Source organism: Sminthopsis crassicaudata, chromosome 1, assembly GCF_048593235.1.
Source record: "Sminthopsis crassicaudata isolate SCR6 chromosome 1, ASM4859323v1, whole genome shotgun sequence".
Taxonomy (NCBI): domain Eukaryota; kingdom Metazoa; phylum Chordata; class Mammalia; order Dasyuromorphia; family Dasyuridae; genus Sminthopsis; species Sminthopsis crassicaudata.
Window position 1 is genome coordinate 74,678,167 of NC_133617.1, and position 136,250 is coordinate 74,814,416.

The window sequence follows — 136,250 nt, forward strand, 5'->3', positions numbered from 1 at the left end:
TCCTCTAAATAAGTGGCTCTAAACCTCCTCCCACCCAAGAATTAACACATAGTCCTTGGGGATTCTTCTATTGTAGTGACCAGTGAAAATGCCTTCCACAAGTAAATTTGATCACAGATAGTCCACATGGACATTTTGAGTGGAGATGTCTAAATTTGTGCATATCATGTTTCTTCTGAGCTACTGCAATCCTGTTTTGCTCACAGAGGACAACACCTTCTTTGATACAGGCATGCCAATCTAAGTGGTCCTTTGCCATCTTTCTCGTGTCCCATAATCAATTCTTCAGAGAAACCTTGAGAATATCCTGGTATCATTTCTGACCACAATATGAACATCTTTCTTGCAAGAGTTTTCCATGAAATAGTTTTTTAGGCAAATATGTATTTGGCATTTAAACAATATAATCAATCCATTGGAAGTACACTCTCTGCAACAGAGTTTGACTGCTTAGCAGTTTACCTCCATAAATGTTAGTGTCCAGTACCAGATGATGTTCAGAATCTTCCTTAGATCATTCAAATGGAAGTGATTCAGTTTCTTGGTGTGACTCTGGTGTTTTCATAGCCATACAACAGTGATGTCAATATAAAAGTTCTATAGATCTTTTTTGGCAAGCAATTCAATAATTCCTCTCCCTCACTTTCTTTCAACATCTCCAAAACATCAACCTAGCTCTAGCAATATACACATCAATTTAATTATCTGTAAAATATATTGCCAAAATAAGTAAACTTATCTGCTGGATTCAAAATTTCTCCTTTTGCTGTAACCAATGGTTCCAGGGATGGATGGTGTGGTGTGGGCTGGTGGAGAACCTTGTTAGTGATTGTTAGGCCAAAATTAGAACAAGTAGCAAAAATTTTGGTCCATTCTCAGCTTCAAAGATTACATTGCACGTGCAATCATCTGTAAACAAGAAATCATATACCAATTCTCCCTCCACTTTATTCTTGGCTTTTAGCCTTTTCGAATTAAATAATTTTCCATCACTGCAATAGCTGACCTTGATACTGTGTTCATCCTCATTGAAGGTATCTAACAATACTGTTGAAAACATTATGCTAAAAAGGCATGGAAGCAAGATGTCTTCATTCCCCTGATGACTGGGAAAGAATGAGATCATTATTTATTATATGACATAAGCATGAAAGCGTTATCTATTACCCACAATCCAGGCAAGCATGCCATCATGAAATTGATGTATAGTACTGATGAACTTCTCTAAACAACCAAATTTTGATAAAATTTGACTCCATTACTATCAGAGTAATACTGAATTTTTCCTGACTTCTAACTGAGCCAGTTAGAGATGTGAGATGTGAGATATGAGTTTTTTTCTCACATCTCTCTAAACTTTGCTTGAACTTTACTTTTGATAAAATTAAATGATGCCTTCTTGGCATCTTCTTAGAGATGAATGAACTATCCTGCTGACAAATCATGTGGAGTTCTGTAACTTCCAAATTTCCCTATTATTTTTGTCAAATCAATCTTGATATTTGAGAGTATGCTGACCCAATTGAGTAAAAGCAATGCTGTATACCAAATATCTGAAAGCTTCCCACTCTTGTTATGCTTCACTGTTGCCAACTATTCATTTTCCATTTCTTACCAATATTAGAGGAAACAAGGAGATAACCTTTACATTGATTCTTTCACAAGTCTTCCATGGTCAGCAGTTTCCTTTTCATCCTCATCCTTCCCTTCTGCTCATGCTCTACTTTGTCACTCTCTTTTCTGAAATGTAGAACCTTAAAGTGACCTTAGTTTTTCACAAGTAGTCTGACCAAGGCATGGTACAAAAGAATCATCCCCTCTCATGTCCTGAACACTTGCCTTTCTTAATGCACAAAAGAATTTGCTACTGCTGACCTATGTTAAATCTGCCACCAAAACCCCCAATTTTTTAAAGATGTGAACTATATTACTCATGATTCCTTTGGCTTTGCCTCTGTCCTTGTCTTAAAAAACCTTGTTCTGTAAAGAATTTAGAAACTTGTGATAAGTCACAAGCTTTTTCTTTTTCTTTTTTCTTTCTTTTTCACAAGCCTTTTCAATGAAAATTGCCATCCTATGATTACAAATTTAGTCAAAAAGCACCTCAAGGGTCATCTAGTTCAACCTCCGCATTTAAGATGAAGAAATTGAAGTTCAGAGTAGAAACTTGGTTTGTCCAAAGCCACACAGATATTAAGTTGAAGAAAAAGGACTTAAAATTAAGTTCTCTGAATCCAAATTCAACAAAGGAGGTACCATCCATGCTGTTTATACAAGACTACCATTTCCTGAAGACACTGTGACAGAACTACATCTGGGAAGGCAGCCACTCTCAGTTTGCACAACATCTCCCATCAGGACTAGGGAAGGAGTATGAGCATCCAAAACTGACTTCTCAGAAGGTCATGTCTAAAATGTTAATTTGTTTCACTAATTGTAGGAAGTTTTTGGAAGGATTTCAAAATGAATGGGACTATGGCAATGGATGTATCAAGAGCTATAATCTGTCAGATAAAAGTTGGTAGAGAAAAAGCAACATCTGTTAGATAAAAGTTGGTGAAAAAAAGCAGCTTAGATGAGTGTGGCTTGTGGTTTATGGCACCTGACAATACTACCCTACTCAGTAAGAACAAAAGAAGACTTTATGCTAAATCATCAGTTCAGTAATTAACTGGCACAACTATCCATTGTAGTCTTCCCCTCCCATAACGTGTTGAAATGTGAATGTAATATCCCAAAGACTATGTAACTATTTGAAATCATGTTCTTATAGTTTGATTGGTTGTTGTTTTTGCTTTTTGTTTTGTTTTGTTTTTATAAATGAATGGATCTCTTTTCCTCCCCCTCTTTTTCTTCCTCCCCCTTCTCCAATTTTTCTCCCTCTTTCTCCCCTTCTCTTTTTCCCTCCCTCCATCCCTTTGCCTTCCTTCACCTTTCTCTCTCTTCCTTCCTCCCTTCCCTCTGCCCCTTCTCTTATCTTTTTCTGTCTCTCCCTCCTTTTCCCTCTGTCTCTCTTTCTCTCTTACTCCTTCTCTCTCCTCTCTCTCTCTATCCTTTCTTTCTGTGTCTTTGTCTTTCTATGTGTTTCTATCTCTGTCTCTGAGTCTCTCTGTCTGATTCACAAGCATACACATATAACCCACACATCCACACATGCACATGCTCACACACAGTGCGCACATACACATATGCACATACACATAAAATGTGGAAGTATGAAAAGACTGTAAAGAGACTCTAATCTGAGATTTCAGGTTTTATTTAAAGTTTGGAGCAAAGAAAGATTTGAAATTTCACATTTAATAGTGTGAATGGATAATGTTTTCCTTACTTTTAACATGTTTTTATTAACTTAATTCAATTGTTCAACTATAATCTTCATGTTTAAGTGGCTGTTGGATCTAAAAAGAATAAGAATGATCAGTAGGTGGAGGCTGAGCCAATAAATAACATTTAGCTAGTCAAAAGTGACCAGTAAGGGAACAGTATGGGGTAATTGACAGCTACCTACCTAGACCCTATAAAAGGACTATGTAAGAATGTGCTGTATTTTTATCTAATGGTCTGCTATTTCATCATAAGGAGGCCTTTTATTGTAACATTACAGGTTTCCATTTGTTTCCCACCTGCCATCCACAATTTTACCAATCTCTTCTTCCAATACTAAATTGCTTTCTGGCACTTTCTAATTGTCCTCACAGTTATAAGTAAATACAAACTCATTTGCTGCCATTTGGCATCTCCCTCATGCTACCCCTAACTCTTCAGATCAAGAATCTTTGCTAGTGAATTTGGCTTAAACTGGTCAATCTAAAACATTGTGCTGAGAAAATTTTACACTGTTTTAGGGGAAGGCAAAGAGATATAGCCTGACAATTTGTGACATAAAAACTGAAGGTTACACAACTACCTTTCCCCAAACCTTGTGCAAATTTTCCTGGAAAAAAGAAGGAATAAGTATAGAGAATGTTATGGAAAATGTGAAATTTAGAGGAATCACTCTTGAATCTTTGGTGATCGGGAGGATGCTCATCAATTGGAGAATGGTTGGGTAAATTATGAATGTTATGGAACATTATTGTTCTGTAAGAAATGACCAGCAGGATGAATACAGAGAGGCTTGGAGAGACTTACATTGATGCTGAGTGAAATAAGCAGAACCAGGAAATCATTATACACTTCAGCAACAAAACTGTATGAGGATGTATTCTGATGGAAGTGGATATCTTCAACAAAGAGAAGAGCTAATTCAGTTCCAATTGATCAAGGATGGACAGAATCAGCTACACCCAGAGAAGGAACACTGGGAAATGAGTTTAAACTGTTTGCATTTTTGTTTTTCTCCCCAGGTGATTTTTACCTTCTGAATCCAATTCTTCCTATGCAACAAAAAATTCAGTTCTGTACACATATATTGTATCTAGGATGTATTATAACATATTTAACATGTATGGCACTGCCTGCCATCTAGGGGAAGGGGTGGAGGGAAGGAGGGGAAAATTCAGAACAGAAGTGAGTGCAAGGGATAATGTTGTATAAAATTACCCAGGCATATATACTGTCAAAAATATTATAATTATACAATTTTTTAAAAAATAAAATAAAAAAGACAAAAAGAAGAGGTAATTTGCAATAAATCAAAGGAAAGGAAAGGAGACGAGAGGAGAAGAGAGGAGAGAAGAGGAGAGTAGAGGAGAGGAGAGGAGAAGAGAGGAGAGGACAGGAGAGGAGAGGAGAGGAAAGGAAATGTTAAACAGGTAAGACATGCAAGAGGAGAATCAGCAGAGAACAATGTCACAAAAACAGAGAGGTGAAGAGAATGATCAACTGCATAAACACAGGTTTGTCTCATCATTATATATAAAATGCTTTAATAAAAAAAAGATTGTTTAGTATCTATTTGAAAGACTGAGGAGCTGCTCTTGGGATCACAGGGTGAAAATGAGAAAATCCCTTCTGCTCTCCCTTCCTTGCAGGATAAAGCAGAGATATGGAAAGTCCTGGCCTCACAAAATTTATTTCCTATCCACTGACAAATCATACCATTGACAATCTAGCCAAACTCTTTCCCCTCCATCAGACCCAGGAGTTGCTTCTGGGACCCTGGACTTGCTTCTGGTATCCTGGACTCTGAGAAGTAAATTTTCACTTTATCTTGACTAAAACTAAGCTGATACATCACTGTATCCTTTCTTCCACACATACCCCTCATTCTGTCATAACTCCATGTTATATAATTTTTAATCCCATTGGAATACATGTTCCTTGAGGGTAGGGACTATCTTGATCACTTTTATTTGTAACTTGGTGAATTACCACAGTACCAAGAACATTTAATAAATATTTTATCATTCTTCAGTTTGTAACCCCAACAAAGAGCTACAAGATTTTCTGAAATGGGTCTGGTCTTAAAAGATGGATGATCAGATCTTCTGGAGTAAGAGGTTTAAGATCACAAAAACTGGTAAGACTGGGATGAGACTTGTCCTAATTTTAGGAGAGAGATAACCAGTACCATAGAAAGAATATGAGCTTTAGGATCAGAAATTTGAAGTTTGAAAACCAAAACTTTAGTCATGTCTCTTAACTTCTTTCAGCCTCATATATTTTTTTTTCCTTTATAAAATGAGAGTGGAGGATTAAATGCCTCTAGAATTCCTAAAAATAGTCTCTAACTTAATGATTTGAAATGACAAAGTGCATAACTGTCAATTAAATATGATAGAGCGACATCTAGTGTTAATGTGTTTCCAAAAAGCCTGAAATTATTTTTATTCCTCTTGTTTCTGAAGCTGTGCCCTCTATTTTAGGAGAGACATTAGGAATGAACATGGCAGAATTTAAGTGGTAGCTAACTGCACTGTGATCACAGTCCTTCCCATAAATGTTAACAATTGGGTTTTTTAACGTAGAGGGAAGCTTCTACATTTTGGCAAATTTGGGTTTAAAAAAATTTATACATGCTGAGACCTAGAAAAGTTGATAAACTGTAAGTCAACATCAGAAACCAAGGAAGCTATTATAATCTTAGGATGCATTAACAGAAGTATGGCACACAGAATGAGAGAGATACTAAACCCATTATCCTCAGCCTTGGTCAGACAATTGTATTCAGTTATGGATGCCACATTTCAGGGAAGATGGTAACAATAAGAAAGAAAATTAGGTATGCTGTATTAGAAGTACCAATTTTGTACAAGTAATTTGGATTATTCTCTCCAGTCATCTTGTAGGCATCTTATAGCTCCAAAACCTGATATTCTTCCTCCAGACAGCTCTGTTTTTTTCTTGTCCTTGTGAATATCATGCCCCTAATACTAGGGCTTTAGTTCCAGGCTCAGTCAGTAATACTGAATGAACTCTGGTCTCAGAAAAACTTGGTTCCATATCTTTCTTACTTTTGATTTCTGCATCATATGCTTAATTTTACTCCCTAAACTAAAATTTATCAGGAAGACTCCATCCCTGGACAGGGAGATGTAAGAAGACATATTATCATTGTGGCAGCAATTCTCCTTTCAGAAGAGTGTTGAGTTATCATTATAGTATCCACAGTGACTATCCTGCATAGTGAGAACGAGTCAGAAAGGTTAACATAATTCAGGTAAATCTGGTTTTCATTCTCAGCTATCCCCTTGTTTTGCATCCACCTCTGTCTGTCTCTCTGTCCTTTTTTCAGACCCCTGGTCCACAGAACAAAGTTTTTTTTGTCTGGTCATCTAGGCTTAATTCTGAGCTTTGATTAGAAACCACTATTCTCTTTATGTCAGTATAAGTACAGCTTGTTTCCCTTATAGAATGGAAGGGATTATTTCAAAACTTGTATCTTCATATGCCCAGTTCCCACAGAAGATGCTTATTAATTCATCGCTAAAGGACTAAGAACTGGAGAATCTAATCACCTAAAACACTGATGGGATTAAAGGGGATAAGGGTACTGAGGAGACTGAGGAATTGGAGAGACTGAGATAACCTTTGCAAAAGAGTCTTCCATGGTCAGCAGTTCCCTTTCCATCCTGGTCCTTCCCTTCTGCTCATGCTCCACTTTGTTAACTATCTTTCCTGAAATGTAGAAACTTAAAGTGCTGATAGTTCTTTACAAGTAGTCTGACCAAGGCATGGTATAACAGAATTATCCCCCCTCATGTCCTGGACACTTGCCTTTCCTAATGCACACAGGAGTTTGCTAGATTTTTGGATACAATTTTCTACTGCTGACCCATCTTGAACCTGCAAGCCAGCAAAACTCTATTATTTTTTTTAACGTGAACTGTTATTCATGTTACTTTGGCTTTGCTTCTGTCCTTGTCTTAAGAAGCCTTTGTGTTCCCTATAGAACTCTGAAAGTTTTGATAACAGTCACTAGTCTTTTTCTTTTTTTTTTTTTTTTTTTTTTTTTTTTTTTTTTGGTGTTGAGACTTTCTTTTTTTTTTTTTTTTTTTTAAATTTTTTTTATTATATATATATATATATATATTATAATATTATCCCTTGTATTCATTTTTCCAAATTACCCCCCCTCCCTTATTCCCTCCCCCCGACGACAGGCAATACCATACATTTTACATGTGTTACAATATAGTCTAGGTACAATACATGTGTGTGAATATCATTTTCTTGTTGCACAATAAACATTAGAATCCGAAGGTACATGCAACCTGGGCAGACAGATATTAGTGCTAACAATTTACATTCCCCTCCCAGTGTTTCTTCTCTGGGTGTAGCTACCTCTGTCCATCATTGATCAACTGGAAGTGAGTTGGATCTTCTTTATGTTGAAGATTTCCACTTCCATCAGAATACATCCTCATACAGTATTGTTGTTGAAGTGTACAGTGATCTTCTGGTTCTGCTCATTTCACTCAGCATCAGTTGATTTAAGTCTCTCCAGGCCTCTCTGTATTCCTCCTGCTGGTCATTTCTTACTGAGCAATAATATTCCATAACTTTCATATACCACAATTTACCCAACCATTCTCCAACTGATGGACATCCATTCATCTTCCAGTTTCTAGCTACAACAAAAAGAGCTGCCACAAACATTTTGGCACATATATGTCTCTTTCCGCTCTTTAGTATTTCTTTGGGATATAATCCCAGTAGTAGCGCTGCTGGGTCAAAGGGTATGCACAGTTTGATAACTTTTTGGGCATAATTCCAGATTGCTCTCCAGAATGGCTGGATTCTTTCACAACTCCACCAGCAATGTATTAGTGTCCCAATTTCCCCACATCCCCTCCAACATTTGTCATTATTTGTTCCTGTCATCTTAGCCAATCTGACAGGTGTGTAGTGGTATCTCAGAGTTGTCTTAATTTGCATTTCTCTGATCAGTAGTGATTTGGAACACTCTTTCATGTGAGTGGATATAGTTTCAATTTCTTCCTCTGAGAATTGTCTGTTCATATCCTTTGACCATTTATCAATTGGAGAATGGTTCGGTTTCTTATAAATTAGGGTCAGTTCTCTATATATTTTGGAAATGAGACCTTTGTCAGAACCTTTGTTTTTAAAAATATTTTCCCAATTTGTTACTTCCCTTCTAATCTTGTTTGCATTAGTATTATTTGTACAGAAACTTTTTAGTTTGATGTAATCAAAATCTTCTATTTTGTGATCAATAATGATCTCTAGTTCTCCTCTGGTCATAAATTCCTTCCTCCTCCACAAGTCTGAGAGGTAGATTATCCTCTGTTCCTCTAATCTATTTATTATCTCCCTCTTTATGCCTAAATCATGGACCCATTTTGATCTTATCTTGGTATATGGTGTTAAGTGTGGATCCATATCTAATTTCTGCCATACTAATTTCCAGTTTTCCCAACAGTTTTTTCCGAATAATGAATTTTTATCCCTAATGTTGGAATCTTTGGGTTTGTCAAAGATTAGATTGTTATAGATGTACCCTTTTTTGTCCTTTGTATCTAATCTGTTCCACTGATCTACCGGTCTATTTCTTAGCCAATACCAAATGGTTTTGGTGACTGCTGCTATATAAGTCACTAGTCTTTTTCAAGGAAAATTGCCATCCTGTGATTATAGATTTAGTCAAAAGGCACCTAAAGGATCATCTAGTTCAATCTTTTCATTTAATATGAAGAAAATGAGACCCAGAGTAAAAAAATCAATTTGTTCAAAGTCACACAGGTATTAATTTGAAGAGTGAGGATTTAAAACTAAGTCCTTTGAATCCAAATTCAAAATAGAAGAAAGCCTTCATAGCATTTCCAAAAGACACTGGCAGAACTATATCTGGGCAGGCAGCCACTCTCAGTTTGCACAACATCTCTAATCAGGACTTGGGAAGGAGTATGTGTATTCGAAACTTACTTCTCAGAAAGTCATATCTAAGATATTTTTCACTAAACTGTTTCACTAACTGTAGGAAGTTTTTGGAAGGATTTCAAAGTGAGTGGGACCTTGACAATGGATTTGTCTCAGGAGCTATAATCTGTTAGACAAAGATAAAGATAAAAGTTGGTAAAGAAAAAGCAGCTTGGATGAGTTTAGCTTGTGGTTCATAGAACCTGACAATATTACCTTATTCACGGAGAACAAAAGAAGTCTATGCTAAATCACCAGTTCAGTCATTAAGTGGCACAACTCTCCATTATAGTCCTCTCCTCCTATGATAGTAGAGATATGACTGTAATCTCCCCTTCAATAATCCTTCCCAGAGATACCATGGACTATGTAAATACTTCTTTAAAAGGCAATGGGATCTTAGAATCTTGTTCTTATAATAGGTTTGTTTTTTGTTTTTTTATTTTTTTTTTGTTTTTAATGAATGGATCTCTTTCCCATTTCCTATTTTTCTCCCTTTCCCTCTCCAATTTTTTCTCCCTCTTTCTCCCTCCCTCATTTCTTTTCTCCTTCCATTCCTTCTGCCCTCCTTCACTTTTCCATCTCTCCCTTCATCCCTTTCCCCTTCCCCTTCTCTCTCCTTTTCTGTCTCTTCCTCTCTTTTCCTTTTTCTCTATCACTCCTTCCCTCTCCCTCCTTTCTTTCTGTATCTTTGTCTCTTTATGTGTTTCTATCTCTGAGTCTCTCTTACAAGCACACACATCCACATGCTCACACACAGTGCGTGCCCGCAATTTGGGAGCATAAAAAGAATGGAAAGAGACTTTAATCTGAGACTCAGGTTTCATTTAAAGTTTGGAGCAAGGAAGTATTTGAAATTTCACATTTAGTAGTACAAATGCATAACATTTTCTTTACTTTTATAAAGTTTATATTAACCTAATTAAAATATTCAACTATAATCTTCATGTTTGTATAGCTGAAATAACCTGTTGAATCTAGAAGGAATAAGAATGATCAGTAGGTAGAGGCTGAGCTAGTCAAAAGTGACCAGGGGGACACTGTGGGATAATTGACAGCTACCTACCTAGACTCTTATAAAAGGACAATATAGGAATGTATTTTCATCCAATGTCTTGCTCTCATTAAAGGGAAGCTCTCTGTCAAGTTAATATTACAGGTTTTTATTTGTTTCCTACCTGCCATCCACAATTTTACCAATCTCTTCTTCTAACACTGTAAATTGCTTTCTGGCACTTTTCTAACTGTCCTCACATTTCTAAGTAATTACAAAGTCCTTTGCTGCCATTTGGCATCTCCCTTCATGCTATCCCTAACTCTTCACATCAAGAATTTTTGCTAGTGAGCCTGTTTTAAACTGGACAATCCAAGACATTGGGCTGAGAAAATTTCACACTGTATTTTAGAGAAAAGTCTGACAATTTATGACATAAAAACTGAAGGTTACACAACTACCTTTCCCCAAACCTTGTGCAAATTTTCCTGGAAAAAAGAAGGAACAATTATAGATAATGCTGTGGAAGAAGGGGGGTTTATGAGGAATCACTTCTCCAGTAGTTTCTAATGTTGCTTCCTTATCAGGGCAATCCAGACACTGTAGGAAAATAAATGATATTAAATGACCATTTAGGAATTAATACCTCAAATGGGTGGTCATTTAGAAATATACTTTTGTTGTTGTTCACTTGTTTCACTTGTGTCCAATTCCTCACAGTCTCATTTGAAGTTTTCTTGGCAAAGCTACTAGGTTTATTTCTCCATTTATTTCTAGAGCTCATTTTTACCAATAAAGTAAGTGATCTGACCAGGATTACATAGCTAATACATTTCTTAGGACAAATTTGAAGACAGGAAGCTGAGTCCCAATACTCTATCCACTGGGCTACTGGACTAGCTGCCCAGAGGCATAAAACATAAGATCTATTACAAGTAAAACTAAAGTGATTTGGTGTCCAAAGTCCTAGGAATGAATCCTGGCTCTGTTATTTTCTTTGTGTGGCTCAAGTGCCACTTTCTACATGAAATCTTTGATGATCCCAACTGCTAGATTGCCTCCCTGTAAGTACCTTGCATTTATTCTGTGATAGTGACTATTTTGGCCCTGACTATCTGAAGGCCAGGGATATTACATTTTACCCTTCCCCAGTGTTCTTCAGTAGTCTTAAAAGGTTTAGAATATGTTTACTCTCTCTGCCAGTGACTCAAGCTCCAATCCACTATGACATTCTCTCAATTTTAGGGGTTCTCTGCTCCCTAGTGCCATTTAACCACTCAGATTAACTTTTTGGAATATTTGACTCAAAATTATAATAAGAATAAACATATAAACATCTCTTCTCCAATACCTCAAGAAAGCAAAATCTCTACTTGTATTACTTTAGTCTTTGGGGAGGATTAAATTCACAATTTAATTCAGTTTTAATTTAACATAATCCCATCAAATTCCAAATCCAAAAATTCTTCTTGGGCTTGAATCCTGGGTATCCTGACTTCTCAGGGCTTCCCTGCTGAGTTAATGGCAAAATCCAGATTTCAATGCTGCCTCCAATGTCATCATGGTCCAGCTCCTAGTGTAGGCACTCCTGCAAGTGAATAAAAGAAAGTGTAATGAAAAGAAAGAGAGGAAAAGGGAAAAGAATAGGACAGAAAGAGACAGTGGGAGCAGTGAGGTGAGAGAGAAGGAGAGAGAGAAAAAGAGAAATTACACTGTTTGCAGGCTAGTTGTAGGGGAATAAAGAACATCAACTCCTAGAAGCTAGTCCCTGGTGTTTCCCAGATGAATATCTCCATATTTGGCGATTTTGGTAAGTACAAAGCAAAACCCCATTATACTAGAATAGACTTTAATTTGTACTTATGATCTCTCCCAATAATCTCCCTGAGAGCAGAGGTGTGGCATTTTTTTTTTTTTTGGTCTTGTATCCCCAGCATGAAGTACAGTGTCTGCCACATAATGAGTAGGGTTTAATTAATTAATATTTTAAATTAATTAATTGTGTGACTTTCAGCAAGTCCTTAAAATTCAGGACAAACTGGCCCTTAGTTTCCTCATTTGTACAATAAGAATATGTGGTAGATCAGGAGCTCTTAACCTTTTGGGTCACCTATCAGTTGAATAATCTGGTTAAGTTTAGGGATAGCTTCTCAGAATTATAACATATTATATTGAAATTGTTTTTTTTTTAATTTCTTTAAAAAATAAGTGCACAGATCACAAAATAAGAACCCCCACTAAATGAACTCTAAGGTCCCTTCCAGTTCTATATGCCTCATTGATAACCTCTCTACTTTCTATATCCTTTAGTCTTCTCTGCAAGGGACTAAGAAATATAGTTGCCTCGTTGTAGAAACTGATCAGTAATTCTGGAGAAGAATAGATGCATGTCCTGGTTTATATGGATAATGAAATTAATGTCTTTTGAATGGAGAAGTTGTTTGGTTTTTTTGTGTGTGTCAGAGCCACAGCTATCTTTCAGAAAATTCACACAACTGAATTAAAGGTCAAGGTTGTTTAATATCTATTTGAAGACTGAGGAAGCATTTTGGGGATCACAGGGTAAAAAAATGAGAAAATCCCTTCTGTTCTTCCCTCCCTTCAGGATAAAATAGAAATATGGAAAGTCCTGGCCCCACAAAATTCATTTCCTATCCCTGACAAATCATACCACAGAGTAGTCATACTTTTTTCCCTCCATCAGATCCTGGAGTTGCTTCTGGGAGCCTGGACTCTGAGAAGTAAATTTTCACTATATCTTGACTAAAACTAAGCTATGTCACTTTACCTTTTCTTCCACACATACCCCTTATTCTATCGTAACTCCATGTTATATAATTTTTAATCCCATTGAAATACATGTTCCTTGAGGGTAGGGACTATGTTGATCATTTTTATTTGTACCTCAGTGATTACCACAGTACCTGGAACGTTTAATAAATGTTTTATTATTCATCAGTTTGTGACCCCAACAAGTAGCTACAAGCTTTTCTGAAATGGGCCTGGCTTTAAATGCTGGATAATCAGATCTTTTAGAATAAGAATAACAAATTAAAATTTTTTTAAGGTCACAGAAACTGGTAAGACTGGGATGAGACTTGTCCTAATTTTAGGAGAGAGATAACCAGTACCATGGAAAGAATATGAGATTTAGGGTCAGAAATTTGAAGTTTGAAAACCAAAACTTTAGTCAACTCTCTTAACTTTTGTCACCCTCAATTTTTTCATTTATAAAATGAGAGTCTTGAATTAAATGTCTGTAGACATTTAATAATGTCCTAAAAATAGCCTCTAACTTTATGATTCTAAATAACAAAGTGCATAACTATCAATTAAATGATCTCATCATTTTTAAATTGATCATCAATTTTTATATTTAAGCAACATTTTGTGGCAATGTCTTGCCAAAAAGTTCGAAATCATTTTTATTCCTCTTGTTTCTGATGCTGTGCCCTCTATTTTAGGGGAGACATTAGGAATGAACATGGCAGGACTTATATAGTAACTAACGGCACTGTGCTCACAGCCCTTCCCATAAATGTTACAATTGGTTGTTGGGTTTTTTTCTTTTTATGAATTCTAGGGTTTTGTTTTTTTTAATGTGGAGAATGCATTCTGGTAAATTTGGGTTTAGAAAAAAATTATACATGCTCAGAAAAGTTGGTAAAGCATATGTCAACAACAGAATCCAAGGAGGCTATGATAATCTTAGGATGCATTAACAGAAATATGATAGACAGAATGAGAGAGGTACTAAATCCATGATCCTCAGACCTGGTCTGAGATAGCATGGAGCATTGTGTTCAGTTATCAATATCACATTTCAGAGAAAATGGTGACAATAGGAAAGAAAATTATGTACCCTGTATTGGAGATACCAACTAGGTGCAACTAATTTGGATTATTCTCTCCAAATGTCTTGTAGGCATCCCATAGCTCCAAAACTTGCTATTCTTCCTCCAGACAGCTCTGCTTGTTTCTTGTCCTTGTGAATATCATGCCCCTAATACTAGGGCTTTAGTTCCAGGCCTAGTCAGTAATACTGAATGAATTCTGGTCTCAGAAAAACTGGGTTCCTTATCATTCTTACTTCTGGTGTCTGCATTATATCCTTATTTCTACTCTTCAACTACCCAACCTCTTCTGAGCAAGAAGATGTAAGAAGATAGATATATTATCACTGTGGAAGCAATTCTCCTCCCAGATGAACACTGAGTTGCCACTATAATACCACTGTGACTGTCCTGGATAGTGAGAACAGTCAACATGAATATTGGGTCAGAAAATAAACCATAGTTACAAAAGGCTTAGGTTCAGAAAGATTCACACAATTCAGGTAAGTCTGGGTTCCATTCTTTGCTATCCTCTTGCTTCACATGCACCTCTATCTCTCTTTCTCTGCTTGTTTCTCTGCCTTCTTTGAGCCCCTGGTCTTAACAAAACAAGGTCTTTTTTGGCTGGTCATCTAGGCTTAATTATGAACTTTTATTAGAAACCTCTATTTTCTTTATGCCAGTTTTGTATAGCTCGTCTCCCTTATAGAATGGGAAGGATTATTTCAAAACTTGTGTCACTGTATGGCCCGTTTCCACAGAAAGTGCTTATTAATTCATTGTTAAAAGGCTAAGGACTAGGAGATCTAATCACCTAAAACACTGATGGGATTAAAGAAATTAGGGGTACTGAGGAGACTGAAAGAATTAAAGAGGCTGATTTTCTGAGGGGAGGTGGCAGATATTTTGCATGTCAACTATCAAGTTAATGTATGACATCTATCTTCTCACTGCAAATCCATTGTTACCCTGCAGCTACAGGAAAGTATTGCCCTTGGACAAGGGACAATGTAGTGAAGGAAGTGAGGGGAGCACTCTCTGGGAGGAGAGATGGGAAAAACCAAGTGTTTCAAAAGAACAAGTGGTCCAAGGCCCAATGCTTATGGGAAAGAACAAAGTGTGTTTGATATTCCTACGACCCAGAACTATCTTCAGGGTTTAACAGTTGATCATATGAGAAAAATAACACTGAAACGTGATGGGGGAATTAATACATGAACATTTGAGTACTTCTTGGAGTTTTCTGTGTCTTCTTAGTTCTCAAAGTCAACACAACCTTATTTCTTCCTTCCTTATCTCTGAAGACTCTTCCACTCCCTCTCCTTCCCTTTAGAGAAAACAACAGGTGCACAAAGGTGATAATGATAGGCTTCTGAGAAAATGAACTTACAGGGGAATCAAATATTGGTTTCTATTTCAATCTCTTTCTGTCTCATATGAGAAAGCTTTATCTAACATATTATTTATCCTTTTAACTTCCCCTCACACCATGTCCACCACCCTGGTTTGTCCTTGTCACAGGCCCTGACACCCCTATCCATGTCCCAGAGACCCAGAGAATCTCCTATGTCCCTGTCACAATTATCGATGAATTTCTGCTCATGGAACTCTTTTAGGTCTGATGGACACCACAGGTTCCTTTTTTTCTTGTTCCTTAATTCTCTTCTTCTACCTGTTTCTAAAAGTCTATGTTGGCCTTGGATATGAATAAATGGATTTGGGTTATTGACTGATCAGATTTCTCAAGGCCACATTACCTACTGTGTGTGAGACACAGTATGAGGGCATTCTGAGGTTGATAACAGCAAGATGTAACAACTCTGTTCCTCTATTTCTTTGGAAGCTTAAATTTTGCAAATTACTTTTCTCATACCAAGCCTATGTAGTAAATTGTGCAGATATAATCACTAATTTTGGCCCCAGGTTTGTCCCCTTCTAAGGCCAACCCAATGTAATCCAACAGCACTTAACACTGTACCTGGTATATGAATGCTATGGAATATTATTGTTCTGTAAGAAATGACCAGCAGGATGAATACAGAGAGGCTTGGAGAGACTTACATGAACTGATGCTGAGTGAAATGAGCAGAACCAGGAGATCATTATACACTTCAACAGCAATTTTATATGAGGATGTATTCTGATGGAAATGAATATCTTCAACAAAGAGAAGATCCAATTCAGTTCCAATTGATGGACTGGGAAATGAGTATAAACTGTTTGCATTTTTGTTTTTCTTCCTAGATTATTTTTACCTTCTGAATCCAATTCTTCCTGTGCAACAAGAAATTTGGTTCTGCATACATATATTGTATCTAGGATATACTATAACACATTTAACATGTGTGGGACTGCCTGCTATCTAGGGGAAGGGGTGGAGGGAAGGAGGGAAAATTCAGAATAGATGTGAATGCAAAGGATAATGTTGTAATTACCCATGCATATGTATTGTCAAAAAAAAGTTATAATTATAAAATTAATTTTTAAAATGTAAAAAATGAATAAATAAAAATAAAATTTAAAAAAACAAAAACAACAAAAACAACAACAACAACAAAAAAAAAAAACTGTACCTGGGACACAGTAGGCATTTAACAAATGTTTGTTGATGTGATTGACTTAAGTTCCCTCTGTGTGCCAGGCACTTTGCTAGGTACTAGTAATACAAAGACAAAATTCAAAATGTTCTTACTTTCAAGGAGCTTACTACACTCTCTGTCAGAGGAGGGCTTATGTCAGCAAGAGTATCACTCTCAGCCCTGTTAATTTACACCAATCCATAGGTCTAAGTCAGAGGATCTTAGAAATTGTTTCAGCTTAGTGTTTCAAGTGAGGAGTTGAGATTTAGAAGACTCTGATTTAAAATTTAATGAAGGAGGGAAAGAAGGAAGGGAGGAGGAAAGAAATGAGGAAAGAAAGAAGGGAAAATTTATTAAGTACCCTATTATGTGCCAGCACTGTACTAGGTTCTTTTTTTACAAATATTATATCATTTGATCTTCTGACATCTCTGAGAGGTAGGTAGATTAGAGACAAGACTGATCACTGCATTGATCAGAGTCCTTAAAGAAATCAAGAGTTTACAGAAAATATGTTGAATAAGGGACCTGTGGATAAAATTGTCCTGCTTGAGAAAAATAAAAATAAAAAAGACAGAGATCTCAAACATCTGATGCAAGATCACCATTAATACTGTCCCAACAAAGAAATGGGAGTTATTTTCTGTGATAGTTGTGGTCTTGAAAATACTTGAATGATAAAAATATTCAAAAGAAAAAGAGTTCATGTATGTGAGCCCAAATTCAAAGGAATCAGCCAATGAAAATGTGGCCAAAGACAAGTCATTCCAGACCCTCTCCCAAACAATTAGTTTAGTGTCATCTTCAATCAGATCATGATTAGATACAAAAAAATCCCCATCAAATCATAATCACACATGCAGAACATTTTCCTACTGCAAATGTGAACCAGAGGGTCACAAATATGACAAGTGTGCTTAAGCAGAGAAGTATCCCTTGATTCCCAGGAAGTGGAAGCCCAAAGAATTAGCTTTAATATAAATAAAAATATAAGCAAAAGGACAGAGATTGGTTGGAAAACAATAGGGTTCAGAGAAAATTAAAATGATTTGAAACAGAAATCACCCATCCTTAACTACATAAAAACATTTGAACACGAGAGATCTTAACAGAAAAAGAAATTTGACCAGTTAGGTAGAACAAAAGTACACACAAGAAATCAAGAAATCCATATTGTAAACATAAAGAAATAAGTAAAAATGAAAAGTAACTTCAATCCTGATACAAAAGAATTGTTAATTTGTTAATGCTAAATGTTAATGTTAAAGAAAACTGCTACATTGAAACAGCCTCTGAAGCATGATAAAGCAAGCTTGTTTCTCCATGCTGAGAACTTTTAGAAAGCATGTATAAACAATGTATAAACAAACCAAATAACTGAGGAGAAAATCAGTTTAGACAAAAAGAAAGATGAACCCAGAAGTTGTACCATTTCTGCCTAAAATCTACTTTTTAGCAATATAAGGAGAAGGCAGAATGGACAGAACATTAATAAACACTATAAAATTTAGAAAAACTGACAATAACATGCAAATAATAACAATAATAATAACTGGCTATATGAACAAGTTAATATTCATATGCAGAAAGATCATTGGGTCATAAAATAGCCAACAAATCTATAACTATAATAATGCAAGAAAAATGTCCACACATGGAGTCAAATGTAAGTTCATTGTGGAATTATAATGATTTTGTGTTTGTTTAAGACAATAGAGAAGAACAGAAACAAGATTAAAAGGGAAGTTCAAAGCTGGGAAATGTTTTACAGCCAATGTTTCTTATAAAGATCTTATTTCTAAAATATATAAAGAACTGTGTCAAATTTAAAAATATAAGTCATTCCCCAATGGATAAATGATCAAAGTATTTGAACAAACAATTTTCAGGTGATGAAATTAAAGCCATCTATAATTATATGGAAAAATGCTTTAAATCACTATTGATTAGAGAAATACAAATTAAAATAACACTGAAGTGCCACTTCACCCCTCTTAAATTGGCAGAGATGACAGGAAAAGACAATGATAAATGTTGGAGGGGAGGTGGGAAAACTGGGACACTAATTCATTGTTGGTGGAGTTGTGAAATGATCCAACCATTTTGGAGAGCAATTTGGAACTATGACCAAAGGGCTATAAAATTTTGACTCAGCAGTGCCATTACTATGTCTGTATCCCAAGGAAATCATAAAGAAGGGGGAAAGACTCACGTGTACAAAAATGTTTGTAGCAGCTTTTTGTGGTAGCAAAGAATTGGAAAAGGGGTAGCTGCCCATCAGTTGGGGAATGACTGAACAAGTTGTGCCATATAAAGATAATGGAATAATATTGCTCTCTAAAAAATAATGAACAAATTGATTTTAGAAAGGCCTGGAAAGATTTCCATGAACTGATACTGAGTGAAACAAGAAGAATCAGGAATACACAATAAAAGCAACAATATAAGATGATCAACTATTAAAGACTAGGTTCTTTTCAGTGGTTCAGTGATCCAAAGCAATCTCAACATATTTTGAACAGAAAATGTCCTCTGCATTCAGAAAAAGAATTAAGGTAACTGTAAATCAACACATGCTATGTTCACTTCTTTTTTTCCATTTTTAAACGCTCTCCTATGGTTTTTCCCCTTTGCTCTATTTTTTTCTCTCCCAAGATGATTCATAAAACAAAAAAAATTAAAAATTTATTTTTTAAGATACAAGAAGGAAGTAGCTCATACATTGGAATAGACTAAAGATTAGTGGTAATCATGAATACAGGAGTTGCAGAGAGGTGGATTTTGGCTTGGTGTTAGAAGAATTTTCTCATAATTTGAGCTATACCAAAACAGAATGTTTAAAAAAAAATAGAATGTTTATCATCTTTAAGTGATCTTTAAGATGACCACTTATAAGAAATGTGGCAGAATTCCCCTTGGTGTGAATAGATTGGATCAGATCACTGGAGTGCCTTTCAACTTGGGAATGCTGTGGTACTCTCAATTAATGTTCTGTCCATTCTGCCTTCTCCTTATCCCTTATACTCATCTTTGTCTATTCCAAATACTGTCTCCTTAGTCTATTACAGGTACTTCCTAATTCCCAAGTCCCTCAATTCACATCTCCCATAAGGTATGCCTTTTTCCTTCATCTTGCTCCAGTGGACTCAGCTCCAAACTTCAGTTTTTGATCTGACTAGCAGCACAGAAACTTTGCTCAACAGAAGTTAATTCAGTGCCAAAGTCATTCTTGCTACTGGTTTCTGGATTATGTTTTTCTGCTCATGCCACTGAGTTAAGCTTATCAGAAGAATACAGTCCCAGGATGAAGGGTGGGGTTCCAACAGTAGAGATACAAGCTGCAGAGGAGAACAGAAAATATAACTATAACTGGAGGACCAACTTTTGAGCTCAGTGGTATTTCCAGAGTCACTTTCTGCTAGCACTCTCAGGATAGGAGTGGATTTCCTAAAGTGTGAGGACACAGTACAGAGCTCTATACAGGACAAGTTATAGAGGTACAACAATTATACAACAGAGCTTAGTGGGACTTACGAGGTAAGTCTAGCTTCCTTTTTTTTTAGCATTTTCTCCACTCATTTCACCCTGAGTCCACCCAGATTCCCACTGTCTTGGGAGAAATCAATTTTCTCTCAATCCCAGATACCTAAGTCTCCCTCCCCACAAAAGAAATGAGTGGTGAATCCCTGTGCTATATTCACTTTTAGCTGAGATATTCCTATGGGCTAAAGCATTCAGAAAAGGCTCCATGGAGAGAGGGAAAGAATTTAAAAAATAAAAATGGTGAATCTAGGGCATTTGAGGCTGAGGGGAAAGTATGAGCCAAAGTATGCAGATAGGTGGAAATGAACATGGAAGAAGAGGTTGAGAAAACTAGCCTGGGTACAATGGAAGGTGGGTGAATCCAAGGGTTCACTTTGTAAGTCTTTCTCCCATTATCATTGGACTTCCTCTGTAAGATGTAAGGGATCAAGGGATCTCTGATGTACTGACACACTCCTTCCTGTCACAAATACCCTATCTCCAGTGTATTTTTCTCCCCTCAGGTATAATGGAGATTAATAGTCCTTCAGGCAACTTTCTCTCCAGTTTTCTCATCTTCCTCTTCTTTGAGACATACACATTGGCCTCAGGTAGGAGTATTTATTTCTCCCTAGCCCCCAAGATTTATCAGATGGGTTCTGAAGGATAAACCCAAAGATATTTTGTCCTCCTATGTCACTCCCAATACTTTCAAAGTCATTCTCTCATTAACCTTCAACCCTTCCAAATGCCTCCCAATTTGTCTTCTCTCCTTCCTGAAGCCTTCTCAGTGTCCTCTTCATTGATTCCCTTTTTCCTTGATTCCCTCCATGGATTCTCTCTTATTCCTTCAAATGTTATCCTCTCTACCATTAGAGATTTCCCAGTTCTTCTCCCACTTTCTGCAGGTTTTTTCTCCTCTGAACCCCTCTCTCTTTTTCCTTTCAATAGAGGAGTTCTCAGTGATTGGACCTACACAACCCATCCAGGCACAGGTAGGGGGAGAAGCAGCCCTGCCATGCCATCTTTCTCCCCAAAAGAATGCTCAGGACATGAAAGTGATTTGGTCCCGATCACTAAAAATCGTACATCACTATGAACATGGGAAGGATGAGTTTAGAGATCAAAGCCCTGATTACCAGGGAAGAACAAAACTGGTGAGAGATTCTATCACTAGTGGAAATGTCACTCTGAGGATATGGAACATTACAGCCTCAGATGAAGGATGGTACAAATGTCATTTTGACAGTGGTTCTCATCGAGAAGAAGCTAATGTGAAGCTATGTGTCTCAGGTAAGGAGCTAGGAGTGTAATTCTGAAATTTTGCAGTTCCCATAGGTAGGGTTGGGAGAGTGTTTTTCTCATTTGAGTCATGCCAAGTTGGTGCTGGTGGACGGAGGAGGCAGTGGAGTCCCTACTTGGGATATGAAACACAGAAACCATGGTAAAAGGAATTGAAAACAGCCTTGCAAGACTGGCTGTCAAAGATAAAGAAGAGGGGCAGCTAGGTGGCGCAGTGGATAGAGCACCAGCCTTGAATTCAGGAGGACCCGAGTTCAAATCTGGTTTCAGACACGCAACACTTCCTAGCTGTGTGACCCTGGGCAAGTCACTTAACCCCAGCCTCAAAAAAAAAAAAAAAAGATAAAGAAGAAAGAGAAGTAAAATAAGGAGCGGGGAATGGAGAAAGAGAAGAGAGGGGGCATTGGTGACAAAAGAGAGAAAGCAGAGAAAAGGGCTGTAGAGGAAGAAGCATTATCTTTCCATCTTTTCCACAGTACTGATAAGAGAAATTTGAACACAAGTATTGCTAAAATCTAGGTAAACTGTATCTACAGTATTTCCCTAGTTTAATAATCCTATCATAAAAGGAAAGGAGCTTAGTCTGACATTACTTGTTCTCAATGAAGCCAAGCTTTGTAAACATTTCTCTCTTTTCTAAATGTTCACCAACCACCTCTTTCATTTTTTTCATGGTTAAATCAAGTTCATTAGACTATAATTTTCAAACTCTTCCCTTTTTTGAAAATCAGACACTTATCTTGTGGTGCACTCTCTATTTTCCTGTGATCTTTCAAATATTTATGGATATTGATATTAGGAATTGTATCTGACAACTCTTTCAGGACATGAGGATGTAGTTCAACTAGACCAAGTAACTTGAATTCACTAGATACTTTCTTACTATCTACTTATTTCATCCTCTCACCTTGTCCTTTAATAAGGAAAACAACCCATCACCCTTTGACCTTCAATTTCCTGCCCAACATAATAATTGTTGGCAATGCTTTTTAAGTTCTTTCTGATTGGATTATTTTTGCCAAAGTCACAAGGGAATGACTTGGAAAGTGATGGGTGTAATGAGTTGCCATCCATTATTATAAGATGAGAGAAATTCTCTATTCAATCTTGAGTATATGTGTATGTGTGTTCTTCTGAAAAACAAGAATCTCAAATCTGCATTTAAGCAATCATTGTATAACTTTCCTCATCCTTAACTTCCTCCTGTGTTACCCTTTTCCATTCTCCATTATCCTGATAAGGTTTAAGTGTCCTCTCCATCCCAGATCCCTTCTTGCCTACATGTCCTTGTCATGTAGGCAACAGGTGGTGCAAAAGATTGACAAATGAGCTTGGAGTCAGAAAGACTTGAATTAATATCTGCCCTCAGATACTGACCACTGTGCCTGTGTGTCCATGAAAATGATAAAGCCCATCAAAAACTTTGTAAATAAGGCTTAGAGAATCTCTGGAGGTTCAGAGTGGTTAAGTGACTTTTCCATGGTCAAGTGGCTTAGTGTCAAAAAACAAAATTTGAACTCCAGTCTTCCCAGATTCAAAATTCTATCCATCAATGGAAACTGCTTGTTTTCATAGGAGTCTCTCTTCATAGAATACACAATAGAACACTATTTTATCATCCCTTTTATCAAACCTGCTCTTTTTTTTAAATCTATACTTTTCAATCACTGTGCTCCAGTCATAGTTTGCATTCTGTGGGGATTCCAATAATACTTATACAGATATGTTTGTCTCCTTGCATTAAATTCTCTAGTTATTGTACTATACTAATTGGTGTCAAGATAACTGAATCTATGAACTTTATTGTTGCTCTTCTTTTTGAATGTTGCAAACTTCACATCATAAGGGATTTCCACTATTATTTTCCTTCTTTTTACTTGTTTCTCTGGTGTTCACTATGTTCAGGAGACACAGTTTGCTCTCTCTTTTTCCTTTTTCAGTTTAATATGCTATAGATAGATAGATAGATAGATAGATAGATAGATAGATAGATAGATAGACAGACAGACAGATAGACAGGACCACTTCCAGTCATCCTGATCAATATCTTGCCCCTGGACCCAAATGGCTCTGGAGGACAGTCAAGCTGGTGACTTTGCATAACTCAACCCCATTAAAATCCAAATCACCTGCATGTCATAGCATCATCTCCTTGATACACAGTGGTTATGGTTTTGACAAGTCTCAGGTCCTTCATCATATCATGGATATACTCTCAAAAAAGACTGTAGACCTCTCTATTAATCATTTTAGGTTGGTACCCCTCAGCAAGGTGTCTCCAACCAACACTATTTTTCTCTGCTTTCTCTGATGAGCTCTAGATGGTTCTTACCTGGGAGCATCTTTGGATCTTCAACAACATTCCATGGATTAAGAGAAATTGTTTCCACCTCAGAGAGTAGATAGACCCATATTCTATAGCAAGAATTTCATATCCATTGCCCAGATCTAAATGCTTAATACTATCTTTCCTTCCTTCTTTGTGACAAATTTTCTATACTTCAGCCTTCTTCCATAGGCTATGGCTCCCTTCTACCTCTTTGGAATTTTTTTCCTTTTTTTTTTCTTTCATTAAAACATTTCCATTTTTTCAAGGGACTCTTCATGCTGCCTGAAAAGCTAGAGAATAGAGAGGCTACCTACAGCTTTTTGTCCTACTTTACAAGGAAGAACATCTCTTATTTGTATTGATACAATTAGTTATTAACTTTGTGAGAAATGCAGTCTTTCCTCTGCAAAAGTTGTTATAATAGCAACTTTCCTCAACAGATACTGAAACTAAAATCCTTGGTTCTTTATTGCTTTTACTACTATTTCTTCTAATTTTTCTGTAATGTAGACTATACTCAGGGCTCCTAAGTAGGTTTATTTATCTATTCCAATTTTTTTTTTTGCTATTTATTACTAAAATATTTCTCTCTCCCTTTTTCTACCAATGATGAAAATTGCAACACAGTACAATATTCTGTACTAATATCTCCTTTATCACCATCTTGATCTCTTCAGCCAACATTAACTTCTCTATTTCATGCATTGCCTGTTAAGTGTTTATGATCAGAGCATCATTGAACAGGATTATTCTCTTTTGGTCCTTCCAGGGAATCTTAGATGACTTTGGTCTATGGAAGAAAAATTTTAAACTGTGTTTTGCTCTACTAACTTAATATTCATTCATAATTAACTAACAGTAATCCCAGTAGCATTCCATATTCTCTAAATATTTTAATAATTTGTGAAACTATAAAGACATGGTTTATCATTATCCCAAAACCTTCTTTATTAATGCTCTCATCTAATGTGTATATGAAGCTCAGAAATATTTTATACAGATAAGAAATTAGGCTGAGAAAAGGAAGAGAACTATAGGATTGTGACAATCAAGGATAGTAGTAGTGAGAGTGAATTTTTTTTAAAGTTGGGGAGGCTTGGTTATATTTTGTAGGTAAAAGAGAAGGAATTAGTAAATAAAGGGCAGTTAAAGAGTCCTTCTTTGCCTAGCAAGACATGCAGTTTATGATCTTTTAAAGCTATTTTGAAGGTCTCCTTTTTATGGCAATGCACTTACGTAGATATGAAATTATTATACTCTTTTTATTAATGTAGTCTAATGGGCTGCTGTGTGACAAAAGCTAATGTTCCAAGGTAATGTCTAAACTATTTTCTCTTAGATGAGGGAGCTGAGCAACAGATCCTACCTTGGTTGATTATTTTCACTGGGATAATTATTGTAGACTGGATACTGTCATTTGTCTTTTCTGCAGTTTTCATCCTTCGATACAAAGGTAAATATAAGAAGAAGCTGAAGGTAGAGGTTACCAGCCAACATGCTAGGCAGGTCTAAGCAGAAAGGGCAAAAAATCTGATCAGCAGAGGGATCCAACCATTCCCACATCTTCATCTTGAATTTAAGTTTTGGAAAAGATCTCAACAACAATCTAGTGAAATCCATATGAAAAATGAATTATCACTATAACATGCCCAACAAGTAGTCTGTCATCAAGATCTCAAAGGAGGAGGAACTCACTACTTATCAAAAAGAGACATTCCATCTTGGGCAGTTTTCATTATTAAGGCAAACCTGAATTTCCATGCATTTTGAGTTTTGTCTTCTGAGGCAAATTAACAAATCTAATCTCTCTTCTACAGAAAACCCATTAAAAATTTGAACTTGAATACCACTCACATGTCCCTCTAACTTCTTGTCTCCAGGTTAACATTCCCAGTTTTTTTTATTTGATCCTTACAAGGTAAAGACTAAAGGCCTTTTACCAGATGCATGTCCTTCTATAGACACTTACCAGATCATCAATATCCTTAGCCTTCAGTCCCTAGAACTGAGCATCATTCCAAATAAGGGCTGGTGGAGGCAGAGTACAAGAGAAAGATTCCTTCGATAATAGGTTTCTTCAGCTACATCATATTGATTGCTCATATTAAGACTGTCTACTAAAAATCCTAGACATTTTTTAGATAAATTGCTATAAAGCCTGTATCCTGTTGTAGCATAGACTTTTCTCCCATTACATCTCTTCATACTTTATACATTCCAGCCACACATGGATTTTTTTTTTTTTTTAAGTTAACCCTCGTATTTCTCAAATCCATGTTTTTACACAGGCATTGCCCTGTATAGAACAAACTATTTCCTCACTATTTCATTGTCAAATCAGAACTTCCTTCAGAGCTCAATCACTTTTATTCAGGCAATGTGAATGAAGCCTTAATTATTTATGCAAAGTGCTGTGACCTGGGGTAGAATGATAGAAGACACCCAGTCACTTTCTATTATCTCAATATGTACAAGAAAGGAGAGAAAGCATTCTAGAAAGGAGGGACTGCATATTCAAAACATAAAGATAGAAGTTTTAAGAAATAGTACATTAGGTCAGTATGGCTAAATAATAGAGTTAAGTAAATAGAAGGATGAAAAGGTCAAATAGGGCAAGGCTGTTAAGAGTTTTAATTCTCCAAAATAAGAAGAGTGCAATGATTTAAGAAAATTGCCATGGCCATTCTATAGAGGCTGGATTAGATAGTGTTGTTATATGGAAACAGAGAACAATTGGACAACTATTATATATTATATTTGAAATATGTTAAATATGTTAAAAAAAATACAAGGTAATTTAAGGGAAAGGTACTGCTAATTTGTATTGGGGGAGCACATGAAGAGGAAAAGTATTTTCTTAACTGATAGGGAAGAGAGATATGAAGGAGAATATGAAATCAGAGCATTTACTGCAACACCCTTGGGGTTTCTTTCAGAACATGGTCTCCAGAACCTTCCCTGGCCATGGGAGATAAATGGAATCCTGGCTGTGATATCAGCATTTGAAATTGGTCTTGCAATTTGTTATCTGTGGGTGTTACACAGATTTGGAGGTAAGGGCTAGAGGTTATGGGATGGGGATATAGGGAGGAGAATAAGATGAAATTAGAAGCCCAAGGCTCTATAGTTCCTATGCAACTCTGATCCCTTATGTTTCCCTTAATCCCCCCACTCCTATCTTGCCCTGACTTAGAATGCCTTGTGCAGCCCTGCCTTGGGTTTGTGCTGATCAATGAAGCTTGATTCTGTTATGGAAACAGAATTCAGTGTCCTAGACATGCTCAGGACAGGGCTCCTGCTGATGGGCCTTGGGGTTTGACCCCCAGGATTTGTTTACAGAGAGAAGTCGGACTGGATGGAATTGCTCATTTGGATCATCTTCCTAGTCTACGTTGTGTTCTCTGCTGCTGAACTTGGAATTGAACTTGTATTATTTACTTGCCTGTTTCTGCTATATATAACCACTTCCTCCCACCTCCACATCACTAAAAAGGTAATATGAACCTGAGAGAGTATGCTGCTCTCTTCATCCCTTTCATCCTTCTCTGTTCTTTCCTTTTCTCTCTATCACTTGTTCTCCCTCTAATTCTCCCTGACTTTTCCCCCTTTCACTCTCCTTACAAAATTATCTCCTCTCTTCTCTTTTGCTTCTCTCCTCTTTGTGTTTCTTCCTTTGTCTCTCTTTCTGTGCGTGTCTAACTTTGTCTCTATTTCAGTCTCTCTCTGTAACTGTCTCTGTGTCTATCTGGTTTTTCTCTGTGTCTCTCTGCCCCTCTTTTCACTCTCTATTTCTTTTTTTAATTTTTCTCTGTCTCTATGTATATATCTCTCTCTGGCTCTTTTTCTCTTTCTTTCTGTCTCTTCCTGTGTCTGTCTCTCTCTTTTCTCTGTTTCTGTGCGTGTCTAACTTTGTCTCTATTTCAGTCTCTCTCTGTAACTGTCTCTGTGTCTATCTGGTTTTTCTCTGTGTCTCTCTGCCCTTCTTTTCACTCTCTATTTCTCTTTTTAATTTTTCTCTGTCTCTATGTATATATCTCTCTCTGGCTCTTTTTCTCTTTCTTTCTGTCTCTTCCTGTGTCTGTCTCTCTCTTTTCTCTGTTTCTGTGTGTATCTCTCTGCCTCTCTCTATCTCTATCTGTCAGCTCTCTTTGTCTCTTTCTTTCCTTCTTCCCATTTTGCTTTCCCTTTCTCATCCTCCCTAATCCTTAGGTCATAAACATCCATTCCTACTTGATATCCATGAAAAACTAGGACAAATTTTATATTGTGCTCCCTGAAAAGTCTTCCAATTATAAGGAAGTGATGACAGGACCTGTGTTTCTGAATCCTGATTCTAACATTTTCCCCTGACTCACATTTTCTGACTATGTGACCTCAAGCAAGTATCTCATCTATTAAGCAAGCAAGCAAGCATTTGCTGAGCACTTACTATGTGCCAGGCACTGTGCTAAATCAAAGTCTAGACAAGAATAGTAGTAGTGAATAGAAAATGAAGATAATCATCAGGGAAAGGCACAAGCCTTAAGAAGAATTCAGAAAGGTTACTTTTATTATCAGTCCTTTCACCAAGGAGTTTTATGAGTAGAAAGAAACTTAGATTTAAAATTAGTATGCTGGGTTTAAATCCCACTGGACTGCTTAATAGCTTTATAATCTTAGACAAAATATTTAACTTTTATAGGCCTCAGTTTCACCATCTGTAAATGGATGGAAGGGGGAGTCAATTCTCAACCCAAATAATGTAATTACAAAAGGTCCAAATGATTTCAGTTGTATAAAGCATTAGATATGATTAAGTTATCATAGATAAACAAGATATAACTGTTCCCCGATAATTGGAGTATTAATTAAAATAAAGAATTTTCTAACAAATGTGTTATTATGTTAATATATTAACAATATATAATATATATTATATATCATATTATATGTACAATTGTAATATATATAATAATATATTAATGTGTTATTGTGTTAAATCAATTGCAAGAGAATAGGAGAAGGCAAGAGGCTTTGCGTCCCTGGTTTCCTGGCCAGTGTTTTAGTATCTCCCTCCCCTTCCAAATTCCTTAACCTCTGATTTACTTAGAATCCTTAAAACTCACATCCTTCAATCAACCAATGGCTGTGTTCTCTCCCTTGGTGCTTAAGAACTATATGAGATGTGACTCACTCTCAGGTAATTTGTAGGTGTCATGACAAGATAAAATAAATACATGCAAAAACACCATGTCCTTCTCCTGCTCTGAGAACTATGACCCATACTACTACCAGTATAAAATCCACAACTTCAGAGACTAATATTCAAGACCCTCCAAAATCTAGTCCCAATATATTTTATTTCCAGTTGCTCCCATTCACATTCTCTATGCTTCAGCAAAACTAGTCCTCTCACCATTTCCTGAATATATATGATTTAGTCCAACTTCCAAAGCTTAGCTTGCCCTGATCTTCCTGACTTGAATGTGTTGCCCTAATTTCTTCACTTCTACAAATCATATCTATCCATTAGAGCTCAACCTCAAAACCACATCCTCAAAATCACTCAAATTTTTAGAGATCCTTTCATCCACTGGCCTCCTTTGGCCTTCATTGTATGAACCTCTCCCTAGACCCTTATAACCTCTGTTATTCATCTTTCTGTACATTTTATGTTGTGTTCTCCAGGAGACTGAATTCCTTCAGAGCAAAGACTACCTTTAGCTCACAGCTTTTTCTCCCACAACTTAGACCAGGATAGAGCTCACAAATATTTCAGATTCATCATGTATGTGGAAATATTTAAAGTGAGTTAATGGCATTTGTGTAAGAGCCCCATACAACTTGCATTCACATTCAAAGTGGGGTCCATTGAAGAAAATTGATGCTTCAGGTTTTAGGAGTGATCCTGTGAGTGGCTATTCCTAACTCAGGAGCCTTCATTAATGAGATCATCAATGTTAATCAGCCAGTTTACTTAATTAGCTTTAAATAAAGGCATTCACTAAGATGTTTAACACCAATAGTTGGTGTAAAACATTGCTCTCCAAAAAAAAAGAAAAATGAGGCAAAATCTTCAATAAAAACAGAGTTTTCACAGGAAAAGTTGAGGTCATTGGTAATGAGACACATAGAGAATACACATTCAGCATAGAGTAACATACACTCCGTAGGTGACAAAACCCTTTGTTTTATTCTTTCTTCCTTCCTTTTTTCTTTTCTTTCTTTATTCATTCCTCCCTCTTTTTTCTTCCTTCCTTCTTTCCTTCCTTCCTCCTTTCTTTTCCTTCCTTCCTTCCTTAGTCTGTTTTTCTTCCTTGGTAAAGTGCTCTTGCAGTCAGAGTGCAGCTCTCTGCTAGAAAGGCTGTTCAGATGGATTCCCTGATTTCTTTTGTTGAATATTTCTTCAATTCTACATTATACATACAAGTATTACCTCCTACAAATCCAGTAGTTCCAAAGTCTTTGTTGTTGAGAGAAAGAAAGAAAGAACATCCCTTTCCCTACTCCCACTGCCATGTGTTTTTCACTTAAGTCTCAACCCTGGACCTAAATAACTTGTTTTCCTATAGAGACTCAAGGAATGTGACTAAATCAGTCCTAGGTGATATCACTTGCTTAAGGACTTATTTGCACATTATAGGATTATAATAAAATTCCTGAGCAATTGCTTTAACTTTGTAATTGCATTTTAGGTTCATTGATTGATTAGTTGATGAATTTTGTGATTATGTCAGCTGAGGAGAGGAAAGGTCTTTACTGTGCCTAGTAACCAATAAGGATAGCACTGGTAAGGGAAACCCTAGGAACTAAACAAAATATCTCTCCATCCTTTTGTCACAGATGGGATGTTGGAAATGAGGGAGTGAGAGGTTAATTCTAATATATCTCTGGTCTTGTATCTTTCCCCAGATGGATGAGACATACCAAGCAGAATCACAAATGTGCTGACTTTACCACTGAATTCTCATGGGAACTCAAACTACTTTCTCCTTATTATCCCTCTGCTATCTGATCACATAAGGATTCTTTGAGTTACAAAAGAGATTCTTCATCATCTTTATCTACAAATGAGAGAGAACCTGAGAAAGTTGCCTTCTAGTTTGTGTCTCCCCACCTCAAGTCTCTCCCCACTCCAACTGAGTGGATGCCCATCAATTGGAGAATGGTTGAATAAATTGTGGTATATAATATTATTGTTCTGTAAGAAACGATCAGCAGGATGATTTCAGAAAGGCCTGGAGAGACTTAGATGAACTGATGCTGAGTGGAATGAGTAGGACCAGTAGATTATTATATACTTCAACAACAATACTATATAATGATCAATTCTGATGGACATGGCCCTCTTCAGCAATGAGATGAGTTAGATCAGTTACAATAAAGCAGTAATGAATTGAACCAGCTACACGCAGAAAAAATCTCTGAGAAATGAGTATGAACCCTACATAGAATCCCCAATCCCTCTATTTTTGTCCACCTGCATTTTTTATTTCCTTCAAAGTCCGATTTTTCTTGTGCAGCAAAATAACTGTATGGACATGTATACATATATTGTATTTAACATATACTTTTAGCATATTTAACATGTATTGGTCAACCTGCCATTTGGGGGAGGGGGTGGGAGGAGAGGAAAAATTGGAACAAAAGGTTTTGCAATTATTGATGCTGAAAAATTATCCATGCATATATCTTGCAAATAAAAAGCTATAATTTTTTTAAAAAGTCTCTCCCCACTCAAGTCTATCCTCCACACATCTATCAAAATGTTCTTCCCAAAATTCAGTAGCCAGTAACATTGGCCTTTTGATTATTTGTCACAAAAAATACTCTTATCACTCAACTTTCTTTGTTTCCCATTCCTGGCATGTTCTGTCTCCTCACCTCCATCTCTAAGCTTGTTTGGCTTTCTTCTAACTACAGCCCCAAAATTCACTTTCTGCCTTTTCTGGTCTTTCTGTCCAGCTCCTAATGTTTTCTCTCTGAGATTACCCTATATGTCTTGTATCTACAATTTTTTGTATGCTATCTCCCCCATTAGAATGTGAGGTCCTTGAGGAAAGGGATCATGTTTCCTTTTCCTTTCTTTTTTTGTATTCCTAGTGCCTAACACAGTGCTTTACATATAGTAGGTATTTAATAAATGCATACTGATTTGCTTTGGCTTCTTTCTTTTTTTCCTGTCTTCTTAACATTGAACTCCTCCTACTGATGAGGTCTAGATAAGGTATACCTAAATAAAATTAGGGTTGAGTTCTAGTGGCGGGTTCGGGGTACAGGGAGTCAAATGGAGCTCCCCTGCAACCCCTTTGGATTCGGCGCAAGGATACAAAGTTAAATTAGTTCTAGTGGCGGCACAGAGTCCCCTGTAAAGGAATATACAGACCCGAAAACCTAGATTGATAAAAAATGGTTTACTGTAGGATTTGGAAGTAATAAACTCTGGTTAGTAAAAGGTATTAGATAGAGAAAGAAATACACTATAAGTGGAGGACAGAGAGTCTGTGATGCAAAGCTTGTTGCTTGCATGGTTCGACTCTGCCCAGAGATGATTCCAGCGTGGCTCTTTTATTTGGTAAAAGGGGCCTATGGATGTAGTCCCAGGTTGGTTCCTCGGCAAGGGCCAGAACCACCAGGTGGGGATTGGGAAACCTGAGCAGATCATTAGTTAGCTCAGATCTGGATATCTCCCTTTGGAGGGTGCTTTTGACCAGGTCTTATAAATCAAAGGTCAGCCATGGGGGTTGAGAATCAGAAAGGAATCTTAAAGGGGCTACCTCCTGCATCACTACCACCTTGTACTCTGTAATTTAGCTGAACTTTCTTGGTCTCCCAAACTCCAATATCAGTATGTGAGGAGCAATAAAGTCCACAAAAACAATCAGAGACTTTCAAAGTAAGAAAAAATAAAAAGGGGTTTACTATGATCTCTTGAGAAAGGACATCTCTTATCTCATAAGATATTTGTCAGCAAAGCATGATTTCCAAACACAAGATTACATAGCCTACAGAAGCCCCCAAAGTCCCCACACCACCCCCCAAATGACCTTTTCTCCCATTGTTTGGAGGAGTCCAGGCTTACATTCTAATCACAGAAATCTAGCCCAGAAACAAAAGAATACAAATAAATAATAATAAATTCTTAATTTAAGTTTTTCTAGAGAACTAATATACAAGCAGATATAGAATTCAAAGCCATCATCACCTTTAAAAGAAGTACTTAAATGCTAATTAAGAAGTGGTAGGAAACTAGGAAGGGGCAATACCTGCAACTTTTAGCTATAGCTCTATTTGTTGTTATAAAGTCTCAAGTCATGATTAAAGTATAGTTTAAGGCTGTATTCCCATGAAAGCTTCTTCACTCAGTTAATTCCACTCAAGTACTTTTTCAGAAGCAGCTACTGATACAATAGAATGTTCAGCCTGAAGTCAGAAGACTTAGCTCAAATCTGATCTCAGACACTTACTAGCAACTTCATGGTCTTGGGTGATTTATTAAGCCTGTTTGTCTCAGTTCCCTCATCTGTAAAATAAGCTAAAGAAGGAAATCACAAATCACTCCAATATCTTTGCCAAGAAAATTCCAAATGAGGTCACAAAGAGTCAGATATAAACAAAATGATTGAATGACAATTAAAATGGGGTTATAATGGCTACTGCCTCAAAAGGTTATTGTGAGTCTTAAATGATATGATTTATAAAAAGTATTTAGGACAGGGCCTAGCGCCTACTAAGATTATAATGTTTTCCCATGCATATGTATTTCCATCTAGTGCCAGGACCACCCATCTATGCTTCCTAAGGTGTGTTATCTAAGAGCAAGTGCTCTTCCTACTGATGATGTGTATATCCATTGAAGAGTTTGCCCAAGGTTTACTGAAAGAATGTTTTATCATTATTGCTACTTTTACTACTATTGTTAGGATTCTTACAAGTTGCTAAGTCACTGGAATAAATAGAGACAATAATTATCTAATTTAGCATAGTTCAGTATGATTAATCTGACCCTACAAGGAGATGTTATGGGCCAGAACTTGAAACAAGGTACTGAATGGAATTGAGGAGACAATGGTTAAATCTAATTTAGCATTGATTTAATCCTACAACAAATACAAATAATGGTTTCCTCATGATATAATGATTGGTATATACTCAGTGTGGGACATATAAGTGAGAAGCTCTCAGAACTTCGGAAGAACTTCAGGGAATTTTGGGAGAGAACTTTGAGGAGATTCAAAGTCAAAATTCATTCCCACTTCCATGTTTGTGCTGGCTGGAGACAGTTGGACAAGAGCTCTCGGGAACCAAGGAGAGAGGAAGGCCTCCAGAAAACTAGTCGAGCCCCAAGTGAAGGAGATAAAATTTGGAAGAGACAATAAAGGAGTTGGACTTTAACTCCTGGCTGCATTTGAGACTATTTGAACTGAACTTAAACTAAGGCTGCCTCCAGAAGCTCCCCAAGAGAGCTGCTCACAGAGAATGATTACAATTTAGAGAAGAGAACATTATATGTTATTCCATTAAAATATATTGCTTTAGGGGTTCTAGGTGGCACAGTGGATAGAGCACTAGGACCTGAGTTCAAATTTGGTCTTAGACACTTAACAGTTCCTGGCTATGTAATCCTGGGCAAGTCACTTAACCCCAATTACCTCAACAAAAAATAAATAAAATAATTTAATTAATTAAGGTATGTTACTTTGAACAAATTATGTATGGCAGGCAAATAAAAGCAAAAGCATCAGTGAAAACTTGTGAGCTGTGGTTTTAAGTGTGTGGACCCACAGTACACTTTGAGCCTAGTATAAGCTTTTTTTTTTTTGGGGGGGGGGCTCACATGAAAGAAGGGATTCCCAAGATGCTACATTTATATTTAATCGAAATATTCCTTTTTATGACTTCCACTCATTGTTCCTAATGTTGGACTCTGAGGTCAAGAACCTCTGTCTGCATGGCAACCCTTCAAATATTTGAAGACAGATATCACATCTTTCCTAAATTTCTTTATCTAAATATCTCCATTACCCTGTTGTCAAACTAATGACTAAGCCAAACTCACTTAATTTCTTCATCATATGAGAGTATTAGAGTATTAGGCATTTGGAGACTAATTTTCTGTGGGAAGAGAAAAAAGCTTTCAGTACCTTGCATCATGAGTTGGCAAGTCTGATTCTTTAATCCCATGCCTAAAAGTCATTTATGTTACATTTCACTCCTCCTGCAGGTTTCTCTGTAGAGACTATGAAGTCTCTTATCTTGACATTGTAATCTGGGATGTCAAATTTAACTGCTAAATAGTCATAGTAGTTGCTTTTTTTTTTTTTTGGAAAGAAACACATCAAAAGAATAGAACAAATATAAACATTCCTTTCTCCCCCACTAAGTCCTTGGGCCATTATCCCTCCAAATCTCCCTCCTTCCCTTCTCTGGGGAAGTAAGATAAATTAAGGGACCCCAAAAGAATGGGGTCACAGATCAATGTCATGAGGTTTTGCAAAAATTTGCAGGCTTGAACTGATCTCCAAGTCAAAGGGCAAAGTTTATTGTAATTGTAATATCAATTGAAGTAGGCTAAGTTCCAAAAAAAATTGTCAAAGAAACAAGAGAAAGAAGACAAATTTAATCATTTCTTCAGGTCACTAATATGCTAATCTTATGACCCAGAGGTAAAATTGAGGAGTGGTCTATTCACTACTGTCTCAGGAACTTGGTTATCACTGACCACCAGATTTTTCTGTCTGTCAGTACTGTTTGTTGACAGATTGTTAGAATAATAGCATTTTAAGTTCATCCTTATCTCTGATTGACAACCAATCATACAGTAATAATTCCACCTCATAGCCAGACTCAGGAATAATCAGGTGGGAAACAAAGAAACAGAACTGAGAAACTGAGTTAGAAGGATACAACCTTGAGCAGAGACTAAGGTAGTCTTCCCAGCTCTTACCCAGATAAGATATGACAATTCAGGAAGGCATTCCTCTGAGTAACTTATGGCTTTTCTTTCAAATGGTGGTTTACTGACTTAATTATCAGGCAATCAAATACAAAGCTCAAAAGAATATCAGTTATAGTCCCAAGAGATTTTATCTCTAAGAACAATTCTACTCATCACAGCTTACATCTAGTTACATTATTTTTTTTTTAATTTACTAAGACTTACACACATAGAAGCTTTTGTTTAACATGTTTAATATGTTTAAACTTACCCTGGTGGAAAAGATCAATCATTAAACAAGGTTATAGATTCTTAGTAAAATATATTCCTTGTTTAGAAACTATACATTCTAAACAAGCTCATTTCTCAGGACTGATGACCTTGCTTATCCTGATGGTTTCAAGAAAACTTGAAAGCTTACAAATCAAGGGGACTTGACAGAGACTCAAGAGAAGAGCCTGAGCTTGCCATTCCCCACTCCAACTAATTTTAGTGTTTTCATGGATTTTTCTATTTGATACCTCTCCCTACTCTGTGAAGGAAGAAATCCTTCATACTTGGATGTGAACTGATAAGGCTTTTATCTCATCCCTCTTGTTACACACACATCTTTACCAACCTTAGCTTTAATGTGATAACAGTAACTCCAAATAACTTAGTTAACTATTTTAGAATTTTTCTAAGTAATATCTGAATAATCTTGGCTGTAATTTCTTTTCCTTTAATAAGTTTCCCTTTTGTTTTAGGGAGAAAACAAGACAATTCTTAAAATTGAGATAGAATAGATTTTTAAATTGACTTAACTTTGAGATTCCCTAAATTCTAATTAAAGGTTCTAATTGCCATTTGGTTATTTTCCAATTCACACAAATCATTTCTTTTTCAGGAGACAGGAAAAGGGGTAAGGTGACAGTTTTTTGCTGAAAGGGCTCTCAGAAGTCTGACTCTAGATAAGTCAGAAGCAGGCTGTTTGTTATCAGAGTTTTAAAAGTAGTAGCAAGCTGTTTTTCTGTTTTCCTAAAGTTCCCAAACTCTTAAATCTTATGTTAATGTTACCAGTGCAAATAGATTACAATTTATATGTTGCTTTAGTGGGCTTTAATTAGAGCTTCTTTAAAAACTTTTTTTTTTACTATCTTGTCTACTCATCTAAAGTTTCTTAGTTTTAGGGAGGCTTTAATTTAGTTGAATTTGCTTCCAAATTACTTTACACACACATAGAAATAATTTATCTCAACATTGGCATTATATGTTGGCCACATCTAAAAACCTATGTAAAGATATCAAATATGAAGCAATTATATACAATGTAGCAGTTTCATATAGCATGTTTTAAGCTAAGCACTTTTGCAATCATATGATTTTCATTATTATTTCTCTTTATAAATCAAAAAACTAGGCAAAGATAAAATAATTTGCCATAAATTTTATAGCTAATACATATCCACAACTGAAACAGAATGGTGGGCTTACCAAATACAGAAACTGATTGGTTTTCTTACCTCACATTGCCATCCTGGGTGTTGTCAGGAGTACCCAGATTTTTCCCAGGCAGTTGGTAAACAGCTGAAGGTCGGGTTGACTAGTGACAGAATCTCCTATAATGGTAGTTACAAGTGCCAGGACTCAGGGAATGCTGACCAGGAAGCCTAACCCTCACGTCATCCTTATTCTTCCAAGCCATGTTGGGGAGGTATTTGAGCAAAGTTTTGTGGAATCCCCATGGCTGTTGCTTCTTTCCCTATTTCTTCAAGTGAAGCAGAATTTTAGTTTCTCTACAATCCTTTAGCATTCTCTTTTCTTAATGTATTCTGAGAGGAGAGGATTTAGCAAATAGAGAGACTTGGAGTATATTGATCTTGTTAGGAATCCCCACATCTGAGATACACTCAGGGCTCTAGGAAGTAGAGTGCAGATGGTCCCTTGATATCTTCTGGGGTACTTTCCCAAAGGAGTAGGAAACTCTGAACAAGATAGGAGTCAAGGAAGGATTAGCAAAAAAAAAGTTGCTTCTTATCTAAATTGTTTCTTTTTCTTTTCTTTCAGAATGGGGTAAATTCCTGGAATTATCCCCAATGTTTCAGGAATTTTTCTTGCCATGTTAAAATGACTAATTAACTTTGAGAATCTACAAAAATATTATTTTAATTTTCATTACCTAACTTTATTTCTGTAGCCCAAATCTTGACCAGAGCTAAGGTCCACAGGAAAAAAGTTAGGCCTTTCCCTTTTTAAGGAGAGAGTCAAGGCTGTTAAGAAATCTTTCCCAACATTCTAATTACAGCATAGAAGTTTTTTTCTTTGCTAGTTACATTTTAAATCTTACCAGGTAATAAAATCTAGCCCACAGAATAAACATGACACAGACATTCTGCACAGAGATGCAGACACAGACAAAAATGACATGAAAGAGGACTATCCTATTTTTGCCAAAAGCCATAACATTTCTTTACTAAAAGCCATCGTATAGAACTTTATATCCTCTGGCATCTTAGAGAAGATGGAAAAGTGGCAAAGGTTCTCTAGGAACTTTGCTGAAAATTGCAAGAATTTCCAAGTTTGGATGCCCCCAGTCAAGGAAAATTTGCTGAGTGTGGAGCTCAAGATGATCCAGACAAGCCTTATCCCAGTTGTTTGGAGTGTCCCAGCAATAGGATTGAGGGAAGAAAAAAATGGGAGGAGGGTTACCTTAACAAGGAGGAAATGAAGTCAGGGGAGGCCAGACTCTCCCTGTATAGGGCCACCAAATGCTAAGGTTCAGAAGAATACCCCAAAAGGTTGGGGTCACAGACTGGTGTTGTGAGGTATCTCAAAAAAAATTTTAGGTTTGAACTCATCTCCAAGTCAAGGGGGCAAAGTTTATGGTGATTATAATGCCAATTAAAGTGGGCTAAGTTCCAAAAGGGTTTAGCAAAGAACAAGGAACAAGGAGACAAATTTATCCAGTCCTTCATGTAACTGACATGCTCATTCTGTCCTGTCCCTACATTGTTCCTTTCCCACAGCTGCCCTAGTGTTGTCTCCCCAGGTTTCTCCCCTAACCCTTTCACAGGCTCCTGACTATAGCTTTGACAATAATTTATCATATGGTCTTTGGTAGTCCCTTCTCTTTTCCTTTCAATTTTCTTTTTGAAACTAGGCCTATTATTTCATTGATAGAAAGAACCTGTGAATATTATACTCTCAGGGAGTTTCCTGTGGCATTGATGAATTAAATGACTTACCCAGCACAACATAATTAATATGTATTCGAGGCTAGACTTAACCCAAGTCTTCCTGAGCATCAGGTGAGCTATCTATCTTCTGTGATCCACTGTCTTTCAAACATTAGTTTACCTATTTATGAACCAGAGAGATTGAACTAGCAATTATTGAAAGCCCCTTCATCCTTTCTAGCCCCTTCATCCTTTCTAGAATAGCAGTAGTGGTATGTGTAAAGAGAGACTTTGAGAGCTTTGGACTTGAATTATGGCTATAAGATTAATTACTTGTGAGATCTTGGGCAAGTACTTTTCACCAGTTTCTTCATTGAATGGTAATCAATTCAATCAACATTGATACAAAGCCTACTATGTACCAGACATCACTGTGGCATACAATATTCCAGCAATGTTTCCAGAAAGCCTGGGTTCTAAATCTTCTCTCAGTTCCAGGAAATAACTGAAATTTGTAGAAGCAGTCAATAGCAATCTGTATTTTTAAACATTTTTTTTTATTTTAAGTTTTAAATTGTCTCTTTCTTCCCTTCCCTCTCATCTCCTTGAGAAAGCAATTTATTATAGTTTACACATGTGAAGTCATGCAAAACATGTCTCCATGTCAACAATGTTATTTTTTTAAACTGACCCCCCCAAAAAAAGAAAGAATAAGTAAGTGTTTTTTAAAAAGTAAGCTTTCGTCTGCGTTTTCAAGCTCCATCAGTTCTTTCTCTAGAGTTAGATAGCATTTTTATTATAAGCCCTTCAGAATTATCATGGATTGTGCTGTTGAGAACTAAGTAATTCATAATTGACAATCATACTATATTTCTGTTACTGTGTATAGTATTCTCTGATTCTGCTCACAAGACTTTGAATCAGTTCATATAAGTATTCATGGGGTTTTCTGAAATCATCCTGCTTTCTATCTCTTCTCACACAGTAACATTCCATGATAATCATATACCACAACTTGTTCAGTAATTCACCAATTGATGGGCATGCCCTCAATTTCCAATTATTTGCCACCATAAAAAGAGATGTTTTAAATAGCTTTATACATGTACATCCTTATCCCTTTTCTTTGGTAACTTTGAGAAACTACTAGTGGTCTTGCTGGGTCAAAGGATATGCAAGGTTTTATAGTTTTTTTCACATTACAAATTGTTCTCCAGAATATTTGGATCCATTCACAATTCCATCTACTGAGCATTAGTGCGTCTATTTTTTCAAATTCTTTCCAATATTAATCATTTTCATTTTCTGTCATATTAGCCAATCTGATAGGTGAAAGGCAGTACCTCAGAATTGGTTTTAATGTTCATTTCTTTAATCAATGGTGATTTAGAGCATTTTCTCATATGACTATAAGAAGCTTTTATTTCTTCTGAAAACTGCCCATTTATATATTGAGGAAGGATTCTTAATCTTATAAATTTTACTCATTTCTCTATACATTTGAGAAATAATGATTTTATCAGAGAAATTTTTTGTCCAATTTTCTGCTTTCCTTCTAATCATAGCAGCATTGGTTTTGTTTGTAAAAAATATTTTTTAATTTAAAATAACCAAAATTATCCATTTTGTATCACATGATGCTCTCATAAATTCTTTCTTTATTCATACGTCTAAGAGATAAAATTTTCCATGCTCCCCTAATTTGCTTGTGATATCACTCTTTACTCTAAATCGAGCACTCATTTTTATCTTATCTTGCTATACAGTATGATATATTAGTCTATACCTATTGTGATTATTCAGTCATTTCGGTTCCCTCAGAGGAATATGACCAATGACAACTTTGAAGGAGGCAACTTCTACAATAGATCATAGCTTCCTCGTGCTGTGCTAGGAAGAATGTTAGAAAGTGACCCTGACCTATAAATCAAATGATATAGAGAATTTCTAGTATGAAAATTCTCTCTACCTATCAGCTATATAATCTGAGTGAATTTACTTGGGCACAAAGATATCTTGCTAATGGTAATACATCCAGACTGATTCATAGGACTTCAATATAAGCTTTCATTACCTAATCACTAATTCATAGCTGCCTCTCTGTTAGAGAGTGGGGGGGGAGGGAGAAGTTTGTTGCTTTTATTACAAGTTGGGACATCATAGGCTTAAGGAATTTGCCATTTAAAAACTGTTCCCACTGATATAGTCCAGTAATTCATGTATTAGCTTAGATTAGAAAAGGAACCCAAATATACTAGAGATCATCTCTTTTTTTTAATCATAGCTTTTTATTTTCAAAACATATGCATGGATAATTTTTCAACATTAACCCTTGCAAAACCTTGTGTTCCAATTTTTCCCTCTTTCCCCCTACCCTCTCCCATAAATAACAAGTAATCTAACATATGTTGAATATGGTAAAAATATATGTTAAATTTAATACATGCACACATATTTATACACTTATCTTGCTCCACAAGAAAAATCAAATCAAAAAGGAAAAAAAGTGAGAAAGAAAATAAAATGCAAGCAAACAACAGCAAAAAAAGTGAAAATGCTATGTTGTGATCCACACTCAGTTCTCAAGTCCTCTCTCTGGGTGTAGATGGCTCACTTCATCACAAGATCATTGGAACTGGTCTGAATCATCTCATTGTTGAAAAGAGCCTTGTCCATCAGAATTAATCATCATATAACCTTGTTGTTGCCATTTGGCATCAGTTCATGTAAGTCTCTAAGTCTCTGAAATCATCCTGCTGATCGTTTCTCATAAAACAATAATATTCCTTAATATTCATATACCATAACTTATTTAGCCATTCTCCAACTCATGAGTATCCACTCAGTTTCCAGTTTTTTGCTACTACAAAAAGGGCTGCCACAAATATTTTTGCAGCAGAGAGCATCTCTTAAACACTGCATCAATGCTGATTTGCTCTACTTCTTCCTTCTCACTTCTTTCATAAGGATCTTGGATTTCTTCCCTCATGTTGTATTTAAGTTGCTGATAATTGGAGGTACATCCTGCCTGTCACATTTCCCAGGCCCCTTCCCCAGTCTAGCTCACAAAGACTTCTCCTCTTTGCCACTTGTTTTTCTCCTTATTCAATAGTCATCTGCATTTCCAAAACTACCACTCTGATCACACTCACATACACATATGCACACATACTATCCACACATATACACACATGCCCACACAAGGAGACCTAGACAGGTCATTTTAGGGTAGAAAACAGAAGTATTTGGCCCATTTTATATGACCTCCTCAGGCTTCAGGCCAGGTATTTATGTAATAAAAAGCAAGTAATCCAGTGCTAGAACTTAAGACACCTGGATTTTAGTCATAGAGATGCCTTTGCCTGGATGAGGAACCTCCTGTAAGTAGGATTTCCTCTTTGGGCCACAAATTCCCTTTTGGAAAAATGTGTGTAAGTTATAAGTTTCAAAAGGGGATTAAGAAGGATCAAACTTCATGATCTTCAAAGATATTTCAAGTTCTAAGACTTCATAGTTCTATGAGCATAAAATCTCTTTCAGTACAATTTTTTGTACTTTGGCACAATTTTCCTTAATCATTTTTTTGAATTATTCAATCAAGATTCTTTGTTGCTGTTGTTCATTACTTTCTAAGAGTCCTGATTTTCTTATGGTTTCTCTTCTTGATCTCTCCAGATCTTGTTCTCCAGATGACTCGTTTATGACTTTTTATGAGATGTTTTACATTCTCTTCAATTTTTTTTCAGTATTTATATTTTATTTTATTACTTCTTGGTCTCAAGGAGGTTTTTGGACAGTGCAGAGCCAAAGTAAAATGTGAAATGTTTCATTGGCAGTCCTGCAACTTGCCTTTTATTTTCTGATGACAGTATTTTATTTTATTTTTCAGTGTATGAGAACTTGTTTCTCTCCCTCTCATTCCTCCCAACATAAAAGAAAAAAAAACATATAACAAGTATATATATGTAAGCATATTGTCTACATCAAAAAGCAGATGTCTCATTCTGCACCTTGGATCCAATCGATGAGGTTTAAACTTCAGCCTCTAGCAAATTAGAATATGGAATCATGCCTCCTCAAGTCTTCTTTAAACTAAGGAACCATCACAGGACATAGATTCAAGGATCTTCACTATCCTGGTTACCTTTTTCTTTACACTTTCCAACTGTTCAATGTCCATCTTAACCCATGTTGCCCAGAATTGAACATACAATATTCCAGATTAGTTCTAACTAGGACAAAGTAGCAAAGGACCTTCTTATTCCTAAAAGTCATGCCTCTTTAAAAGCAGCCCAAGATAACACTAGTTTTTAATAACATTAATGACTCATATATGGGTTTGCTGTCCACTCAAATGATTCATATATGGCTTGCTGTTTACTAGGTCTTTTTTTTTCAGATGAGTTTGATGACTCCTAGTGCACCCTATATTTGGGAAATTAAGATTTAAAAATCCAAACCAAGTTTAACTCCCTCTTTGGGGGAACTTAAACTCAGGATCTGTGCCTACAAGGGTCCTCCCAATGATAGTTTTGAGAAAGGGAAAAAGATGTGGCTAGAACAAGTGTTTGAAGGAGACCTTGTGCCAGCTAAGCTTCCTCCCTCCTCTCAAACTGATTCAAATTTTATCTGCTACATATTAGAACTTGCTGTTTGGACCTTTCCTAATCTATAATCATAAAATTCTTGCAACAGAGGTTGCATGATTTTTCTAGGAAGAAAGGATTGAGACAGCCACTGGAAAATGATGCAACCAGTATTCCATATAGCAGGTTTCCACCCTGATGGATCTGCTCCTCTTAGCATTCATAGTCCTATCTTATTAACTTCCATCAGCACACATGGTCTTGTGCCAAAATTAAAGCTAAAAAGGATAAGGCAGATGGGGGATAGTGTTACAGCTGAGGTGAAAAAAGGGTGAGGTGTTCTGTCTGTGGATAGGTTTCTGTGATAGTGACTAAAGTTCACTAATAAGCAGATAGCTAGGACAAGATAGGACAACAAGACTTATGTTGCAGATTCCAGATAAGATGGAGAAACCAGTGAATAGATAAAATGGGAGGGACAAGGCACTTAGTTAGGATTCTACACTTTCATAGGATATAGCAAATGAAATTGAGGTCATTATGAGTACCTGGTAATATTCTAGCAATATCTCAGTCATGGAGGGTTTATGCTGGCCTATATCAAGAGCTAAGTTGTAGTTCTTCAGTTCTTATTCCTCAGACTCAAGCTGGGGAAGCACAGGTTTGGGTTGAGAAATTGTAATGTTTTCTTCTCTAGAATATAATGTTCTCTGGGAGCAGGTTTCTTGGAGGGCTTCTGAAGTCAGCCTTAAGTTTCAGTTCAGTTCAATAATCCCAAATGCAGCCAGGAGTCCAAATCTTTTACTGTCTCTTTCCAAATCTTATCTCCTTCACTTGGGACACAGCTGGTTTTCGGGAGGCCTTCCAGATCTTGGTTTCAGTGTTCTCCATAGGACAGCCCGCCACCACTTCTCTGTCTTCCTCCATTCTGCCCAACTTGTGAATCTCCTTGACTGACTCCTGACTCTGAATCTCCTGAAGTCCTCTTTGGCCCTGAGAGCTTCTTGCTTATATGCTGCACACTGAATACACACCAATCTTTACATCACTAGGAAACCATTATTTGTTGTAGGATTAAATCAATGCTAAATTAGATTCAATTAGTCTCCTCAATTCCACTCAGTAACTTGTTTCAAGTTCTGGCCCATAACATTTCCTTATAGGATCAAATCAATCATAATGAAGCAGGCTAAATTAGATAATTATTGTCTCTATCCATTCCAGTGACATAGCACCTTGTAAGAATCCTAACAAGAAACCATACTTAATCCCCTTCCTCCTCAACCTACATGATCTTGTCTCATCTACAAGGAAAGATTCTTGGGTTGGAAAGGAGGCCAAGGAGGCCAGATAGAGAGAAGAGTAAGAGATATCTCAGAGTTTGGGAGAGAGAATTAGGGAGTCCATGGGGTCAGAGAAGAGATTGTGATGAAAGAGAAGTTGAGGAAAGGATGATCAGAAAGAAGGAAATATGGAACAAAGAAGTGAACCAAACAGAAGGAAGTCTAAGAGATATGAAGTGAAGAGAGAGGCTTGTTGTTGAAGGGAAGACTGAAGGGACAGAAAAACCCAGGATACTAGGAAGGCTGAAGGAAAAGCAGGAAGTTGGGGAAGGTAAGGAGGGATAATGGGATATCTGAAGGCTTAGAGAATAGACCAGGAAGACTGGAGAAACAGAGAGAAGTCCTATAGAATTCACAGATAGCCTGGGGGAACAGAGAGGAAGAAAAGATGGGAGGGAGGTCTAGAAGGCCAGATGATAAGAAATAATGAATATGAAAAATACAGAAATGCATGGGATGACTTGTATATCATTTGTATGTGATTTGGGGGATATTTGCATGGAGGGGAAATAGAAGGAGGAGTTCTTATCCACTTTCACTCCCACTAGAAAGCTCCCATAGGGCATTTAGCTATTCTCCTTATGGATCTAAGGATATTTCTAAGAAGTTGGAGTCTCTAATGCTACTGGCTCAAGTCCCCCTCTTTTTAAAACATGTACGCTTTTATTTAACTTATTTTCCATCTGCATATAGGTTAAGTGACTCTTCTTCCCCAAATCTTGGCACTAATCTCATGGAACTACTGGGCAGATTAGAGAAAGCCTCTATTCATATCTATTTTGTGTGTCTGGGAGGGAATTATTGTGTTCAATTGTTTTCAGTCATATCCAATTATTTGTGACCTCATTTGGAGTGTTTTTGCAACAATATTGATTGTTTGTCATTTCCTTCTCCAGCTCATTTTACAGATGAGGAACTGAAGCATTTATAGTGTCCAGGATCACAAAGCTAATAAGAATGTGAAGACAGATTAACTGTCCAGTAGGATCAGTGTGGATTAAGGGACCATTATACATACATACATGAATACACACACATATATACTGATTCCTTTTATAAAATTGTCACAGGATGGGAAACTAAGGGGACGTTATGGCTCTGACAATTTTTTATATAAAGGAAGAAGTATTGAGATGGAAGATACAAATTCTTTGATTGCTTAATTTACATGTAAGTAATAACATAGTCTCCTCTTTCTCTCGCTTGTCCCATTTGAAGTGTTTTTTGCAACAATATTGATTGTTTGTCACTTACTTCTCCAGTTCATTTTATAGATGAGGAACTGAAGCATTTAAAGTGTCCAGCATCACAAAGTTAATAAGAGTGTGAAGCCAGATTAACTGTCCTGTAGGGTTAGCATGGATTAAGGGATTAAGGATTACACATACATAAATATACACACATATATACTGGTTCCTTTTTTAAAATTGTCAAAGGATGGGAAATTAAGGGGACATTATGGCTCTCACAATTTTTTTAATAAAGGAAAAAGTATTAAGATGGAAGATACAAATTAATTTACATGTAATAATAAAGCCTCCTCTTTCTTTCTCTCTCTTGTCCAGATTTGTGTTAAATAGCTCCTTTAAATAGAGCAAGGCAGCCATGATGGTGGCAAGTAACTATAACAATATATTGTATAATATATGGAATAATTATTTTTTAAAAACAAAACAAAAACAAATGTACAACCAGACTTCTGAATTTGCATTGTAGAACTCTGGGGATATTTGCCTCCAATATACTTAGACTGCTTGATTGTTCCAGTTTTTAAGTTCCAAGTACCCAAATAAGCAAAAAACCAAATAGATAAAAAAATGAATGAATTATGAAAGAAAATTCTGCTTTTCATAATTATCAATATGATATGTATAATGGATATGTTAATAATCTACATTTTTCCCAATAGATTTTGAGTTAGAGTCTCACAATGCAGCACAAAAATAATCAATTCTCCTGTATAAGTGAAATAAATCAAAGATTGCATTCATCTTTGTTTCTGATGTTTCTGTCATAGAATTCGGATCCTATCCTCCAAGTAATGACTCCCCCCAGAATTTGAAACAAATACTTTAAGAATTCTTCTCACAGGATCAGATTGTATGAATCCAGATATTCACAATTTAGAAACCAATACAGTAAAATGCTGTTAAGAAAAACATTTGGAGCTCTGCTCAAAAAATCACTAAATTCCAAATAGCCTTTAAGTCAGTAATGATACTACCAGTCAAGATACTCTCAAGATATCAAGAAAAAGAGAAAGACTTATATACAAAACCTTACTATCAGGTCTTTTAATAATAGAAAAAAAACTGGAAACAGATTACCCACATATTAAGGAGGACAAAATAAATTCTGGCCTGAATGTAATGGAATATAATTGCACATAATAAATTATTTAATGAACAACATCAGAGGAAAGTGAGTAGATATCTATGAAATGAGGAATTGTAAAGTAATTAGAATGAGGAGAATTTGAAGAAATACAGCAACACTCAATGTATAACCTTGGTCCCAAGGGTCAGAGTTTTATGGGAATTTATTTTTATTGGTGGAAACCAATGTCCTATACCTCAGTGAGTATTGGGCTGAAGTTGTTCAAAACTAGTGACAGAAGAAATTTCTCTTCTATTTCTAGCTTTCCAGTAAGTTTCTCTGGCTTCTAACTTCAAAAGAGAAGATGAGAAGATGAGTAACGTTTTTTTTTAAGCTTTTTCTTTTCAAAATATATGCATGGATAATTTGACAACATTGACCCTTGCGTAGTCTTATGTTTCATATTTTCTCCTATTTCCCCTTATCCCCACTCCTAGATGGCAAGCATTACAATATATGTTAAACATGTTAAAATACATGTTAAATATATGCATAGACATATTTATACAATTCTCTTGATGCACAAGAAAAATCAGATCAAAAAAAAAAAGAAAGAAAGAAAGAAAGAAAGAAAGAAAGAAAGAAAGAAAGAAAGAAAGAAAGAAAGAAAGAAAGAAAGAAAGAAAGAAAGAAAGAAAGAAAGAAAGAAAGAAAAAAAGAAAGAAAGAAAGAAAGAAAATAACAAAACAAAATGCAAGCGAACAACAACAAAAAGATTGAGAATGTTATGTTGTGATCCACATTCAATTCCCACAGTGCTCTCTATGGATGTAGATGGCTCTCTTCATCACAAGATCATTGGAATTGGCATCAGTCATCTCATTGTTGGAAAGAGTCACATTCATCAAAATTGATCATCATATAATATTATTGCTGTGTACAATGATCTCCTGGTTCTGCTCATTTCACTTAGCATCAGTTCATGTAAGTCTCTCCAGGACTCTCTAAAATCATCCTCCTGATCTATAATGGGCCAGAACTCTGGAGAAATATACTTGAGGCAAGGATTCTTACAACAAGGTGTTAACTCAGTGGAATTGATAAGACAATGGTTATCTAGTTTATCATGGTGATTAATAGTTCTCTAGTTCAGTATATTTGATTTAATCTTACAACAAATAATGGTTCCCTAGTGATATAATGATTGGCTTATACTCAGTATGATGAATGGATTTAATTGTAATAGAGTATTTAAGAGGTCAGAGTCAGACCTAGAGGAAGACTGAAAGAGATTTGAAGACAGAGACCCTCGTATTGGCTGGCCTGTCCTCCTTCACTTCTCCACTGAGACCAAGGCCCATCTGAAGGCTCTCCAGAAAGCTAGTCTGGCCCCAGGCAAAGGAGACACACTGTGAAGGAGATAATAAAGACTTTGGACTTTATTCCTGACTATTCTTGTAGTGATTATTCTGCTGGTCCCGAGACCTCCAGAAAGCTAGCCCTGACATTACACTATAAAAATAGAATAATAACATTTCATAATATTCATATACCATAACTTATTCAGTCATTCTCCAACTGATGGGTATCCACTCAGCTTCCAGTTTCTTGACTACAAAAAGGGCTATCACAAATATTTTTGCACATGTGTCCCTTCCCTTCCTTTAAGGAAATGAGTAATGTTAGCCTCTATTTAGGCTTATGAAAGTAAAGAAAGACTAAAAGAAGCCACCATGAGAGGAGTGATAGTCTCTATCATGACCCTGTTTTCAACTTGCTATACTAGAAACTTTGGGTAATTTTCTCCTTGCATGCGAGATCTCTGTCCATCTTTCTCTCTACTACCAACGGGAAAGTTCTTTCAATCTATATTGTCTGAATTATATTCTCATATAGAGACTTTCTCTGATTTCTCTTTTTTTATTATAGCTTTTTATTTGCAAGATATATGCATGGATAATTTCTCAGCATTGACAACTGCAAAACCTTTTGTTTTCACTTTTCCCCTCCTTCCCTCTACCCCCTCTCCCAGATGGCAGGTAGACCAATACATGTTAAATATGTTAAAGTATATGTTAAGCATAATATATGTATGCATATTCATATAGTTATTTTGCTGCACAACAAGAATGAGACTTTGAAATAATGTATAATTAACCAGGAAGGAAATAAAAAATGCAAGTGGACAAAAATAGAAGGATTGGGAATGTTATGTAGTAGTTCACACACATTTCCCAGAGTTCTTTCACTGGGTGTAGCTGGTTCTATTCATTATTGAACAAATGGAGCTGATTTGGTTCATCTCATTGTTGAAGAAAGCCATGTCCATCAGAATTGATCATCATATAATAGTGTTGTTGAAGTATATAATGATCTCCTGGTCCTGCTCTGTAGCGAGCTGTCGTCTCCAGAAGCTGCTGGATCGCTCTCTGGGAAGAGATCTGCTGTGTCTACTCAAATCTTTCAAACAGATTCTTCTTCCTGTAGTGAACCGTTGTCTCCAGGCAGTTGCTGTTAACTCTTGTCCTTAGAAGTGACTTCCCTTCCTGCAGAGAGCCCCGTCAGGCCTGATGTAATGCAGAGAGTCTTCCTTCTTGAATCCTGGCTCTGAATCTCCTCCAGCTCTTATCCTTCTCCAGGCCGATCTGCTCTGCGCCCAGTGCTGTCCTCTCTTTTATTCTCCCAGAGAATGGGCGTGGGATAATGCAAGGGCTTCTGGGAAGAACCACCCCAGCCAATGAGCTTGCCCCCTCTATCAAGTCAACCTGAGTTCTCACCTTGTAATTGTCCAGAAAACCTGAATTCTCACCTTGTCACCATCCAGACAACCTCAGTTCTCACCTAGTAATCCCAACATCTCCCCCTTTCTTTTGATTTAGAACATAGGACAGTCATGACCTTGAAACATAAATCCATCAATATGGGAAGTATTACAGATAATTACATAAATTACATAAGCACATAGTAACATAGTAACATAACACATGCTAGAAGTATATAACATAATCATAATCATAAATTGAAAATTTATAAATGTCCATAAGTCCATTGTCCATTATTCTCATCTTGTGTGAGGAAGTCCAATGATTCCTGCTGGTTTTTAAGTTCTTTAACAGTCTTCTTATTATCCATGCTCTTTCAGTGTCAGATGTTTCTTAGATCTTCTCCTTTATTTTGAGGTCTTTCTCTTTTTCTGTCTCTCTCTGATGGACAAGGCGAATATGACTTGTTGGCACCCATCTGATTCCTTCTCCTGCTGAAGAAATACAAGCAAACCCTCTCCCCCAGGCAGTTAACCTATCTGGTCCCTTCCATTCACCACTTTCTGGATCTCTCCACATCACCTGGCGATTATCTAAGGACAGTGGAGATGCTCTCACTGGACACTGCCCTTCTGGTGGGTTATAAAACCTGTCTGCTGGAGCCAGTGCATCTTTGTCAAAAATTAGAAAATTAATGGTATAGAGAACTAAATTTAGAAGTTCCCTAGGGCTACCTGTGGCTCCCCCTTTCTTTTGTTTTTGGAGGAGTGTCTTAATATCTCTGTTTCTTCTCTCTACTATTGCCTGCCCTTGAGGATTAAAGGGTATGCCCGTGGTATGTAAAATCTTATACTGTGCACAAAAGTGTGTAAAATGTTTGGACGTATATGCAGGTCCATTGTCTGTTTTTATTGCTTGTGGCACACCCATAATTGCAAAAGCTTGTATAAGGAATTCAGTGACCACTCGGGCTGTCTCTTTTGCTGCTGGCATTGCAAATGTGAATCCTGAAAAGGTGTCTACCACGACATGAATAAAAGATAGACGACCAAAAGATTTATAATGGGTCACATCCATTTGCCAGATTTCATTGGGTCTCAAACCACGAGGATTCTTCCCTGGAGGGAGTGTAGGAGCATGGAAAGGAAGACAAGCTGTACAGCTTTTTACTATGCTCCTAGCTTCCTCTCTTGTGATTCCAAATTGTAAACGTAAAGCTCGAGCAGCCTGATGATATTTAGAATGAGATTCTTGTGCTTCCTGAAATAAAGGACTACTGGCTAACATGGTTAGAAGGCTATCTGCCTTTGAATTTCCATCAAAAATGGGACCCTGTTCGGGCGCCAAATTGCGAAGGTCTGGTCTAGCTCCTCTTGTCAGGATAAGCAAAAGTCCTTGCCCCACGTTGGGCGCCAAGTGTAGCGAGCTGTCATCTCCAGAAGCTGCTGGATCGCTCTCTGGGAAGAGATCTGCTGTGTCTACTCAAATCTTTCAAACAGATTCTTCTTCCTGTAGTGAACCGTTGTCTCCAGGCAGTTGCTGTTAACTCTTGTCCTTAGAAGTGACTTCCCTTCCTGCAGAGAGCCCCGTCAGGCCTGATGTAATGCAGAGAGTCTTCCTTCTTGAATCCTGGCTCTGAATCTCCTCCAGCTCTTATCCTTCTCCAGGCCGATCTGCTCTGCGCCCAGTGCTGTCCTCTCTTTTATTCTCCCAGAGAATGGGCGTGGGATAATGCAAGGGCTTCTGGGAAGAACCACCCCAGCCAATGAGCTTGCCCCCTCTATCAAGTCAACCTGAGTTCTCACCTTGTAATTGTCCAGAAAACCTGAATTCTCACCTTGTCACCATCCAGACAACCTCAGTTCTCACCTAGTAATCCCAACACTGCTCATTTCACTCAGCATCTGATTTCTCTTTTCCTATCAACTTGTATAAATGTGTTTCTTTGCTATTTGCTATGTGCAACTGATATTTGGTGGGAAGAGGAATCAATTATTGGATAGAAAATCTAGGATTCTCCTTACTCCCTTAAAAAAATTAGTGATCACAAGCTATAACTTGAACTTAGAAATTACATCCCTGGGAGAATTCTGGGAAGACAGCACAATAGGTCAGAAAATTTCAAGCTTTCTAGGTTTTCTCACACACATACACACACACACACACACACACACACACACAATTGAATCTCAGGACTGGGATAAGATAGTGAAAAATAAATAAAACAAGGCAAAACAGTGATCCTCATGGAACAATTCAGGAAGACCCAAAGAAAGACATCAGGACTAAGATTTAGCCAGTGTCAACTGTAAATGCCTCAGCAGAAGCAGCCAGTGGAGAGTTCAGGAGCTAATTGGCTTTGGAGGAAGCCTCAGTTTGAACCACAAGAATTTTCACCTCTGAGACAGCTTAGGAAGTTGGGGTTTTGACTCTAAGAGGACCAAGAAAACCTCAGCTGATTAGGAACAACAGACCCAATTGTGTTGTATAGGAGCCAATCTAGACTAGAAGGAGCCAGAACACTTAGTGAATACAGAAGCAGTGCTGGCTGCAAGTACTTGCAGGAAAATGAAGTTCTTGGTTTGAGGTTCCAGGATAAAGGGAAGAGTTGAAGTAAATCCAGAGGCACCATCCCTCCCACCCCAGGATTAGAGATGCTTATACTAATAAGCTCTCATTTTTAAAAATGAGTAGACAAAGAGGAAAGCACCCAACTATAGAAACTGAATAGGGAAGACCAGAATTCATCTTCAGAGGAGAACATTGAAGTAAGAGAATCCTCTCCTACCCTAAAGAGAAATGTTAAATGACAAACTGCACAGAATGAATTTATAGAAGAACTCAAAAAATACTTTAAAAATCAAATGAGAGAGTCTATCACTTAGACTAGCTTTCTGGAGGATCTCAATACCAGCCCAAGTCCGTAATCTTGGGAGAGGAGTGAAGAGGTACACATGTGCTAACTATAAAACCTTGTTATTATTATGGAGGTGCTTCTTTACTGCAAGTATCTCTGCTTCAAGTAGAACACAGGTTGTGATGTCCCCTGACTTCTCAGGAAAGCTGAGACACCCCAAGGAGAGATAAGAGCTGAACCAAACATTGTCAGTATATTCCCCCTTGCTGAAGGATCTTATATCTCACCCAAAGTTCCCCCACTATCTGTGACCCTTTACAAGAGAGACTGAGGAAAAACTAAAAACTAAAATTAAATAAGACTCTTCCAAGAAAAACATATTGTGAAAAGGATATCCATAGTCCTAAAGAAGAAAATAATTATTTGAAAATGGGGCAGGGGGAGGGAGGTAGAATCAAGATGGCAGAGAATAGACAGGTGTTTGAGTTCTTCCTGGCTTTCCTTTGAAGAACACCAGATCAAGTCTCTGAACTGGTTTTGGAATAACAGAACCCACAATATTTGGAGTGCAACAAATTTCCAGCAGAAGATATTTTGGAAGAAGATCAGAAAAGGTATGTTTCAATAGGACACAGGGTGAGACAACTAAGCATAGGCATAGCACAGGGACTGAGGGCAGAGTGGTCTCCACACTCTGGAGGAATCTACCAGGAGTATTTTAGCTAAAATCAACAATGCAACATTGATTACTCTGTCCTGGATCAGAGGCCAGTGGATCAGCAGACTACTGTGAGATATCCAATGCAACTACAAAAAGCAAATAGTGAGCCCCTGAACCCCAGAGTAATGAGAGATTTAGGTTGGACACACCCACCCAGCACTGGAAGGAAGCCAGCAGTAGTGTGAAACTACTGTCATCTTTGGGTCTTCTTGGATTATTCCATGAGGATCATTGTTTTGCCTTGTCATTTATTTTTCAGTTTTATCCCAGTGCTAAGGTGCAATTGTACATGCATGTATGTGTGTGTGTGTCTGATAAAATCTAGAGACCCTGAAATTTTCTGACCTACTGTGCTATCTTGTAACAATCTCCACTTTGTCTTCAGATTTAAAAATCTTTTTAAAATGAGCAAAAAAAAAAAAAAAAAAAAAAAAAGCAAAAAGATCATAAATAGCTTTTATGGAGACAGGGAAGAACAGGTCTCAAACCTTGAGGACACTAAAGGCAAAATGTCTCCAGATAAAGTTGATCTCCATCTCACAATAATCTCTTGGAAGAATTCTAAAGGGATCTTAAAAGAAATAAGAAAAATGGGGAAAGGAAATGAAAACTTTGCAAGAAAGTTTGGAAAAGAAAATACAGATGTTATCTGAAGGGAAAAAATTCCTTTAAAATAGATTTAGTGAAATGGAAAAAGTATATAACTTCTTACAAAATAGATATGACAAAATAGAAACAAAATAACTTGCAAACTAGAATTTTTGAAATGGAAAAAATATAATGAGCAAAACAATTCATTTAAAAGTTCAACTGGCCAAATGCAAAAGGAAATAAAAAAATAACTGAAGAAAATAATTCACTAAGAATTAGAATTGAATAAATGGAAGTAAATGACTCAATGAGATATCAAGAATCTGTCAAACAAAACCAAAAAAAAGAAAAAAAAAAGAAAAATAGTGGAAAATGTAAAATATCTCATTGGAAAAATAATTAATCTAGAAAATAAATCCAGGAGAGACAATCTAAGAATTTTTGGACTACCTGAAGACCATGATGAAAAAAAAGAGCCTAGACAATATTTTTCAATAAATCATCAAGAAAAACTATTCTGATGTCCTAGAACCAAAGGGTAAAATAATATTGAAAGGATATACCAATCACTTCCTGAAAGAGACCCCAAAATGAAAAGGAATATTGTAGCTAAATTTCAGAATTATCAACTCAAGGAGAAAATATTGCAAGCAGTCAGAAAGAAACAATTCAAATATCAAGGAGCTACAATCAGTATTTCCCAGGATTTAGCAGTCTCTTTTCCTTCCCACCCCTTCTCTCCCTAACTCCTTTCCTTCCTTTCTTCCTCTTCCCTCCCTCCCTTTATTCTTTTCCCCTTCCTACCTTTTTTTATTCTTTCCCTCTTTTTCTCCCTACTTCCTTCTCTCTTTCCTGCCTTTCTTGATCCCACTGAGGCACAGCTAAATGTTGTCAGGAAAGAATTCCCTGGAAACTATTCTAGCATACTTGAAAGAAAATGGACTCAAGAAGGGATATTTTACCAGTGTACATGTTCCAATAGTTGATTGAACAGTGCAGAGCCAAAATAAAGTGTACAATGCCTTGGTGGCAGTCCCAAGAACTGCTTTTTTTATTTTTTGATGAGACTTATTGTTTTATTTAATTTTATTTTTCAATGTAGAAGAATTTGTTTTCTCTCCCTCTCATCCCTCCCAATAGGAAAAAACTATATAACAAGTATGACATTTAAGCATCAGCCTCCAACTATATTGGAGCTTCTCAAAGCTTTAAGCTGAATACCAGCAGTACTTTCAAGCGATCAACACAGAACATAAATTCAAGACTCTACTATCCTGGTTGCTTTTTTTCTAGACACTCTCCAACTTTTCTGTGTTCATATTAACCCATGTTTCCCAGAATTGAACATACAACATTCCAGATGAGATCAAAGGAGGGCAGAATAGGGACTATCACTATTTTTGGAAGTCATGCCTCTCTAAATGCAGCTACATTCATATGTAATAACATTATTGACATATACAACTTGCTCTTTACTGAAATCACTAGGTCTTTTTTCAGATGAGCTCAATGATTCTAGCCCATACTATACTTGAGAAATTAATTTTTAAAATTCAGACCATTCTGCATCTCTCTGGGAGAGCTTAGTTATGGGGTCTGTTCTTCCAAGGGTCTTTCCAATGACAACCTTGGGAAGGGGAAAAAAAGAATGACTAGAATTAAATGTTAAAGGAGACCTTGAGCCAGCAAAGAGAGTTTTGTCCCTCTTTCATTTTGATTCAGGTTTTACCTTTTGCAGATTAGAACCTTCTGGTTGGCCCTTTCCTTAGCTATAAGAATAAAATTCTTGCAGCAGAAGCTACAACATCTCCCCAGTGATAAAGGATTAGGTATAGTCACTGAGAATTTGTATTACTAATGTTTCCTGCTGCAGGTTCCACCCCTGATGGCCTTGTTTCTTTTAGATTCATATCCCTTCCTAGTTAACTCCCATACTTGAACCAAGATTAGAGCTAAAGGGAGGACTAAAGTAGAATTTATTGCTGCTGCTGAGCTGTGGGAAGAAAGTGGGATGCTGTGTTAGTGGACAGGTTTCTGTGATGGTGATTTATCTAGCAGATAGCAGAACAAGAGAGGATTCACCCATTTGTTTTTCAGGTTCTGGGGAAGGAGGTGAAGCTGCTGAATATGAGGGAGAGAAGGCATGGGATAATTACCATAGTTCTGTGGGATAGAGAGAATAAAACTATGGTCACTATGAGTAATTGGCATTATTCTAGATTTGTGCCAATAATAAAGAGTTCACACTGGCTTATTTCAATATCTAAGTTACAGCTCCTCAGTTGTTATTCTTCAGGCTCAATGTGCAGAATCATAGGTCAGGGGTCAAAATCTAGATTTATTCTTGATTATGCTCAACCCACATGGTCTTGTCTAATCTAAAAGTGAGGCTCTGGGAATGGAGGGCAATATAAGGAGGCAAAGAAAAGACCAGGTAGCAGGGAGATTAAGAAATAGTCAAGAGATTGGGAGAGGGATTTAGGTAGTGATGGTGACAGAAGAGATTATGATTGAAGGGAAAATGAGGAAAGGCTGGAAGAAGGAAATCTGAAGGAACAAATAAGTGACCAAAGCAGAGAGAAGGCTGAGAGATATGAAGTGAAGAGGAAGTCTTTGGAATGAAGGGAAGGCAGAAGTAACTGAAAAGATCAGGGTACTAGGAAGGCTGAGAGAGGAGCAAGAAAACAGAGGAAGCCAGGGGAATAGAGGGGTGCCTGAAAGATCAGAGAATAAATAGTCCAAGAAGACTGGGGAAGCTGAGAAAAGGCCTATAGAATTTAGGGAGAGCATAATAGAACATAGAAGTAAAGATGATAAGAGGTATGAGGAAAAACCAAGTGGTAACAATAAATATGAATAACACAGTGATGTATGAGAAGACTTCTTTGTGTAAAATACAACTTTAAAAGATGGAGTAGATGGGGTAGGTGGAATAAGAAGTTCTTTTCCCTATACTCTCATTCTCACTGGCAAGTTGAGTCTTCCAGAGTGCATTTAATTGTAGCTATTCCTGAGGCTTCTAAGAAGAAAGGAAAGAAGGAAGGAAGAAAAAGAGGAAGAAAGGAAGGAAAGAAGGGAGGGAGGGAAGAGGGGAGGAAAGGAGGGAGGAAGGGAAGAAAGTAGAGAGGGAGGAAGGTAGGGAGGGAGGGAAGGGAGGGAAGGAAAAAGGGAAGGGAGGAAGGAAGGAAGAAGGAAGGGAAAGAAGGAAGGAGGAAAGGAGGGAGGGAGGGAAAGAAGGAAGGAAAGGAAGGAGGAAAAGATGGGAAGTAAAGAAGGAAGGAAGAAGTCATGCCAATCTAATTTCTTTTTGTGAAAAATTACTTATCACACCCTTTGACCCCCCCAAAAAAAAAAACAACACAAAATACACAATTATTTCATTTAGAAGGATTTGTGGTAGACAATATTTGTCATACTCCTGATTATTAATCCACACCTACTGGAATGTGGAAAGAGAGACCAGGATGGATCCTTCAAATGAGACAGAACATTTGCCCTTAGATAGGGCGATGATCTTGATTTTCATTGTGCTTGGGGATAAAGCTGCAATTTCCTTCTTTATTCTGTCAGCAAGGCCTGAGTCCATATATAGTGGTACCACCAGACAATATGGTATTGGCATACAATCCTTACTGGCATACAATCCTTATGGATGTCAAAATCACAGTTCATGATTAAATTGAAGGTAGTTTCATGGATTTTACAGCATTTTATACTTAAGAAAGAAGGCTGGAAGAGAGCTTCTGGGCACTTGAACCTCTCCTTACCAATGGGAATAAACTAGCCATCAGGGAATATAACACTTTCTTCCAGTGAAGAGCTAGATTTATCAGTGGCCATTATGCAATGTTGAGGGCTATGAAATACAGTTTCTCCTTGACATCACACACAATTTCCCTCTCAGTTATTATAACAAAACTGTACCCTTTCTTGGTCAGGAACTTCATGAAGTAATTTGTCAGCTCATGGCCAGTAAGATCCAGATAGAGGATAGCAATGGGAAGGGCATAATCTTCATCAATGGGGACAGTGTGGGTCACATAAATAATGGAGTCTATCACATTATCAATAACATGACCAAAGTCATATAAAGTCAGCACAGCCAAGATGGTAACATAGGATGTTGAAAATCTCAAATTTAATCCATAATTCAAATTTTCTGTTGGCTTTTGGTTTCATGGGTATTTTTATGAGAAGCACAGGATACTCTTCAAGAGTTTATTGTAGAGAATATGGTGCCAGATCTTCTCCATGTGATACCTGTCTTGCTCTGGGCCTCATCCCCAGACTGAACTATACTTAGCATTGCATCCTAATGTCCTTAGTGCCCAATGATAAAAGAGAAAAATAGTCCAAGAGGCATTATCTACTACAAAGTAAGATTTACACATTAGAGAACCATTATCAACAGCTAAGGCAATAATATCATCTTTGAACTTTGAAGTGGTAAGTTTAAACCCTTAAAAGAGAGAGGTGATTCTGTAGCTGGAGACAGGGAGAATTAAGTACATATTGTCCTCACAATACTCACAAGTACTCACAGTTCACAAATTCTCATTCTGATGTGTTCTCTCCAACATCAATTGCCTAGGGTCAGCTAATATCTCCTCGATACTTTAGATATAGCTACAGTTCAATTGTTAACATAAATGAGCTTTTACCAGGAGATGTTTCCTGAAAAGATATAGCAAATAGAATCTCCTAAATCAGAGTTGCATCTTCTCCTCTTCCAACTCAATCTCTGGAGAGAGCGATCTCAAATTTAAGGCCACTGATCCAAAATATTTCACTCAGCAGATTCACTTCCAAAAGTGGTATAAACATCAGACAACTTTCTCCCTTGCTCCAGGACTACTTATCTTGTCTACTGCTTAAACCAGAATGCTTGCTTAATCAGTTCCACAGATTGAGCAGATTACTCTGGTGTAACAGGCTCAGCTGCCAGCAGATTTCAATATGGACTCAGTTCTTGGACTCTGGTGCTCTTCTGATCTTTTGAAGTTACAAAGTCATAACCTAGTCTATTCCATCTTCTCCCAAGAGCAAGAAAGAGTGAAACATAAGTGATAGGAAAATAGATGCACAGATACACAAGTAGATCTTGGTTGGGATAGTAATACCTGGAAACTTACAAGAAGTTTTGCCTTTCTGGTAAGAGAAATAAAATCAGTTTTTTGTACACAAGCTCAGTTGCCAATCAAAAGACTTTCATTTACCAGTCAGTAGACTGATAGGGAACAGTCCCTGAATACTTAAACCAATTCTGAAAAGGAAAGCTAGCCATTTCCTTCACACATCATTTTGAATTTCCAGAAGCAGAATCTCCAAGGTAGCAGAGAGGCTCTTGTGAATACTTCAAAAATGGACCCTTATTGGTCAGATCTTTAACTACTAGGTTAGTAACTAATGAGGTTCCCAGGTCCCTTCCCATGATAGCATATATAGTGGTAGCATTAGTTGGGGGATTAAGAAGAAGTAAGAAGATTGTAAACAATCTGATTGATTGGCTTTAGAACCTTAGGAAAGTTTGGGTTCTCTCAGAATGAGAGTTAGCTTCTGGGGCACAATATCATTGTCTGGGGGTACAAAGAAATGTATCTAATTTGCCAGGCTGTAATTTCTTCAGGAAATGACTTTTGTAACTTGGGCCTTTCCCAAACATTTTGGACCTTGTGATAGCACTTATGCTATCCCTTAGGAGGGGTCACTTGAGATGTGTGCTGAAAAACCAGTGTTCGAGCTTTCACTTGAAAACCACTTTTCAAAGTGATTTATTCCACTTTTATATACCTGTAATTGCTAGAGAGTTTTCTCTAAAATATCTAAATACTTCTAACTCCCTCAATTGCTTCTAGTTATGTCCTCTTAGGCCATGGTCACACCAATGTGGAGAGATGCTCAGAAAAACTATCAGATCATCTACAAAAAATCATAATTTTATCATCTTTTTGTGTTTATTCTCTCAATTTCTTTTTTTTTGTTTGTTTGTTTGTTTCATTTGGTCCCTCACTGCAGCAAGGCATTCCTTTTATACCTTTCTACCCTAATCTATTCATTCTTCAACTCATCCTAGCAACTGTTGAAACCTTTTCACTTTCCCAACACCTTATACTCCCAAACCTCTCACCTTCTTAGCTGAAAACTTTGATATATTCCACTGAAACATTGAAGCCATTTCCTTAGAACTAGGGAATGAAGCAGTAACTTATTAGTTTATTCATTCCCCTATTTGTTTTCATAAGGTTTTTTTGTAGGAGGGTTCAAATGATCTGCTACTATGAGAGGATTAGGCATTGTTAAGATCAGTGAGTATATTATGCTTTGAGTGCTTCCACATAATTAGATGCAAGATCAGGAGGATCCATAGAAGTCATTCATTCCTGATTTACTATCTGAGCAAGAACATATTCCATAGCCTTCTTAACAATTTTTGGTTTCTACTTGAATAGTATCAGTAATGGATAGCTCATTCCCTCAGTAAATAATTCTTTTAGGGACATGGTGTAAGAAATAATTCATTTTGTACATCTTCTCTATTCCAATCAGCATTAATCAATTAGATAAAATCATATCAAAGTTTTCTATGTAAGACCCCAGACCCTGAGCTACAGATTCTAAGATCACTTGCCATGGTAACTGTGCCTAGTATGACAGAGATAACAACTACATGGAAAGTGTCCCAAAATATTTTTGTACTTCTAGACCTATCTTATCTGATAGAAGCAGATGGCCATCCTTTGACCACTGAGGTCACTGAATATCGTAGCTTGTACCATTTCCTCATGCCTAATTTATGGAGACTCTTATATGGAGATTATCTATGCTTCACCCAACTTGGGACCCTGATGACATATTATTATTGAAACAGCCCTGCATTCCTGGTATAAATACTACTTGACCATGATGTATTATCTTGGGGATGAGTTTCTGCAACCTCTTTGCTAATATTTTATTTAAGATTTTTGCATCAATATTCATCAGAGAGATTGGTCTACAGTTTTCTTTCTCTGTTTTTGTCCTTCCTATTTAGATATCAGTACCATATCTGTGTCATAAAAGAAATTTGGTAGGAGTCTTTCATTCCCTATTTTTTCAAATAGTTTATATAGCATTGGAGTTAATTGTTCTTTAAATGTTTGGTAGAATTCACATGTAAATCCATCTGGTCCTGGGGGTTTTTTCTTAGGGAGTTGATTAATAGCTTGTTCTATTTCTTTTTCTAAAATGGGACTATTTAAACAATTTATTTCCTTCTCTGTTAATCTGGGCAACCAATATTTTTATAGGTATTCCTACATTTCACTTAAGTTATCAAATTTATTGGCATTAAGCTGGGCAAAGTAACTCCTGATTATTGCTCTAATTTCCTCTTCATTAGTGGAAAGTTCTCCCTTTTCATTTTTAAGACTAACAATTTGATTTTCTTCTTTCCTTTTTCTAACCAAATTTACCAAATGTTCATCTATTTTGTTCTTTCATAAAACCAACTCTTAGTTTTATTTATTAATTCAATAGTTTTGTTTTTGTTTTTTTTTTTTGCTTTCAATTTTATTCATCTCTCCTATTTTTAGAATTTCAAGTTTAGTATTTGATTGGGGAAGTTTAATTTGCCCCTTTTCTAGCTTTTTTTTAGTTGCAAGCCCAATTCATTAATCTCTTTCTCTATTTTATGCAATAAGTCTTTAGAGGTATAAACTTTCCCTTTATTACTGCTCTGACATATTGCTTATTTAGCTTACATATCACATATCAATCAATGATGAGCAGGTTGGTTTTAGAAAAGCCTGGAAAGACTTACATGAATGGATGGTGAATGAAGTGAGCAGAACCAAAATAACACTGTGCACAGTAACAAGTAGATGGTATGATGATCAACAATGATAGACAGCTCTTCAAGCAATGCTGTGATCTATGACAAATCCAATAGACACAGTACATATCCAGAGAGAAAACTGTGGAAACTAAATGTGGAATGAAGCACAATATTTACATTTGATTTTTGTTTGTTTGTTTGTTTTCTTTCTTATGCTTCTTCCTTTTTGATCTGATTTTTCTTGTACTACATGACAAGTATGGAAATATGTTTAAAAGGATTGCACATGTTTAACCTCAATTATATTGTTTGCTCTTTAGGGAAGGGAAAGGAAACAGAGAGAGGAAAAAATGGAACTCAAAATCTTACAAAAGTGAATGTTGAAAACTATCTTTGGGAAAGATATTTGGGAAAATAAAATACTATTGAGGGGGAAAAAAGATCATCAAGAGCAATAGAACTAGGCTCATCTCCCACAGGTAAACCTCAAAGGCCAACTAACAAGAACAACTAATGAGAAGCAGGACATTTCAGTACATCCAATCCCTGCCTTTGTTTCCACACATAGTCCAAAGAGAATGCCCACTCCATTTTCTGCGGCAATATATATATCTTTTTATGCATATCTTGAATTTTGTTTTTGAATGTCAAATTTTATATTCAACTCCAGTCTTTTCATTAGGAATGCCTGGAAGTCCTCTATTTCATTATATATCCATTTTCACCTGAAGGACTATACTATTTTTCTGGTAGGTTATTGTTGGTTGTAATCCTAATTCCTTAATTTGTTAGAATATCACATTCCAAGTCCTCTGTTTCTTTAACATAGCAGCTGCTAAATCTTCTGTAATTCTGACTGTGGTTCCATGGTATTTAAATTGATTTTTTTCTCAGTGCTTGCAGCATTTTCTCCTTGACCTGGGAACTCTGGAATTTGACTATCATATATTCCTGGGAGTTCTCATTGTGAAATCTCTTTCCTTCCAATTTTTATTTTATCCTTTTATTCTAAAATGTTTAGGCAATTATCCTTTATAATTTATTAAAATATGTTTTCCAGGCTCTTTTTAAAACATAGCTTTCCAGAAGTTATCAAAACAACTTGGTGTTAGCTAAGAAGTAGAATAGTAGATCAATGGAATTTACAATAGTAAATGATGGTGTTTGATTAGCCTAAAGACTCCAGTTTCTGGGATAAGAATTTACTATTTACAAAAATTGCTGGAAAAACTGGAAAATGGTGTGGCAGAAACTAGGTATTGACCAACATCTAATATCCTATACCAGGATAAGATCTAAATGGGTTAATGATTTATACATAAAGGATGATACTATAAGCAAATTGGGAGAAAAAGGGATAGTTTATCTCTCAGATTTGTGGAAAAAGAAGGAATTCATGGCCAAAGATAAACAAAAACATTATGAAATGCAGAATGGATAATTTTGATTACAATAAATTTAAAAGTTTTTGTACAAACAAAACCAAAGCAGCCAATATAAGAAGAGAAGCAGATGAATAGAAGGAAAATTTTACATTCAATGTTTCTGATAAAGATCTCATTTCTAAAATATATAGAGAATTGACTCAAATTTATAAAAATGCATACCCATTCTTTAATTGATAAGTGATCAAAGGATATGAAGGGACAATTTTCAGACAAAGAAATTAAAACCATTTCTAGTCATATGAAAAAATGTTCTGAACACTTGATTAGAAAAATGTAAATTCAGACAACTCTATGGTATCACTTCAGATCTCTCAATTTGGTTAAGATAGTGATAAATGTTGGAGGGGATGTGGGTAAACTATAACACTAATACATTATTTGTAAAATTGTGAACTGATCCAATCATTTTGGAGAGCAATTTGGAACTATGCCCAAAGAGCTATAAAATTCCTCATACCTTTTAATTCAGCAATGTCTCTACTGAGTCTGTATCCCAAAGAGACCATAAAAAATGGGAAAGAACCCACATGTGCAAAAATGTTTCTAGCAGTCCTTTTTGTAGTAACAAGGAACTGGAAATTAAAGAAATGCCTATCAGTTGAAGAATGACTGAATAAGCTATTGTATATATAGATCTCGAATAGACCTGCTAGGGGTATAAGGACAAGGATTAGTAGGAAGTAAAGTACAGAGGCCAGTTGGCCAATGATGATGAATGGCTGTTCTACTGGTTGGCCACCAATTCAAGTAAGTGTGATAAGGTTGGCGGTAAGGATTCATATAATGTTTGGGTAACTGGTCAGAATCATGCTTCGTTGATTGGCTGTGTGGAGGAAGGGGATGATTAGTAGAATTAGGATGGAAGCTAATAGAGCTAGAACGCCACCTAGTTTATTAGGGATTGAGCAAAGGATGGCATATGCAAATAGAAAGTATCATTCTGGTTTGATGTGGGGGGGGGGTGTTTAGGGGGTGGGCTGGTGAGAAGTTATCTGGGTCTCCTAGTGAGTCGGGGTAGAACAAGGATAGTATAAGAAGCATGAGGAGGAGGAAGATTAAGCCAAGGGCATCTTTGATGGTGTAATATGGGTGGAATGGGATTTTGTCTGAGTCAGGGTTAATTTTTGAGGGGTTATTAGAACCTATTTCATGAAGGAGTAGGAGGTGGACAATAACTAACACTATAATAATGAAGGGTAAAATGAAGTGGAATGTGAAGAATTGGGTGAGGGTAGCTTTATCTACTGAGAATCCCCCTCAAATTCATTCTGCAAGGGTAGTGCCAACGTAAGGGATAGATGATAGGAGGTTTGCAATTACCGTAGCACCTCAGAATGATATTTGGCCCTGAGGCCAAATTTTAATATATTTTTATATATTTATTTAATTTACATGAATTTAATATATATGAATGTAATGGAATAATATTGTTCTATACAAAATGATAGGCAGACTGATTACAGAAAAGCCTGGAAAGAGTTATATGAACTGAGGATAAGTGAGATGACTAGAACCAAGAGAAAAAGATTATGTGATGATCAACTGTGATAGACTGATATCTTTTTAACAATGAGGTGATTGGAGGCAATTCCAATAGACTTGTGAAGGAAAGAGCTATCCTTTTCCAGAGAAAAGATTATGAAGATTCATTGTGAATCACACCATAGTACTTTCACCTTTTATGCTGTTGTTTGTTTACTTGTATTTTTTTCTTTCTAATTTTTTCCCTTTTGATCTGATTTTTCTTGTGCAGCATGATAAGTGGGAAAATGTTTAGAAGAATTGAACATGTTTAACCTATATTGGATTCCTTGTTGTCTGGTGAAGGAAGGAGAAAAATTTGAACAGGGTTTGCAAGGATGAATGTTGAAAGCTATCTTTTCATGTATTTTGAAAAATAAAAAGATATTATAGAAAAAAATTTAAAAATAAAAACATAACTTTTGGGCAATCCAGTAATTCCTACTTTTAGTCCAGTAATTTTTTTCTTTTCTTTTTTGGGAGGTTAAGTGACTTATTTGAACTCAGGTCCTCCTGACTTCAGGGCTGGTGCTCTATCCATTATACCAACTAGCAGCCTTGATCCAGTAATTCTTAAACTATTTCACTCAATCTATTTCTCAAGTTGTTTTTGTTGTTGTTGTTTTGGATGGGATATTTTACACTTCCTTCTTTTTTAAAAAAAAATTATTAGATGACTGTACACACAATGCAACTTCTGAAGAAGAGATACAAGAAAGAGTTGAATAATTCTCTACTGCCTGTGCTAATTTTGCAATCAATGCACTGTTTTCAAATAACTATATTGATTCAAATAGTGTATTCATCTGAAGGATTCCTGTCTGGCCCTTAGAGCAGTCTGCATCTCTCCTGAATATTTTATCTGAGAAGTTCTTTCTTTTAATTTCATTTTTGTCATTCTTTTTTAGATAAATGTTCTTTCTCTGCATTTCCAGCAACCAAATGTCTTCATATTAAATAGATAATATCTTGTAATAGGATGATGTAGAGCTGGAAAAGATCTTAGAACTCACCTATGCCAGAGACATCAAACATGGGATATATAACCTGGCCTTGTGCAACCTGTCCCAGATTAAAAATGAAACTGGGAAATATTTAACAAAATAAGTAAAAATAAAATAGGTCATAACTTTTGTTATATGTGGTTTTCTAAGTCAATATGTGGTCAGAGGGATCCTTATATATAATTGGGGGGGTTTTGAGTTAAGACACTATTGAGTTCCACCTCCCTTATTTTTCATTGAAGAAACTGAGTTCCTAAGAGTTTTGGTTACCTCTCCAAAATCACCCAGGTGATGTATCAAAGGAAGGACTTGAACACAGATCCTCCATTCTTCCTCCTCATTTCCATCTCCTGTTTCCCTTGGTTCCTTTGAATCACAAATAAAATCTCATCTTCATAAGAAGTGTTTTCTGATCTATCTTAACGCTAGTGCTTTCTCTCTCTTAATTATTTACACTTTATGTCATATATGGCTTGTTTGTACAGAGTTGTTTACTGTGTTTTCTTTCTCATTACCTTATGAATTCTTTGGGACCAGGACAAGTCTTTTACTTTTTTTTTTTTTTCAATCCCAGTTCTTAAAAGAATGCCTGGCATATAATAGGTTCTTAATAAGTGTTTGATGGCTTCATTTAACTAGACTCTTGTTCCAAATATAATTCTCTTTCCACCACAATATGGTGTCTTCCAAACTCAAGAGTTTCACCAATAAATAGATTAGTGATCCATAAAGTGAGAACACTTTCCTTTATTTTTGTCTGGAACTATAATTTTCATCAACTTAGGGAACACCTAGTATGGAAACTCCCTCTGTAAATTCAATGAATTTAGAGAGTCACCTGGGGTACTAAGAAGTTAAGTAATTTGCCCATGGTCATGTAGATAGTGTGTGTCAGAGTCCAGACATAAATCCAAATATTCCTGATTTCAGAGAAGACCATCTAGCCACTATATCCCATTGCCTTTTATGTATTTGATTACAGTCAGTTCTATTATAACTCAACAAAAGTTTTTCACTAATGCAAAATAAAAAACACAAAGATTAAGAGGAAATGGAGTTAATTAGGGACACAGAGCTCAAAAACTTCCTCAGAAAGGAACCTAATAAAAATTGTGGCACAGTTGTAGATGTTAAGTGGTTAAAATGTATAAATACTACAATATGTGGTGACAGCATTCATTACTTAGGGTCCTCTAGTCACTCTGGATTTCAGATGTCTGGCTGGAAATGTCTTGAAAACAATAGGTAAGAAGGGAACATGAGTAAAAAGGGGAAGAAGCGGAACAACCCTTCTCTGTCAATTCCTACTGCACCAGAAGACATACAGTAAATATTACACTTAAACAAAGACCAAAAGTTTTCTTGAACAAGTGCTTGTCAGAAAGTTTGCAGCTTGTAAGTTATCATGAAGGGGCACAATTTAATGAATTCTTGCAATTTCTCATGGAAAAAATCTTCTGTAAGCAAATTCAAAATTCTTGTTATGCTTGAAATGTCCCTTAATATGTTCACTGCATGGAGACAAATTCACATTTTTGAAACAAATGTTCTAGCAGAATTGATTGTATTTCATTTCTGTCTGTCTGACAAAAGAAAAAATGAAACATAAAGGAAGCATGAATGGGCAAGACCATGGAGGACAAGGGAGGGATACAACTAGGATTGTCTAGGAATGCTAGTCTTAGGGTTACCACAAGAGAATAAAGGCTTGTAGGAGAGAAGGTAGTAATGATTCTTAAGGGAGGCACACCTAGCTATGCTGAGTTCTCCTTCTTTCCTCCAAGTTCCTGGATTGCAATCATAGGGCAAGGTAGCTCACTGAGCACACAAAAGTCATGAGATTTATGGGAATATTCTCCACCAGGTGCCTATGACTGATTTCTCATTTCTGATAACATAAGAAGGAAGAACTTAGGGAGGAGCTGGATACATTGGCTCAAACCACAGGTGCGGGGATGTTCAGTCTTCTCTAACCTGTACCTAACTATGTTGTTGGATTCAGTTCAATCCTGGACAAGTTGGCCTCTAGTGAGAAGAAGCTTGCTAATTTTTTCCCACACTCACTAATAAATGTTTAATCAAAGGATTAATTAGATTATTTCAGTTTGGTTTATAATTCCACAAGTTTTATGCTCCCCAAAATGGCAAGTTAACAAACATTCAAAGTACAATATAAATCAGGAATGGAACAAGAAATTTATTCCTTCTCAAAAAAAGGAATGCTAAGTTTAAACAAATATATATATATATATATAAAATAACTAAAATAGAATCCAATAACTTATTATTACTGGTACCATAGGGTAGAAGAGTAATATTTATTTTAAAGAGTTGAATTTTTTTTATATTTCCTAAGTTTTATGAAAATACAATATTTAACATTCATTTTATCTTATTAAATCAATATTGCATTTTCTCCAATTACATGTAAAAACAATTTTAACATTATTTTGTCAATATTTGAGCTCCAAATTCTCTCCCTCACCTCTCCTTCCCCCTTGAGAGAGCAAGCATTTTGATGTAAGCTAAACATGTGTAGTCATGGAAAAATAATATTTCCATGATAATCATGCTGTGAAAGAAAACATAGATAAAACAAAATCCAAGAGAAATAAAGTAAAAAAAAAGTATCTTTGGTCTCTATTCTGGCCTCACCAGTTCTTTCCCCTGGAGATGGAGAGCATCTTTCATAACAATCCTTCAGAATTGTCTTGGATCATTGAATTATTGAGAATAGTTAAGTTATTCATAGCAGATTATCACACAGTTATACTGTTACTATGTATAATGATTTCCTGGGTCTGCTCATTTTATTTTGCGTCAATTCATGTAAATCTTTCCAGGTTTTTTTTTTTCCTGAGAGCATCCTGCTCATTGTTTTTTTATAGGACAATAGTATTCTATAACAATTAAATACAATTTATTCATTCTCTAATTGAAGAACATCTCAATTTCCAATTTTTGCCACTTCAAAAAGAGCTGTTATAATTATTTTTGTACAAATAAAAAATTTTTTCCCTTTAATTGTATCTCTTAGGGATACAAACCTAGTAGTGGTATTTCTTGGTCAAAGGATATGCATGGTTTTTATAGGCCTTTGAGCATAGTTATAAATTGCTCTCCAGAATAGTTGAAACAGTTCAGAACTCCACAGTGTATTGGTGTTTAATTTTTGCACATCTCCAAAATTTATCATTTTCTTTTTCTGTCTTTTCTGTAATCTAATAAGCATAAGGTAGTACCTCTGAATGGCTTTAATTAGTATCTGTCTAATCTGAAATGGACAAAAGACTGGCCCCCTCATCCCTAGGTCAAGGGGCCTCAGGCTTATAGGAAAATGTTGCTTAAACTAACTCAAGGGAAGTGTTATGTTCAGACTGGGCCCCATCCCCCAGTTCATGAGACCCCAGACTTTCCTAGAAGTGTGTGTCTAACAGAGTCAAGACAACATTACAAAACATGCCAACAGGTTCCGACACTTCTCCATTACAAATGAGAAACTGTGTCAGTGATTCCCAAAATTTGTAACTGCAAGGCAGAACAAGAATTGTTTATAAGCCTGTCTCTACTTGGGTTTGAGAAGGACCTCAATCCAGAGATCCTTCCTAGCTGGTAAATAAACTGCTCTCTAAATTGCAATTACCTTGGCTGTCCTGTATTCTATTGCCTGGGCTATTTCATAATCAACAGTGATTTAAATTGTTTTTTCATATGACTACAGACAGCTTAAATAATTTTGGGGTTTTGTTTTTAACAATTTCCAAGTTCTTATTTATTTATTTATTTTGCTGAGGCAATTGGGGTTAAATGACTTGCCCAGGGTCACAGAGCTAGGAAGTGTTAAGTGTTAGGAGAATAGATTTGAATGCAGGTCCTCCTGCCTTCAGGACTGGTGCTCTATCCACTGTGCCACCTAACTTCCCCTTGCTTAGATAATTTTGTCTGAAAACTGCCATTCATATCTTCTGACTATTGATAAATAGTCAAACCAAGTTATTTTTACAAATTTATTTCAGTTTTCTATATATTAGAGAGTGAGGTCTTTATCAGAGAATTTTGCTATAAACATTTTTTCACAGCAATAATTATTAACTATGTATTTCCCTTCATCTTACTTTCCTTCATTTATTCTATTGTCTCTCTTTTCATCCTGTCCATTTTTGCTTGACTTTTACCTCCCCCATGTTATCTCCCTTCTATCAGTCCCACCACTTCTCTTGTCCACTTCTTACCAACTTTCACTTATGATAAGATAGATTTTTTTTACACCCAAATGTATTTGTTATTCTTTCTTTGAGTCAATTCTGATGAGAATAAAATTCACACATCCCCTTTTGACTTCCCTCATCTTACTCTCAACTATAAAAGTTCTTTCATCCCTCTTTTATGTCAGATAATTTACATCATTCTACCTCTCTCTTTCCCCTTCCCCCAGTGCATTCTTACTTCTAATCTCTTAATTTTACTTGTTTTACAATAAACAACCCATCATATTAAACTCACAAGTATTCATTCTGTTTATTTATACCCCTTCTAATCACTCTAATAGATATTTTAGGAGTTACAAGTATCTTCCCAAGTAAGAATGTAAACACTTTAATTTTATTGAATTCTTTATAACTTCTCTTTTCTGTTCATCTTTTTATACTTCTTTTGAATCTTGTATTTGAAAATCAAATTTTCTATTCAGTTTTGATCTTTTCATCAGAAACACCTGAAGGTCCTCTGTTTCCCTGAATCTTCAATTTCCCCCAAAAAAATTACATTCAGTTTTGCTGGGTAGGTGAACTCTGAGTTGTGATCCTATCTCTTTTGCCCTTCAGAATATTACATTCCAAGCTCTCTGAGCCTTTAGTGTAGAAATTACTAAATTTTATGATATCTTGACTGTGGTACTATGATACTTGAATTTATTTTTTTCCTTTTGACTGTTTACAATACTTTCTCCCGGACTTAGGAGCTTTAGAATTTGACTATATTATTGCTGGGAGTTTTCATTTTGGGATCTCTTTCAGGAAATAATGGGTGCATTTTTTCTTTCATTTCTATTTTCTGCTCTGGTTTTAGAATACCTGGGCAACTTTTCCTCAATAATTTCTTGAAAGATGATGTCCATGCTCTTTTTTCTTATCATGGTTTTCAGGTAGTCCAATAAACCTTAAATGATCTCTCCTGGATCTTCTCTTCTAGGGCTATTGTTTTTCCAATGAGATATTTCACATTTTCTTTTATTTTTTCATGCTTTTGACTTTGGGTTACTGTTTCTGGATGTGTCATAAGGATATTAGCATCATTTGCCTAATTCTAATTTTTAAGGAATTATTTAATATATGGAGTTTTTGTGCCTCTTTTTCCATTTGGTCAATTTTGCTATTTAAGGAGTTCTACTCTTCAGTGAAGTTTTGTATACAAAACTTTTTTCCATTTGACTAATTCTTCTTTTTAAGGAATTCTTTTCTTCATTAAATTTTTGTATTTTTTACCATTTGACAAATTTTGTTTTTCCAAAATATTCTTCAGTGATTTTTTTCTATCCCTCCTTTATGAATTTTCTTGCATCATTCCCACTTCTCTTCCCATTTTTTTGTACCTCTCTTAATTTTAAGAGTCCTTTTGAACTCTTCATGGGAAACTTGTTGACCTAAGGTCAGGAAAGAATAAACATAATGAAGAGGTCTATATGATCTCTGTGATAATGGAAACAGTGTGGGAAATGGGAAGTCCCCTCTTTCCTGATCTGACTTTTTCATTATAATATAAAATATTCCTCATGCTTCAAAACTAGAATGGAAAAGAGAATCAGGGAAGTCATTAGTTTGCTTTTGTTGATCTAATGAGTGATCAGCTCTTCTGCGTCAGCAGTCAGAATTCTCATCCTCATTTACCATTACTAGGCCTTCCATTTTGAGTTATTCATATTTTGATGCAACAGTGCTCCCCAAACTTCCATCTGGTTCCCTAGAAACAGGAATAATTACTGAAGTTGTTATATGGTAGGAGGTGAGAAACAAAAAGGACCCCTATTGCCTAGACATTGCCTAATGTTGTAGAGATAAATGAAATAAATACAAAGCATAAACCTAAATGAAAATTACTTGGAATTGACAGGAAGAAGGGGTATTAGGAACAGAAAACATGAGAAATAAATGTTCAGAGCAAAAGCAACTTGAAGGTAAGTGAATCTTATCACTTTCATATATTCTTCCATATACCTTTTCTCTATACACCAGTCAAACTGGGTTACTGTCTGTTCTGTGAACCTTTCCCATAACTTTCCCATTACCAGAACTTTACTTGATCTATCCCCTATTGCCAGATTGCATGCTTTTCTCCTCTGTGCCTCTTAGGAAGAAGGAAGAATTTTGATGCCAAAGATAATGAGTTAAATTTTAGATTAAGATACCTATAACACATACACATTTCAACATGTCCAATGGGTATTGGACATGAGGGATTGGAGGTGAGAAAATTCCGGCTAGATAAATAGATTTGAGAATTATGAGCATAAAGATGATAACTGAATCCAGGAGAACTAATAAGATCATCAAATGAAATAGTAAAGAGGAAGAAGAAAATATAATAAACCCCTGTGAGATAGTCATATTTATCTGGCATGAATGAACACTCAGCAATGAGAAAAAGCTTTCTAATAAGTAAGAAAAGAACCAGGAAGGTGTAGTGTCCTCAATATGTAGAAAGAATAGATCAAGGAGAATAGAGAAACTGACAGTCTCAAAGGCTGCAGAGAAGTCAAGAATAATGAGGGCTGAGAAACAAAACCAATAGATTTGTCAATTGAAAGAGCATTAGTAATATTAGAATAAGTAGTTTTAGTTGAATCATAAAATCAAAAGCAAGGCTGTAGAGGTAAGAAGAGAAAGGAAAAGATGTGGAGGCAAAACTTGTAGATGACTTTCTCCAGGATTTTAATGACAAAAGGAAAGAAAGATATGATAAAAATCACTAATGGAGATGAACACATCAAGTGAGCATTTTTTGAAAATGAGGGAGAAATGAGCATGCTTGTAGACTGCAGGGATGCAGCCAAGAGACAAGGAAAGATTGAAGGTAAGTTGTTAGGATTACTGGGTGAGAACTCAGGTTTTCTGGACGGTTACAAGGTGAGAACTCAGGTTGACTTGATAGAGGGGGCAAGCTCATTGGCTGGGGTAGTTCTTCCCAGAAGCCCTTGCATTATCCCACGCCCATTCTCTGGGAGAATAAAAGAGAGGACTCTCAGAGAAAGAAGAAGACTCTCTGCATTACATCAGGCCTGACGGGGCTCTCTGCAGGAAGGGAAGTCACTTCTAAGGACAAGAGTTAACAGCAACTGCCTGGAGACAACGGTTCACTACAGGAAGAAGAATCTGTCTGAGAGATTTGAGTAGACACAGCAGATCTCTTCCCAGAGAGCGATCCGGCAGCTTCTGGAGACGACAGCTCGCTACATTTGGCGTCCACACGTGGGGCAAGGACTTTTGCTTATCCTGACAAGAGGAGCTAGACCAGACCTTCGCAGTAAGTGAGAAAATGGTGATCAGAGGGGGTAATACACTAATTAAGACAGAAGGGAATGGGATCCCTTGTTCATGAAGAGGCATTGGCTTTGGCAAGAAGGCCACTTTAATATGTGAGAGAGAGTTAAGAAAGTGATAGAAGCAAATGACATGTGAGTAAGAGGAAAATAGGAAGAAAAGAGAGAGAGTGGATTCTCTTTGACTTCCCTATACTGACCTACTCCCAGCCCAATCTGAGGTAGATCCACTGCCTTTCTCAGTCATCTCATACTTCCAAGCCTCCCATCAAAATTATTGTTTTGAGTCCCCCCTTTTCCTTTCATCCCTCTTTCATTTCTGCACCACTCTCAGTTCAGAATTGGTGTTCAATGGCTTTTACCTCATTAGCTGGCTGCAAAGATAACAATAATTGAATCAAATGTAGACTCTACCTAAAATTACCTTATTGTCATCTCTGGAGTCTGATTTGGTGCTGTAATGGCGCTTTTGTTGACAATAGTACTTTATTTGAAGTACAAAGGGAAGGTTCTTTGTAATTATAAGCAAAAGACTTGCAACTGCAAATTTCCATTCTTTCCAAAATGATGTTTCATCAAAAAAAAAACCTGTATATAAAAAAGGACCTATGAGCTCATGTTGAGAAGAAACAAGATAAGCCTTCCCAGTACTCCTGGCTAAGGAGAGCTGGGATTATCCCTTAGCAGCCCAGGGCCCTCAAACTTCTCCATATGGGATACAAATGTACTTTATGCACCATTTTCTATTTTAGATTATATATTCCCAAAAGGGCCCCCATGCTTTTGGATATAGAAAAGGGACAGAGAGTACATAGGAAGTAGCCCTGCTTACAGCGTCAAGCTATGTAGAGACCAGGAGACTTGTATCAGTTTTAGTTTGTTTTTTTAAAGAGTGAGGGAAAATTCAGGGTTTGGGCTGCAAAGAAAATGGGTCACAGTCAGAATTTAGAGTGTACTTAGAAAGATGACTGCATATGGATTGGAGGACACAAAAGGATCAGAATAGTTTGTAGACTGAGGGGTGCACAGTAGAGAAATGCTCAAGGAGACATAGACAGATCAGGCTGTACTGAACTAGGAGAGGTGAGGATTGCACAAAGATGAATGGACTCAATTCTAGGCTGCTTAAGGATTTGATTATCATCCCATGATTTCATTGATTTGCTGCCCACCCCTCCCTTCTTACCTCTGCATCTATGCCGTGACCACAAATACAAAAGACACATTTCAATTTCAAATGTAGTAAGCTGAATCAAAATCCCATCAACTGCAACCATCCAGGGATGTGACCTGCGAAAATATACTGACAGAAGCCCCCAACCTTGAGAGAATGACTGTGATCTTGTTTTCTCTGCTACCCCTCCCCATAGCAAGGTACAAGTACAATTAGGTTGCTCACATGGATTTAATATCCTTAGCAGCTACACCACACCTAGGATAATCGAAGAAACGTGGTCCCTGCGGCACCCCAAGCTAAATTTCATATATGATGTCTGTTCACCTTTCTATTGTATCTTCTGGAATTCCTGTTCATTAATACCAAATATTCCTTTATTTTAAATCTCTTCCTTGCTTCCTGCTCCTTGATTAATTCATAAAATTGTTTTCATTTTAGTTTTTTTTTTTCTTTTTTTATTCCTTCGATTTTCTGTCACTCAGTAAGATTTGTCTGCCCTTTAGGGATATTTCATCCTTTGGATGTCCTTTTCAATATTTGTTATATCTTCCTTCATTTCCCCCAACACTGCTTCTTGACAGGGACAAAATTCCATTACCACTTGCAGACTCCAGCTCTTTTGCTATTATTACTCAGTAATCCTTTCTTCCTCGAGGCTCCCTCTATCTAAATAAATAGTCCAATTAGGTGAGAGTTTCCAAGTGGCCTTCAGATCATTTTTCTTTTCTCAGTGAGAAAATATCTGGCACAGGGTATCTCTTTTCATTCCAAGTCTCATCATACACGTACACATCTACATCTGTGCTAATATTCCTTCAAGCACATTAGTTACTCAGTTTTTTAACCTTCTCAGGTTCCATGACTTAGTTTTCCAATCCAACTTAGCCATAGAAGGTCACCTAGTCACACAATTGACTTTCCCATCACCCACAAATTTCTGTTCCTACTATCTTCCCCTAAGCTTCATTCCTTCTAAACTGAATATTTTTCTTCAGCATGACCTCCCATCTTTTCATCCTTTACTACTTTTTCTAAACCATCACCCTTGTTACTACTTTTTCTAAACCATCACCCTTGACATGACTTCACTTTGCCCTATTCCTAATATTGACCTTATAAACAGTTAAATTACTCTCTTTCAAATGATCCTTATCCTCTCAAGAATGTTATCATTCTTCCAATCACACAGATTCAAGATTGTAATGTAATCCACAGCTCCTTACCATATACATATACATATATATGTACATATATATATATATATATATGTATATATATATATATATATATATATATATATATAAAATCTTGTTAATTCTATTCCCAACATATCTTTTACATTGTTAATCTCCTTCTCTGCTCACATGGCCACCTTCTAATGTTAGTCTTAGTCAATTCTTGCTTGGATGATTACAATGACTTCTCAATTGATTTCCTTGCTTTCAAGTTCTCCTCTCACCCATCCTTCCTCCACTGAGCTACCAAACTGATATTTCTAAAGCACAAGTCTATGCCTCTCTTCTGCACAACAAACTTCAGTGACTCCTATTCTCTCCAAAGTCAAATACAAACTCCTTTGTTATTAAGTCCCTTTATATCTTGACTTGATTTAGAATCCTATTCTATATGATGTCTCTACAAACTTTCTAAGGCCTACTATAGTCACCTTTCTGCTATTCTACTCAGTACATTTTCCAACTCTGCCTTTGTACAGGCTATCACTAATGCATGCCTAAATTTTACTTCTTAGAATCCTTAGTTTCTTTCTTTTTCAAATATCAACTCAATTATCACTTTTCACATGTATTTTAGCTGACATTTAACAGATGCTGGTCCCTCCCCTCCCTAGTTATCTTGCATTTATTTGTCTGGGTTCATGCATGCATTTTGCCTCCTATGACAAAATGTAATCATCTTGAGGGCAAGGATTTTCACCCTCTGTCTTCGTATCTAAAGTACTTAATAGTGTGCTTACACACAGAAGATAATTTTTTAAATCAATTTATTGATTGATTCAAGTATGCTAAATTTTTGCCAGACTATACTAGACTCTGATTTCCTCTTCATCATATCCTCTGCCCTTTTATTTTTCCATTCCCAAGACAAGAATTATCTCTAGTCCACCCCCACTTCTAAGTCCATTTTTCCTTCCAGACCCCTTTCAAAGACTCCCTCCTCCTTGAAACCTTTCTTGACCCTTTCCTATCACTAGGTAAAATGATTTCTCCCTCTTCAGAATTCTTAACAATATATTATCCAGATGTGCCCTTTGGATTTATTTCGGTCTTATATCCACGATTCACTCTCAAAAAATTTGTTAGCTCTATGAAGGCAAGTGTAAATTATTAAGTTATCAATCACAACCACCAAGTAATGAAAACATTAATTTCTTTCTTCACTCCACATTACAAAGCAAAGCACAAGCCATGTCTTTAAAATGCTAGTTAAGTTAAATTTTTTTCAATTTCTTTAAAAGTCAATGATCATCTTTATTTAGCTCCTTATCTTATTTACCCTACCCAAAGGCATGGATTGTGACTGAGGGAAAGAGACAAAACAATTTTTTGGCAATTCTATAAAGCCTCTTACATGATTTTTGGACAGAAAACTGACCAACATATGAAGAATGAATTTCTGATTGGAGAATTAAGGCCATGAATAAACAGGACAGTTTTTTTCTCAGAGTCCATCAGAAAAATGTAGAGTTTGGGGGGGGGGGGAGAGTGGAGTGGATTCATGTGGTCATATAATTACAAATATAGTTGAGAGGAACAGGGTTTATGAGTAGACACTGAAGAACATAGAACACAGAATATTCTGGGGGGGGGGGTGGCAATGAACAGTAACTAGGTAAAAGTTAGACTCCCAATACTCTGGGTTCAAAATCCTTTTCCTCTCCAAGACTAGATAGAAATGTCTGATGAGCTAAATAGAAGATTTTGCCCCAGTTTCCCCTCATAATTACCTTGGAATAGCAGCATACAGATTACAAAAAGCAAATACATCACCACAGAAAGCACAATAAGGATCAAAAAGTATGTTGGTGGCAAAGTTGGTATCTGAGTTTCTTTACCTAAAACACAATTGCACATAAGTCTCAGGAAAAACATAATAATGCACCAGTTTTTACACCATCATCTCTTCCTTCCTACCACCCACTTTCACATCCCCAGTAAGCAGAGGGCAAAGACATCTCTATGGCCAAATTTTGAGCCCTGCTGGCCTCTGCTTCTCTCTGCCCCAGCTCTGTGTCCCACAGCAGACCCTCCTCCCCCTTCCACCAATAACATTACCTTTTTCCCTTTCTCTAACTCCAGCCCAGGCCATATCATCTTGTGTTTAGTACCACCTATTTGTGAAATACAACACCAGGCTACACTGATTATATTATGGAATACAAGTAAGATTGGAGGCTAGTTTTGCATATTTTTGTGTAGATATTATACTCACAAGTCTCAGAGTTAGAAGGGAAGTCAGAGGTTTATGCTACTCAATGCAAACTTGAATCAGACTCTGCCTTGAGACTCTTCCCATGAGTGATCATCCACCCTTTCCTGTAATTCTCACTGGGAGAGGTGACCAACTAACTCCTTTGGGGGTCCCTTTCATTGTTATTGTTCTAATTGTTGGGCAGTTTTTCCAAATCTAAATTTTCTCTTCTGAATTTGGTGTTCAGAGGTCAAGCCGATATGAAACTCAACTTCTATCAGCCCCTGAGTGGGAAAAGGGACCTTGAATTGTCTTTCAACTAAAGAAAGTTTGAAAACTGAGATGACCATTATTTTGATCTCTAGTGTAAGCATTTTTCCAACTTTCAGATAATCTTCGAGAAGGCTATGAATGATCTTGTGAGCTTCAAAAGACACAATCAGAGCATCTGGGAGCAAGAGTCTTTGCAAGGATTTGCTAGAAGCCAAACAGAGAAGAGCAAAGTCCCATGGAACCTAAAGGATTCAGGGCGGGAGACGCATGGAAGCAGATTCATCTACTCATAGGCTAAGCCACATTTGGAAAATCAATATAATAAAGAAACTTCAATTGGTTGGAGTCTATTCTTCCTACAATCCCTAAGGACTCAAGTGTTATAGAGAAGAGTTTGCCCTAAGGAGGAAATATTTGTAATTCTGTCTTTCAGTATTCCTTTATAAAAATTGGGATGCTAATCACTGACAGGTAATAGTGAAAGTACCTTAGTTTCCTGAGAAGACATGTAGCCAGCCTCACAAAAAAAATCTAAGATGAAAAAGTCTAAGTCTAAGATGAGAAAATTACTAAGATTATAAAGAGACAAATAAGGCCATTGTTCCCAACCCCCTCCTATTACAGATAAGGAAAGAAAGACACAAAAAAAGCAAAATTATTTTTCCAGATTTAGATTAACAAAAAAAAAATGGCAAATGGATTAAACTTCTTCCACTTTACCTATGGTACAGAATTAGTAACAGTAGGTGACAGCTTCAGAGGATCAATTAAGCATGATATCAGTGAAAAAATTCTTGTTGGCTAAAATTTATCCACAAGTGGAACGGGCCTCCTCCTCCAGGGATGCAGAAGGACTTCTCATTAGAAGTCTTTTAATAAAGGCTAAAAGATCTATGAAATTCAACAAGTTTCATTAGATTTCTTCCATGTGCAAGGTACCAGGCTAAGAATTGAGGATACAGGCCAAATGAAAATAGCTATCTACAGGGAATGTCCATAGAAATTTCTAGTTCAGAGAGGTGTTAGAGTACGTGATCTTTGAATTCTCTTCCACGTAGGATATCCTTTAGTTCTACTAATAACAGAGCTGGGAAAACATCTCTCATTCCCCATACATGTACATAAATAGATCCATTTCAGTCCCCACCTTCTTACCTAAGACTTTCAGCTCCACATTAGCTTCTTCTTGGTGAAAACCATCCTCAAAGAGACAATTGTACTTTCCTGCATCTAAGAACTTCACATTTCGTATCTTCAGGGTGACATTTCCATTTGTAATATCATCTCTCACCAGTTCTGTTCTCCCTTGGTAATTAGGGGCCTGGTCTCCAAAATGATCATCCCCACCTTGATAGAAATGTACCACCTGAGTAGACTGCAACCAGACCACTTCCATGTGCTGTGCACTCTGAGGTGGGGACAGGTAACAGGGTAATTCTACTTCTTCCCCTAGTGAGGCTTGAATAGGTTCTGTAGGTCCAATCACTGAGAATTGCCCTGTTTAATTAAGCAGGAAAAAGATTCAATGGGTCAGAGAAAAAAGAAGGCTGAAGATGGAAGAATATGCAAGATTTATGCAAGAAATCTGTGAAGAACATAACACTAAAATAAGATTGGGGGAAAAAAGTAGAGAGTAAGACGAATGAGAAAAATGTTAAGAAAGCAACTAGTGAAGGAGACAGTATATCAGGACAATGAAAAGTCTATACGACGAAAGAGGAAAGTTGAGAAAATCTCACAGAGTCAAGGAGAGTATTAGGGAATGATCTGGTTAGGTATTTGAGTAGGATAGAATCTCTATCCTCAGCCCTCAAGTGTTTAGAACTCCATTCTTAGACACCAAGAGTCAAAAAGAAGCAAATGCACTTACCTGAAGTCAATGTTGGTTTCTTGAGGAGGAGGATGAAAGCAATCACAAAATTAGAAAGAAAGGAGCCTGAAAGATTGGGAATCTCCATTATGCCTAAGAAGAACAAAGGAAAGGGGTCATGAGGAATCTGGGCATGATGTGATACGATGTGATGAGAAGGGCATGTGAATGCTCTGGTATAGAGGCAATGCAATCAGCCACTCAGAATACAGCCAAACCCAACAGACAAGGCATGAGATTAACTGAGAAGTGAAGCTAAAGAAATGGTTCCACACTTATTCAGATGAGAATACTAGAGATTGCTCATGAGAAGAGCATCATTTATGTAATTGTTTATATTCACTGCTACACATGTTTATTATAGCATTTTTGAGCATTTATTATTGAGTATTATTTATTATTTAACTCTTTATGTAACTTTTGGGTTATATTTCTAATATAGTAATGTCTACTATTGATTGTAATCATTTTTTATTTATAATTATGCTACTACTTAGTGAAAGTAGCAGCAATAGCAGCAGCAGCAGTAATAATAGTAGTAGTAATAGTAACAATGAAAGCAATTAGTTTGCATAGCACTCTAAGGTTTGGAAAGTAGTTTACATAGATTGTCTCATTTGGCTCAGAAGAACTGGATAAATGATTATTGTGGAAATATATATAGAAGAATTGCACATGTTTAATATATTGGATTACTTGTCATCTAGGGGAGGAAGGAAAGGGGAAAGGAAGAAAAAAAACCATTGGAACACAAGGTTTTTCAAAAGTGAATGTTGAAAATTATCTCTGCATATGCTTTAAAAATAAAAAAAAACTTTAATTAAAAAAAAAAAGAACTGGGTAAGGCGGGTGCTATATTTATGCCCGTTTAGTGAGTGATAAAGAAATGAAGAACAAAAGAGGGTGTCTTGCCCAGAGTCACAAAGCTAGTAAGAATTTGAAGCAGGATTTAAACTCGGGGACTCTTGAATCCAAATCCAGTGTTCTGTTCACTATGCCATTAAACCTTTATTTTTTATGTTTAGATATAAGGATAGAATTATTATGGTATTTGAGATTTAATTATTTTAGCCATTCTTTGCTTCATTGTTTATGATTATTTAATGTGGGCTATGGATATACATGTTCTATTAAGCTTTCCATGGATTATATTCAGCTTATAACTTAACTATCTTGTCACTGAATGCTTTAGTGTTATTCTATTGCATGTACTGTTAATTCACATTGATTTTTCTTATGGGTTTTTGGCAGAACTGGAAGCATTCTAGGATGTCATGGAAATTACCCTTATTATTTAAAACATTAGTACTGTGTATCCTGTAGTGTTATAGATGTCAAACATACATTGGCTGACTTTTTTCAAGGAGCAACATAAAGTTTCATCTATAGCCCCTTCTGCATTATGTCTACCTCTTTGTGAAAGAGAGTTGTGTGATGATGTCTACGTAGAGAGATGTGACTCTTGATTGGTGGAAAGACTTCTGAGAAACAGAAGCAGAGAAGGGTGTGAGCCAAAATTAGAAGATTAGTGATTGAAGACCCTCTGAAGTCTCTTGTGGGTAAATGACTAGTGGAAAGATCTGACACATACACAGATAATACAAAGTGAAGGAGGAAGTACAGTGAGGACATGAAGGATGGAGAATGAAAAAGGAAAAGGCCTCTAAATTGGGAGAACAGAGGAGATATGGTCCTGGGATACAGAACAGGCCAGTTGGGCTAAAGACGGTAAAATGTGTGGAGAATAAGAGGTTGTCAGACTAGAAAAGTATCTGACAGTGGAGGACAATTCAATGCCAGATAGAAGAGGTGATACTTTGGTTTGTAGTCCATAGATCACTCAGAAATGACCTTCTAGCTCACTGGAAGTCACTTGTTTGGTGGACCTAGGAAATAGACTACAAGAAGCAGAAAAATCACCTCTATATTCTCCTAGAAAAAGAGCCATTCAGCATTTGCATGAATGTTTCTTGGGATGAGAGAATCTCCTACCTACAAAGGCAATTTATTTTATCATGGAATAATTCTAATTGTGAATAAATGTGTTCTGTTCATTGATTGAGCTGAAATCTACCTTTGTCACTTTTCTCACTGCTCCTAGTTCTGACCCTCCTGGCTTGACACCAAGAATATTTTCTCATTTATTTCCTATATATGAGTCCTTCAAAATTTTGAGGATACCATACTCCACTCCCCACCAAAGTTTCCTTTTCTCTAGGTAAATTTTAATTCAACTCAATAAATATTTTGACATTAATTTTTATTTAAGAAGCAATTATTTAGTGCTTATTACTTGTCAGGTACAGTTCTAAGCTTAGGGATTACAAATAAAAACAAAAAGACAGTTCCTGCCCTCAAGGAGCTTTCATTCTATTTCTTAGCCCCTATTTGTTTAAGACTATATGTGGAAGTATTAGCCAAGTGCTTGCTGGCCGGGGGATAGGAAGACCAAATATTCCCAGTTCCTGAATCTCTGAACTCTTCACTAACCACTTATCTTCTGCATCCTTTTCAGAGTGGCTATGACCTTCCTGAAATATAGCACCCAGAACTAAAGATGATATTTTAAACCTTGTCTGAGGCAAGTGGCTTACAATGACTCAATTCCTTTCCATCCTCTAGGCACAATGCCTCTTAGTGTGATTGCATTCCCTTCCAACCACTCTTATCATGTGCCCTCTCTCCCATGCAATCCTCTGGCTACTTTATTCTCTCAATGTTATAATATTCAGGGGACTTCCTCTAGTCTACCCCTTCCATATACCCTATCTTCTCTACTTTACCATATTCATTCCTCATCATTCAGCCTGCCCTGTCTGTGCCAACCTGCAGGTATATCCTCTACTTCTGCTCCCACATCAGTCATCAATATGAAAACCAGGATGACTAGTACTGTTGCTCACTCTTAAGGAGTATGAAAATCATTGTTTCTGTTTGATTCCTGGCATTATGCCAGACTGGAAGGGACTCTCATTCCCTAAGGAATAGGGATCCAGAAAGAGAAAGTCAATATGAGTTGAGGTGTGTAGGAGGAAGGGAATGACAGAGGAAGAAAGAGGTTAAGGAAAGAAGCCAGACTTACCTCCTAACCTGAGCCTCAGCTCATAGGGACTATGCTGAGTATCTGAGGCTGCAGATTTTGTGTCTCTTTATTGATTATCTTCACTCTGCAGAAAGATTTCACCTGGATGCCATCTGTTCTGGGAGTCAGTCATGCATGATATGGGAAGCAAATCTCTTCACTTTTGTGTCCTCTGGTCACTCCCCATTGTCCTCCTCCTTTCCTTCAGGCAAGGCATGCCCAGACTCATTTACTCTCAAAAAGGGAGATCCCGTAGAGCAGAGCCCACATCTCTCCAGTTTCCACTCCACCTTCTGAACCTGCTCTACTCCTGTCCTTGGTGTCAGCAAAATGTGATCCAGACCACTCCCACTCCAGCATCCAAACTCACACATAATCCTTCCAGGCCTGTTCCTCTCCATTGTTATATGTTATTTGTTCAAGAAATGACTCATTAATCTGTTAGTTCCTCTCTTTTTTTGTATCCCCAACCCTTAGCAGGGTTCCTGGCACATATTAGATGCTGATTTTACTTAGCTACTCTCCTGCCCCAACTATAACCTTATTTCCATTATAACGTGGTGCTCTCCAAACTTACAGTAAATATAACAAAGGAATTAAATAGACCATTCATGTATCAAATCTTTCCTTTATTTAGACTGGAACTATAATTTCATCTGTTTAAGGAATGACTGATATAGAAACTCATTCTGCTAATTCAATTACTTTAAAGTGTAATTTAGGGCAAGGAGAGATTGAATGACTGGGTCATGGTCACATAGCTGGTGTTTGTCAGAGGCAGGACTTTCTGAGCCTCAGGCTGGCCTCTTGGCTACTACATCATACTGCCTCTTAGATCTTTTATCATTGGAAATGATACTACATCTCTCCCCCATGAATTAAAAGGTCTTTTCCCTTGTTACAGCTAAGTAATTATTAGGGTACTTAATCCTCGTTAGGATTTAGCCTGACATTCAATTCCCACATTCCCTTTTCCCTGGTTAATTGTAAATTTCACTTAGTTCTAGGTCCAATGTTGGGACAAAATGATCCATTTGCAAGTCACTGAATATTTAACATTATACATTTAAAAACATTTGATCTGATAATGAGGTTCTGGATATCTAGGTAGAGTTGGCAGAGAAAGCCTGATGTACTAGTAAGATTACTCCCTGAAGCAAGCCGGGAAGGGCACTGATGAGGATCTTCTTAATCTTACAGTCCCACACTCTATGGAGGTCTTGGATAACCCTGCCTTATTGTATCAGAATCGATCAGAAAGCCAAGTTATGATGTCAAATTCCTGAGGTTAAATTTCTCCTATAACTCTGCCCATGGCCTACCCATCTTTACTGAATACTTTTTGGGTTAGACTACCATGGAATCCTGTTTCATGATATCTTTCTTTCCATCCTCTCTCCCATGCCTCAAAATGTCTTAGACGTTCTTTTGTAAGTGTGATAGGAATAGCAGTTTCCTGATGCAGCTTACTCCTCTAGCTCTCTCCTCTCTACAAATTCTGACTGGCTCAGCTTCCTTGATATAGCTTCCTGATCTTGGGCCACAAAAGTTCCCAGCCATATGTGGTTAGCTGTTGACTTTCAGAGTTGGTGGGTGACTGAAACCGTGTGAGTCACTATAGCCTAGCATAGCACTGACCAGATGCATTTCTGGGGACAGAAGGGACTGCATCCAAAGGAGCCAAGTGCTATTGCATCCTTGTTGCGTAACGATGAGATTAATGTAGACATTAATGTAGATTAATGAAATGGGATTCAGGTAAGCAATTGAGATCAAATACTGAGATTTAGTAGCAATTCACTTGTGAAAAACTTTACCACATCTTTCTCCTTACCAAAAAGGATATTTATTTATGAGAAGAGGTTACAGACAAAATGAAGCGTCAAAATAAGTATCAGGAATGGTAAATATGAAAAGATTTTGGAGGGCATATTGTTAGCAAGGAAAGGGGTTTTTAACAGTTAACAAAGGAAAAGACAAGTTCTCTAATAAATGATAGATTAAATCCTGAAGAGGATTTAGCACCCTATAGAGTTAGTTAGCTATAACAAGGAGAAAGACAGAAATTATTCCCTGACTCCTATCTTCCTTCCTTCTATGTTGATCTTAAGAGCAGAATGCCTTATCTCACAGTGACAACTCTGATTTTATTCATCTCTTGATGCACCTGCTTGCCCATTCATCCTGCTGGTCACTTCTTACAGAACAATAATATTCCATAACATTCATATACCATAATTTACTTGGCCATTCTTCAATTGATGGGCATTCATTCAATTTCCAGTTTCTTACCACTACAAAAAGGGCTGCCACAAACATTTTCGTACATGTGAGTCCCTTTCCCTTCTTTAAGATCTCTTTGGGATATAAGCCCAGTAGTAGCACTGCTGGATCAAAGCATATGCACAGTTTGATAACTTTTTGAGTATAGCTCCAAATTGTTCTCAAGAATGGTTGGATCCATTCACAACTCCATCAACAATGCATCACTTGAATACAGAGAGGCTTGGAGAGACTTACATGAACCGATGCTGAGTGAAATGAACAGAACCAGGAGATCATTATATACTTCAGCAATGATACTGTATGAGAATATATTCTGATGGAAGTGGATATCTTCGACAAAGAGAAGATCTAATTCAGTTCCAATTGATCAATGATGGACAGAATCAGCCACATCCAGAAAAGGAACACTGAGAAATGAGTGTAAACTGTTTGCATTTTTGTTTTTCTTCCCAGGTTATTTTTATCTTCTAAATCCAATTCTCCCTGTGCAACAAGAGAACTGTTAGGTTCTGCACACATATATTGTATCTAGGATATACTATAACATATTTAACATGTATAATAAGACTGCTTACCATCTAGGAGAGGGGGTGGAGGGAGGGAAGGGAAAAGTCGGAACAGAAGTAAGTACAAGTGATAATGTTGTAAAAAATTACCCAAGCATATGTTCTGTCAATAAAGTTATAATAAAAAAAATGTATCAGTGTCCCAGTTTTCCTACATCCCCTCCAACATTTGTCATTATCTTTTCCTGTTATCTTAATCAATCTGAAAGGTGTGTAGTGGTATCTCTGAGTTGTCTTAATTTGCATTTCTCTGATCAATAATGATTTGGAGACTCTTTTCATATGACTAGAAATAGTTTCAGTTTCTTCATCTGAAAATTTTTCATATCCTTTGACCATTTATCAATTGGAGAATGGCTTGAATTCTTATAAATTAGAGTCAATTCTCCATATATTTTGGAAATAAGGCCTTTATCAGAACCATTAACTGTAAAAATGTTTTCCCAGTTTATTGCTTCCCTTCTAATCTTGTCTGCATTAGTTTTATTTGTATAAAAGCTTTTTAACTTGATATAATCAAAAATTTCTATTTTGTGATCAATAATGAACTCTAGTTGTTCTTTGGTCACAAATTCCTTCCTCCTCCACAGGTCTCAGAGGTAAACTATCCTATGCTCTTCTAATTTATTTATAATCTCATTCTTTATGCCTAGACCATGAATCCATTTTGATCTTATCTTGGTGTATGGTGTTAAGTGTGGGTCAATGCCTAGTTTCTGCCATACTAATTTCCAATTTTCCCAGCAGTTTTTGTAAAATAGTGAATTCTTATCCCAAAAGTTAGGGTCTTTGGGTTTGTCAAACACTAAATTGCTATAGTTATTGACTATTTTGTCCTGTGAACCTAACCTATTCCACTATTTCTATTCTTATTCTGTTCTATTTCTTAGCCAATACCACCTGGTTTTGGTGACCACTGCTTTATAATATAGTTTTAGATCAGGTACAGCTAGGCCAGATTCATTTGATTTTTTTTTCATTAGTTCTCTTGAAATTCTTGACCTTTGGTCTTTTAGATGAATTTTGTTGTTATTTTTTCTAGGTCATTAAAATAGTTTCTTGGGAGTCTGATTGGTATAGCACTAAATAAATAGATTAGTTTAGGTAGTATTGTCATCTTTATTATATTTGCTCGACCTATCCAAAAGCACTTAATACTTTTCCAGTTGTTTAGATCTGACTTTATTTGTGTGGAAAGTGTTTCATAGTTTTGCTCATATAGTTCCTGACTCTCTTTTGGCAGATAGATTAAGGGAAAAGTATTTAAAGTACAATATGAATCAGGAATGGGACAGGTAGCTTATTCTTATTCACAAAAAGAAATGCTAAGCAGAAACAAATTATAATGTGTTTTAGCAATTTGATTAAAAGAGAGTTCAGTAACATCATTATACACACAATAGACTGGTAGAGTAATGTTGAAACCATATCAAAGCGTAAGGCAGTTTTTGCTTTTGTTATCCAAGCCTTTCATTTATGTTCAACTTTTCTGACTCCAAATGGGTTTTATTGGCAGAAGTATTGGAGGCTTTCCTTCTCCGACTCCTCTTATGAATAAGAAACTGAGGCAAATAAGGTTAAGTGACTTGCTTAGGGTCACACAGCTAGTAAAAGTCTGAAGTCAGATTTAAACTCACAAAGATGAATCTTCCTTAGTTCAGAACTGACAATCTATACACTCTGGCCACCTAGCTATCCTATAAAGCAGCTGACAATATATTAAACAGGCACTTTACACTTCAGTTCAGATATTCTCAAATTGAATACCCTTGGGTCAGATAGCTTTCTGGTAACATCTTCTCAGAGGAAGAAACAGTCCATTTAGACATCAAATTGCTCACCGAAACATTTGAATTCACAAGGTCCAAGCCAGTCCTTAACAAATCCGACAAGGGAAGTTTATTTGCCAAAATCAGGGCAGAATAAAAACAAAAGAGGCAGAAGCAGCCATGTGATCATAATTGTGTGGCACCTGGGTGGAAAACAAAACAATCACCCCTTCCCCAACCTGATTCTCCTATTACAACAATTAAAAGCCCTCAAGCTTCATATGTAGGATGAAAAAGAGAGTCAAGGTTAGCAGCTTGAGTTTTTTTGTGCATTTGATGAGGTCTCATCTAGTCTGGAGCAAAAATCATCTACCATTGTGAATCATCACCCATGGCTAGATTCAGCACTGCTCCCAAGCTTCCAGTCACGTAGAAACAAGAATAATTACTGATCATGTTAGCTGGTGGGAGGTGGGGAATAAAAGTGGTTCTGTTCCATAGGTATTGACTAATGCTGGGGAAGTGACTAAAATAAATAGGAGGTACAAGCATGGGGTATAAATGTTGTCCATTACAGTCAGGAAGAAGAGCTACAGAAGAGGAGGGAACATGACAGTTGTTCAGAGTAAAATATTATCCTCAAATCCTTAGTCTCTCTCACTTCACATAGATAATCTTTATTATTATATCTGTAGATTTTAGGTAGAACTTGAAGAAAGTCAAGGGAGGCAGAAAGCTAAGGCAAGGAGAGAGAAAATTCCAGACATGGAGGACAGTCAGTGGAAATGAGCAGTATTAGGAAACACTAAATTAGGAGATGTAGTGAATGGTATAAGAACAGCCAGGAGGCCAGTATCCCAAGATTGCTGAGAATATGGAGAGGAGTAACGTATAAGAAGATTGGAAAGGTAGGAAGTATTTAAATTAGGAAGAGCTTTCACAAACAGGGGATTGTACGTTTGATACTCAAAGTAATAGATAGCTACTAGAATTTATTGAGTTTGGTGACAATGGCATGGGAGGAGAACTTGAGGCACAGGGATACACTAGCAGCTATTTGAAAGAATACAGGTGTGAGATGATAAGGGAGTAGAAGTGTCAGAGAGAAGGGACTATATGTGAGAAATGTAACTAAGGTAAAATTGAAAGGCCTTCGCAAGAGATTATATGTGAGGGAGAGTGAGGAGTTAAGGATGACCCTTAGAGTGCTAGCCTGGATGTCTAGAAACCTCAAAGAAAGAGAGAAATTTGGAAAAGTAAGTCCTCCTTTGAGGGAGGACTATTGAGTTGTTTTCAGCATATTGACCTTAAAATGTCTATAAGACATTGACTTTGAGATAGCTGATTGACTGTTGGAGATGCAAGACTTTAGATGAAGAGAAAGGTCAGTACTAAACAAATAGATAAGAGAATTACAAGTTTAGAGATGATCATTGAATTCATGTGAGATGATTAGATCACTGAGTAAAGCAGTATAAAAGGAAAAAGGAAGGTCCACAACAGAATCCTATGCACACTCATGGATAGCAGACCTGACTTTGTATAAAACACAGTGAAGGGTATTGATCAGATATGAAAGAGGAGAACAAGGATAGAGCAGTATCACAAAAATCTAGAGAAGAGCAAAAGAAAGTGACAAGCAAGTGTTACAGTGAATGGAGCATAGGGCTTGGAATTGAGAGCACTCATCTTAATGAGTTCAAATCTGGCCTCAGACACTTACTAGTTGTGTGACCCTGGGCTAGTCACTTCACTCTGTATAAGTTTTCTCATCACTAAAATATGAACTGGAGAAGGAAATGGCAAATCATTTTAGTATCTTGGCCAAGAAAATTCCAAAATGGGACCACAGAGACTTGGAAACAACTAACAAGAGGAGTCAATAGAAGGCATCAAAGAAATCAAGGATGGAGCCTGATAAATGGTCATTAGATCTGGCAATTAGAACATTGTCAGTGATTTTGAAGAGAGGGGTTTCATTTGAATGAGAAACTGAGAAGCTGAACTATAGGAAGTTAGGACAAATGAGAAGAAAGTAGGTTCCTATTACAGCTGCCATCTCAAGTAGTTTAGCTACAAAAAGTAGAAGAGAGGTGACAACAATGAACAGAGATGGACAGATGAATTGGTATTTTTTTTTAATAGAGAAAACATTTATGTTTGTGGCAGAAAGAAATCAGCAAGCAGCTACGGAGAGACTGAAAATGGGAGATACAGTCAAATGATAAAATGGGAAATCTGGAGGAGAGAGAATGAAATGGGTTTGCCTTTGACAGAACAAAAACTTCTTTGTGTGAGATAGGAGTGAAGGAGGAAACTGTGGCAGGAGGCATCTGAGTAGTGTAAAATGCAAAATAGGGGAGAATAGAGCTCTCTTAACTATTTTAAAAAAGGAGATATCTCGATTTTTTTAGTTAATTATAGAGCTAGGTTCTCAGCTGAGAGAGTGAGAGAATGCCACAGGATACTTGTGAAGGGATGAATAGATTTGGAAGAGCTGTGGTAAATGTGATAGTGAAATAATTAGGGAAGTTTAAAAGGATTGATTTGTAGCAGTGAGAGACTAAGGTGAGGTGAGACCACGTAACATAAATATAAAAGGGATTGTTGGAGATGCAAGACTTTAGGGGAGGAAAGAGGTCAGGACTAAACAAATAGATAAGAGAATTATCAGTTTAGAGATGATCATTGAATTCTTAAGAGATAATTAGATCACTGAGTAAAATGGTATAAAGGGAGAAGGGAGATCCACACTGATGACTGAACTGAGGGGATTAGTGGATGGAGATGATGCTGAGAATGAAGAACAGAGAAGAACAGAACTTCAGGTTGCAAGGAGAAAGACCTAATATAAAATCCTCTATTTGGCATTCATATTTTGCTAACACCTTCCCCTTCTGCTTGTGCTCTGTAACTCAGTGACAGAAACCTGTTTTCCTTGAACAAGACAGTTCATATCCCAGCTCCAAGGATTATCCCTGGCTGTCCTTGATGTCAGAAATTCTGTCTTCTTATCTTATCTATCTTATCTTATCCAACTTCCCCAACTTCCTTCAATTGCCATCTAAAATTTCACTTTTTATGAAAACATCTTCTTCCTCCCTCTTCCTTCTAGTGACTTTCCTGTGCTGCTTACCTCCCATTTATCCTGTATATCACTTGTTTGTACATCATGGTTTGCATGACTTCCTCTTAGAATGTGAGCTTCCTGAAAGCAAACACTGTCTTTTTCCATTCTTTATATCCCTAGAACTGAGCACCTGGCACATAGCAGATGCTTAACAAATATTTACTTGGAGACAGACCACCAGGAGTCATAAAATGTGACCCATGGAGGAGGTGAGGGCATTTAGACAGTGAGTGACTGAGAGGACTAGAACTGACTCCCAAGGGCTTTAAACTAATCCTTGATTAGCTTGGGATTAGACTGGGGAACCTGAAAGGGAAAGGTTGTCCTCAGCAACTAGCCTGGAAAGAGAAGACAAAGGGGTTTCATCTCCCATACACCCCCATACCTAATTCCCACTACAACTCAGAGATCTGGACATGGCATCTACTTTCTTGATCTGACTAGGGAACAAGGAAGAGAAACCAACCTGTGTACTGGATCATGATTGACTCACCTCCATGATTAGGCCTATCTGTTTGAGACGATGCATAGGGAAAAGGAGAGAGGGATGAGGAAAGCATGGGGGGAAGAGAGAAGTGTATAGAGGGAAAATAGAAAAAGGAGATACAAAAAGGAAGCAGAGAAGGAGAAAAGGGGGAGAGGGCAGGGATGAGAAGGAACAAAAGGCATAAGGAAATGAGAGGAAAGAGTGGAAAAGGAGAGAGGCAGAATGACCTCTCTTCGAACTCCTTCTCTTCCGAGCCCAGTCTGAGGCAAGTTCACAGTCTTCCTCAGTCTATCCCCTCTTCCCAAGACTTCCACTGATTTTCTTGTGGTGATTCTTCCCTTCCCTTTCATCCTTTTGAAGTCCTCCACCAACTTAAACTCCACTCCCAACTGAGCACATATCCCCTAGGCTCAACTTGATTTCTTATCAGCTGCCTATGGAGATGTTCACCTGTAATTTAGTCAAATACAGGTCCCCTTCCTTAAATTATTCTATTGTCAGTTCAGGGGTCTGATAGGATCTGATGGGAGTAAATATGGTCTCAAAAACATGATTTCCATTTTAAAAAAATATATTAAAATTACCAATATATAAACTCCCCCTTTAAATGTTCCAGCTTGCCAAACTGGTAGCTTCTTATAAAGAAACACTGTGAACCAAAAAGGACCCCTGAGCTAATGCTAAGAAGAAACAAGATGATCTTCCCAGTTTTTCTGGGGAAAGAGGACAAAGACCATCTGTTTCTGGTCCTTTGGCAGTCCTTGGGCTTACTAAATCCTCTTCCAATCTCTTCCCGGGCTTTAAATGTGAGTTCTTATGCACCAGACTCTGAATTAATTCAGACTTAAAAAGTTCTCAGTCCTTCATACTTCAGGCAAATGTACAGAGGAGAGTGGGGGGAGACTAACCTGAGGGCTACACAGTGACCTGGCCACACTTAGGGATCAAGCCAGGGAAAGACCAAGAAATTTGCATCAGTTTTGCAAAGAAAGTGGAGGAAAATTCAGCATCAGTGAACAATTCGAAGAATGCCTAGACATGGAATGTGGGACACAGGAAGTCAGAACAGTGTGGAATCTAGAGTCTAATCAGAGTTCAGGACAGTACACAATCTGAGGAGAACACAAGTCTGAAATGTTCAGAGTTGAGGGTGGAGGGGCAAATAGGAATGAAGCTACACTGAACTAGAAGGGGTCAGGATTATATAAAGACGAATGAATCCTCAGGATCTGGACTACTTAGGGACTGCCCAGCTGAAACTTTATTATTTCATCATGTTGAAAACCTATTTACCCCCTTCTTACTTCTATATCTCTGGTGCAACCACAGGTAATAAAGGGCCACTTCTGCTTCCAATGCACAAGTCATAGTCAGGATCCCAGTGATCTCACGCAGCCGGGGAACTGACCTGTGAAGAGATATTGAAAGAATCTCCCAGTCCCCAGAAGATGGATGTAACCTTGACTTCTCTGCATCACCCATGCTGCTGCCATAGAATAATGAAATATTTCTGGTTGAAATAAGAAGTAATTGAAATAGAGAGAATCTGGGCTCCCTATGATTGCTGGATCAACTTCACATATGTTTCTGGTTACCACAAACCTAGCTCTTCTGTCTCACCTTCAGAGACTGTCCAAGAAGAGAAGGTAGGAGCCCATTATAGGGGGGCCAAGAGAAAGGTGGGAAGGAAGAAGAAAGCAAAAAAAAAAAATCTGGACTGAGGTAAGAGTTCAAGAGAGAGCTGAGAACCTCAGAAAGATGCAGCCAGAGCCTAAAACCTCAGAACGATGCAGTCAGACTATGAGGTTTTAATTTAATTTTACTCAAACATTGTTTGTTGAATACCTTTCTGACAAACAATGGAGATACAGAAACAAAAATAAAACCATTCCTTCCCTCAAGTAACTCACATTCTGCAGAAAGAGACTTGTTATTCTGTCCCTTTTCCAGCTGTCAATACCATTCCTTAACTGTGGTGCTAAGAAAAAAATCATACTTCAAATGTAGTATAATCAGGATTCTATAATGTAAGTCTCTGATTTAAGGAACTGTGAGGAAGGGGAGAAGAGAAAGTTGGAGTAGGAGCAGTGGAAGTAGAGAAGCTGATCCTAGGAGGAAAAAGAAATCAGAAGCAGTACTATGGGAATACTTGCACCAGGCTCCAAGATGGGAGCTATGTGGATACATCTTCCTTGAGAACATTACATAAGGATACTATTTAGTTGATTCCCTTCCCAGTCCCCAAGGTGATGCTTTTTAATTTTCAGTCTCTATTTTAGAGCCTCTGGATCTTCAAAGACATGAATTTTGGGTTCATCTCCAAGCCTGAAGCTATGAGAATATAATGCTCTAAAAATGATAGAGTTCTCAGTCCTTAACTTATTTGTGCCTTGTCCAAATTTCCTTCCTCCCCAATGCCCCCAAATCTCAAGGTCCTCCCTAGGCTCAACAAAGTCACTTCCTTTACTTCCAACATATATAACAATAATTCACATCTTGATTCTCACTGAACAATCACAGACCTGTTGGAATACATTCTCTCTCTAGTTCTATATTGACTAACAGAAGTCTCCTAACAATCCACCTTTCCCTACTAGAGAAACCAAGCAATAATGTGGATGTTGAAAAGAAAGCTGAAGTCCTTAATAGAATCATAAACTGAACTGCTACAAAAAAGAGAGAGAATTATCGATTATTACAATTGAAAATACTCTTAGAGAACACTTGTACAATTCTCTTATTTTATACTCAATAGTCCACTGTCCTTGATGACAGTAAAGATTTCTTATATAAAAATCTTTACAAATCTTTTTTCATTTCTATTTCTTCATTACTCTCTGGTCACTTTGAATCTCTTAAAATCACCCAAGTACTTGCAATTGACTAAAACCCTCAGTTATTTTTCACCAAATGTTGGTTATCCTCATCTTTCCTATCTTGTACTTGTGGAGTTGATTTACAAGTCAAATTTAAGCTTGTTTAAGGGGTTGAGGTTAGAGGGCACGAGGACATGAGGCTTAAAGTACGATTGGAATATCCTTGAATAACAGAAATAATGCAGAGGTGCAAGAAATAGCTTTTCCTCACTTCACATGGATCTGAAGGTGGATACTTCCCATAGAAGTTCCTCATGATCTAGAGTACTAGTTCTTTGGTTAACAGATATATTGAGACACTAGGTGGAGCTATTAAGAGGAAGATGATGGAGGTAATGAATGCACAGAAGTAGAGAGAAAGATCATGGATCCATCTACTCCAGTGCTTTGGACATGCTCTCGCCTCCTTTTGTGCATTTTGACCCCATTTGCTCCATTGTAATTAAAGAGTTGTAATCTCTCCCTTCCAAGGTCATGTCCTATCCAGAGAAGGACCTGGGACGTGGGTCAAACTACATGGCTATAGCTATCCTCTTAGAAAGTAGCCTGAGGAATCCACGGCCAGAAATAACAGGGATATCATCTGAAATGGAGCCAGTGAGACACTCTCCAGATCTTTGAAAAAGAAAAAGAGGAGACAAGAGTCAGTATATAATTAAGGGGCTTCACCAGCAGGAAGTCCTGTGCAGATCCTGAATATGTGAATTAGGACTCAGAGTAACTAGGAGTCATAGGGGCCATCTTCTTACTTTTTCATCTTTCAAATTAAGTCTGAGGCCCAGACAAGCTAAGTGACTTCCTTGCCCAGTGACATAGAGAAGTAAGAGTTGATCTCAATTCTGTGTATTCCAAAGTCATGCTATTGAAAAACTGTATGATGTATGATGAATGTTGGAGGGGCTGTGGGAAAACTGGGACACTGATGCATTGTTGGTGGAGTTGTGAAAGAATCCAACCATTCTGGAGAGCAATCTGGAATTATGCCCCAAAAGTTTGATCCAGCAGTGTTACTACTGGGCTTATGTCCCAAAGAGATCTTAAAGAAGGGAAAGGGACTCACATGTGCAAAAATGTTTGTGGCAGCCCTCTTTGTAGTGGCCAGAAACTGGAAACTGAGTGGATGCCCATCAACTGGAGAATGGCTGAATAAATTATGAAAATTAATGTTATGGAATATTATTGTTCTGTAAGAAATGACCAGCAGGAGGAATACAGAGAGGCTTGGAGAGACTTACATCAACGGATGCTGAGTGAAATGAATAGAACCAGTAGATCATTATACACTTCAACAACAATACTATATGATGATCAATTCTGATGGACAAGATCCTCTCCAACAATGAGATGAACCAAATCAGTTCCATTTGTTCAATAATGAATAGAAGCAGCTACAGCCAATGAAAGAACTCTGGGAAATGAGTGTGAATCACAACATAGCATTTCCAATCCCTCTGTTTTTGTCCGCCTGCATTTTTTATTTCCTTCACAAGCTAATTGTACACTATTTCAAAGTCCAATTCTCCTTGTGCAGCAAAATAAATGTATGGGCATGTATACATATATTGTATTTAACATACACTTTAACATATTTAACATGTATTGGTCAACCTGCCATCTGGGGGAGGGGGTGGGAGGAAGGAAGGGAAAAGATGGAACAAAAGGTTTTGCAATTATCAATGCTGAAAAATTACCCATGCACGTGTGTTAAAAAGCTATAATAAAAAAATTAAAATTATTGATGTAATCCTTGCCTGAAAGAGATTTCTGCTTCAGATTGAAGATGTCTTCCTCCTACATCTGGAAGATCTTTAGAAGACAAAGAGAGATGAAAACTCTGTGATGGGCTGGGCTTTAGGGACAGTTTGGTAACATTCTGGCTACAAGCTGCCATGTAAATGCTCCACATTTGGGTAGGATTTTAAACAAGATTTTGAAGCACTCTTTATTGTGGGAGATTTTTGGTTCATCTGTCGAAAATTTGCTCTGAATATTCACAAATACTGACACAAAACGAAGATTTGATGGCATATTGAATAGAATGACATGCAATTGGGAAGATCTGCCTCAGACCCTTGCCATAGGTGTATTCCTCTGCAAGCTACCCAACTTTGGTCAGTTTTATTTTCCTGTTCTGTATAATGGGAATAATAATGATGTCAACTTCACAAGGTTATCTTGATGATCAAAAAACATATACACAAGATAGGAATACCTCCCTAAGCGCAGAAAGGTCAGGAGTGCTAGGGTACTTACTGGGTATAGGAGAATAAATAAGTGATGCAGACCTCTGTTTAGGGTAGAAATTATCTGGATGAGCTCCTTGTTTTGTTTAGAGAAGTTCCTCTGTCAGGAAATTCTCCTAATGAGGGAAGGAAAAAAATCTCTACTTCCAAAGCTCTCCTTTTTTGACATAACCTATGTGACACAGTGGGAGAGTTGCCAGGTACCCAGGAACTAAATATAAGATGGGGCTGGGAAAGAGCCTTCTTGGGAGCCTGAACAGATTTTAGGGCAGGATGTAGAACTAACCTTACTTCACTTTCCCCTTTCCAACTTTCCTCAGTAAATATTCCCATAGAATTCTAAACTCAATTCTTCACTAAAGAATTTTTGCTGTGTGCAATTACCTTCTAGTAGCAAAACCTCTTTTCCAATAAGCACAATTCATAAAAAGAAGAGATGCAATGCCTCTTTTCTATTTTTGTTTCTCAAACCATAGTGGGGAGTAGTAAAGAGCACTTACTCAGGCTATAGATCGCACTAGAGGGCAATAAGCTCTTAGAGTTCGATGCACAGAAGGAGGTTTCAGCTCTTTTCCAATCATCATAGCATCTGAAGATGCTCTCAGCAGATCCAGGTTTTCTCTAGCCTATCAGCAAAACTATGCTGCTCTTCCAATCAATAAAGTCCTTCCAAAGCAAAGAAGGAATTTTCCCATCATCTCTCACCTTCTCCTATTAGCTGGAAGGAGTTTGAGGAAGCTCCTCTCTCTGCCTTCTGTTTCTTCTGTCCTGGCTTTTTGTGATTCCTCCCTCACTCAGTTTGCTCTCCTGCTTCTTTCTCTAGGTGAATCTCTACCTATACCAAATTCTCACCTCTTCTGAAATAGTAATTTAAGTCTAACATAAGATGTGAAACTCGAAAAATGTACCTCTGTCAGGAATGTCAAGAATTTCCAAAATCCCAGAGAATTTTCTATAATTTATAAGTATCAACATCCAATATTCAAAAACAAGTCACATATAAATGAGTTGATGGATCACAATATCCTACTGTTACTGTTACCTCAGTCAATGCTCTCTCTTCAAACAAGGATTCTCAATATATTCATCTGAAAATTCCTTATGTGGTCCTCAAAACAGTCTACGTCTCTCCTGAACATTTTATCTGAAAAGTTCTTTCTTCCAACTTGATTTTTATCATTCTTCACCTAAATGTTCTTTTTCTGTCTTTTCAGCACTTAAATGTCTTCATATGAAATGGATAAAACCTTTCAATAAGGTAATAAAGAGCTGGAAAAGACGTTGGATGTCATCTCCTCCAGAGCTATCAAACATATGGTCCATAACATTCCCCAATGCACCTTAGCCAGATTGCAGTCATACTCACATCAGGGTAGTTTACAGAGAAGGCAAAGATCATGAGGGAAGTTTCTTCCCCAGGTACCTATGATTGATTTTTCATCTGTTATAACACAAGAATGGAGATGCTAGGCAGGACTAGGGATACATGTGGTCAAACTACACATGCAAGGGACACTCAAGCCCCTTTGTTCTGTACTTCACTATGTTGCTGGATTGGGTTCAGGTTTGTGCAAATTAGCCTCTAGTGAAAGAAGCTTGCAATATTTCATCCCACATTCACTGACTCATTAACATGAGGATAATTATACCATGAAGATACTTATAAGTGATATTATTTCTTATAAGTTTTGTGCTCTTTAGAAGGCAAGATAACAGATATCCAAGGTCCAATATGAATCAGGAATGGGACAAGAAATTTATTCCTTATCAAAAAGAGGAATGCTAAGTATAAACAAATTATAATATGTATTGATTGAATTATTAGAACAGAATCCAGTAATTTATTACTGGTACAGTGGGATGGGAAGCTAAATTTTACTTTTGAATTGAATTTCTTTTTTAATATTTTCCCCAAACACATGTAAAGACAATTTTAACATTCATTGTCTTATTAATTTAACATTACATTTCCCCAATTACATATAAAAACAATTTTAACATTTTTTAAATTTTGAGCTCAAAAATCTTTCCATTCCCAATCTTCATCCATTGGGAAGGCAAGCAATTTGACATAGGTTATACTCACATCAGGGTAGTTCACAGAGAAGGCAAAGATCATGAGTGAAATTTCTTCCCCAGGTACCTATGATTGTTTTTTCATCTGTTATAACACAAGAATGGAGATGCTAGGCAGGACTAGGGATACATTGGGTCAAAATACACATGCAAGGGTCTCGTAAAACAAATCTTCAAATATGTCATGCTACGATAGAAAACACAAACAAAATAAGACCCAAGAAAAACAAAGAAAGTAAAGAAAAAGTATCTTTTATCTAAATTCAGGCATCACCAGTTTTTTCTCTGAGATGGAAAGCAGTTTTGATCATGTCTTTCAGAATTGTCTTAGATCATTGCATTACTGAGAATATCTTAGTTATTCACAATAGATCATCATATAATATCCTTGTTACTGTGTACAATGATCTAGTTCTGTTTACTTCATTTTTTATCAGTTCATGTAAGTCTTTTCAGGGCATCCCACTCATCATTTCTTATAGCACAATAGTATTCCATCACAATCATATAAAATAACTTTTTTAGTCATTCCCCAATTGATAGACATCCCCACAATTTCCTAATCTTTGCCACCACAAAAAAAGAACTGCTATAAATATTTTTGTACATATAAATACTTTTCCTTGTTTTTGTTGGGTTTTAATTTAATCTCTTCAGGATACAGTCCTAATAGTGGTATTGCTTTGTCAAAGGATATGCATGGTTTTATAGTCCTTGGAGCTTAGTTCCAAATTACTCTCCAGAATAGTTGGAACAGTTCACAATTCCAACAACAGAGCATTAGTGTTTTAACTTTCCCATATCTCCTCCAACATTTTTCAATTTCCCTTTCGATAATATTACACAACCTGATAGGTGTATTGTACTTCAGAATTGTTTTAATTTCCCTTTCTTTGATCAATAGTAATGTGGAGCATTTTTATATGATTATAGATATCTTCAATTACATTGTCTGAAAATTGCTTGTTCATATCTTGTCCATTTATCAATTGAGGGATGGCTCTTATTTCTATAAATTTAGTTAAATTTTCTATATATTTGAGAAATGATGTCTATCAGAATATCTTGCTGTAAATTTTTTCACAGTAACTATTACCAATTATGTATTTCCCTCCATTCTACTTTCCCCCATTTATTCTATTCTTCCTCCTTTCACCTTGTCCATTCTCAAAAGTATTTTGCTTCTGACTTTTAGCTTCTCCAATCTGCCCTTACTTCTATCAGTCCTCCCAATTCTTTTATTCCTCCTCTCCACTACTTTCCTTTTTTTAATTTTTAAATTTTTTTATTAATTTTATAATTTTTTATAGTACATATGCATGAGTAATTTTTTTTACAACACTATCCCTTGTATTCATTTTTCCAAATTTTCCCCTCCCTCCCTTTACTCCCTCCCCTAGATGACAGGCAATCCCATACGTATTAAATGTGTTACAGTATAACCTAGATACAATATATGTGTGTAAATCCAATTTTCTTGTTGCACGGTAAGAATTGGATTCCGAAGGTATAAATAACCTGGGTAGATAGACAGTAGTGCTAACAATTTACATTCAATTCCCAGTATTCCTTCTCTGGATGTAGCTATTTCTGTCCATCATTGATCAACTGGAAGTGAGCTGGATCTTCTTTATGTTGAAGATTTCCACTTCCATCAGAATACATCTTCATACAGTATTGTTGTTGAAGTATATTGTGACCTCCTGGTTCTGCTCATTTCACTCAGCATCAGTTGATTTAAGTCTCTCCAAACCTCTCTGTATTCCTCCTGCTGGTCATTTCTTACAGAGCAATAATATTCCATAACATTCATATACCATAATTTACCCAACCATTCTCCAATTGATGGACATCCATTCATCTTCCAGTTTCTAGCCACTACAAAAAGGGCTGCCACAAACATTTTGGCACATACAGGTCCCTTTCCCATCTTTAGTATTTCTTTGGGATATAAGCCCAGAGTAGCAATGCTGGATCAAAGGGTATGCACAGTTTGATAACTTTTGGGGCATAATTCCAGATTGCTCTCCAGAATGGCTGGATTCTTTCACAACTCCACCAACAATGCATCAGTGTCCCAGTTTTCCCACATCCCCTCCAACATTCATCATTATCTTTTCCTGTCATCTTAACTAATCTGACAGGTGTGTAGTGGTATCTCGGAGTTGTCTTAATTTGCATTTCTCTGATCAGTAGTTATTTGGAACACTCTTTCATATGAGTGGATATAGTTTCAATTTCATCATCTGAAAATTGTCTGTTCATATCCTTTGACACTACTTTCCTCTATGGTAAGATGGATTACTAGAACAACTGAATGTGTATTTAATTCCCTCTTTGAGACAATTCCAACAAGATTAAGGTTCATGGAATCCCTCAGCCCCTTCCCCTATCTTTACCCTCACAGTAAAATCTCTTTTGGGTGTCATTTATGTCAGAAAATTTCTCTATTTTGCCTCTCCTTCCCCCCTTTCTCCCAATGTATTCTTCTTTCTAACCCTTTAATGTTATTGCCTTTGATAAGCATCCCATCAAGTTCAAATCAACTGTGCTTTCTGTTTATGAATACTCCTTCTAACTATCCTAATAATCTGAAAGATTTTAGGAATTACAAGTATCAGTTTCCCATATATGAATATAAACACTTCAATGTTATTGAATTCCTTATGATTTCTCTCTCCTTTTTACCTTTTATAGTTCTTTAAGTCTTTATTTGAAAGACAAATTTTCTATTCACCTCTGATCTTTTCATCAGGAATGTTTCAAAGTCCTTTGTTTCATTCAATGAATATCTCTTTTCCCCTGAAGGATTAATCTAAGTTTTGCTGGGTAGGTAACCTCTTTTGTCCTTCAGAGCATCATATTTCAAGACCTCTGAATTTCTTCCTGTAGAAATTGTGACATCTTGTGTCATCATTACTCTGATTCCACAATACTTGACTACTGACAATATTTTCTCCTTGATCTGAGAACTTTGGAATTTGGCTATAATATGCCTTGCCATTTTTATTTTGGGATTTCTTTCAGGAGGTGATAGCTGGATCATTTCCATTTCTATCTTTCCCTCAGGTCCTAGAATATCACAGCAGTTTTCCTTGATAATTCCTTGAAAGATGACATCCAGGCCTTTTTTTTTCCCCTGAGGCTGGGGTTAAGTGACTTGCTCAGGGTCACACAGCTAGGAAGTGTTAAATGTCTGAGACCAGATTTGAACTCGGGTCATCCTGAATTCAAGGCTGGTGCTCTATCCACTACACCACTGCCCCCTCCCTTTTTTTTTAAATCATGGTTTTCAAGTATCCAATAATTCTTAAATTATCTCTCCTAGATCTATTTTCAAGGTCTATTGTTTTTCTGATGACATATTTAACACTTTATTATATTTTTAATTCTTTTGACTTTGTTTTTCTGTTTCTTGATGTGTCATAAAGTCACTAATATCCACTTGCCCAATTCTAAATTTTTAAAAAATTATCTTCCTAATGGAGCTTTTGTAACTCCTCTTCATTTGGCCAATCCTGCTTTTTAAGGAGTCCTTCTCTTCAGTGAATTTTATACCTTTTTCTAACTGGCCAATCTTACTTTTTAAGGCACTCTTCTCGTCATTAGATTTTTGTACTTCTTTTACCATTTGACATATTCTGGTTTTTTAAGATTTTCTTCAGTGGTGTGTGTGAGTGTTTATCTCCTTTATCAAGTTGTTCACTCTTCATGATTTTCTTGCATCACTCATTTTTCTTCCCAATTTTTTCTCTACCCCCTTAATTCATTTTAATTTTTTAAAACTCTTCCCTTGATTGGGGACAATTTGTGTTTTTCTATGGAGCTTTGGATGTAGAAGTCCTTGAAAATTCCAACATGGGAAACTTAATCTAAGATCAGAAAAGAATAAACAGAAAAAAGGCAGAGTTGGCCATGTGATCAGGGAGGCTAGGTGAGGAATAGTAATCACTTCTTCCCATTTTGACTTTCTCAGTACAATATGAAATAGCTCTCATGCTTTAAAACTAGAATTGAATAAAATCAGAGAGATGATTAAATTGCTCTTTTTCATCTGTTGAGTGATAACCTCTTCTGATTCAGCAGTCAAAGAACACCTGTCCTCATTTGCCAATGCAAGTCCTTCGGTTTTGAATCATCCATAGCTTTTTGCAACACAGATCGCAAAACTTCCATCTGGTCCCCTAGAAACAGGAATAATTAATGAAGATGCTACATGATGGGAGGTGAGAATTAACAGGACCTTATTTGCCTGGCTATTAGCTAATGTTGTAGAAATGATTGAAATAAATAGGGAGCACAAACCTAAATAAAAGTTATCCAGAGTGGAGAGGAAGAAAGGGTATTAGTTAGGAACAGAAAACAGGACAGACTGCAACCTGCAGGTGAGTGAATCTGATGGGTCTCACATACTCCTTCATACATTTCTTCTCTATATTCCAGCTAAACTAGATGATCACCTACTCTCTGAACCTGACACTGTCTCTCTCAGGGCCAAAACCTTACACAATCTGTCCCCTATGGCTAGGATGCATCTTTTTCTCCTCTATGGCTCTCATAATCATTGTCTTTTTTTAAAGCTCAGTTCAAGTATCAGTATTCTGTGCGACACCTCTCTAAATTTTTAAAGAATTATTTTCCTGGGGCAGCTAGGTGGCACAGTGGAAAGAGCACCAGCCTTGAATTCAGGAGGACCAGAGTTCAAATCTGGTCTCAGACACTTAACAATTCCTAGCTGTGTGACCCTGGGCAAGTCACTTAACCCCAGCCTCAGCGGAAAAAAAAAAAAAAAAAAAAGAATTATTTTCCTAATGGAGCTTTTGTACCTTCTCTTCATTTGGCCAATTCTTGGTGTCCTTCTCTTCAGTGAATTTTATGCCTTTTTCTAAGGCAGTCTTCTCGTCATTAGATTTTTGTACTTCTTTTACCATTTGACATATTCTGGTTTTTAAGTGGTGTGTGTGTGTGCTCGTTCTCCCTCTCAAATTGCCTTTTATCTGTGTGATAGCAGAATGGGTCAAAGTATTCTGCCTTTCTTGACATAAGTGAAGCCATATTAGAATATGTCCCTATTTTGGTATAAATGGGTAGTTACAATAGACTCCTGCTTTTTTTTTCTTTCTTGACTCCCGATCTTTGGCAAGACCAACAAAGAAACAGAATCTGACTTTCTTTGGATGGTTGAAGTCAACAAACACCAGCATATTAGGAAATCTGCCTCTTCCCTAAAAGACAATAAATTGACTCCAAGGCCAGTAGCTGCCTATATTTTAGAAAGATCATTTTATTAACTGAGTGGAGGATGGCCTGCAAAGGGTGAAAAGAGTTGTAGAGACTAATCAGCAGGTAACTGCAATAGTTCTGTTGTGAGATAATCAGAGCCTGTTTCAGAAGAGTGGTGCTGACTGGAGATAAGAAGTTATATAGGACAGATGTTATGAATGTAAAATAGACAAATATTAGCAACAGATCAGATATGCTAGTGGTGAGAGGAATGAAAGAGAAAAAAGGAGATGAGGATGACAGTTTGTGAGGTAGGAAGACTAGGAAGATGGTGGTATCTTCCACAGTGATAGGGGAGTTAGAAAGAAGGAAGGATTTAGGGGCAAAGATAGTTAAATTTTAGACATTTTGAGATTAAGATGTCTACATAACAAACACTTTCAGATGTCCAAAACACAAATGGAGATGAGAAACTGGGGGTGAACAGGTTAGGGCTGAATAATCAAATTTGAGAATCACTAGCATAGAAATAATAATTGAATTCATATGACCTGATGACATCATCAAATGCAATAGTAAACACGAAGGAGAAAAAGTGAAGGGCCTAGAACAGACCATGTGAGATATACATAGTTCCTGGGCATGGTCTGAATGAAGGTATAGCAAATGGGAACTGATAAGGAAGTCCTGATAGGTAACAGGAGAACCAGGAAAATGTGCCTTAAAAATGAAGAAAGTATACAATATCAAATAGATGAAAATGAGTGATGGTCTCAAAGGTTGCAGAGAGATAAAGAAAGATGAGAATTGAAAAAAAAATTGGATTTATCAATTGAAAGGACATTAGTAACTTTAGAATATGCAGTTCCAGTTGAATTATAAAATCAGAATCCAGATTATAGAAATAAGAAGAGAATGAAAGGAAAAGGTGTGGAGACATTTCTTGTAAATGACCTTTTCAAAGGTTTTAAAGACAAAAGGAGGAAAAATATGGAATAATTACTAATGGGAATGAATAGATCAAGTGAGAATTGTTTAAGGATAGGGGAGACATGAGCATGTTTATAGGCTATAGGAGGTAGCCAATAGACAGGAAAAGATTGGAGATCAGTGAGAAAATGATGATCAGAGGAGATAATACACTGGATGAAACAGGATGGAATAGGAGAATTCACATGTGCATGAAGAAGGGTTGGCCTTGGCAAAGAGAAAGCCACTTTAGTATATGAGATAGGGGTTAAGGAAGAGATAGTAGCAAAAAGCATGTGAGTTGTTAAGGAGGGAAGAAAATGGGAAGAAAAGTAGAATGGGCTCTCTTGACTTCCCTCTATTGTTCTCTTCCCAACCTAGTCTGAGGCTGTCCAGGACCTTCCTCATACTTCCAAGGCTCCCACCAAGTCTATTGTTATAAGTCTCCCCTTCCCTTTCAAACTCTTTCATGTGGAACCACCTTCAACTCAGAATTAATGCCTGTTGGTTTGTCCCTCACTAGATGATTACAAAGATAACTGCTTCTCATTGCATGAAATGCAGACCCTGCCTGAAATTACCTGATTGTCAGCTCCTTGATCTGACTGGGTGTTGTGATGGTGCCATTGTTGACAGACATAATTTATTTGAAGTGCAATGGGAATGATATTTGTCACTGTCAGTAAAACGATTTGTACCATAAATTTCCATTCTTTCCCAAATGAAGTTTCATCAAAAAGAAATCCTGCATATGAAAAAGGACCTATAAGCTCATGTTGAGGAGAAACAAGATAAATATTCCCAGTTCTCCTGGGGAAGGATGGCTGGGACTATCCATTTCTGATGCCTTAATATTCCCGGACCCTCAAACCTTTCCAAATGCAATACAAATGTGTCTTATGCACCACACTCTATTTTAATTAATCCATACTCAGAAGGGGTCCAGGTCTCTATACTTTAAGTATTGACATAGAAGAGGACAAGGGAGCACTCAAGCTTACATAGAAACTGGTCACATTTAAGGGGTCAAAACTGTGTGGTCATCAGGAGACTTGGATCCGTTTTTTAAAAAAGAAAGGGAAAAATTCAGTCTGGATTATAAAGAAAATGGACTACACTCAGAATTTAGGCAAAATTCAGAATGATGGTTGCATATGGACTGCAGAGCACAAAGAATAGTGTGGACATTGGGACGCAGTTACAGGTAAAGGAAATACATGGACACAAATGAAACACAGATACACAAGTGAAAAATACTCAAGGTTGAGGCCTGATAAGTAAATACATGTTATGATACTATACAGAAACCCATTTACTATACTGAACAAAGAGAGGTAAGATTTGTACGATGCTTAAAAGACACTCAGATTCTAGCTGCTTAGAGATTTTATTATTATTTCATGATTCTACCATATTGCTGCCCACCTTTCCCTTCTTACCTCTGCATCTGTGCCGTATCCATAAGTAATAAAGAGCCATTTCAACTTCCAATGAAGTAATAAGAACCAGAATCCCACCAATCTCTCCGATCCAGGGACTTGACCTGCGAAAATATACTGCCAGAAACCCCCAACCTTGAGAGATGTCTGTGATCTTGTTTTCTCTGAACTTTGCACTCCTTAATACTTTTCTATCCCATCACTCTGACATGATGCTAATTTCCATTATTCCTAATAATGATTTTATCTTAACCAGTTCAATATTAAATTGTTGTCTTGTTCTCAAAATAAAATTCACTTTCAAACTTCCTCTCAAGAATGTTACTATAGTCTAGCTACACAGATTCAAGATTGTAAAGTAATCCATTTGCCAATTGCCAAATTTTGTTAATTCAACTTTTAATATGTCTTACATTATAAGTCTCCTCTGCTCACATGATGACTTTCAACTATAGGATTCAGTCAAGTCTTGTTTGGATTATTATAACGATTTCTCAATTGGTCTTATTTCAAATCTTTCCTCTCTCCATTATCCACTAAGCTGCCAAAGTGATTTTGCTAAAGCAGGTCTGTGTCTTTTTTCTGCACAAAAAACTCCAGTGACTCCTATTGCCTCTAGGTTCAGATATAAACTATTTTGTCTGGTCTTTTAGACACCTGAACATCCTGACCCTACATTCTACATGACTTCTCTTCAAACCTTGTAAAGTATCACACAGTCACATCCCTACTATTCTATCCAGTCCATTTTCCAACTCTATGCCTTTATACAGGCTGTAACTTTTGCCTGCAATGCATTCCCTCTGAAATTTTGCCTCTTAGAATCTCTAGTTGTTGTTTTTCTCAAATGTCAATTCAATTGCCATATGACATCTAACAGATGCTGGTGCCTCCCCTAATTATCTTGTTTTTATTTGTTTAGATTTATAGATGCTTTTTGTCTCCTCTACTAGGATGTAAGCTCCTTAAGGGTAAGGCTTTGTCCCTTTTCTCTTTACATTCTTTGTAGAGTACCTTGTATACAATGGTACTTAATAAATACTTCTTATTTCTTGATTGGCTGATTCAAGTATGATAAATTTAAGCTAAATTGTACTAGTCTCTGTCTTTCCTCCTCTTCTTCTGTCCTCCCCTTTCCTTGCTTCTTCCCAAGACAAGAATTACCTCTAGCCTACCCTCAATTCTAACTCCATTCTTCCTTCAAGATCCATCTCAGGGGTGACATCCTTATTGAAACATTTCTTGACCCCTTCTTATCACCAAGTTATTTCTCCCTGTTCAGATTTCTTACATTATATTATACATATCTTCCCTTTGTACTTATCTCAGTTTTGTATCCATGGCTCACTCTCAAAGATTTTTAGCTCTTTGAGGACAAGTAGAAAGTTATGAAAATATCAACTTCTTTCTTTGATCCATAGTTCACAAGAAATGGTAAGGCAGCTCTTTGAAGTGCTAGTAAATTTAAACATTTTCTAAATATTTGAAAAGTCAAAGATGGTATCTTACCCAGGGAAAGGGTTGGAAACTGAGGGAGAGGAAGGAAATAGGTTTTTTGTAATCTCCAAAAGCCTAGTACATGACTTTTGTACAGTAAGTTGACCAAGATATGATGAAGGAATGGTTGGAGAAAGAAGGCCATGAATAGGAGGGAATAGCTCTTCTCAGAGGTCCCCAGAAGAATGTAGAGGAGAGGATGGAATAGGGAACAGGACTCATGTGGTCACATAACTACAGAGGTAGTTGGAAGAAGCAGGGTTCTGTGGGTAGACATTGAAGAATATAGAACATAAAGTGTCCTGAGGGAATGATGGATAATTCCTGGCAAACGAAGAGTGCCTAAGTAAAAATCAGTCTCCCATAACTCTGGGTTCAAAATCCTTGTGCTCTCCCTGACCAGATATACCTGAAGAGTCGAATAGGAAGCCCTTACCCCAGTTTCCCCTCATAGTTACCTTGGTATCGTAGCATCAACAACAAAAAGACTGCATATATGATAACCCAAAACACAATGAGAAACAAAAAGTATATTGGTGGCAAAGTCTGTGACACAGTTTCTCCACCTAAAACACAATTGCACATAAGTCTCAGAACCAGAGCAGTAATGAACCAATCCTTACATCATCTTCCCTTCCTACCTCCCACTCTAAAACCCCAACAGAGGAAAGAGCAAACCCAGATCTAGGGCCAAATGCTGGGCCTTTCTGGCCTCTGCTGCTCCCTGCTGCAGTTTTATAGTCCACACTATACCTCCTTCCCCTTTCACCAATAATATTGCCATGCCTATATCCTCATTTTCCAATCCCAGCTCAGGCCACATCACCTGGTTTTAGCCCCACTTATTTGAGAGAAATATCATCAAGTTGCTCTGATTTTACTAGGGATTATAAATAGAAAGAGAGGCCAGTTTGTGTACTTTGGGATGGATGTTACCTTCACAGGATCTCTGAGTTGGAAGGCAATGGAGACAACTGTCTTGTTCAACACATATTTTAATAAAAATCTCACTAAGATTTTTCCATACAAGAGATCTTCCAGTTTTGCTTAAAGTCTCACAGGGAGAGGTAGTCAATTAACTCTTACAGGAGTCCTCTTCACTTTGGTATTATTCTAATTGCTAGGTAGTTTTTCACACATCAGGCCTAAACTTGCTCTTCTGAACATGATGTACAAAAGGAATCACTTTTTGTGAACCTCTGAATGAGAAGAGGGATCTTCAATTGTCTTTCACACAGAGCCAGCCTTAAACTGAGAAGATATGGTCATGTCATTATTTCTGCCTCTAGTGTAAGCATTTTTCTACTTTCAGGTAAAGCATCTTCAAGATGGCAATCAAAAAGTACCATCAGAGCATCTGGGGGCTGCAGTCCTTGCAAGGATTTGCCAGCAGCCAGAAAGGAAAAAGCAAAGCCCCAAGAACTTAGTGCAGTTCTTTAGCAAACTTAGCCATTTCTAGGCTAAGCTATATCTGGAAGTCAAGGTAAAAACTTCCATTGGTTTGAGTCTACTTTCCCTGCCATCCCCAGGGACTAGAGTGGTGTAGGAAAGAGTGTGCCACAAGGAGGAAATATTTGTAATTCTGTTTTTGTAAAAGGATTTGTAATCCTTTGTAAAGGTAGTTGATGTTAGTATATTAGATAGAACTGGAGTGCTAATCACTGGAAGCTAAAAATGTAAGAATCACAACAGTTTGGTGGCTTTGAAAGCATTAGAGAAGGATCACTCAAATGTACTTTAGTCTCTCTCTTTTTTTTTCCCCCCTGAGGCTGGGGTTAAGTGACTTGCCCAGGGTCACACAGCTAGGAAGTGTTAAGTGTCTGAGACCAGATTTGAACTTGGGTCCTCCTGAATTCAGGGGTGGTGCTCCATCCACTGCACCACTTAGCTGCCCCAGACTTTAGTCTCTTGAAAGGAAATATAGCCAGCCTCCCTCTCGAAGACTGAGATGGGAAAATTGCTACATATTTATCATAAAATCATAGAATTAAACCTAAAACAGATAAACAAGGCTGTCAAGCCCAATCTTTTCCTATTACAAATGATGAAATATATAGAAAATCAAAATGATTTATCCAGATTTACACAGATAGCAAAAATGGAAAAATGGATTAGAATTGTTCCACTTGTCCCTTTAGTTCAGAATTAGTACCAATGAGTGAAAACATCCAAGAAAATTGATTTAAGTTTGATGTCAGAAAAAAATCTTGTTGATTATTTTTTTTTTTTTTTGCTAAGGCAATTGGGGTTAAGTGACTTGCCCAGGGTCACACAGCTAGGACGTATTAAATGTCTGAGGTCAAATTTGAACTCACGTCCTCTTGACTTCAGGGCTGTTGTTGATTAAAATTTATGCAGAACAGAAAAGGGCCTCTTCCTCTAGGGAGGCAGAAGGACTTCTTATTAGAAGGCTTTAAGCAAAGGCTTGAAGCTATATCAAATTCAACATGCATTTTTAAGCATCATCTCTCTGCAAGGTACCAGTCTAGGGGTCAAGGATACAGGCCAAATAAAAATAGGCACCCTCAGAGCTTGTAAAGAAAGATTTCTTGTTCAGAAAGGCATGGGAGTCACATGACCACTTAGTTCCCTTCCAACTAGGAAATGTTGTGACTATCTTTATAACAGAGCTGGGAAGACATCTCTCCTCCCTCCATACATGTTCATAAACATGTCCAATACAGGCCTCGGCTCACCTCTGACCTTCAGCTCCATATTAGCATCCTCTTGGTGAAAACCATCTTCAAAGAGACACGTGTACCTTCCTGCATCTAAGAATCTCACGTCTCGTATCTTCAGGGTCACATTCCCATGTGTGATAGGATCTTTCACCAGTTCTGTCCTCCCTTGGTAATCAGGGGCCTGGTCTCCAAACTGATCCTTCCCATCTCGATAGTGATGTACCACCCGAGTGAATTGCAACCAGACCACCTCCATGTGCTGAGCACTCTGAGGTGGAGACAGGTAACATGATAATTCTGCCTCTCCCCCAAGTGAGGCCTGGATGGGTCCTGCCGGTCCAATCACTGAGAACTGTCCTGTTCAATCAGGCAGGAAGAAGAGACAAAAAAAATCAAAGAAAAGAACAGCAGAAAATGGGAATTTATATAAGGTTTATGTGAAAAGGGTATGAAGGACAATATTAAAACAGGATTGGCAGGTGGGGGGGAAGGGAAGTAAAGTAGAGAGTAAGAGAGGATGGGGAAAATGTAAAAGGAACATCTGATGAAGGGAGCAGTGTGTCAAGACAGTGAGAAAACAATAAAGAAGAAGAAAATTGAGAAAATGGTTTTGGAGGCTTCAAAGGAGAGATAGAATCTGTATATGTCCCACCCTCAGTGTTTAGAACTCCATTTCTACCCCCCAAGAATCAAAATGAAGTGAATACACTTACCTGAGGTCATTGTTGGTTTCTTGAGGAGGAAGATGAAGGCAATCACTACATTAGAGAGAAAGAAGCCTGAGAGATCAAGACTCTCCATCATACCTGGAAAGGACACAGGAAGAAGAAGATATTAATAATTGATGTGAATCTGGGCATGGGATGGTAAATGACTATAATAGAATGAATGGAGGCATTGTCTGTGATAAGAAACCAGGTAGTCCATGCCTAATTGTGATCACTATTTCTGACAAGAACACAGAAAAACTGTGACTGATATGAATCTTGGAGACCCTTGGCTATTGATGAGAACTAGATAAGGAATACCTAAATGAAATTAAGTTTAATTGAGGTCTGGTAGCAGGTTTGGGGTACAGGGAGTCAAATAGAGCTCCCCTGCAATCCCTTTGGATTTGGCGCAAGGATACAGAGTTAAATGAGGTCTAGTAGCTGTTAGGACCCTGGATATCTTAGAATCAGTCAGAGTCAGGATAAGCAAAAGTCTTTATTCTTTGTCTTTTGGGGTCACTGTCAGGGGATTGGATATAGGAATCTCCACACCTCCTTCCTCTCTCTCCACCACCCAAGAATGATCCTCCTTCCCCTACTCCACCTGCTGATCTCTCCTCCCTTCTCTCACGATACCCACGGATCGAGCCAGCATGGAGTTGAGTAGGGTCATCCTCCAAACATGTTAATAGAGAATTGTCCAATTGGTAATTAGCCTCAAGTGCTGGGTTACCTTGCATCTAGGTTAAATACATCTGCTCAGTTCTAGCCCTTTACAAGTAGCAGCGCAAGAGTCCTCTATAAAGGAATTTACAGACCTGAAAACCTAGATTGATAAAAGGTTTTATTATGTGGTTTGGAAGTAAGGTTAAAAGGTAGGAAGACACCAGAGCCAGGGTTGGCTCCGGGTGGACAGAAATCCTTGACATAACCAGCATAAGAATGCCATGTTTGGGATCTCTGCAAAGGGTGGACTCCAAATTGGCTCTTTTTATAATAAGGGGGCTTTAGATAATCTGAAAGGGCTCATAGGGCCCAGGTTGGCTTCTGGATTGAGTTCCAGCCAGGGTGAGAATTTGAATAGAATTCAATGGATTTTTAGATAAGGAGGAAACTGTTTCTGCTTGGGGTAAGGTCCCTTCCTTGAGGCAGAGTCCAAGGAGATTTTAAGAGTTTTGGGTTTTCCTCATCACTATGACTGGGACACAAGGGATCAGCAGCTATTAAAACAACATAGGATATTATCAATGTGATTATTATCAGTGACTTCTATCAGTCCTATGAAAGTCTCCACTTCAAAATGTGATTCCACTTCAAAGATTACCCCCAAGACCTATTTCAGTCTTGGACCCAGAACCAAATCTATGGCTTCATTCTTATGCCCAGACCCTTCTCCAGTATTCCAGAGGATTTTCTCAGATCACATAAACTTCAAATTTGAAACTCAATTCCCTTCTACATTCTCCTCGCAATGTTTCCTTCTCTTGCCTGCTCTGAGACAGCCCTCCTGAGCCTCACAGGACTAACCTCTCACCTGTTATAAGGTTGAACTTAAAGGAAAGATCTTAAATGGAATCATCTGTCTGCTTCAGAAAACCTCTCTACAGCTACTGATACTTGACTTGGATTCATTTTTCATCATTAAGCATAGTACCACCCTCTTTCTTTCCAGGCTAGTGATTCTGAAACCCTTTCATGCATTGTACAAACTCTGTTCTCCATCTCTTACTGCTGCCATCCTTAATGTCTTAACAATAACCACTAAATGTCCTGTGTGGGATCTACCGATTCTTTCTATTGTGCTCTCTGGAATGCTTGATCCCTACTTAACAAATCTGATTTCATTTCAATTTTGTTCTCTTCCTTGCTATATCTTCTGGCTCTCACTAAAATCTGAATCTCTTCTGATGGTACCATTTCCATAGCCACTGTTGTTACTATAGAGTGGAAGCTCACTCCTATTATTTCCCTGCCCCCTACACTGATATACATATTGAAAACTCTGAGGCAAGAAGGAGGATCAGGGGAATTAACATGTATTATATCCCAGTACATATATACAATTCCAATAATATTGGCCCTACACAATCCCGCTCATGTTTAAGTAATTACCATGCCTACCTATTGACTTGTGTTTTAGAACCTCAGATTAAAGAGACATTGAATTACTTACTATCAACATATCCTTCATTTGAGAGAAAAGCTAAAGGACACTTCCCAGTTCCTTACCTATGCCTGCAGATCATATGAAAGGAAAAAAGACAATATGATGTGAACACATTGTGAAGACTTTCACTAGTGAGATAGAGTTGTGTGGAGAAAACTTAGCATTCCCGGGACACAGAGTTAGGTGACTGAGGGAAGGCTAACCCTTATTAAGTTGTTGAGAGATTGGGAAGTTTGTTCTTTTACAAAATAGCCCCAGAAAAGAGAAGAAGATCTAGCAAGACTATTCACCACAACTATCTACTTCCCACAGGAGAGTTCAATAAATGGAGACAAGGGATGAACAATCACTTCAGTGAACACTGAGCAAAGAAGATCATCCAGCAGTTTAAAAAGAATGTTCAATTATAGCAAATGAAAATGATGTGTGCAATAACTTCTAATGGAGTCCAGTTCTTAACTTCTTAAACTGTGCCATTTGGGATCTTATAACTGACTGTGAGGGTCACAAAATTATCATTTATTATCAGTAAATGATTGATTTGTATGCCTATTTCATATAACTATATTCAGGGTCATGTAAACTTTCTTGGGAGAAAGAGGCCATGTGAGAAAATCATTTAAGAGGCACTACTATAAAGACTCCCAGAGTACAGATCCACCCCATAGAACACAATCACACAAAGAGGACAACCTATTTCATCATAGCATAGTTCTAATACTGAAGTAATGTATTCAGTTCACTGATTTAACTGGAATCTACCTTTGTCACTTTTCCCACTGATGCTAGTTCAGATCCTCGTGGGAATCACCCAACATTGGCAAGAATGTTTTTTGGGAGGAGAGAATCTCCTACCTACAAAGGTATAATTTAATTGTGAAGAAATGTCTTCCATTCATTAACGGGCACAATCCCCTGCCCAGCACAAGTGTAGACAAACAAGTCTGTAATGATGCTGATGATCAGCCATCTGATATCTCTGGTATAGAGAAAAAGAGATCAGTCACTCAGAAGAGAAATAGACCCACCAGAAAGTAAAGAGACAGATCAAGCTAAAAATGGTTACACACTTATTTAAGTGAGAATACAAGTTTGCCTATGAGAAGGGTGTCATTTATGTTTATATCCATTGCTACATGTATTAATTACTAAATTTTTGAGTAAGCGTGTTTATTATTTAACTCTCTTCTTCATGTCTTCTTCAACTGTCTTCTTTTTTGGGTAATATTCCTATTATAGAAATGCCTACTTGTTGTGATCATTTTTTGTATATAGATATACTACTGCTTAGTAGTAGTTGTACTCGTACTGTAGTCATTATCGTAGTTGTAGTTGTAGTCATAGTAAAAAAATTGGCAACAATTTATATACCACTCTAAGGTTTGGAAAGTAGTTTATATATGTTTTCTTATTTGATTCTCATAAGAATTGGGTGAGGCAGGTGCTATATTTATACCCATTTAGAGATAAAGAAATGAAGACCAAGAGAGGGTAACTCTCTTGCCCAAAGGTATTGCCCAGAGCCATAAGGTTAGCAAAGGTCTGAAGCAGAATTCAAGCTCAGGGCCTCTTGATGCCAAATCCAGCTTTCTGTCCACTATGTCATTCAACCTTTATTTTTTGTGTAAAAGTATATTGATAGAGTTATTTTTACAGCAAACATGGATTAATTTTTTATACCTAAATCACTTCAGTGTTTATTATTATTTGGATTGTGTTATGGATATGTGATAGATGTGAATATCCATCTTCTGTCAAGCTGGATGTTTTACATTCTGCTTATAAATTAACTATTATTTTTCACTAGATGCTTTAGTGTTATTCTATTGCATGTACTGTTAATTAACATTGATTTTTTTGTGTGTCTGAAAGCATTCTAATATGTCATGACAATACTCTTATTTTTTAAATCACTGGTATTAAGTTTCTCCTTTATAGTTACAGCTTTCTAACATATGATGGTTGATTTTTTTTTCCAAGGGGCAGCATTAAGTTTTATCCCAATGGAGTTATTTAGCCCCTTCTGCACCACTTCCACTTCATTAGTGTGTTTGCCAGTCCCCTGAAGGACAGTCCACTGATACTATCTGTGTAGAGAAATGTGACTCTTGATTAGTGGAATGATTTCTGAGAGAAAAAAGCAGAGAAGGGTATGAGCCAGTATTAGAAAAACTAACTGGAGAACTGGAGATCCTTTGAAGTCCCCTGTGAGTAATTGATTAGTGGAAAGATCAGACATGTATACAGAAAACACAAATTGAACCAGGAAATACAGAGAGAACATGTGAGGAATATAGAATAAAAAGAGCAAAAGGTTTCTGACCTGGGAGAGCAGAGAAGCCATGGTCCAGGGACACAGAGCAGCCCAGTTTGAATAAATGAATAAAATGTGTAGAGAATAAGAGGTTGTCAGACTAGAAAAGTGTCAGATTTTGGAGGACAATTCAATGCCAGATAGAGAAGGGAATACTTTGGTCCCTAGTCCATAGATCACTCAGAAATGACCTTCTAGCCCTTTGGAGGTCACTTTGTTTTGTGGACCTAGGAAAAAGACTACAAGAAGCAGAAAAATCCCCTCTAAACAAATCTTAAGAAAGAGCCATTCAGCATTTGCATGAATGTTTCTTGAAATGAGAAAATCTACTGCCTTTCATCATGGCATAGTTCTAATAGTGAAGTAATGTGTTCAATTCACTGGTTGAACTGGAATCTATCTTTGTCACTTTTTCCCAGTGCTCCTAGGTCTGACCCTCTTGGGAATTATCCAGTATTTGCAAGAATGTTTTAGGGAAGAGAGCATCTCCTACCTACAAAGGAAAAATTTAATTGTGAAGAAATGTCTTCCATTCATTAATTAAGCAGAAATCTCTTTGCCACTTTTCCCAATGTAGCTAGTTCTGACCTTCTTGGCTTGGGGCCAAGCATATCTTCTACTTTCTTTTCTACACAACAATCCTGCAATTATTTGAGGATACCCAACACTCTCTACCCCCTACCTAAGTTTCCTTTACTACAGGTAAAATTTAATTCAATTCAATAAATTCACATTCATTTACATTTAACAAGCATTTATTTAATGCTTATTAGTTCTAAACTTGGAAATTACAACTACAAATAAAAAGATAATTATTGCCCTCAACGAGTTTCTCTACTATTTCTTAGTCACTATTTGTTTAAAATTCCTGTGGAAATATTAGCCAAGTATTATGCTGGCCTGAGGATAGGAAGTTGAATATTCCTAATTCCTGAATCTCCACAACCTAGTCATCCTCTGCATGCTTTTCCATTTGGCTATGAACATCCTGAAATATAGCCCCCAGAACTAAAGCTGATGATCTAGATATTGTCTGAGCCAGGCAACTTACAATAACCCAAACCTTTCCTCTCCTTTAGGCACAATACCTCTCAATGTAGCTAGATACCATTTCAATCACTTGATAATATGTCTTTTATCCCATGTAATCCTTTCTGGCTACTTTATCACCCCAATTTTGTAATGTTCAGGTCACTTCCACTAGTCTACCCCATCCATATAGCACACCTACTCTACCCTACCACATTTATTTTGCATCATTCAGCCTTCTCTGTCTATGCTGGCCTGCAGTTATCTCCTCTGCCTCTCCCCCACACCTGTCATCCAACACATGAGAACCAGGGTGGTCAGAACAGTAGCTTAGGTTTAGAGACTATGCAAACCATATTTCTGGCATTATGCCAGACTGGGAAGGATCCTCATTCCCCAGGGTCTAAGGATCCAGAAAAAGAAAATCAGCGTGAGCTTAGGTGAGTTGGAGGCAGGGGTGGTAGAGGAAGAAGGAAGCTAAGGAAAGAAGTCAGACTTACCTTCCACCAGAGACTATGCTGAGTAACTGAGATTGCTGCTTGAGTATAGGGTCTCTGCTGAGTATCTTCTCTCTGTAGAAAGATTTCACCTGGATCCTATTGTGCTGGAAACAAGTCATGATATAGGAAGCAGATCGTTTTTTTTCCCTTGTTTCCTCTAGCCACTCCTCATGATCTCCTCCTATCCCTGGTAAGGTACGACCAAACATATTTCCTTTCAAAAAGGGAGATCCCCTAGAACAGATCCCAGAACTCTGCAGTTTCCATTCCACCTTCTGAACTTGCTCTACTATGCCTGTCCTTGGTGCATCAAGAGATGAATAAAATCAGGGCTGTCACTGTGAGATAATGCTCTTAATGGCAACGTAGAAGGATGGAATGTGGAAGGTATGGTCAGAAATGATTATTAGGAGAGGCATACCCAACTTCCCTGAGCTCTGCCCTCCTTCTAAGTCAGCAGGTTACAAGTATATCACAGGAAGGTAGCTCCCTGAGCAGCCAAAGATCATGAGGTTTATGGGACTATTTCCCCCCAGGTGACAATCGTGGCTTTTCCTTCTCTGAGAGATAGACAATAGGTATAACCTAAAAAGTATTACTGACTGAAATTGCAGGTGTTGAGTCACTCACCCCTTTCTGTCCTGTACTTAGTGTGTGGTTGACTTGCTTGTTCAGTACTCTGCAGCCCAGTCTCTGTTAAGAGGTGGTTCCCTTTTTTCACTTGCCTTGCCTGGCTAACAGATCCCTACCCTGGACATCAAAAAAAAAAAAAAAAAAAAAAAAGACAGAGATTATTTCTTAAATATCTCAATTTCATCCAAAATAGGAATGTAATTAAGTTATTTAAATTACAATAAGAATCAGCTGAGTAGTTTCTTACAAAAAAATGCTGAGAAGAAACAAATCATAATATGATTTAACGATATGATTACAACAGATTTCAGTAACTTATCCTTACATACACAATAGTCTGTGAGAGTAATATTGAAACCATATCAAAACAAAAAGTTCTGTTTTATTGTTCAGTCATTTTAGTTGTGCTCAGTTTTTGTGGTCACATTTGGGATTTTTTTTTCCTTTATGAATGAGAAATTGAGGCAAACAGGATTAATTGTATTGCTCAAGGTCACAGAGCTAATAAGTGTCTGAGGCCAGATTTGAACTCACAAAGATAAGTTTTCCTGACTGGAAGCCTGGCAATCTATCTACTTTGCCACCTAGCTATCCTTTAAGGCAGTTTGCAATACATTAAACAGGCATTTGACATTTTACCTCTGACATTGTCAGATCAAATGCCAAGTTTAGATCAGACAGCTTTCTAGTAGCATCTTCTCAGATGCAGAAAATGATCCCTTTTGACATCAAACTACTCACTAGAATTCAGAAGTTTCATATTTTTTACATGCAAGGTCCCAGCCACATGCACTATTGGGAAATTTATTTATCAAAATCAGAAGAGAATAAATACAAAAAAAGACAGAAGTAGCTTTGGCATCATGGATACATGGCAGCTGTATGAAAAACAAGGCAACTTCCCTTTCTTCAACCTGATTATCCTATTGCAACAACAAAAGGCCTTCAAGCTTCAAGGCTAAAATGGAAGAGAGAGTCAAGACTAGTAGTTTGCGCTTTGTGCATTTGATGAAGCATCATCTCTTCTGGCTGAGAAGTCATCTACTATTGCTAATTCTTCAGTGATCAATCATCCATGGCTGGATGAAGCACTGCCCCCAAGTTTCCTGTAGTCACCTAGAAACAGGAATAATTACTGAGCATGATACCTAGTGAAAAGTAGGGAATACAAAAAATCCCCTGTTCTATAGATATTGGCTAATGCTGGAAAAACTACTAAAATAAAAAGGAAATATAATCATGAGGTATAAAAACTGTCAGACAGAAGTGCTACAGAGGAAGGAACATGACAGTTGTTCAGAGTAAAATATCTTCCTCAGCTCTTTAGTGTCTTTTACCCCACATAGTCAATCTCTAGGTGTCTGATGATTATTGATATCTGTAGATTTTTACTAAGACTTAAAGGAAGCCAAGGGAGGCAGGAGATTAGATAAGGAGAGAGAGAATTCAAGGCAAGGGAGACAGTCAGTAGAAATTTCCAATGTCAGGAGATGGAGTGAAGAGTGCAAGGATCAGCTAGGGGGCCAGTGTCACAGGACTGCCAAGTACAGTGGAGAGGAATAAGACATAAGACTGGAAATGTAGGAAAGGGCCAAAATAAGAAAGGTTTTCAAAGCCAAACAGGATGATATGTTTGATACTGGAAATATTTGGTGACTTATATGTTCTAGAATGGAATACTAGGAGACTTGAGGGAGAACCAGCAGAACCAGGAGATCACAATATATTTCAACAATGCTGTATGAAGATGTATTCAATGGAAGTGGAAATCTTCAACATAAAGAAGATCCAATTCACATCCAGTTGATCAATGATGGACAGAAACAACTACACCCAGAGAAGGAACACTGGGAAGTGAATGTAAACTGTTAGCACTACTGTCTATCTGCCCAGGTTACTTATACCTTCAGAATCCAATACTTAACGTGCAACAAGAAAATTGGATTTACACACATATATTGTATCTAGGTTATACTGTAACACATGTAAAATGTATGGGATTGCCTGTCATCTAGGGGAGGGAGTAAAGGGAGGGAGGGGAAAATTTGGAAAAATGAATACAAGGGATAATGTTATTTAAAAATTACTCATGCATATATACTGTCAAAAATGTATAATTATAAAATTAATAAATATATATATATATATATATATATATATATATATATATATATATATAAGAGAGAGAGAATTGTCCAATTGGAAAAAAAAAAGAAAGAAAAACTGACTGACAACAACAGGCAAAAGGAAAAGCATCTAGAACATCTAAAGTATCAAAATCTGCAGAGAGATCTAGGATAAAGTTTGTTAAAAAGGCATCAGATTTGATGATTTTAAACTGCTAGTAATTTTGAAGAGACAAGTTTCATTTGAATGAGGGAGTTGAGAAGCCAGACTGTAGAGAGTTAGGAAGAGTGAGAGGAAAGGAAATAGGCTCCTACTATAGCTTTAGTCTCAAGGAACTTAGCCACAAAAGGGAGGAGAGAGATGACAACAGCAAGAAGAGATTGGAAGGATCAATTGGTGTTTATTTGAGAATGGAAGAAAGACATTTTCTTTCATAAGCAAAATCAGTAAGCAATATAGAGAGACTGAAGATGAATGAGGGATGATAGAGGAAGAAAGCTGCTGGAGGAGGCAGAATGGAATGGGATCACTTAATACGTGTAGAGGGTTTGCTTGGCAAGAAGAGCCACTTCTTTGTGTGATACAAGGGTGAAGAAGGAGATAAGTGGGAGGAAGCTTCTGAGGCATGTAAGACGACAAGGCAGGGAGATGAGAAATATCTTAACAATTGTTGGTTTTTTTTAATTTTTTTATTTATTTGAAAAAATAGAAAATAGAAAAAAGAAAACAAAAGGCTTCCCATGTGCAGAGGAAAATGAGAGGATTAAAAATATAAAGCAATAAGTTTCTATTTCAAAAAAGTTTTTTTAATGAATACTATACATTGTGTTCAGAGAAGTCCATCTGTTCCTTGTTTCCTTAGAGGATTACTTTTCTTCTCTCCTATGCACTTTTTACATTATTGTTTTTCTTCCTCTCCCACTAAGGCAAAAATTAAATATGTATACATATACATAGATATCTCTAATTATGCATTTATATATGGATCTATGTAAAATTGTATTATATTGCTTGTCCTCTGTTTTTCTGAAAGTGGATAATATCTTCTTTCATAAGCCCAAATATTTCTCTATTTTTCAAAATCCATCATCATTGTCTACACCACAGTAATATTCCAGCCTTATACTGGCTACTTTTAATAGTCTAAAACAATACTGATTAATATAGCTGACACACAATACAGTTTCCCTCCATTTCTCTTTTGATTATATCTATTTTAGCTTTAACTGTCTAAAATCATGATTACTATCCCTGTTTTTTTCACCTAATAAATTATTCTCATGCTCTTAATTATTATCTTTGTATCTCTTATTTCCTATCTCTCTTGATTCCTCTGCTTTACTTCTACCTGTTACCTTTTCCTCTATTACTTAACCTACTTCCACTCCAAGGATTCCTTCCTTAACCTTGCCATTAATCTATACATTTTATCCCATTCTCATTAAATTGACCATTTTATATCATTCCCACTAATCTAAACAATCTTCTATACTTCCCCCTTTTCCAATTCTCTCACTCTCTTTTTCTTTATAAATTTAAAAGGGTTTTATTCCCATCTAAATATATATGTTGTTCTCTCTTTAATCCTGATCTGATGTGAGTAGGGTTCCCTCTAAAAATCTCTTCCTTATCCTCTTCCCCTCTCTATATGCACTTACCCTTTCATTTCTTTCTGAATTTAGAAGATTTTATACCCTTTGAGATAAGTATATATATATTTCCCCTCTATAATCCATTCCCAATGATAGTAGGATTCCCATCCCTCCTTCCTTTGTGTTTTCTACACAATTTTGCTTTAGAATCACATCATACTCAGCTCTACCTTGATATTTCTTTCAAACTGTCCAATTACTAATGGCATAATAGGTATGTTATTTACATTTTCATATATAAAACAAACTATTTGTTCTTATTTCATCTCTAGTAATTAGTCTTAGTTATTTTCTCTATCTTTTTCTCCATCTTGTATGTCATAATTTCTATTAAGTTCCAGTCTTTTTGCAGCTAAATCTTTATTGAAAAAAATAGGTCAAGGAAGAGGAGGGTAAAGAAGGCACAAATTTGAATGCTGTTATTATAGACCACTGAAGCCACAAGTAAGGGGTGAAAGGAAAAACTAACCCAGCATATTGTTCAATTTCCAGTGCTTATACTTATAAGAAAATGGCCAAGAGTGGACATGTTGAGTAAAATCATTCTCTTTCTGGTTAACCTAAGATTTTTTCTTGCTCTTCGATTGCACAATTCTCAGGCATTATGGACTTTATCACCTAAATTAATCTATATGACTGCCTCAGACTACTGTTTTCTGAACTTGACTTGATAAATGGTATAAGAAAAATAAACATTTGACTTTTTTTATACTTTTGATTTCACTGTGTTCAGTAATTGCTAAATTATTATTCTTTGTCTCTGAACTTTGTTCAGAAATTCAGTTAGTCTGTAATGAGTCAAGTTTAGGAAACCAGTTGTCCTGTTAATCACTGTTCTATTCTTTCCCCAAGGAATTCTGCTATGCTTGAAAGATGCAGATGGACAACACGAATCAGTATTCCAAAATAATGACAATTAAGTGATCATTTAATAACTGAACACAAAGAGTAATTATTAGTGATTTAAAGTCAGCTCAAATGAGCTGCCTCAGGAATCTGTATTTCCATCCCACAACATCTTTAACTGATGACTTGAATAAATGTCTAGAAGGCAACAAAGTAGATGCCCACCAATAAAAAACAAATATAATGAAATGTTACTTTGTGTAAGAAGTGACAAATAGATGAATAGAGTGAATTTCAGAGGAAGAAAGAGGCCAAAGACACCAAAGGAGGGAGGGGATGTCCTGAGAAACTGACCTGTCTGTGAAGATCCAGGATTTCCTTCACACACACAAAAGATTTGATACAATTCCACAAATATCCACTTTCGTTCTTGTGTCCTGTTTTCTAGAGCTCCTAACTTGGGGTAACAAAACGTACTGTGCTTTCCAGAGCACCCACTCCAGGATGATTAAAATACACCTTCCTAGTGGAGAAGTGATGAGGAAGGACTCCTAAGGATGGGGTAAAAATGGAATCCCTTTATTTCAAGGACTTTCCCCTTTATATAATGTAACAAAAATAACACTGTGCATGTGGGATCACATAAACAACATGCATTGTATGTAATTTGCCACCTGGTATCACTCTTCCACCTAGTATCACTTTGCTTCAATCTCAATACAGGTTGTCACCACCCCCTGACTTCTCAGGAAGGCCAAGAGCCCTTAAGGGAAATGAGGAGCCGAGCCAGACATTGTCAGCAGGTTCGCTCTGGGCTGAAGGATCTTATACCTTACCCAGAGTTTCCCCACTGACTGTGACTCTCTCCATTTCATGTTGGAGGAGACAGCAGATTTAGATTTCTCTACATATCTGCCCTTTGAGATGTCTGAGTATGAAGAGGAATAACAAGATGTCAGACTTTAAAGGGACTTGATTGTGAAAGACAATTTAATACTAGTCAAACCCTACACAACAGGGATGGATAGTTTAGGGTATAAAAGATCTCCAGTTTGTTGGGTCTGGGGAGCATCCATACTTAGCTAAGGGGAGAATCATGGTGCTATTAAAGTAAGACATCCTATAATTCAGGATAAACTCTTTGCAAAGGCATCCTTACCTCCTTTTCTGTGCTGAGCTGAATTAAGGCTATGCTGGGTACCTGAAGTTGCTAAATTATGTATAGAGTTTCTTTTCTTTACACTTACAAGTTCTGCCTGGATGCCACCTGGGTTGGCAACCAGTCATGGCATGGGAGTCAAATCACTTGTCCACAGTTTCACTCTGCCCACTCCCCACAAGTCATCCTTTTCCCAAAGCAGGGCAAGGGCAGATACTTTTGTTCTCAGCAACTGAAAAAGGGAGGCCCTTGGAACTGAGACAAGATCTTTACACTTCCCACCAATACCTTCTAAACCTGCTCCAAACCTGTCTTTGGTATCTGCAAGACATGACCCAAAATGTCGTCCTTCCTTGGTCTATATCTTGTGACTGCTTTTTTCTGGGCTTTACAGGTTTTTTCTAGATCATCCCCATTCCCTTCTAATTTTTTTCAAACTTGCTCCTCATTCTACTCCTTCTCTCCCTCTCTCTCTCTCTCCCTCCCCCTCTCCATTTTCCTCTCCTTTCCGCTCTTTCTCCCTCCTCCTCTCTCTCCCCCTCTCTCCCTTTGTCCCTGAGTGTCTCTTTCTTTTGCTCTCCTTCTTCCTTCCCTTCCTCCTTTCTTCTTTCTTTCTTCCTCCCTCTCCCTCCTCACCCTCTGCATTTGGATGTAAATCTTACCTCATCTTCAGTTCCAGCTACCTCAGTTCCTTTCCTCTCATTCCTGAAATGAGGCTGAATTTCTCTTTCTGTGACAAGGACAGGACATTTCTACCTGAATACTTGGATAAGAAGTTGGGCCTCTGTGTGCTGAGTCTTCCATTGTTCCTAGCTATCTAGTTTTCCCTCAAAGTAGCCTAGCTATACTTTCTACATATTTTTTGTCCCTAGGTTCCTCCTGACTTTTTTGCCTCTGGGTCTGGGTATAAGGCAGACCCTCCCTTCTGGAATCCTAGACTATAGTGAGAAAGACAGAAGAAGAATGACAAAAATCTCTTTCTCAATAGATATCTTCCAATCCACCCTGCTTCTTCCCATCTCAAACCTCGTCATTCCAGTTATTCTTCTCTTATTGGAATAAATCTTCAACTCCCAACATCTTACTCATCTGCCAACCTCCTCTCATCATTCTCCTCCTTTCTCCTCCTGGGAAATCTTTGATGGCCACATCCACTGAGATGATAATAGGGCCCTATAACAATACAGGATGAGAGTTGATGATATATAAGAAAAATGATGACCAAACTCTCACTATAATGCATTTTTTTTTCACGCTAGGCAATCCTCAGGCTAGGCACTCCATCCTAAACCCCTGTATGTCCCCATATATCAGCTTCATTGTAAGGGAGAAACAGAAAAGTAGAATAACCAGGCTCTACCCTGTCCACACCATCTGAGGATTTCAGCTCCTTTGGCTGGAATTAAATCATCCTTCACAATCAAGGTCTTTTAAAGTCTGACATCTTGTTATTACTCTCTGTACTTAGACATCTCTATCTTGGATAGAAATAGGAAACTTTGTAATATAGTTAGGTTTCAGAGGAAAGATAATGAGGAAATGTGGATTAGGCTATTAATTCCCATTTTACAGATAAAGAAATTAAGGATAAAAGAGGGCATACACAACTAATGTAGGATAAAACAGGGACTCAAAACCAGGCTTCCTCATTTCCAGATGGCAATTGTTTTTATTATACTGTGGCTTTTTAGAAAACCATGGGATGAAAAGGTGGAGCCAAGATATTGAAATAGCAGTAAAACAGCTTCCCCCCAATCACCTGATAGGAACTCAAGCCAGCTTTCCTTCCCCTAAAAAAGAAATTCTTTAATCCACTGGAGAACATCTCTATAGCTATCCTCTGAATTTGTGTCTCCAACCTCTTCACTCTCCCTGACTTTACCCTTATCCTTCAAATATTTTCTCCAACTCCTCAATGATTTTGTCCTTCAAGCATTTTCCCAGCTGCTCCTGGCTTCCTTCAAAATATTCCTTATCTCCCCAACTCATTCTGTTTCTCCCCCCTTTCTCCTGCTTACAAAAATTCAAAGTGACCAAAGTGTGTCACAAAATCATATTTGGATTTTGTCCATAACATTTACTTTTGTCAAAGAGAATGCCTCATTGTGATTTTTCACAATCTTTGCACCTCTTCTTTCTCTCCTGAACCCCATCATGTGACTTCATCATGCCCACCCAAACTCCTGTAAGTACATTTAGAACATGCACCAGACCAAATCCTAACCATCCTTATTGGGATGAGTGTTGTGTTGGACTCTGAATAACAACCCATAGTGAATATGTAGAAATCATAGCCTCCCCCTTCCTTGCCATTAGGAAAAAGGGCCCAGGAAAAACCTTGAAAAGCTCTGATCATTTTTACATACCATTGTGATACGAAGAAGGATAGAAAAGAACAATATCCAGGCACCTGCCACTCTGACTCTATCCTTGTCCAAAATTACTCTAGGAATAGAATTATGCTAGATTGCTTTCTGCCTAATAGCCTAAGTTATAGCCCCTATCTATTCAAGAATGGTCCTTCACCTTGTCTGACAGGGCTTGAGCCACAATCCAAAGCTTTAAATACCCAGTTAACTACTCTCTCCCTGCTCTCTCTCTCTGAAGTAAAGTTAATAACAACTGTAAAATGTTAGACTAATTGTTTTCTCAACTTTTGTATCCTGCTTGCAAACCCTAGCTAACTAAACCCCTATATAAGTTCCCTGCCTTAGTTTATCTGGGCTGAATACTTTTGGACAAAAGTCCCAGGAGGCAGTCTAGCCTAAAACTCTCCACATTAAAAGATTAAAAACCAATCTCTGTTTTGCCTCAGTTTCTCTGGTATTACGTGAAAATTAGGTGGCATACCATGGATGAAGATATTATCTCTAGGTGACCCAAGAACCTAAGAGGACAGTGATGGGAAGATGAGAATTCTAATATTCTCCAAAATCTTTGAAGGATGCAAGGTCCTTCTTTGATAAAAACAAAAACAATTATAATCATTTTGGCAGCTGAATGAAGAATAAACTGGGGAGAGGATAGGCTTGAGACAGAAAAAATCATTGATGAGTACGGCAGGTGGTAACAAAAGCCTGAATTAAATGAAGGTCAGATGAGTAGAGAAGATTGATATAAAAGAAAATCTGGAGGCAAACTTAACAAGATTTGATAACTGAGCCAATGTGCTATATGTAGTGATTAAAGAGCCAAAGATTACTCAAAGTTGCAAACCTTTGGGACTTTTAGGATAATGTTATCCTTGATAGAAATAGGAAACTTTATAATATACATAGGTTTGAAAGGAAACATAATGAGAAAATGTAGATTAGGTTATTAAAATATCATTGATAATTTTGGAGAGACTAATAACAACTGTATAATGAGATTGGAAGTCAAATTTCAGAGAATGAGAAGAGAGAAAGTGAAGACATGAATTATAGAAAGCTTTCTTAGGGAATCTATGAAAGAGAGAAGAAATAGGATACTAACTTGAAGGGATGATAGAATTAAATGAAAGGTTTTTAAGAATGGCAAGACCTCGATGTATGTTTAGGTAGTAGGAAAGCAAATATGGGAGACAGGCAAATATGTGGAGAAAATCTAGGGGAAGACAGTGGGTATGGGAACAAAAGTATATACAGAGGGATTGGCCTTGATTAGAAAAGTCATCTCTTCATCAGAGACTAATGTAAAGAATGAGAGAGTGGAATGATAATTTCAAGGGACTTTGGGCAAGTAGAGGAGTGAAAAGGAAGTTCATGTGTATTGGTCTTTACTTTCTCAGGATTGCCTGAAGCAACGTGCTCAGATCTAGAGGTGGAGGGATAATTTGGAACACAAGGCTTTGCAAGGGTCAATGTTGAAAAATTAACCATGCATATGTTTTGTAAATAAAAAGCTTTAATAAAAAAATTTAAGCCTGCTTGAGGGATTGAGATGAGAGGGCAGGAGGACATAAAGCTTGAAGTATGATTGGAATATCCTTGAATAAGAGAAACAGTGCAGAGGTTCAAGAGAGAGCTTTTCCTCACTTCACATGGATCTGAGGATGGATACTTCCCATGGAAGTTCCTCATGATCTAGAGTACTAGTTCTTTGGCTAACATATATTGAGACACTAGGTGGAGCTATCAAGAGGAAGATGTTAGAGGTAATGAATGCACAGAAGTAGAGAGAAAGATCATGGATGCATCTATTCCAGTGCTTTGGACATGCCCTCACCTCTCCCACTGTGTATTTTGACCCCATTTGCTCCTTTGTAATTAAAGAGTTGTAATCTCTCCCTTTCAACGTCATGTCCTATCCAGAGAAGGAGTTGGGATGTGGGCCAAACTAGATAACTATCTAGGGGAGGGAGTAGAGGGAAGTAGGGGAAAATTTGGAAAAATGAATACAAGGGATAATGTTTTTTAAAAAATTACTCATGCATATGTACTGTCAAAAAAAACTATAATTATAAAATTAATAAAAAATAAATAAATAAAAGTACCCTAAGGGAAAAGGATCCACTTGTTAAAAAATGTTTGTGGCAGCCTTTTTTGTAGTGGCTAGAAACTGGAAAATGAATGGATGCATCAATTGGAGAATGAGTGGATAAATTATGGTATATGAATGTTAAGGCATATTATTGTTCTGTAAGAAATGACCAACAGGATGAATACAGAGAGGCTTGGGGAGATTGATACTGAGTGAAATGAGCAGGACCAGGAGATCATTATACACTTCAACAACAATACTGTATAAGGATGTATTCTGATGGAAGTGGATATCTTCAACAAAGAGAAGATCTAATTCATATCCAATTAATCAATGATGGACAGAATTAGCTACACCCAGAGAAGAAACACTGGGAAATGAGTGTAAACTGTTTGCATTTTTGTTTTTCTTCCCAGGTTATTTTTACCTTCTGAATCCAATTCTTCCTGTGCAATAAGAAATTTGGTTCTGCACGCATATATATTGCATCTAGGATATACTATAACATATCTAACATGTATGGGACTGTCTGCCATCTAAGGGAGGGGGTGGAGGGAAGGAGGGAGAAATTCAGAACAGAAGTGCGTGCAAGGGATAATGTTGTAAAAAATTACCCATGCATATGTACTGTCAAAACAAAAAAAGTTATAATTATAAAATTAATTTAAAAAAAAATTTTAAGTACCCTGAGTAATCCACAGCCAGAAATAACAGAGATATCATTTGAAATGAAACCAGTAAGCCAGTCTCCAGATCTTTGGAAAAGAAAAAGAGGAGACAAGAGTCAGTATATGATTAAGGTGCTTTACCAGCAGGAATCTTATGCCGATCCTAAATCTGCGAATTAGGACTCAGAGTTGGAAGGAGTCACAAGGGCCATCTTCTCACCTTTTCCATCTTTCAAATCAAGTCTGAGGCCCAGATGAGCTAAGTGACTTCCTTGCCCAATGACATAGAGAAGTAAGATTTTTATCTTAAGTCTTGTATTCCAAAGTCATGCTATTGAAAATCCGTAGATGTAACCTCTACCTGAAAGAGGTTTCTGCTTCAGATTGAAGATGTCTTCCTCCTACACCTGGAAGATCTTTAGAAGACAAAGAGAGATGAAAGCTCTGTGGAGGGCTGGGCTTTAGGGACAGTTTGATAACACTGTGGTTACAAGATGCCACATAGATGCTCCACACTTGAGTAGAATTTTTAACAAGATGTTGAAGCACTCCTTATTGTGAGAGGCTTTTGGTTCATCTGTCTAAAATTTGCTCTGACTGAATAGTTTTCATAGACATTGACACAAAACCAAGATTTGGTGGCATATTGAATAGAGTACTTGGCAAGCAGTTGGGAAGACCTTACTTCAAATCCCACCTCAGACCCTTGACATTGGTGTATTCCTCTATATGATACCCAACTTTGGTCAGTTTTATTTTCTGGTTCTGAATAATGGGAATAATAATGGTATCAGCTTCACAAGATTATTGTGCGGATCAAAAAAAAGAAAACCATACTATACACAAATTATTTCACAAGCTACAGCTTTTTAAAGAGCTTTGTGGAATTAACTAGTATTATCTAGGCAAATACATCTTACTGTAAGGGTGCCCTGGGTGACCCTAGGGCCATTCCATGAGCAACTGAATCACATGCAGAATGTCACATGTGGGCAGAAGTTAGAGACACAGGTTTGTAATAGATGAAGAGCATGCTATTTTCCAGAATCAGCCTTCTGATTTATTGATCAACCTGTCAGGGTACACATCAGAGAAGCAGTCATGAAGCAGAGAGCCGAAAACAAATTTTACTTTCCTTGAAAGCAACAAAATAAGGCAAGTGAGAGTATGTTGTGATCATTTCTCTTCCACTATGACTTTGAGTTTGGGAGAATGAAAAGTGTTTTTCAAAAATCTTTGACTGTGTCAATCTTTCTCTCCTCTGTAAAAATTAAAGAGACGTGAAACAGGAGAAGCTGTAGAGAATTGGAAATTCATCTTTAATATAAGTAAATGTAATTGATTACCTCGGAATTTATTACATTGTACTTTTATTTATGAAGTAACAGTATTTTAGCTTATAGGCTGATTGTCTATACTGAGTTGGAAAAGTTCATGGATTCCAGCACGTGGGAACCAACTAGCCAAAGAGGGTTAGGAAATGTTACTAGAATACCCAAAACCCTAAATAGGAGCTCAGATCATAGAAAGTTTTTTTTTCCATTTGACTAATTTTGACTTTAAGGAGCTATTTATATTTTTTGTGCTCTTTTAGCAAGCTGTTAATTACTTTTTTTTATCCCTGAGGCAATTGGGGTTAAATGATTTGCCCAGAATTATTAAGTGTCTGAGTTCATAATTGAACTCAGATCCTCCTGACTTCAGGATCAGTACTGTATCTACTGAGCCATCTAGCTGCCCTTATTGAGAGACCACAAACACCTCTCTTTACCCTGAACTATTACCAGAACCCTAGCTCCCTTCTGACTGATCATAAGTACTCCTCTATGCCCTTGATATATAACACAAATTAAATCTTTTTGGAACTTCAGTTGGCATTACAATTACAATAAACTTTTCCCTGTGACTTGGTGCTGGGGGGAGAAGATATATAAAACAGAACTATCTGTGAGCAATGATGAAGATAAGGGTGTTCATGGGACACTAATACTTTTAATGTGAAAGCTTTTAACTCTTCTTGGGACAGCTTTCCATCTTTGGAGTTCACCTGATCCAGCCAACTCTCACCTGTGGCTACAAGAAGCTACAATATATACAGTGGCCACAAACTGGTAAAACATTTTGGCAGATACTAAACCAAGTTGAGAATAACTGAGGAATTTCAAACCCATCATCAAGTTGAGGTGGGAAGTATCTAGTCAAAACATGTAAAGACTACCCTCCAGCATAATTGACAGATGAGAAGAATTTGTTATAACAGCCATGAAGGTGGCTGAAACAAGTTCTATAGAGAAATGTCTACATAGATGATGAGACCAACACACCCATTTCCAGTTCCAGATCAGTGTTTGGAAGGCTCTGAAGGAAAGTGTGGGAGAACGATCTACAGAGCCAGTGTGCTGACATCATTGTTTATGCCTATGAAACAGTCTACTAGCTTCATGCCAGAAAACTGAATCACTTCCATTTGAACTGTCTTAGAAAGAGAATGAAGATCATCTGGCAAGATAAGGGCCTAGATATTGGGATTTTTTTTTTTTTTTTTGGCTGAATTGCCAAGCATACAACTTCTCTTGCAGAGAACACAACTCTTTTAGACTGGACATGTTGTTTGAATGCCAAAAATATGTTCATCTAAAAAACTATTTTACAGAGGACTCAAAATAGGTAAACACTCACATAAAGGTCAGAAGAAGTGATACAAGGATACTCACAGTCTCTCTAAGGAACATTAGAATTGATTGTGAAACATGAGAGACACTGGCAAAGACTCAGCATGACATACTTATATCAAAGAAAGTTCTGTGATTTATAAGTAAAACAGCAGTTGTTCAAAATAAATGTGAAGAGCACAAATTTAGAGACATCTCCATTCCAAATGTTCTTATGGGTTATTTATTCCTGAATTGTGGTAGAACCTTCCAAACTCATATTGGTTTAATCTGCCATAGTTGAACAAACCATAACTTGACCCCAACATAGTAGTGTCATTTTGGTACCTTTTTTAAAAATGAAGGATGGTATCAGCAGCGAAATTACCAAACAGGGCCAAGGTGCTATGTCGCCATGTGAGAAAATAGTCCCTCGTCATATCTTTCTGACCACTTATCTTACCTCCTTCCAGATGTTGCTGCTGTTGCTTGTTGCTGCCTCCAGGAGCTACTGCCGGTGTTGTTGAAAAGCTTGTTCCAAGTCTCCTTCCTTCTTCCTCTTCCATTTTAGTATCACTGATCTTTCTTTCCAATCTCCTAAATTATCTAGGGCCAGATGTCACTCCAAAATTCAATTTGATTTATTATTTTAAATTTATTTAGAGGGAAATCTTGGAAGAGTTGGCTGGGTTGCTATCTCTACTTTGCTCTCCTGGCTCTGTCTCCCAAATTGTGCTTTCCATCTCCCAAGACACTGCTTTATATTTGATTCTTATGAAAGTTCAGCATCTTGGTTTTGAGGTCAGCCAACAAAATATATAGTTATGGACTCTGTGATTTAAGGATATTTCCTTCTGTCTTGACAGGTAATTTTCTAGTCAATCTATTTCTTCACTTAGGATTATGCTTTTTTTATGTAGCAATAAACTTCTAAGTATGCCCAAAGCACAACTGGAAGAAAGATAAAATTTGTCTTTGCTGACATCTTATACCCTCAAATGGTCTTTTTGTTTTGCTGCCAAATATCTCCATTCAAATATTCAAAAAGACCTGCCTTAAAGAGACAATACTACTTCTTATTATAAAATGGTTACTCTTCCTTTATGAGCCCTCCCACCACATCAAAATACTTGTTTTCTTAGTTAGCCATTGCAGCCAATTATTAGGAAAAGAGCTGACTGGATAAGCAATTCACACTAAAATATAAATGAATGCTATTCTAGTAATAGTATTCTCTTAGGAGCATTCTTGAAAAGAAATAGATGTTTGCTAATTAAATGAATAGAGCTCTAATAGTAGCAGAGCAAAATAAAGACAAAAAATTAGGTAATACATATATGGGAAGGAGCTTTTCTGGTGCTAATCTGATCACAGTACAATATTATCTAATCCGTTTCTGTGGTAAATATTCTTGGCCACAAAGGAGCATTGCAGGATGGTTTTCTTATCTCTGTAGTTACATACACAAACAGCTTCTATTAGTAGGGAATAGACTTCATTTTACATTGTTTACCTTCAGATGCATATTCCAGGGTGAAAGGAATATCATCAAAAGCAGTAAAATGAGGTTCATCTCCCAATAGGTAAGCTTCAAAGGCCAAGGCTGTTAATGAGAAGGGGGACATTTCAGTACTATATTCAATCCCTGCCTTTGTTTCCAAACATAAACAAAAAAGTACATGCACACCAATTTCATTTTCAATATATACCTTTTTATGCTCCTCTTGAATCTAGTGTTTGAATATAAAATTTTCTATTCAGCTCTATTATTTTCATCAAGAATGCCGGGAAGCCCTCTGTTTCAAGAAATTTCTATTTTCTGAAGGATTATATTAAGTTTTGCTGACTATGTTATTCTTGGTTGTAATTGTAACTGCTTAATCTATTGGAATAGCATAGTCCAAACTCTCTGTTTCTTTAACATGTTTGCTGCTAAATCTTCTATGCTTCTGACAGTGGTTCCATGGTATTTGAATTGTTTATTTCTGGCTGCTTGAAGTATTTTCCCCTTGACCTGGGAGCTTTAGAATGTGGAGATATATATATATATATGTTTATATAAAACAATTTTTATATATATATATAGTCATGTGTTTTTTTTTAAGAGCGAAGAAAACATATTCCAAGAAATTAGAAAGTATTAGATGATAAGATAGAAATTGAAAGGATACCCTAATTACTGAAAGATCACACAGTGAAAACTCCAGGAAAGGATATAGCCAAAGTCAGTTTGTTTTTGTTTTTGTTTTTTCCTCCTGACTAGGTGGTGAAGTGGATAGAGCATCAGCCCTGAAGTCAGGAGGACCTGAGTTCAAATGTAGCTTCAGACAACTTAGCTGTTGGGTAACCATGGGTAAGTTACTTAACCCCAGTTGCCTCAGGAGAAAAAAACAAAAAACAAAAAACAAAAAAACAAAACAAAACAAACAAAAAAAATGACTTTCAAAAAGCCCAGTAATTGTTAAACTATATCTATTTTCCAAATTGGATTTTGTGGGTTTGAGGTTTTTAGAAGATATTTCATTCTTCATTCTTTGATATTTTTGTTTCTTGATACTTTGTGGAGTCATTATCTTTCACCTTCCCAATTTCAATTTTTTAAAGAATTATTTTCTTCTGTGAAGTTTTTTATTTTGTTTTGTTTTGTTTTTGGCTGAGGCAATTGGGGTTAAGTGACTTGCCCAGGGTCCCAAAACAGCTAAGATGTGTTAAGTGTCTGAGGCCACATTTGAACCCAGATCCTCCAGGTACTTTTGTCCTGTACTACCTAGGTGCCCTTATTCTGAGTTTTGTTTTGTTTTGTTTTGTTCTAACTCTGTTTACCATTGACCTAATCCTGTTGATGATTTTTTAAGAGTTATTTTGGTCAGTTCCTTTTATACCTTTTTTCTCTTACTAATTCTCTTTTGATAATTTTTTTTTCATTCCTCTCTTTTCCTCCCTCCAATTTTTCTCTTCTAATCTTGATTTTTTTCTTTTTTTTTTTTCTTTTTTTTTTTGCTGAGGCAATTGGGGTTAAGTGACTCACCCAGGGTCACACAGCTAGGAAGTGTTAATTGTCTGAGACCAAATTTTAACTCAGGTCCTCCTGACTTCAAAGCTGGTGCTTTCGATCCACTACACCAACGAGCTGCCCCTCATATCTTGATTTTTAAAAATCATTTTTTGTTATTTAAAAAATCTCTTTAGCTCTTCTGGGAAATTTACAGACTCAAGAAAATCTGTTTTCAACCATGTCATAAGCCAAGACAGAATGTCCCAATCTCCTAGTACTCCAAGAAAACATATCCCCAGCATCTTGCACATGGATGCTGCCATTTTACATTATCTGGCATTCATCACAACCTTATTTTATATATATAATATGAATTCTGGTTTAAAAAAATAAAAAAGAGAAATCATGTAAGATAAGATGAATAATTTTAATGATATACAATTAAAATATTTTGTAGTAAACAAATCTACTATAGTAAAAATTAGAAAGACAATAAGCAACTGGAGGAAAATTTTGCAAAAAACTTCAAAAAATTTTGCAAAAAATTAAAGATCTAATATGCAAATTATGTGAGAAACTGATTCTAATATATTGGGCTGAGTCATCTTCCAATGGATGAATAAGCAATTCAGTTACATAAGGCAGTTTTCAAAAGAAAAAAATTAACTAACAATAAAAATTAAACTAACAATAAATAAACTAACAATAATTACATTAAAATGCTCTGAATTCCTAATAATAAGGGAGATGCAAATTAAGCCAACTTTGGGATTTCATTTCACACTTATCAGACTGGATAAGATGACAAAAAAAGAAAATCACAAATGTTGGAGAGGATGAAGAAAATCATATACATTAGTGCATTCTTAATAGAATTATAAATTAATCCAGCCCTTTTGAAAAGCAATTTGGAATGGTTCTTAGAAAACTATCAAAATATACATAGCCTTTTATCTAACAATACCACTGTGAGAACTATAACTGCAAAGAAAAAGAAAAGAGAAAAGAGCTTTATATAGTAAGATATTTGTCAGTTTTTTTGATGATCAATTGAAATTTATTAAAAAATGCTGATATATCTAGCACATAAGTTCTGCACACACACACACCCTTCATTTTAGACACAAATTGTAAGCTAAGGGAACACAGTCCCTTGGGTAACAGCTAAACAAATTATAATATATAAATGTAATTATCGTGCCATGAGAAAGGGCAAAACTAGCAATTTCATAGGAAAATGGAGAGACCTCTATGAAGAGACAGACACTTAAAGAAGTGAACTGAACTAAAAGAATAATTTATTCCAAGTGATGAGAGAAACAATTTTGGAAAACTTTAGAACTCTGATTAACCCAATAATAAACCACAAGTCCTAAAGAGTAAGGATGAAACATACCATTTACCTCAAGACAAAGAGGTGATAGACTTTATTTATTTATTTATTTAGAGGCTGAGGTTAAGTGACTTGCCCAAGGTCACACAGCTAGGAAGTGTTAAGTGTCTGAGACCACATTTGAACTCAGGTCCTCCCAACTTCAGGGCTGATGCTCTATCCACTGCGCCACCTAGCTGCCCCCGAGGTGATAGACTTTAAGAGAATAAAACATACAATTTAGACATGGCTAATGTGGGAGTTTGTTTTATTGAACTATGGCTGCATACTAATGGTTTTTCAAATTGTTTGAGGGTCATAATGGGAAGGTCAGATTAATCTTTAAAATATTAATTGAAAAAATATTTTGAAAAAAGAAAGGAGGCAAAAAGACTACATCACAATAGCACTTGGGAGATGACACAAGAAAGAAGAAAGTGGG

At 36.9% G+C, this 136,250-nt stretch overlaps 3 protein-coding genes and 1 long non-coding RNA gene across 8 annotated transcripts; 1 reads left to right on the plus strand and 3 right to left on the minus strand.

Annotated features, from left to right (window-relative positions):
* The first annotated feature begins 20,087 nt into the window (after positions 1-20,087).
* On the plus strand, positions 20,088-78,670 carry LOC141539246 (myelin-oligodendrocyte glycoprotein-like). 4 transcript variants are annotated; one of them, XM_074261722.1, is made up of 7 exons: positions 20,088-20,267; positions 20,777-20,863; positions 21,204-21,545; positions 25,223-25,336; positions 26,820-26,936; positions 27,210-27,376; positions 78,447-78,670. In XM_074261722.1, the coding sequence occupies exons 2-7, from the start codon at positions 20,782-20,784 to the stop codon at positions 78,621-78,623; spliced, it is 999 nt and encodes a 332-aa protein (XP_074117823.1). In that variant the 5' UTR covers positions 20,088-20,267; positions 20,777-20,781; the 3' UTR covers positions 78,624-78,670. The 4 variants fall into 4 exon arrangements, with proteins under 4 accessions (XP_074117823.1, XP_074117832.1, XP_074117849.1 ...); XM_074261738.1 differs by lacking the exon at positions 78,447-78,670 and adding an exon at positions 30,775-31,587 and having other exon boundaries at positions 20,089-20,267; XM_074261731.1 differs by lacking the exon at positions 25,223-25,336.
* On the minus strand, positions 71,549-84,094 carry LOC141539263 (butyrophilin subfamily 3 member A1-like). Of its 2 annotated transcripts, XM_074261762.1 has the most exons (7): positions 83,283-84,094; positions 80,201-80,293; positions 79,486-79,827; positions 77,594-77,701; positions 74,638-74,754; positions 73,876-74,039; positions 71,549-71,875 (listed from the first exon to the last, which is right to left on the minus strand). In XM_074261762.1, exons 2-7 carry the CDS (start codon positions 80,286-80,288, stop codon positions 71,831-71,833), a joined length of 864 nt encoding a protein of 287 aa, XP_074117863.1. In that variant the 5' UTR covers positions 80,289-80,293; positions 83,283-84,094; the 3' UTR covers positions 71,549-71,830. The 2 variants fall into 2 exon arrangements, with proteins under 2 accessions (XP_074117863.1, XP_074117874.1); XM_074261773.1 differs by lacking the exon at positions 83,283-84,094 and having other exon boundaries at positions 80,201-80,502.
* A 16,554-nt stretch (positions 84,095-100,648) lies between these two features.
* On the minus strand, positions 100,649-107,720 carry LOC141552374 (uncharacterized). The gene is made up of 3 exons (XR_012485173.1): positions 106,347-107,720; positions 105,489-105,652; positions 100,649-102,899 (listed from the first exon to the last, which is right to left on the minus strand). It is a non-coding gene; the product is annotated as an uncharacterized LOC141552374 (long non-coding RNA).
* Positions 107,721-110,459: 2,739 nt separating this feature from the next.
* LOC141552385 (myelin-oligodendrocyte glycoprotein-like) lies at positions 110,460-117,592 on the minus strand. The gene is made up of 3 exons (XM_074284664.1): positions 117,245-117,592; positions 111,238-111,330; positions 110,460-110,881 (listed from the first exon to the last, which is right to left on the minus strand). The coding sequence occupies exons 2-3, from the start codon at positions 111,326-111,328 to the stop codon at positions 110,463-110,465; spliced, it is 510 nt and encodes a 169-aa protein (XP_074140765.1). The 5' UTR covers positions 111,329-111,330; positions 117,245-117,592; the 3' UTR covers positions 110,460-110,462.
* Between the last annotated feature and the right edge of the window lie 18,658 nt (positions 117,593-136,250).

Coding starts and splice junctions, on each gene's coding strand:
- LOC141539246 (XM_074261722.1), top strand. CDS start 20,782: ATGGAGATTAATAGTCCTTCAGGCAACTTTCTCTCCAGTTTTCTCATC. Junction 25,337..26,819: donor TTTCATCCTTCGATACAAAG/GTAAATATAAGA, acceptor GGTTTCTTTCAG/AACATGGTCTCCAGAACCTT. Junction 27,377..78,446: donor ACCTCCACATCACTAAAAAG/GTAATATGAACC, acceptor TCCAACTTTCAG/ATAATCTTCGAGAAGGCTAT.
- LOC141539263 (XM_074261762.1), bottom strand. CDS start 80,288: ATGGAGATTCCCAATCTTTCAGGCTCCTTTCTTTCTAATTTTGTGATT. Junction 79,828..80,200: donor GAAACCAACATTGACTTCAG/GTAAGTGCATTT, acceptor TTAATTAAACAG/GGCAATTCTCAGTGATTGGA. Junction 71,876..73,875: donor ACTCCAGAGATGACAATAAG/GTAATTTTAGGT, acceptor TCCTGTTTCTAG/GGAACCAGATGGAAGTTTGG.
- LOC141552385 (XM_074284664.1), bottom strand. CDS start 111,328: ATGATGGAGAGTCTTGATCTCTCAGGCTTCTTTCTCTCTAATGTAGTG. Junction 110,882..111,237: donor GAAACCAACAATGACCTCAG/GTAAGTGTATTC, acceptor CTGATTGAACAG/GACAGTTCTCAGTGATTGGA.